Here is a 144,179-nt window from a genome sequence, read left to right on the forward strand (position 1 = left end):
TCTGGGAAATCTGGCTGCCATGATTAGTGGTTTGACTACAGTATTTCCATACAAGTAAGTTCCCACTGATGAACTTGTGGTTTCATATATACCAAAAAATATTCTGTGATGAGTGCTGGATGGAAAGGACTGTGCATCTTACAATAATCTTTCTGGCCACATAGACATACCACAATTTGTATCAGTAATCTTGACATTTTGGCAGGTATAAGTATACATGATTCTTGCCAATATATATTCATTATTTATACCATTTTTCTTTTGATGTTTTAGCCTTTAGGAAATGAAAGAAAAAGAAATATGTCTCTAAAACAGCTCCAAAATTTTCATTGAATACCCCCAACTACTCTAACAATTGCCTTAAACCAAATTCAGGATCACATTTCTAGAGACTTCAGTTCGGTATGTCTATGTGGATATGTATCTCTTGCTGGAAAGGAAGCAGAGGGGGAAGATCAAACCTGGTGCAGAGACTTCACTGCTTCCTTCAGAATCCGTGCAGTTACGGGCCATGAAAGAATCAGTGAAGGACAATGACTTGTTTTTTTTTTTTTTTTCTTCCAGTCTGCATCCACCCCGGAGAACAGACTGCAGTCAGCACAGAAGGACCTCATCAGAGAGGCCTCTGAACATGAAGCAGCTGTCTGAAGTATTAAAAATGTGACTTCAGTTTTCCTCTTAAATACCATCCCAGCTGACCTTTTGAAACAGAAGTTTCTCTCTGCTTGAAATTGCTCTTTCTCCTGAAGAACAATAATCAATTAATGCATTTATTTTAATCTTGCTTGGCCTTTCTTGAGAGCAAGCGCATTCCAAAATAGTTCTGTGTCCTTTAAATCCTAGTTCCATTGTCTCATTTGACATCCAAAAACTGAACTAGCTTTCGTGAATTTCCTCATAGTTGTTGGAGAGAAAGGTGAGTGGTATTACGTGCAATTTAATGTTAAATATTATGTGAGAGGAGAAACACTTGAACATGGAAAATTCACGATGACAGAACATGTTTCCATGTATTTCGTTTTGTTAGTTGCCGGGCAATTTTCGTGCATTGCTTTTGGGGACATGTTTGTCTAATTTTGCTTTGACCTTCTAATTTTTAGTTGGGGAAAAGTGCGGGAAACAGTCTGGTTTTGACGAAATCCTGAAGTTTTGTACGCGTGCGTGTGTTCTAAATAAGCTCCACTAGGTCATATGACTCAGGCGCTTTCCACAGTCTCGTGGACTTTGTTTTATGTCTACAAGCTTTCTAGTTAATTTTATTTGGTCAGATAGACATTCTTGATTGCTTCTTTCTGAAAAAAAAAAAAAAAATCAACTGTTTGCTAAGAAGGAGGTCCTGCTTTAGAGGTTTCAATAGAATATCTTCCAAAGGTTTGTACAGATTCGATCAATGTGCACAGCAGGAACAAATCCTCGAGCCCCCTGTGGTTTTGAAGGACAGCCGTTGTCTCTCATTTCCGCTCTGTGTAAGGCTTCCGGAAGGTGCGGAGAGAGGAGAAATACAACGGCTGCCCTGGAAGATGGAACAGGCCTGCTGGGGATTTTTACATTTTCTGCATATTCTTTTCTCTCTAGGTACAGGAAAACAACAGCAACAACTTCACCAAAAAGCTACATAAAAGAGTATAGCACATATGTTAAAGGCAAGTTTTATTTGAATATATTTCAAGAAAGTATTCTAAAACTCACATTCTCACATACAAAGCTTTGTTATAAAACCCAAGCACATACAAGCAGGTTCCTATAAAATCCAGAGGAATAACAAATTCGCTGTGAATTTAAATGTTTCTCTTCATGTAAACATATTTAAGAATACGTGTGTTTTGATATTTCAATATTGTACTATCTTATACATTTCAGCATTTCTTTGCTGGCGTTTTCAAAGTCTAGTGTTTACTTGGAAAGAGGAGAGTCCCCAAATTCCTTTGAGACATGCATCATCTATCTCGAAGTTATCCTGAAAATTTGGCAAGCCGTTAATATTTTTGAAGAGAATCATAGGCTCATTTCTCCAGAGTAACTATGCGCTGCGATCTGTGTCCCTAAGAGTAGGAAAGGTTGAGAAAGGAGAGAATCTTAGAATCACGCTTTTGCCTTGCATCCAACTTTATTAGGAGGACAGAATTTTGTATACAAATTTTGAGATTATATACACATACAAAGGTTGGGACACTTTTGTGGTCTCTGCTGTCCCCTTCTACGAGACTGTTGCCAGCCAGATGCACTATTTACCTAGGAAACATTGACTTAATATTTATTTCAACTGGTATGTAAATAAAAAATGAAATATGTGGTTTCTGTGACATTTTTTGTTTAGTTTGGAGGACTTTGTTCCTTTTTTATGCCAAGAATAGCTAATGTCCATGAACTTCATGAACCCCATTACAGGACTCTCCCAAAGTCAAAGCTCAGATCAGAGCTATAACCCTAAGTACAACATCAAAGTAGGAAGTTTAAAATCCTAGTCCAGGACTTCCCTCCGTGTCAGTCTGAGATGCTCTAGAGCGGACCGTTTAAGTAATCTAATTGAAAACCAGTTAAACATCCAAATAAGCTATGGTTTAGGATCGAACTCAAGTGATTCTAAGCAATACTTGTTAGTCTAACTGCCACATGATGAAACAATTGGCCAGCTTATTTTCAGGTATTTTCCTTTAGTTCCTTTTATGTCAAAAAGATGAAAACTACAGGCATTACCAGAGAATGACAGGAAATTAAAGAGGAATCACTGCAGAAACAGCCTGTTGCATAAATGCATCATACGAATCACTTTTGAGCCCACAAAGGGTCCAAACTGTCTGAAGAATGAACAGGTCAAGTATCTGTGCGCAGCCACTTGGCCAAGTGTGGGTTCGCTGACATCTCCGAGTGTTTACGATTCTCCCTTCATCACCTGTCTCCTCCCGTTCCCTATACTGTCTGGCACAACCCTAGCTGCTTTTTCTTTTTTCAATTAAAGCAGATACCAAGAATAAAATCAATGAAGAACTGAATTGCTAAATGAAGCATGAGTGAGTCTCTGCACTTGTCTGTAGCAGAACTCAGTTTTTGCTGAACCTTTGCCAAAATTTCCCAGCACACACTTCTTATATACACTTAGCTACCTAATACCAATTATTCAATGATTTTAATCATAAACTGATTTTAAGAATTAGATAAAAAGGCAAAATGATACAAAGCATTGAAAAATAATAATTTTAAATTTGTCCCAGAGTTAATTTTTTTTCAGCTATTAGTAGATGAGTCATAAAATTCTTTTATTTTTTCCTTTCAAAATGTAGCCAAGAAACAAACATCTTTCTTTGCTTTCTTTGCAGGAAAGAACCAGTCTCTGGATTATTTCCAGGCCATCCAGACAACTATTTCAACTGGAACAAGTGACCTTTGGAACAGACTAGAACATAGCAGCCTGGCCAGACAGAGAGGAGGGAGTAGTCAACTGGGAAGGGCCCCAACATGTTCTTGTGAAATGTCATTTGAAGTAAAAGGACAATAAAAATTAAGGACAAATAAATGAGCTTAAAAATATTTAAAACCAACGAAAACTGTGTGACAACAATATGGGATTCAAGGAAAGGTACAGTAGGAGTTAACATACACACTCAGCAAATACAGTTCTCCATTCCCTTCGGTATAAGGAGCGTCTCTCAGTTATAGAATGTTCATCGTTAAATCTTCACAGCCTCTTTAAAAACTCTGTAATCATTGGTTTTCCCTCACTCGGTTGGGCCAGATTTCCTTGGTCTATGATTCTATAGTGGTTGTAGATCGGTCAAGATCTTTATTCAGCAAATTATTGCTGCAGTGAGATAAAAGTTAAAATCATAGTAAAGTTTTCATCAGAGAGAACAAAGTATTATCTTCTAACATTTACTTGGAAGGCATGTGGTTCTTTTCTCTCCCAGAGAGCTTAAGAAGTTTTAGCTCACATCATTAGCAAGAAGCATGTTGCTAAAGAAGCATTCTTTACTGAATGATTATGGACAAAATGTTGTGCTTGGCACCGAAGGATATAAAAATGTCAGAGCAAACTTTTCTTCAAGACTTTTGGAGAATAAATAGAGAAGTTTAAAAAAAAAACTTTATTAAAATATTTTTAAAAGGTTTTCCAAGACAGTATTTTATATATTTTTGCAAAATCTATTAATAATTCAATAAAGGACAAATTATCAAGAAAATGCTATGGGATATCGGAATGTCCTCTAATAAATTACTTAATTAGGTCCACTGGGTACTGAAGAATCCTTTTAAGAAGGTAACTGCTACAGCTTTTAACCAGGTTTTCTTTAATGAAAACAGCACTGCTTAAAAGCCTTACTGCATAGTCCAAGGTGCCTATAGATAGACTTGCATGTAAACTGGGAAAGTTTGACTCAATGCATGTTGACTATGCATCTGAACAAATGCCAAAAATGCGGGTAAGGGAAATAAAGTAAATTTTTCCAAACTTTTTGTCATATAGTTATGGTGGTACTATTTTTTTTAAGATTTTTATTTATTTGACAGAAAGAGACACAGCAAGACAGGGAACACAAGCAGTGGGAGGGTGGGTGAGGGAGAAGCAGGCTTCCCCTAGGGCAGGGAGCCTGATGAGGGTTGGATCTCAAGACCCGGGGATCATGACCTGAGCCAAAGGCAGATGCTTAACCCACTGACAGAGCCACCCAGGCACCCCAATGGTGGTACTATTAACTGACATGAAACCCAATGTTAATGATATAGAAATTCCACTATTTCCATTTATCATGTAATGTCAGAAAAATTTGAAATGAGACTTTAAACTCAACTTCTTAAGTATGCCACGTTTTTCATATTATTTAAGTGCGGTTCAGGAAGTACTGTGTCTTAGAACCCATGAACGGAAACGGAAGGAAATGAATCCAGAGAAGCATAATGTCCTCTGCTATTTAAATAATATCCATATTTCATAAAAATTTATTTGAAAGCAAGGACTTAGAAGACCATAAGTTATTTTAGGTGGTCTCCTTATTAGAGTAAGGAAACCCACTTTGGATGAATCCAGAGAAAATAAGTTTTATATGAGGGGTTTCTACAAGTGGGTTACATTTCGTCCTCAACAGCTGATCAAGACACGGGACAAGGAGGGCTCCCTGCTCAGCAGCAAGGCCGGCTTCTTCCTCTTCCACCCACCCCCACTCTCTCTCTCTTTCTGTCAAATAAATAAGTAAAATCTTTAAAAAAAAAAAAAAAAGACATGGAACAAGTATTGAAGAATTAAGATTTTGTCCCATTTAGGAGATGGACACTGAAGGAGGAAGTTCTTGAGGAATTTATCTGAGCTCATCTAGGAAGGAGACGACACAAGTTAGGCTCTTCCTGCGGGAGACACGGGGATCTGAGCACGACACGAGGCGCGCCCGTCTCAGCAGGGTGCTAGCCACTTAGAAAGGGTGTAGTTTAGGTGGAGTCTGAGATTAGTTGTCAAAATTGAGTCCAAGATTCCCCAACTAGTTTAACAGAGGTTGAAATCCAAAATCATGAATAAATATTGAATTTGGAACTATATATATGTGGAAACGTTGGAACAGAAAAATATTAGCAGCTAGTTTTTTTCACGGTTAAGTAACATCAAAAAGAGTAAAAAAAAACATTCAGAAATGCAACAATGCAAAATCTATCAGAAATTCTATCTGAAAAATAAATTCCCATCAGGTGACCAAAATTTTTTGAAAAAAATCAGATCCCAAATAAAAGAAATAAGAAGAAAAACTTATTGCCATTGGACTGTCTTGATAGTCTCACAGCGGATATCCAACACCGTGGACACTAGCCAGTACCAGGTACCCACATTTAAACATAATTAAATATAAATGTCTTCTGGGAAGGTTTTGATTCACACGGTACTTTAGAACATACTGGTTTTCACCTATCAATTCATACAGTGCCTTACTTTTCCTTTAGGACACTGAGCTGACTGAAGGCAGGAACCTGGTCATCTTCAATTTAACTGTTAAGTAAGTAAGCAAACTTAAATCTAGTCAGTTACTAGATGTTCTCCAACCCACATATGATATGTTATCACATAAAGTGAGTAATCAATGAGCTTTACTGACTGGGTTGATGCGTTGTTCACTGGTGTGCAAAGAATGCACACGTGAGTCCTGTGCATCTTTAATAATATCTTCTTTTCAAATTTTCAAGACTTCATGATGTTCCAGTAAGCCGCAGCTCAAATCTTACTATCAAGTCCACCTCACAAAGACTATCTTCCAAGAAACCCTTTCTATTATTACTAGGCTGAAAAGGCCCTCAATTTTGAAGAGAGATGTTTACGTAACACAGTTATTGCACCAGACACTCCTAGTGAAAGGAACCAAATTATGACGTCTCTCCCCGCAGAACTGAGGTCACTGTTTCATAACCGAACGATACTTGCTTATAAAGCTAGCGTGTGTGGCTGTAAGAAATGAAGTTAACAGTCAAGTTCATTCATTCTTTTCCTTCTCTTCCTGCCTTTCTTCCTTCCTTCCACTCTGAGGCCTCACTGGGTGACCTAGAAACTTTGTCACGTAATTAGCTTCAGAATGTTTCTAACTTAACCAGAGATTATTTAATGAGTAAATATACAATTATTTATTTAAAATCATTTATTCTCAGCAAAATCAAACATATCATTGAGTTTACATAGAAATACAATTTTCAACTGGATCTTCATAAAAATGCACTGGAGAAATGAACGTTCATAATTCATAACCAATTGTGTACTATTTAGTCATGCCAGCAGCAGAACCGATTACCATTAAAAATGGCAAGGTAACGTATCTTAAGTGTGCAAATACCATCTTAGTACTCTATGGTGTTACCATTGGTAATAAATGGCCACTAAATATATACCTATTACATAAAGCTTTTAAAGTACAATAAAAATACAAATTCTATCTGTTAAAAAAAGCCACTGATATGGCTTCTAAACATCCTCATTATACAAATTCCAAAATACTATATGACAAACAAAATTAAAAAGATTCTTCTTTATGAAACATATGCTAACCTCTAACTAAGGTACAACTTAGCCGATACAGAAACAAGTAAGAAGGCTTATGTCTACCATAGAACGTTATGAAGATACATACAACTATAACATTGCATAAGCATTTTATGATTTCTTTTCCTAGTGAATATGTACCCTTAGCACTTGACAAAAATCCCCAGGAGTAAAAGAAAAAAATCTATTTTTGAGATATATCCCTAATCTAAGCTCACATTTTATTAATTTAATCTATTTTTCTTATGATGCAATGAACCAAATTATAAATTTTAACCATAAATCCTTCTTGCACTGAATACCAATTAAAATCTGTTACATAATGGGCAAAGGTATAGAAAATTAACATTTTAAAAGGTCGGAGTTCATCGGCACATTATGAAAGAAAATTTCATTGTTCATGTTAACCCAAACTGAGAAGCCACTTGATTTTTGTAAAAAATGAAATTCTGACTTCAATTAAAACAAATATGAATTAAAGTTGCTAAATAATACTGGTGATTCATAAAGAATAATTGTTGGAGATTTTAAAGTATCAAAACTAATGGGGCATCACAAAATAAAATTTGGTGAGAAAATGTTTATCAAAGAAGAAAATATGAGAATAATATTCAGTGAGAAAAAATATATTTGGTAAAGTAAATGTGGGTAATAGATTTTGCAACTGCAGACAACCGACATTCCTTTTTTTTTTTTAGAAAATATTAGATCAGATGATGTTTAGATGTTTAGCAATGTAACGTATCTCATGAGAAATTAAATCTTAAGTGTATTTGTAATGAGCAAATTTTTGGCTTTTACCATTATCCTTACTTATGAAATAAATAAAAGATTTAGAGTATGACTGACTGTAATAGCTAACATTATTACTTTGCTTTTACTAATAAATAATTATTTGGCTTAATTATTATTGGAAATTATGTTTTTGCTATTTTACCTGCTAAAAATGACCTGGCGGCATTATACTCAAAGTTTACATGTTGCCGATGATATGAACAACATTTAATACATAAAATAACACCTGTCTGATGCATGGTAACATGCTTATTGGTCTGAATACAGATATACTAAGTTTAGCATTGGTAAATCTCCTCAAGACTGAAAGGGATCATCAAGGTATGGCTTTTGGGGATGAATAATAAAGTAGCAGCCTGGAAAATGAACACAGATTTCAAGATGCTAATCATTCAGAACTCAGACACAAGGCAGATATTTGGATAATTTGTTCTTTGATTCTAAATTCATCGACAAGAGAAACAGAAAGGAACATAAAAGTATGATTTACTTTACAGTGACTTATTTTTAAAATAAACGTCATAGATCAATAGTGGAAGACATTCTACTAAAATAATTTGCAACAAGTGGAGATCTTCAAACACATATTGGCACACAGACACCACCTATCACAAAGTATTTAGGAGTGATCTATATGCATAGAAAACAAACTTAACCCAAATCTGGACATCTTGTTCTTCACATCAGCACCTGCTGTCTAACGGGTCGAGACAAAATACTGTGCCTTCAAGAGTTAGTCCCATTTTGAACCCCTCCTGTAAAACAGAGTAAAATCATTAAAATAAGAAATGCTCATGACAGTAATAAAGATGATAATAATGACAATATTCATAAAATAAGAAGACTGAACAGTAGTTGAAGTCTCCATGCTCTCATCAGCTGAGGAGCAACACAGCAAACCCTGGCTTGTCCAATTCTTCCGTGTGTGTCTCAGGCATTTTAAATACGAATGTATGAGGTTAGCATGCCCAAAAGACAAAAGAAAACAGGAAGACAGGGAGTTACGTGGTTTTAAGACCTACATGTTTCTTGGTCAGTGAGGCCTAAGGTCTGTTCTGCCATTCTGCCGTAGTTTAAATCTCCTCTCCTGCCTTTCAGGGCTAACACCAGTTACATGTACGTAAGACAGCGGGACCTCCGATGTGATGAAAAGTTCGAAAGCCCGAGGGTCTTTGCCTTCTCTTCCTGGTCAGCCCTGTCTAGGGCCTGGGTAAACCTGCTAACAGTAAACCCGATGCCGCCTCCCGTGGGGAACACAGAACTGCAGGGCACTTGGCCACAGAGAACGCTTCCCCTACTGGCCCCGCTGTTGCTTGTAGCTGTAAGGTTGCGCCCCGCTCCCCCCGCAGGGTTTAGATGTTTCCAGAAGTTAAGTTGCCCCTGGTTTATTGAGAGCAAGCACACAAGCTTTTCCTCGTAAGATTTCTCTTCCCTCCAAGTTTTTGTTTCAGTTCCAGCGAGTTAATAAGGCCCCGTGTCGCATTCGTTTCCGGGGGGACCTCGTGATCCAACACCCAGTGCTCGTCACAAGCAGCGAAGACTTCCAGTTAAGAGCTGGTGGAAAAAAGTTTGTGCTCTACTCTGAGCTGTCTTCTTTTTTGTTAGCTGAGGGGCTCTCTCCAGCCTTAGCACCTCCTCCCTCCCCTCCCCTGCCCCTAAGGCAGGCATGCCAGGGTGCAGAGATCAAAGCATGGCCTCACAGCCATGGGGGAACTGGGGGCCACATGCTGGGTCTCCTTGTAGAAGCATTGTGGCTCCTATATTCATACTAAACGTTTCTCTCTCACTGACAGGACCTGAAATTTTGTTCAGGGAGGTCACGTGTGGTGAGGGCCGGCCAGGGGACACATTACGGGCGAGCGAAGAGTGAACAGCCTACTCCCGCCGGAAGTAAAATGTCCCTCAGAGAGGAGGCTGTGGTCCTCTGTCCTTTGCATTTTATTCCATTTGAGTGTACCTACTCGCGCGCTAGCCAGTTGTGAATCCCTTTGCCTTCCCCCAAATCACTTCAGTTTGCAACAGGTATCTAACGTCCTTATCACAAATCCAGTGTCAACATGATCGCAGAGAGGGAGAAAATAGGACACTGGGAGCCACGCCTGGTTTGCTGTCAAAGCGCTCCTCACTCCACCTATAGCAGGAAGACCCCCGGGCCATGCCCCACCGCAAAGGCTGTTCAGAACTTCTTCCCAGAACTTAGAATATAAATTAGAGCCGGTTGAGTAAAAGTCAGAGTACTTACCTTTACTTTTTTAAAGCCTGTTCTTATCACCAGAAGAAATATTTTGTCATATCTATGCATATTATTTTAAACAGCTGTCAAGTACTTAGAGAAGTCAATGCTTAGAGCGAAAGAGTGCAAATTAACTGTTTTGTATAACTATTTTATTGGGATATGTGAGGATCTGTGTACTATGTCGTCTTCTGGCACAGTAGATAGATAGATAGGATATATATTGACTTGGAAAGCTTTGATACGGTGTTTAAAATGTTTCTCAGTTCATTCTGAAATGAAACCACAATCATTTCAACTGAAAACACTATCCGTGTGGTTTGTGTTTCCATGGCAGAAGAGCAATCATAGTGAAATAGGGATTGGTCGCTACTTCAACAATAAAAAAAAGTAAATCATTTACAAGAATATCGCCATAGTGATTTTTTTTTCCTCCATAGTGATTTTATAAGGATCCCTTTGGAATCCCCTTTGACTAATTTAATGATCTGTATTAATAGACACATAATATTCTCTCTCTCTTTTGTTTTCTTTACTCCTAAGATAAAATTTCCCACAGTTTCTAACCTTTGCTCCTAGCTCTCATTTAGTAAATCATGACTTAATGTCAGCGAATCTTTCTTCGGTTTCCACATCTTGAATTTCAAAACTCTGGATGAAAATGAAGCTTTCTTTAACTTACATAGTGAAAGAAAGTATTGTAAATTAGTATCATGCAAAAGATAACTTTATTGTTAACAAAGTACTAATAATGTGCTTTTTTAATGAAATATGTTGCCCCCTTGCACTGCCTTATTTTGAAATAGGGAGAAAAGCGTGTCAAGGAAGGAAAAGTCAGTCTTCTGGAAGAACGTTCACATGTTGAGGTATGTCCTTTGAGTCTCCTTTTTTTCGATCTCTAGGGCTTTTTTTTCAACAATTTTAATATTAATATAAAAACCATATATTATACATAAATTTCTTATGTATTTTAATGTATCACATATATATAATTTTCTATATTCTTTTTAAAACTTAATGGAACAAACATTCCCTATTGGGTCCCCATAAAACTAATTTAATGATTACATAATCTATTAATTTTTTTAAAATTCAAGTATAGTTGATACACAATATTATATTAGTTTTAGGTGTATAACATAGTGACTCAATATTTATATACATTATGGTATGTCCCCACAGTAAGTGTAGTTACCACCTGTCACCATAAAAAGTTATCCTAATATCATTGACTATATTCCCTATATTTTTCATCCCTGTGATTTATTTACTTTGTAACTGGAAGTTTGTGCCTCTTAATATATTCTTTACTTTTCCTCCCTCTGGCAGCAACCAATCTATTATTTTTAATGTGATTTAACTGTTTTGAGTATTTTATAATTATGAATAAAGTTAATTAGAACGTTTTTCCCATAGAATTTTTCCCCATTTATAGCCATTTTCTTCTCTGAATAGACTGCGTTAGAGTTTCTGATCTCAAAAAAAAAAGGTAAGTTTTACTAATAATTACTCTCCATAGGGATGCTATGAACTAACCCTAGCCCAGCAGTGAGTTAGAGGACTTATCTCATCACACTTTCACTTGCACTGGGGAAGAAAATAAAATAAATAAGTAAAATAAATAAAAAAATTTTAAAAATAAAATGTTTATTTTGCTTGATTAAAATAGCATTTCTAGTTCTTTTGTATTTAATTTGTAGATTTCCTTTGGTTAGATTGAACATGTCCATCTAACACTTGGTTAGATTGAACATGCATGTTAGCAACTTGTGCTCTTTTGTGAGCTGCTGTTTTTTTTATTTATCTTATTGTTAAGTTTTCTAATTACTTGTCTACTTACTTTAATTATGTATATGTGATATATTTATATATTGTTAAAGAGAAAAGGAAAAAATTACAAAAAACTACAGATGCCATAAAACTACATAATTTTCTTTTCCTTATAGAAATTTCTTCTCAATTCAGAAGTCTGATAAATATTCAACTGTATTTCAAACATTTTAAACTGACTACTCTTTCTGAAATTTACTTGCTGTGGACTGATCTTCTACCAAAGTAGTAACCAGCTGACTTAACACCCCTTTATGCAAAATTCTTTCATCCTTCTTGCCATGCTCCTTTTTAAATGTATTAAATTATTATAACTTAGAAGGTATACTTCTGGGCTGTCAATACTACTTTGCTGACTTGCCTGTCAGTGACATGTACCAGGAAGTCTAAATTATGTCAAATTAAATAACCACATTATTGATTTCAAATAAATATTTAATTTTCTAACAGTTTATAATAAAATATGACTTCATATTTCTGCTTAAATCCTGACACACACAAGATACTTTTATAACTTCCTCTAAGTGAAAGAGAAAACCCAAATATCTCATTAGGCTCATTAACTCAATATTACTCCTACAACCCACTGTACTATAACTGGTTTTACATTGTATACAAAGATAAACATAGTAGCCAAATATGTGCATTAGCTTAATTAGGCTAACAAGATTAATAAAAAAAGTGGTCACGGACTTTAGATGAAGAAAATATTATTTTACTTTAGTTAAAGTGACCCTTGCAAGTAAATCTTGAACTAAAAACAAAACAAAGAAAAACAAAATCAGACAAGCAATGAGGTGCACAATGCAAAAGAGACTACACCACTGAAAAAAACAACTTTAAAATACGGGTTATAAAACCTTTTTACACACGACAATCAGAAACATCCATATGAAACTGCTATTTGAATATTTATTAAGTAAAGCATGCAAATATTAAGGTTTTAGCTTTACGAAGTTGTAAGTTGTTTAAAATTATTATGAAAATAATATACCAACCATCTCTGGCGCTACCCACCATGAAAGCAGAAAAGAATAAAAAAGACATTAAGAAAATATTAGAAGTGGCAAAAACAAAAACAGAAGCAAAAATACCACAGCTTAACATTATTTAACTAACACATCACTAAATCATTCCATAATAGCATCTCTCAAAGTTAGTTCCTACAAAAATCTGCAGATGTAGATTTATTTTTAAAAATCTATCGAAATGTTTTCAGTCTTGTGAAAACTAAAAAAAAAAAAACATTAATAGAAAAGTACTCTTCGTGATCTACATAATGCTTGAGGACAAACGGCACCAGATCTGAGCCCATGTTTCTGTTTGTTCTTATAAAAGCATTAGTCCCAAGTAGCACAAACCTAATTGGTAAAACTAATGAAAAAGGAAAGGGATTGATTTCATGTGAAATAAATAAAGTATTCTTGCTAAATATTCATGCACTATCTGAGTGGAAGTTTTGTAGTATCTGAATATGGAAAAAGAGGGAGAAAAATTGTACCAACAAACCGGGTCCCTGCTGAAATCAACAGAAGTTGACATCACCCATCCTGCTGAAGTTCTTAATTTGAATTTTAGTAGGTGTTGTAATTTTGCTTTTATTTAATTTATAATTTTTGAATTAATAGTTGAATAGAAGCTGTGAGGATAAGTTATTTATAACTTTTCTGGTAAATATTTAAGAAATGTTACAATTTAAGTCAATATAAAGGATTTAAAATAACTTTTTCATGTAAAAGAAAATTATCCATCACCCAACTTGAGAAATGCTGTTTCAACATATTCTTTGAAATCTTAAGGCATATGTTACTCAACACTTAAGATGCACGCATTATAATAACCAGAACAATAAGGAAATTCACATAATACCTAGAAAAGAAGACAACTGCGTCCTAGCTGTGGTCCAAAATGAAGGGAAGGGTATTTATATTATCTTTCTAGGAAGGGGTGTCTCACCAGTGTTAGAAAGTCAGAAATCACCTTTACTTGTTTCGTCCAGGAAATGGAGCACAGAGAATGAACCACCTAATAAACAGGAATGACTCCTTCTCCCCACTGCTTCTTCTCAATCAGCTTCCTATAATAGGTCTTTGCCTACATGCTACCATATAAATAGTCTTTTTGATAAAAATAGGATCTAATAATTCCACCAAATGTAAAGGGCAAATATAAAGAGGTTTTTTTCTGGTGCTTTTAAGACGACTTATTGATCATGGCCCACTGTAAAAAGCTTTTAAAACCAGTATCTTCAAACTCCCAGTACAAGTAAGGTTGAAAAACAGAAGAGGGAGAGAGAAGTGAAGACACAAGCGGATGACACTCCTGAAGGTGTCACTGCTGCCCCCTCTCCCAAAGAGAGCCCATGGGTTACGAGCCACGGCTGCGGCGCCTGTCTTCAAAGACACCGATCTCCCGCTCACAGAGATCGCCCTTCATCTACCCACTCCCAATTTGAACTCCATAACTGGTAAAACTGAGACGAAACCTTGTAAACCTAGGACAGCTGCCCTGTAATTTTTGCATTTCAAAGTAATGAACCATTAGAATCCATGTAATTTTGTGGAATAAAAGAACCAACTTATTGCCATTGTAAATCACACTACTTAACACAAAACACAATAAAAAACCATCCTTAGCATGCGTAGGAATGACGCATTTCCTAGACTTTTAGGACTAAATGTATATTCCTATTTTCAAAGCAACCGTTTCAAGTAAGTTCACGTAAGGAAAGGGCGGTTTTGGGTCCCAGATTAAAGACCAAGAAACCACTCGCGGGCCCATCTGTGAGAACAGTCACCTGCATCTCGTCCAGTTTTGACTGAATATCTGGAGGGAAATCCCCCGCTCCACAGTTAAACGGGTCAAAAGGTTCCGCTCCAAACAGGTCCCGTTCTGAAAGCAGAGAACAGTTCATGAGTGACCGTGGGTGGCCCGGGCACGCAGCTGGGGCGAGGGCGGGGGCGGGTCCCGAGGCAGGACGCGCGACGGGCCGCACACTCCCCACGCGGGCCTTTCCCGCGCTCAGACTGCGCAAACACCAGCAAAGCCGCAAAGATGCATTTCGTGACCATATCCAGAACCGTCCGGTTTCGAGCAATCGTTATCCGGACAGGTTTCTGCGCCTTGAAGACTTCTCGGTGCCAAACTCCCCGGGTAGCTGAAATGACCACATTGCGACGCCTGCACTTTTTCTGAAGCAATTTAAATTTTCCACAGCGAGCGCGTTACTCACGGGGACGTCCCCAGTCCACGTCCCGGCGCCTCCTACCGCGATGGCCAGGGAGCGACAGGCGGGACCCAGGCCGACTGTTCCGCCCACAGATCCGTAACCTAACCCCACCTCTACTCAGAAAATTTAAGGCACACTGTCCCTTCCTAAATGAACACAATGGGACAGGTTCTTTAAAAACGCCTCCTATCCCAGAAACAAATTTCTTCTTAAAAATAGCAATAATGGAATACCAAAAAGCTCTCTGTAACATATATTCTCAAGTATTCATTTTTTGGTTAAGATACTAAAGAAGTATCAAAGTTAAAAATCAATGTTTGCAATTGATAAAACTATGGCCTATTATTTGAAAATTTAAAAATTAGGAAATTCCTTTCTTCTGAGAAAGATTTTTAATTTTAAAGATAATTTTTTAAAAATTATATAGGTGTGTGAGAATTTATAATTATATAGGTGTGTGAGAATTTATAATATATTAAGAAATACTATATCCTCAAATGTCAATGCTATGTAAGAGGTAATATTTATGTTCCTTGAGTTTTACCATGTCCTCTAAACTAATCTCTGACCCTCATTATAAAAGACTCTTGCCTTTTTAGTCATAACTGTTCTTTTTCCAAATTCATGAGTTAAATAAGTAAAAATTTGTTATAAGTTCCTGGTGCTGGCAAGTATTGTATAAATAAGAGGGACATATACTTTATCATCCAAATAAAGACACTTTTAATTCTAAAAGAAATGGTACCAACAGTTACACCAGGGCAAAATGTATAAACCAGAACTGTGCTAAACAAGTGGGAATTTGTTGTCACCTTATATAAAAATATTATATATAAATATGACTAGGTATTGCATATGGGTATGAGTGTTGTTATTACTGTTGTTATTTTCCTCAGTCTCATGTGGCTTGGGCAATGAATCAGAACTTGGAGAACAAAGGAATTTTCCTTTGGAAGAGTGCCTGGGTTTCCACCGTACCACAAGCCTGACCAACAATGTTGTACAAACGATAGATGTTTGTGAAAAGAAATGAAGTAATGAAATAAATAAGTAAATAAATAAACAAACAGAAAGAAAGGAAGTAATGAAAAGGAAGTAGAGCTGATAGAGAAGAACAGAGATTTTCATTCCGGGCGTGTCTCGGCTCATGGTGCTTTGCTTTACAATGCTTCACAGAGAGCGTGGTTTTTTACAAACTAAAAGGGTTTGGGGCAATTTGGTATCAAGCAAGTCTGTCTGTATCATTTTTCCTACAGCATTTGCTATGAAGATAGATACGGTATAGGGGCATCTAGAATCCTATCCATCTACCTATCTATCCATCCATATCTTTCATTATGTTTGTTAAATTTTGGCACTCAGGATCATTAGATATTTAAAAATACAGCAAGGTGTTACTTCAGTTTCTCATTAAAAAATTCCTTAAAACCACTGGAGCATCTTTGCCCAGATTTTCCAAAGGCGTATCAGATTTACCAATTCTAATACAGAATGCATTTTTCATCTTTTCTACTTCCAGTTTTCCCTATTAACAACATTCAGTCTAAAATCCTGAATCATAATTGATCATGAACTCCCAATCGGGAAAGGGATAATACTATTCCTTCTAAATATTTTCAAATCTATTCGCTCTTCTCAATTTGTATTTTGACTTGGATTAAAATCCTCTTTTGTAGTACATCTCTGTAATTTATATTTCAAATTCCAGATTGTAACCCAGCTCTAGCACACACGCCATACAAATGCCCTTTGGACTAAATAATGAATGAGTAAACCGGTGGTCGTCCAAGGAATTAAAAGACAGTGAAGCAAGAGATGTGGGACACTCATAAAGACAAAGAAATGCCCCATTGCATCAGGATATTGCATCAGGATATTGTATCAGGATATTGTATCAGGATATTGGAAACATTTGCTAAAAATACACTACGGCATATATATTATAGATTATTTCCTGAAAAAATATTTGCATTGGCAGAAAATATATTCACAGGAATTTAAATATATATTTCAATTTATGTAAAAGTACGGACATATTTTTGTAAACTGATTTTTAAAGTTTCTAATGTTACTGCTTTGCATTTACAAATTAATTCTGTGAAATTTACTGAAGATCTAACGTGTAATATATTTTGGTAAGTTCCACAGAAGGAAACAAAGACCCTGACATATTTTAAGCCCAAGCTATAACTTCAGAGTTATATCAAAAACCTCTTAATGTGAACCAGAGAGAACGCAATAAAGCATAGTTTGTAAAACTCTCTTTTCTTCAGTTTCCCTTTGGACGTAATGACTGAGCACAGCCATCGGGAGCTATTCTTTACGTTTCTGTGATGGGGCACAGATCAAAATACAATCATGACATTGAAAATGAACATCTGTTGGATGTTTTCTAATTCATCAGGAAGAGAGTCTTATGGTCCTTCCAAATGTGCAGAAGGTAAAGCAGAGAAGCGATGGTGTGCATAGTATTACAGATATCCAGAGAGAACACTTCCATGGGGTTAATAAACAAGTCATGGAATTCATATCTTTATACATTTAAGAATATTCATATACTCTATGATAACAAAAAATTTATTGTTTTTTTAAATGATAATGAAAAATTTAAACTGAGCTTTACTAAGCATGTCAAAATATTAAAATAATTACCAAGTTGTCTTTAACCATTAAAACATTTAAAAGTATAACCCAAATAAAATAAAATATGATTAAATGCTTTGTATTAAATAAGTAACCCTATACCAAAATATCATTTTTCATAAAACAGTTTCAAATGCTAAGTGATGTCATCAGTAGATACTCTGAATTATAAAGTTAAATATGATTAGCTGATCTGGCGCAATGAAATATAATTCTTTGGTAATTAACACTTTGAGTGAACTTAAGATATGTAATTTTCCATAAAGTGTCAATGAAACATCTAAAATGTACACAAATATAGCTAAGAATATTGATTTGTTTAGAAAGCTTACTGATCTCAGTAGCTCTGCTGGGTACTGGCGGCGGCTGCGTGCCGTTGCGAGTAGGGGTTGAAGACGCATGTGATACCGGAGAAAATGGTACCATGTCAAAGATGTCAGTGGAGGGGGACCTGGGTGTCCCGGTGCCCGCCTGCAAATGAAAATAATATGAATTACGGCAGTGTTTCAGGAAGACACGCTATAATGCTAAATATTTCATATGCATAGAGAACATGTATAAACAACAACAAATTCAGTTGAATCGTATGAACTTGCCATTTTCTAGATCAAACGCTGGCAATTCCATATGAGTTAACCAGTCACACCAAATGTCCATTGCAAGAAAGCAACAGAAAATTTCTGCAACAATGACCTTAAAGATGATGGCAAAAATGGTGACAATGCTATTCCAGACAGATATAAAAGATATTGGACTTTTTTATCTATCTAGAAACAACTGCCATTTGTATCAGAGAATTGAAAATATTAGAAACTATATAAAAACATGATTTCAGTAATACATTTTCCGTAAGTTGGAAACAGAAATAACTGAACAGAAGTAATGTACTTTTTAAACTATGACCATTCAAATGCAATTGATAGCAACTTAAAAATTTTGCAGAGTATAAGTTAATTTGTATTTATAATTACAATGACAGCCAACTATTGTATTCACTGCAGTGCCTTTTATTCCTGGGTAAGAGTTCATTCAGTTTTCTATGATAAATATCTACCTTGTGAAATAAGTTAATAATCACTAAATATACCATCAAAATCATCAAGTTATCTGGGTCAGTCTGGACCCAGATGTAACACAGGAATGAATCATCACTTTGATTGTCATTTGGGGAAAAATATACACTTGCACACACACAATCTAGAAAAGAAAGAGAATTCCCATTTTGGAGAAGAGTAGTAAGAAAAAACTTGCTTGTCCTCAAAGAACATGAACAGAGATGATCTCATGTGTTTCACAGTAAAATTAGACTTTTCTGAATATATTTATTTTTCTCATTCACAGATAATGGAAGTAATGGAAGAAAAATAAGGCTGACTGTGTGTGACGAGTGACAGAGTTATTATTCAGCTAATAGGACTGTAGGTACACTTTTCATGCAGGAAAACTGGTGTCATCTCCCTTTCTTTAACAACACGCTCACTTTATCAGTCACGAATACTGTCTAAAGACTTTGAAGGAACTTTATCCCTCAACTACTTCCTCCAAACCAGGGATATTGTTTTCCTGATCAACCCATCCCTCTATCTGCCTTGGCTTCCCTCTCTCTCTTCTTTCTCAGGATATAAAGATACTCAAATCTTGACTGTTCTTGAAAACAAAACAAACCAACCAAAAATGTCTTACTCCTCTCACCTCGCATCTCTTACTCTTTCCATCAAGGCTAACTTCCTTGGAAGAGGTACTAACTCATATCAATCAAAACTGCTCTTTTTGTGCCAAATGCCACTAAAACTGCTTTTACCAACATCACTGATGATCTAATTTCCCAGTTGCCATATATGGGGTCCTTTGAAGTAACCTATCCTAATTCGCCTTTCTGGGGATTTGTACACCATCACCACTCTCTACTTGAAACTCTGCCAGGTAACAAAGGAAGCAAACGTGGCACACAAAGTCACCAGGTCCCATCACATTGATTCAAGACATACCTAATGTTTTTCATTATGATATAAATGGCACATTTTAGTAGAGTTTTAAAAAAATTATGTGGGATAATAAAAAAGAATTTTCTGCTTAGCAAATTACATGAGGTCTTGGGATGCTGTTCTCACTGATTGGCTTGGGAAGGCCACATTTAGAAGGTGGTGGTATTAACAGTCCCAATGACAGTCTGGAATCAGGCGAGTTGACAGGAGTGACAGTAATGGAAGAACTATTTAGACAGGAAGATGAATCATCACTACTATGCCAGAAAGAAGGTGAGCATCTCTGAAACCCATGTTGCTCATGATCAGACATTTTGTGCAGCAGCTGTAAAGGAATGACAGAGAAATACACTAAGGAGAAGAGAGAAGACATGGAGGAAAAAGGAAAAAAATATATATGAAAATTTATTGGTAAAGTGATATTATGTGAAAAGAATAATTTCAGAATAATTTCACTAAAATTTTAAAAATCATTTGAGTATATTTTCCTATTGCAATGCTCCTTAGAATCTAGAATGTTTAATTTGACCATTTTTCACTGAAATATTATATTTTTAGATATTGAAATAAAAGGTTGCATCATTAGGACTTGAGAGGAAGAGTGAAGCTTGAGTTATTTCAATGAGAGCTTCTGGGTAATGACATGGGAAAGGGAATCATAATAAGAAAAAACAGTCATTAAAGTAGGAGTAAAGTCTAATAAAAAGTAATGACTTTGTAGAATTTTGAAGAAGGGTTACAACAATCATTTTAGATTTAACCCTCAAAACATTTTTTTGAGATATTTGTATTAGTAATGTTACATCCTTATTATAATAAAGATATAGGAATCAAAGCCCATAGATTCTTTGTGATTTATTCCTCTGTGAGGTAAGAAGCAGAGCATAAATTTAAAATAATCGGACTCCAATCATCACAACCTTTCTGTAGGTTGTGATTTCCAAATGGTGGACTTCTCAGGGATGTGCAGAGGGGGGTTGTCAAGCATCTCAAATAAATGAAATAATAAGTGACTCCAGAATCAGTAAGTGGTACACTATTCTGGGTCTGCACATCAGTTTCTGGATGACTTGCCTAAGTTATTACATTACAGTGCGGAAAGCTGCTGTCAACAGCTGAGAGGGTAAGAGCTGAGCTGTCAGAGTGGTCTGTTAAATCAAGTCAAAATGAAAGCAGTAGTTCAGCCTTTATTCACTTCCTGCTATGGTAAAAGCAAGAGGCCAGAAAGAAGGTACTGGCTTCATCAATGTCCTTTCCCCCCCAGAAAATGGCACTGGATGAAGGTTAGAAGTATCAGTGCAGAAACAAGGCATTGTGTCTGCTGAGGGGAGGGGACAAGGCGGGGGGAGAGAAAGGAGAAAGGGCAAGGGGCAGAAAAGCACTGAACACCGAATCAGAGTGGAGAAAGAGTGAGTCTTCAAGGCCCTCATAAGATGGCCTTGCCAGAGGCATTTTAAAAAGGTCATGGCCAAGGGCCCCCAAAAAGGAGGCCTCCAAATATAGGCACCAGGGCTGGGGATGCAGACACGTTATGTGGAAGAGCACAGCTGGCCGAGGGTCCAGGGGCTGAGTCCTTGACCGCAACTCCTCCAAGGCAGGTACTGTACCTGGTATGGGGAGGGCATTTCCCCCGGGGAGGCTCGCCAGGTGAAGCTTCTGGAATTGGCCTGGAGCGGGACTTCTCAACCACAGGTCACACTTCAGAGATTTTTAACACTAATAGGATTTTGAGGCAGCCAACACAAATATGGCTTTTGAAAACCTCACAGTGAAAAGTTATAACCAAAATGATAGGAGAACCCACAAATCTGAAGGAAGTTTCTAAGCTGAGTCACGTCTTCACACAGTTCTCAAAGCTGAGGGGAGAATAAGGCAATGCAAAGTGAGAGATTTAAGTTGAGGGAAGGGCTCAATGTGGAAGCAAAATCTCTGATGGTCTGGGTTGTGTAACTGACCACGCTATCAATATGCATATACAGGCATATAATTACTGTCTCCTCCCTTGCCCTCCACAGGGATCTGTATGCAGATATGTACACATGTACGCATGTATATATCTAATTTCAAAATCTATTTTATCGTCTATGCAGTTTACTGTATAATTCTGTGATTGGTGGCTACCTCTTACTTAATTTTAAGTGAGAACTCTAAGATCCTTGTGCACAAAATTTTTTCTAAACTTTATCGAAAAGAAATATTTTCTAAAAGCTCTAACACATCAAAATACTAGACATATAATAAAATGACAAGGTATATTTATTGCCTAATTTATACTACAGCAACTTTTAAACTTAAGCTCTAAAGTGATAAGACTGTTTATAGTGAGTGAAACATCATATGATATTAAGTGGTATTTGTCCTTGGTATCAAATCATCTGGTTTATAACATAAAGGAAAATGCTCTGTATTACTCTATGACTTGTATTAGCCAAAAAAATCTTACCCAGATGCCTCAAATCAAACTGAAGTCTAAAATAACCAACTTCTAAGTGCTCTAGTATTTTAGGACAGTGCTAATACTATGCCTTCTACTTACTCTGGGAACATGAACTTATACAGATGAGGAATGTATGTAACATGAAAATAATCAAGTTTTTAGCTACTCCAGAATGGTGGAGCTCGTGTATCTACAGAGAGCTGCAGCCGATTTGGTCAACGGACACGTGTTGCTTGGGTCACACGGATCTTTTATACACTGAGTCATCGGCTGCTTGGGGGTAATATTAAGACATTGCACGTTAAAATCTGGAGCTTTTCTTGAGAAGTTACAAAATCTAGAAAGTGGGTCCACAGACTTGCATGCGAATGACCGACGGTAACTGCTGTGCCTTTTCTGCTGGGTATGGGCTCTCCCGCCAATCCCCACCACCGCTCAAGATTACATACTTACGTCTCAGCCTGGGCTCTACTGATGTCTGAGTTCGTGATTCCTAACTGAGAAATGATTCAAGTCAAGGAATTAAATATCACATCTGTTAAGCATTTCGAGTGGTGTTTCTAAATTTAGGGGGTTAGGAGCTAGTCTTTTTAAACTTTTTAAACTGCCATTTTTAACTGGTTGAGGATATTTATTTTTTTAAGAAATTAAATACATAGTTTAGATGAAGGCAGCTTGATATTTTTGTGTCTTCTGTCAGTATTTTAACAGATGGCTAAAAACAAAAATTTTTGGACCCTCCTACAGAAATTCATGGCACCACTGTTTGGTCCTTTATGCTCATACTTCCAAGTCCTTTGGTCTTTATGACGGTGCACAAGATCTGATCCCATTCTCAGGGATGTTAAACGTTACTTACACACACATGGTAAGGTTCTTAAGGCCTGTTAGTAACGAGTGCCCAGGGGCACCTGGGGGGCTCAGTCGCTAAGCATCCAACTCTTAATTTCAGCTCAGGTCATGCTCTCAGGGTTGTGAGACTGAGCCCCGTTTCAGGCTCCGAGCTGGCTGTGGAGACTGCTTGGGATTCTCTCTCTCCCTCTGCCACTCCTCTCTCTCTCCTCTCTTTCTCTCTCTTAAAAAAAAAAAAGTAAGCGCCCATATTTGCAGTTCATTGTCATTGTTGTAGTTTTGTAGCTGGATCTTTGAGGAAGTAGAGGTTTGGGACATTCAGGCCCAAGTGAATACTTCAACCTCATTCTTGTCTAAATAGAACAGTGATGAAGTGTGGTAAAAGGGTCTGAATTCTCAGTGAAGGTCATTACGTTTAAACAACAATGAAAAAACTGCATTACACAGTTCTTTGGCAATACCTAAGAAATAGTAGAACAATAACAAAATTTTATTTTATGCTGTTAATTCTTTTGCTAATATAAATACCCAAATATGGCTTTATTAAAGATTTTTATTTATTTATTTGATAGAGAGAGATCACACGTAGGCAGAGAGGCAGACAGAGAGAGAGGAAGGGAAGCAGGCTCCCTGCTGAGCAGAGAGCCCGATGTGGGGCTGGATCCCGGGACCCCAGGATCATGACCTGAGCCGAAGGCAGAGGCTTAACCCACTGAGCCACCCAGGTGCCCCCCAAATATGGTTTTAAAATGTAAAACAAACAACTTTAAGATTAAAATATGATTTATCGTTATTAAAATAACTCTACTTAGAATTTAATTTAGAAAGTAAATTATTTAATTATTTAAATTTATATTTGAAATATGATGTCTACACTTTTCTAGTTGAATAACTGGTAGACTATAAAGATTATAAATGAAGCTACAGATGAGAAAATACAACAGTGATGCCAAATATTTTGGCAAATTTCTACGCTGCCATGCTGATTCACACTCTCAGAGTTCACTGTTATACTTCTGACATCACTTTTTAAGTAAGTTTTAAAAGTAACAACTTCCAGAGTGTAGGATTAAAAGCATCACGAATGTATTTTTTCAGATTTCTAGATTCACAGTGTGGTGATACTGGTCTCTTACGTGTAAGACCTATTATCTTATTTGCTCTTCCAAGAATGCCACCAGTTGAGTGGCTAGGATTGTCTGCAGATCCCAGAGAGGAAAACTGCAACACGAAATTAAAAGATTTGATCAGGTACTCGTGGTCAGAACTGGAACGGAATGTATTTTTCTTCCCATTAGTTAGAGTTTACTTCTTTAGGATCATCTTTTTTGCAAGTAACAATTATGAAAATGAAGCCGTGCACCAGTAATCATTTTTTTGTGGACAGCAAATGTTCTTGAATCAATGTCATGCTTAAAATTTATGCCTTTGTTTAAAGATTCACATTTGGCTCGTTGTATAACTGAGAGTTTTCACAATCTGCTCCTGCCCATTGTGACTTCAGTAACAGTCAAGCAAACACTAGAAGAAGATAAACAGGCACTTTTGTTTACCCACAAGGAAATACACATTTTTAGGTTATAATTGTCCTATCAAGTCTAATCAGTGGCCACGCAGTTGATTATGTAAAGGTAGAATTTTATCCAGTAACAAACACTTGGTTTAATTGAAAGGGAGACATTTATTTTACTCAGCAATAGAAAGTCCAGTACTTCTAAGGACTACAATTTTATTCATTTAACTTTCTGGCAATCGTCTGATTTGGTTAAAAGCATCTATAGCCAGAAAAGTAAAATGTAAGCATCCAGACACAAGAATCATGAGGAATAATGTGATTTAACTTGCTATGCCCACATCTTATAATGGAACAATCTTCTGGGGGCATTCATGAGGCTAGGAGGGCAGAATCAACCCTTTTTTTTTTCTGATATAAATACAGGCAGCACTGCCATGTGAATGTAATAAATGGAAATCAGATTGTTCCTAGATAATTAGTACCAAATGGTGGAAACCCAACCTCTAATCTATTGCCAAACCACTAAAACACAGCAAAAAGCAAACAGCACAGTCAAGTAACGGAAATTTCTCAGTGTATCTAAATGACTGTATAAAATAAGGACCCAATTTCTAAAACCAATGAAAAGATTTCCACAACTTCAGAGTGACACAGAGGTATGTAATACGGATGCTATCAAAGGCTATTTCATTTGCCTTAGAAAAGGAGCCTATGATTGAACAGAGTGGAATTTAGGAAACATGTAAGCATTTTGTTTGTTAAGAACAAGTTAAAAAACAGTCTGTCAATAATTCATAAGAAAATTGAAAGTAGGTGTGGCCCTTCATTCATCATGCATATGAGGAACTGGTTTTAAGTAAAAATGAGTTTGGGTATCTACTGAACATATACATTGGTTTGTAGTTAGAAATGTCTTTTAATTTTAATACTGAGCAAGAAATAAGTCTCTATTTTGTTTTCCTTAGCTAAAACTAAACTACTCTAGAACCTCACGCTGGGCAAATTTATACTGGGTTTATTAACTAAATCAATGAACAATCGCCTAAATGGTAACAGAAAGAGAGCAAACTTTTTTCACTCCAGTGCTATCATCAGGAGCCCAGACCTCCTCCTTCAATTCCAGATTTGCATGTCCAGCCACCTAACAAGCATCTCTAGGGGGCTGTGCAGTAGGCAGAACTAACATGAGCCAAAGTGAAATACTACATCTTTGTCCTGCACCTTCCCTAAGTCATGTCTATTTTGAAAAATGGCATCACTAACCCGATGCTTAGGATAAAACCCTAAGGGACAATTCTGACCCCTATTTTACTCTACAGCCCCAACCAATCCATCAGTAAATCCTGCAAGTTCTGCTTCCAGCATGTATCAAGTGAGGGCATCTGGGTGCTCAGTCCGTTAAGCGTCTGCCTTCGGCTCAGGCCATGATCCCAGGGTCCTGGGATGGAGCCCTACACCTAGCTTGGTGCTCAGCCGGGAGTCTGCTTCTCCCTCTTCCTCTCCGTTTGCCCCTCACCCTACTCATGCTCCCTCCCTCTCTCTCTCTCAGATAAATAAAGTGTTTTGTTTTTTTTTTAAAGGGATAAAGTTACATGCACCACCTGAAATGACAGAATTCTAGACCAATTTACTCTTCTTCCTCTCCTAAGCTACTGAAATTGTCTCCTAGGCAGGTTTTCGGGCCTCGTTTTGACCTCTTTACAGACTGCGGTGCAGACGTCAGCCAGATGACCCCCGAGTCCCCTGTTTAAAACCTACCAGTAATTTCTCAGTCACGAAAAAAGAAAAAAAATAACAAAAAAACTCTACAGGGCCCTATGAAATCTAGTCCCCGATTCTCTCTCCAATGTCATCTCCAACTCCTTTTGGCTATTGGTCACTATGCTCTAGGCACAAAGGTCTTGTCACTATTTCCAGCCCTTTGCATTAACCAACTGCAGGTCTCAAATCAGATGCTACCTTCGCAGAAAGGGCTTCCGTGATCACCGTCTCTAGTCCCCAGCTATTTGCTCCTATTCTGGTGTATTTTATTTTGTTCATACCATATATCGAATCTGAATTTTTAAACTTATTTATTCATTTACCTATAGGTTGATTACCCATCTCCCTCTCTGTTCCCTATAACGGCTGAAATTCATAGGCTGCTCAAAGCCAACATCCTAGACATATGACTGCATTTGACATTCAATAAATACTTTATATTTTACATAAAATATAAATATTTATATTTTATGTAAAATATAAATATTTTATATTTTATATAAAAGATCACAACTGTTATCTAATGTATGCAGTGGGCAAATGTTGAGAAAATAAAAATCAAAGTGATATGCATTGTAATACATAAGACATGTCACTAAGATACTATTCCAAAAAAGAAGTGATGACTTAGTAGGACTAGAAAAAATAAAAACAAAACTACAATTTACACAGTGAAACCTTGAAAGGAATTTTTAGAATTTCTGAAGAATTTCATTAGAAGTTTGAATCAAGTGTGTCTGGGTGGCTCAGTTGGTTAAGCCACTGCCTTCGCCTCAGGTCATGATCCCAGAGTCCTGGGACTGAGTTCCACATGGGGCTTCCCCTGCTCTGCAGGGGGCCTGCTTCTCCCTCTCCCTCTGGCTGTCGCTCCCCCTACTTGTGCTCTTTCCTCTGTCAAATAAATACATAAAATCTTAAAAAAAAAAAAAAAAGGAAGTTTGAACCAAAATTACTTAGTTTGCATCCTCAAAACATCAGAATGACCAATTTACACTGACATTACAGTGTAATTACATTGTGTCATTACAGAATGACACAAATGCGGATGGCCGGCCGCCGTCTAAGAAATAGCACCTTTCCACAGGGTGCCTTTGGGGAGTGCAGAGAAATGTATCTATGTTCTCTCGTGGTGACTCAACCTCATTCAAAGATTCTCAGTCTGGACCATTCTACTCAACAGAGCCCTATATTTTTCATTTTTGACTCTATATAGAGTAAAGGATCAACATCTCTAAAACTGTAATTTCTTATGAGAAGATCTGACTCCTCTCAACCACAGTTCTGTGCTACAGAAATTCAACCTGGACTTTGGACCTCTGGCTAGGAAAATAGCTTGCGGTCTTTCAGTTATCTAATCAAAAATGTTTCTTACTTTTCTGATGCTTCCCATAATTGACTTTATCTGCTATTTCATCACACACTGATAAGAACAGCATCCAAACCAGTGATTTTGAATTATTTTCATTTTCTACATTACTTTTTATTTCACAATCCCTCCACAATTCCATTCCTGCTTTTGTTTTCTTCTCTCCCTCTTCCCAAAGAGACTATTTCAAAGCTAATCTTTAATTTAGCTTTTAAAGCTAAATCTTTTCTTTTACTTTGACTAACGCTTGATGTGGACTATATTGTGTTTGACTAGCAAACCCTGACATTTTAGGAAACTGTTGTTTTATGTGCTTATTTTTATGTTAAGTCATCGTTAAGTCATAATGAGTGTTAAGTCGTTTGTAGAGAACCGTTTCTGAGTTAGACTGTTTTATATGGCAGGAGAGTTACTTCTGTGTGACTTCGGAAAAAGCGGCTTCCGGTAGGATCCACTCTCCTCTTGGGCTGGTCACTGGAGAAGAGTCATCTTCTTGGGGCTTCCTCTCACCACAGCACCCTGAAAGCTCAGGGGAAAACCTGACGCGAAATTAATTTTCCATACCAAACCCACCTATATCGTAACTTTGATTTGCATAATGGGGTTCACAATTCACTGCAGGACTTCCGTAATTCATGCATTAGTTGCTGCGTCTAATCCCTTAAACAAAGGCTGAGAACTTGGGCGGTTTGGGAGCGTTCTGTCCTTCAGTCCTCTGACAGCGAAGGAAACAAACAAGGAAGGAAAAGCGATGCAGTCTCATCGCCAGAGTTACAGGCCCAGCAGGCATCTACTGCGTATTAGCTTCACTACACATGGTGGCACTCTGCGAAGTGCTTTGTGTCCTGGCTCTGTCCTGTAACACTGGTGGCCAAATTTCCTAAGAAAGGCTCTAACTTAACAGAAATTTGCTTTACTATAGACTCACTGCAAGCTATTAAACAAGTTACCTATACTTTAAATTTATATTTTAATTTTTTTATAATTTTCACTGCTTTCTAAATTCAAGTTTAATAGTTTGAATCATTAACAAACCTTCAACAGAGTGGATATTTGTAAGCATGGCAATATTTCATACTAAATAACTGTAGATAATTTAATTTGATTCAGTTCATTTTTAGTATCAGAAAATTGGGAGATAATTTTAAGAAATGTGAAATAAATAGAGCACTTAATGTTATATTAATGTATTCCACAGCTACATAACTGAAATCAAAAATGAAAGGCAAACACATTTGTTCATAATCTCTTCAAAAACTTTTTAAAACATCAGATACTTTTTAGCAACTTAAAAATGTTGAGTCTCCTTCCTTTAAAAATCAAGTAATTAAAAAAAAATCAAGTAATTTCTATTTTTTATCTTAAAGATGTACATCATCCAGTATACCATCAACTTCAGAAATCATATAAGCCTTTAGAAACTGAAAAACTATAACACAAGTAATTTTTGAGTTAAAATAAAGAACAAATACTAAGGTATTACTATGACAAAAGAATATAATTGAAAGTTATAATTTGAGTTACTTGCATAATGATTGGTGAAGCAATAAGTTTTCTACACGTATATATTAGGTTCAAAAAAGTGGTTTAGAGAAAATGATTTCTCTTTTTTAATTGAGCCTTTTAGTTACAGCCTCTGAAGCATTTTACTGAGGCATATTCAGTACCGAGACGAACACAATGTTTATAATAATTATTAAATGACAACTTGTGCAGCTAATCCTTTTTAGTAACTGCCTATCTGAATAATTATTGTTTTTATGTAACGGACTCTACCGGTGAGACTGCTGAATAATGAGCACACACAGAGAGACTTCGTTTCATTTACACGCCAAGTGTCATGCTCACGCCCGGTGATGGCTAGCTCAGCCAAGGATCACGGGGACTGGGGCAAGTGTCATCTCTTCATTCCTCCTGACCCTTGCCATTTCTGAAGCTGACTTGGTGGCCATTTCAGATCGCCAGTGCACCTGCATAAGCCCCAACCCGACCCACCTTCTTCTGAGTTGCCCCAGTGCCAGTCCAGGGCGATGCCTGCTTTCAGGAGATAAAGAGGGGAGGACTGTTTCATCATTCATCAGCATGCCCCAGAATATTCTGCTCTCCTAAATCTACCTTGCCCCCCAACGTGGTATCTTAGTTCTCCATCTAGAGACAGAGCTTCGGGTTTGCATCCAAAACGGTAATGGATCTTACTCCTTTGCAAACACAAAGACTAAAGTAAAGCTATTATTCACATACCATGAATTCCAGAAATAACCCTTTATTAAGATTGCTTAAAAACACAACTTCCCTTCATGTATGTTTCTATTCCTAGTTTTTTCCCAGAGGATGGTTTATAGTAAGATCTTCAGCAAGACCCAGAAGGGTTTTATTCCATTTTGGGACCAAAGTTTAAAGAAGGAGTTTGAGCTGATGCTCTGTTCCTTGTGACCAGAGAGGAAAGAAAAATATCATAATCTTGATGAGAAGCAAACAGTGATGGCAGTGAAGAGAAAAAAACAAACAAACAAACAGGAAAGATATTATAATAAAGCCAGCCTCACTGTCCATAACAAAGGTACATGGGAACACAAGAACCTCACTCCCAACCTCTCCTACCTTGGCCGTATGGACACCACTATCACACCCCGTATGCCAAGCAATGAAATGCAAAGTGCTTCAGTGAGAAAGATGGAAAGGGTGAGTTGAAAAGGAAGTTCTTTGACCCATTTCCAGGGCGTACCGAATTTGAAACTCTAAGTGCAATTTCTTACAGGCGCATGGTGTATGGTCATGAACTGCTGAAACAGTGCAGAACTAGACGGACACACGTGCGTGTAAACACCTAAGCCGAGCCGCCCCAGAGTACTGACCTTCACTGCAGATACCAGACTGTTAACAAGACTGACTTTGGTTTCTTACACTGCATAGCAAGCCATCTATCTACCTATATATCTATATCTATCCGTCTCTCTCTATATAGAGACATGTAATTTTCATTGAATTAGTCTAGAAATTGAACCAACATGAACTTGCAAATAAAAACTAGAAACAAAAACTCTTTTTAAACATTTGCAAATGCTGTAATTGTGTTTCAGTTTATAGCATCATGGCATCATGCTGTAAGTTGTATAGTAAATATTTCTAAAATGCAAAATAAAATATATTGTTTACTGGAGAATATCAGTAGCAAAGATGATTCAAGAAGAAAAAAAGTTTTCTAAATATATTTTGCCAGAAAAAAATACTGTTTTAAATCCCATCTTCCTCTTCCAAAAGATTTCCTTAGCCAAAATCATGAAAGAATGGTATCATACATGGTATTGCCAAAAGGACTTTGAATCTATGATAAACCAAAAGCAAATAATGTAACTAAATATTTGAGAGCTGTCTGCAGAGACCAACACTCATTTTAGGGTCTGAAATTCAACTGTGTCACTCCCAGTGGAAACCCCTGCCATGCAATGTGGGCAAAGTCGGTCCTATTAGCTGTCCAGTGTCTATAATGAAGGTCAGTGCTCCAGGGGTGTTGGCTTAGGTCAGGAATCTAAGCTCAGTAAATAGTAAGCAGTAAGGATGTGAGAAAGACTATGTCACAAAGAGGAGAAGAACAAACTGGGGGACGGCTTCTTCTACAAAACACAAGGGAAAAGAGCAACCTGGAAGAGCAACTCTTGTCTGAGCCACCTAGGTAATTTTAATTTTGTGATTAGCATCTTTCATCTCGACCCATGTTTTAAGTAACTGATTCCAGAGTATTATAGACATCACAGAGCTGATGGAACATCACAGATGACCCAGAGATGTTGTATCACCACGAAATCTCGTTTCTAAGAAGAACATGCCCAGAGTCCATAAACTTACTGGAGATGTTGATACTTGGGTTGTTCTTAACTGGCTTTCCAAATCTTGTACTTTGTTTTTAAGTTCCATATTTTCGGTTTCTAAGTCTTGAATCTAAAAAGCAATAATTTTTGAATAACCTTCAGAAATGTATTCTTAGAAAATATTGGCTATCACATTGGCTACATTAATGAATAGGATTTCATATTATTCAAAATTTTAATGTACTCTTGTGCACAGGGGAGAAAATTATTTGATAAAGGTTGGGAAATATCAGGAAATTCTAGATCACTGGAAAGACATTTTATAAAGTTTAAGATATGTTTTTATACGTGTGCAAATTCCATGTTTCTAATACCTCATCTCTGTGTTTTCTGGTTGCACTGTGCAGTCTGTTACCCATAATCTTGGAGTATAACCGCAAGACAGTGAAACTTGCTTATGATGATTTTGAAGACAGTGGAGAAAGGGTGTAATTTAATTACAAAGGAATCTGATCTGCATGGGAAACCACTTACCCAGCATCTGCTGCTTCTGCTGCTCTGATCCCCATGAGAAGCATCAGGAAGTGAAGCAAAGTCACATGAGAACACTAAGTTCTTGTGGGAATTCAATATAAAATGGTTAAAACTGTGCAGGGGATCAGGAATGAAAAATTATAGGAACATAGTGAAAGCAGTTCCAGTCAGTGTGGGGGAAATTTAATGGCAGGCCTTCTAGATTTGTTTGATGATATGCAAGTTTCCCTGTACTTACATCACGTAAATGTGAAACAAAAAGTTTAGTTTACTCACTCTTTTCTGCAATCCTGCAATCTGTTTTCTTGTTTCCACATCTTTTCCTCCAGATTCTAGAAATTTCCTGTATGCCAGGTCAAATGCTTGGCCGATTGTTAAAGTTATTTCTTCAGCCTTTGTAAAAATCAAAGATTTGATATGTTAGACTGCTCTTTGAATCAAGAAAAACATTCACACGAGGCACTTCAAAGGGGCAGCGACTTCAGGTAGAGACGTGGTCAAGGAGTCAAGTTGTCTGTGCAAACCTAGTAACTCAATGCCTATTCATGCACAAAATTAAAAAAAAAAAAAAGGTTTTGGTAATTAAATGAGTCGCTGTTGAAGTTGGAAGCAGGAGTTCCAGCCACCTTCTCACCTACTTTATCACAGCATTTTTCCCTAGCATGTTTTCCTTCTTGCCCCACGTGTTTGCAGCCCGTTAACAGAGAGCCGGTGCCAGCCGCAGTTCTCCTGCCGCTGGGTTCCTTGTTTCCTCTTCCTGACGAGGAGGGCGGGTTAAACGGGGCAGGCAATTAGAACGAGGCTGAGAGGGTGGTGTCGTGGAAAACCTGAGGTTTGCCCTCTGGAAGCGGAATACTCAGCTCCAGTTAATGGTGGAAATGAACAATTCCAACCCAGATTGTCAGATTTTAAATATGGGAGATGAGGTCAGGAATCTGGATTTTTATATAAAAGCTCCCAATTGTAAGTGATATTATTGTAAAACACAGTGCCTGCATTGAACAACATACAGCTGTCATCTGAATGATGACATAAACTGTGAGTTTCCGGTGGATCAATCAGAAACTGCCCCATACATCCTAAGGCCACCAGCTCATTCCTTCCTTATTCATATCTTACCTGGTATCAGTGTCTTGCACAATGTAAACACTAAATAAAAATTTATTTAAACATTTTATTTTAAAAGATTAGTAAAGGCATTAGTTGATTTAATGCACCACAAATATGTCATATTTAATTATAAGATTTCCAGATGACATAAAAACTGGTAGTAATATTAAATCCTGTAAATGCCATTCTTTAATTTACTGCAAATCCTAAAGTTTTGTGATATGCTATGGACAATCTAAATTGAAAATATGCTTTTTAATAACAGATTTTTTTAATGTTTCATGTTTTTATTTAAATTCTAGTTAGTTATCATGTAGTATAATATTGGTTTCAGGACTGGAATTAGTGACTCGTCACTTACATTCAACGCCCAGCGTTCATCACAACTGCCCTCCTTCATCCCCATCACCCATCTAGCCCAGTCCTCGCCCCTCCCTTCCAGCAACCCTCAGTTTGTTCTCTCTAGTTAGGAGTCTCTTTTATGAATAACGTGGATTTAATTAAGACATTGTCACTTTTATAGTTCACTATTTGTTTAAGGAAGGCTTTTAGTCATAAAATAAATATAGTTTAACACAGTTAACTAAAAAATATAAAATATATGCCTAAAATTATAATAAGTACTATCTGTCTTACAAAAAATAGAAAATAGGGTAAAAGAGAAGCTACATTAAGGAATACTACAATAATGAAAATGCCAGATAACCAATTAGGTGTACTCAATGATTCAAACTAATGAAAAAGTATACATAAAGAAAATTAGTTGCATTGGTTGTTGGGATCACATATAATATTAAAACACAGTAAATGTGGTTATAACAGATTGTGCGACTGTCAATTTTTTAAAAATCTCTAACTTCAAAACTTTAGGTAATGTGTTAGCAGTTATTTTACAATAATAAGACACATTTGTAAACTCTGGCTGTTTTCTCTACCTTCTTAATTATGGATTGTGTGTCCTTCTAAGCCAATATGTTACCCTCAAACAATCAAGGTGTGCATTACAGAGAATTGCTTCGGTGGTAGCAAGACTGATTTATCATTAATAACGCTTGACTTCAATATGATCATTTGTTTACAATAATAACTTTAAAAAACCATATTCTTATGATAAGACATATCTTTCGTAATAAACATCTTTTTTAAAAAACAGCATTTAGCTCCCCAGAAAATATTTTGCATATATTACCTCGCTTGATTCTCAAAATGAATCTATGAGGTAGGGATTACTATTACCCCCATAATACCTATGCAGCTTCAATTCTGTGAGGTCTCAGTTTGTGAGTGGGGAAACCAGATTCAAGTCCAGAATATTGGACCCTACAAGCCCTCACACTTTTTATAAACAATAAAACATACAGATCACATTTGTACAATCAGATGTCTTTTGTAAGTGTATATACCTATATAAGCACCATACCGTTAAAAATATAGACTATTTCTGTCATCCCAGAAAGTGCTCCCATGCCTTACAGTCAAATCACATTTCTTATGGGTAATCATTGATAGAATTCCATTACCATAAATCGGTTTCGCCTGTCCTTGTATCCATAAAAATGAGCCATATGATATGTATACACACACACACACACACACACACACACATATATATATATATATATATATATATATATATATATTCTTGTCTTCCTGGCTTCTCTTGGAGTTTCTCAGATGTTATATGTATCACTTGGTTTATTGCTGATTCGTGTTCCATCTAATGAATAGACTATACAGATATCGATCTATCTATTTGCTTATTAAGGAACACTTGCATTGTTTTCAATTCTTAGTTATAAATCAAACTGTTACACACATTCTTCTAAAATATTTTTGTGGACATGTTTTCAAAAATCTGGATGAACATCCACAGAAATGCTAAATCATAGAATAGCTCTATTTTAACACTACGAGAAACTGCCAAACTGTTTTGCAAAGAAATTGTACCATTTTTACATTCCCACCAAAAGTAAGAAACCTCTGGGGCGCCTGGGTGGCTCAGTGGGTTAAAGCCTCTGCCTTTGGCTTAGGTCATGATCCCGGGGTCCTGGGATCGAGCCCCACATTGGGCTCTCTGCTCAGCAAGGCGCCTGCCTCCTCCTCTCTCTCTCTCTCTGCCTGCCTCTCTGTCTACTTGTGATCTCTGTCAAATAAATAAATAAAAATAAACTCTTAAAAAAAAAGGATGAGAATTAAAAAAAAAAAAAGTAAGAAAGTTCTAGTTGCTCCTCATTCTCACCAAAATCATATATTGACAGTCTTTTTCATTGGTCACCCTACCTGAATGAGTGATGATATCTCAATGCGTTTTTAATTTGCATTTCCCTATTGAATAATTAAATTAGCCCAGTTCCATGGATGATCTAAGCTTACTTCCCCCCAATCATTTAATGAAATATAAAGAGCAAGAATTATTTGTTAAATTCAATAAAATTTATTTCAAAAACTTATTACATGGCAAACATGAAATATAACAAGAATATATAATAAATAGCTTACAAATAAATAAAGCTTGTGAAAAGACTGCGTCTAATGATTCTTTTGGTAATAACAGTATATGATTCTTTTGACACATGAACTCTTTTTTACAATCAGTTAACAAGAGAGAAGTTTTAGGCTTTGCTTTATCTACATCTCACTTCACATAATTAAAGAAAAATATGCTGGTGGGGTGAAGCTTTTATCACTTGTTGGGGCAACTCTTTAAATTTTATCAAGTGTAGAGGCTCCTGGGTGGTGCAGTCAGTTAAGCCTCAGACACTTGATTTTGGCTCAGGTGATGATCTCAGGGTTGTGAAGTCAAGCCCTGCACTAGGCTGCTTGCTCGCACAGTCTGCCTGAGAATCTCTCTCCCTCTGCCCCTCCCCACGTGTGCTCACTCTCTCTCTCTCTCTCACTCTCTCCCTAATAAATCAGTAAGTCTTTTAAAAAGATTATCAAGTGCAATATCCAGTGAATAAAGTACATTATATTAACCTTTGGAAAGATGATGGCTAAGCAGTTTGATAGTGATTGTTTATATTAAATAAGATCACCCTCATGAATATCCATATTCTAATTTTATTTTTTAAACTTAATGAGATGACTATAGTAGTTGTATAAATATTAAATCTTAACACATGACACTAATAAAGGGAGTTCTAGCTTTATAGCATACTAGGATAGGCCCTCATCTAAACTTCAAACAGGCTCTTAGAAATCCACAGAAGTACTGAATACAAAATACAAGGAATAAAGAGAAGGAAGGCCACAGTAAGAGCACGGGGACTCTGGAGCAGTCACAGTCATGGGAGTAATAGAACATGATGGAAGTATGTGAATGGGACTCTAGGGTCTCGCTCTGGGTTCTGATTCTGTCACTGGCTTTCTGACTTTGAGGAAGGCACTCATCTCTCTGGCCTGATTTACTACGATAAGATCAAAGGGTTGGACCAAACGGCCAGTGTATTTTTCAGGCAGTTTTCAGACTGATACAATACAGAATGATCATGGGTACCCTTCATCCACTGCCCCCAATGGTAACATACTATAAAAACTCTTGTACAAATCACAGAACTAATACTGATATTAGTAATACCAAGACACAGAATAATGCCGTCACCACAAAACTACTTTTATAGCCACGCCCCCTTCCAGTCTCCCCTTACCATTTCCTTAACCCCCGAGACACACTAATCTGTTCTCCATTTCTTTAATTTTATCATTTCAAGATTATAAAAATGGAGTCTTTTTTTTTTAAGGTTTTATTATTATTTTTTTTTATCTGACAGACAAAGATCACAACTAGGCAGAGAGGCAGGCAGACGTGGGGAAGCAGACTTCCCACTGAGCAGAGAGCCCGATGCGGGGCTCGATCCCAGGACCCTGAGATCATGACCTGAGCTGAAGGCAGAGGCTTTAACCCACTGAGCCACCCAGGTGCCCCTAGAAATGGAGTCTTAGAGCATGGAAGCTTTTGGAATCGACTTTTTCACTCCATAATTATCTGGAGAGTTACCAAAGCTGTTGCATGTATTAATAGTTCATTCCTTTTTCTTGCTGAGTAGTATTCCATGGTTTGGATGTATTGGAATCTGTTTAGCCATTCACCCATTATATGAGATATTTGTAGTTTGGGGCTATTATGAATAAGCTGCTATACACATTCATTTGTAGGTTTTTGTATGAACACAAGTTTTTATTTCTCTGGGATGAAGTCCAAATAGGTCACATGATAGTTGCATGTTTAGTGTTTTACGAAACTGCCAAACTGTTCACCCCAATATTTTGTACCATTTTATATCCCAGTAGCTACGTACAAATGAACCACTTTTCCATATCCTTGTCTGCATGTGATATTGCCACTCTTTAGAATTTATTTATTTATTTCTTACTCTAAAGATTTTATTCATTTGAGACAGAGAGAGCACAAGCATGGGGGAAGGCAGGAGAGGCAGAAGCGGACTCCCTGCCGAGAAGGGTGCCCAATATGGGGCTCAACCCCACGGTACTGAGATCATGACCGGAGTCTAAGGCAGATTCTTAGCCAACTGAGCCACCCAGGTACCCCTACTGCCACCATTTTTTATAGTAGTTCTTCTGATAGTTGTACAGTGATAACCTCATTTTAACTTGCATTCTCCTAATATACACCAACGTTAGCACCTCTTCATGTGCCATTTGCCGTATGACTATCCTTTTCAATAAAATGATCTTTCCTATCTGTTCCCCACTTTCCAATTTGATAAATTATTTTTATGTTGTTGAGTTTTGGAAGTTATTTGTCTGATATAAGCTTGCAAATTATTTTCTCTCAGTTCTGGGTAGTTTTCTTATCTCCTTCAGAAGGCCTTTCACAGAAAAAATGTTTAATTTTGATAAAGCTCAATTTACTATTTTTTTCCATTTATGGATCCTGTCTCGTGTGTCAGTCTAAGAACTCTGCCTATCCCTACACTCTCGATATTCTCCATGTCTCTTTCTCTAAATGTTTTATAGTTGTGCATTTTAGATTTAAGTCCATATTGCATTTTCAATTAACTTTTGTATAAAGTGTGAGATTTAAGTCAACATGCATTTTATTTGTCCACAGAGATCTAATTTCACAAACACCATTTATTGAAAAGGGCATCTTTTGCATTTTTCATGTGTTGCACTGTGTTTGTACCTTTGTCAAAAATCAGCAGGGTATGTTTGTAAGTTGATTTCTGTGTTCTCCATTCTGTTCCATTAATCTACTTATCTATCCTTCACCAAAACTATAGCCTCGATTACCTAAGTGTGTAGTAAGTCTTAAAATAGTGTTTTCTTCTATTTTACTGTTTTTTTTCCAAACTGTTTAAACAATTCTAGTTTCTTTGTCTTTTTATGTAAATTTTAGAATCTTCTTGTCTGTATCTACAAAAAAATCTTGCTATGATTTTGACAGGAATTGTGTTAAACCTGTACATTTGGAAAGAACTGATGCATATACTAAATTGAGTCTTTCAATCCATGAACATGGCATACCTACATCCACTTTTATTTCCTTCAGCAATTTATAATTTTCATACAAGTCCTGTAGAAGTTTTACATCTTAGGTTGACATGTACACCTATGTATTTTGGTTTCTTTAAGTAACTGTGAATTTTTGCCTCCCTGTGTTCATTGCTAATACACAGCAATAGAATTGATTTCTGTATGTTGATCGTGTATTCTGTCACCTTGCTGAACTCATTTATTAGAGCCAAGTATTTTTTTGTAGAATCCTTTGAATTTTCTACATAGACAATTATGATACCTGCAAATAAGTAGTATTTCTTCCTTTACAATCTCTATGCTTTGGATTTTCTTATTTTGCCTTATTGCAAAGTTTAGAACTTCCAAGACTGTGTTTAATAAGAGTGGTTAGAGTAGAAATCCTCGCCTAGTTCTCAATCTTAGAAGGGAAGCATTCAGCTTTTACACCATTAAGTAAAATTATATCTGTAGTTTTAAATGTTTTGTCAGATTGAAAGGGTTTCTTTATATTCCAATTTTTTCTGAGAGTTTCTAGCCCTGAATGGGTACTGATTTTTTTCAAATATTTTTTAAGCACTGACTGATATGATCATATATTTTTTCTTCTATAGCCTGTTAATATGGTTGATTACATGGTTGGATTTCTGAATGTTGAACAAGATATGTATCCTAGGGGCAAATTTCACTTGGTCTTGATGTTTAATTCCCTTATATATTGCAGAATTATATTTGCTAATAATTTGTTAGAAATTTTTGCATCTGTAGTTCTGGGGGCTATAGCTTGGTCTGTACTAATGTTTGATTGTTTCTCACTGTCCTTGTCTGGCTTGATATTAGGGTACACTAGTTTCATAAGATGAATTGAGGGGTGATCTTACCTCTTCTGTTTTTTTGGAATAAGTCGTGTAGAATAATGTTAATTCTTCTTTAAGCATTTTTTAAAAAATTTATTTGACAGAGATCACAAGTAGGCAGAGAAGCAGGCAGAGAGAGAGGAAGGGAAGCAGGCTCCCTGCCAAGCAGAGAGCCCAATACGGGGCTCGATCCCAGGACCCTGGGATCATGACCTGAGCCAAAGGCAGAGAGACTTTAACCCACTGAGCCACCCAGGTGCCCTTCTTTAAGCATTTTATAGATTCCTCCAGTGAAACCATCTAGGCATTAAGAGTTCTCTTTTAGGGCACCTGCGTGGCTCAGTTGGTTAAGCCACTGCCTTCAGATCAGGTCATGATCCTAGAGTCCTGGGATCAAGTCCCGCACTGGGCTCCCGGGATCAAGTCCCGCACTGGGCTCCCAGCTTCAAGGGGAGTCTGCTTCTCCTTCTGACCTTCTCCCCCTTCATGCTCTCTCTCACTGTCTCTGTCTCAAATAAATAAAAAAAATCTTTTTAAAGTTCTCTTTTAATAAATTTTAAATTATAAATTTGATTTCCTTTATAGCTACAGGACTATTCAAAATTATGTATTTAATATAGGGTGATTTATGGTAGTATTTCTCTCTTAAATTGATTCATCTGTATTGTCTTGTGTGTGTGTGTGTGTGTGTGTGTGTGTGTGTATACCTTTATCTATAGTATCCTCTTATTCTTTTGCTATCTCGAGGTTCTGCAGTGAAATATTCTGTTTCATTCCTGACATGGGTAACTTGTGTCTTTTCTTTCTCTTTTTTACTTTGCCAATTCCACTAAAATCTTGATACTTTTATGACCTTTCAAAGAACCAGCTTTTTCTTTCATTAGTTTTCTCTGTTTTTGTTTTCAATGTTGTTAATTTCTCCTTTATCAATTCTTATTTTCTTTGAGTTTATTTTGATGTTTTGTTTTCTAGGTACTTGAGTTAGGAGCTTAGATCATTGATTTGAGACATTCCTTTAATGTGTTAATTTAGTTGTCATAAATTTCTCATTCAGCACTGTTTTTGCTATATCACTCAAATGTTGATAATGTTCTTTTTCATTTACATAAATTTCACTGTATTTTAAAACTTGCCTTTGAGAAACATATGTAAGTACTGAGAAACATATGTAAGTAAGAAACACATATAAGTATTCCATATGTCTCTGACATATGGAATACTTATATGTTTCATTTCCAGTTTTTGAAGAATTTTGTTATTAATTTTTAAATTACTTTCTGTTGTTTCAATTCTATAAAATCTTTGAGATTTATTTATAGCCCAGGATACGGTTTATTTGGGTACCTGTTCCTTTGGCACTGGAAGACCATATGCATTCTGCTGTTGTTGAGTGGAGATCCCTACAGCGTTTAATCAGATCCCACTGGTTGACGATGTAATTGAGTAATGAGTAACTGTATATATTTTTTTGATATCTGATCTTTTTTTAAAAATTTTTTTAGTGTTCCAAGATTCATTGTTTATGCACCACACGCAGTGCTCTATGCAATACGTGCCCTCCTTAATACCCACCACCCGGCTCACTCAACTCCCAACCCCTCCCCTCCAAAATCCTCAGTTTGTTTCTCAGAGTCCACGGTCTCTCATGTTTTGTCTCCCTCTCCGATTTCCCCCAACTCACTTCTCCTCTTCAACTCCCAATGCCCTCCATGTTATTCCTTATGCTCCACAAGTAAGTGAAACCATATGATAATTGACTCTCTCTGCTTGACTTATTTCACTCAGCATAATCTCCTTTACACTCGTCCATGTTGATATAAAAGTTGGGTATTCATCCTTTCTGATGGAGGCATAATATTCCATTTTATATATGGACCACATCTTCCTTATCCATCCATCTATTGAAGGGCATTTCGGCTCTCTCCACACTTTGGTGACCGTGGCCATTGCTGCTATGAATATTGGGGTACAGATGGCCCTTCTTTTCACTACATCTGTATCTTTGGGGTAAATACCCAGTAGTGCAATTGCAGCATCATAGGGAAGTTCTATTTTTAATTTCTTAGGAATCTTCACACTGTTTTCCAAAGTGGCTGCACCAACGTACATTCCCAACAACAGTGTATGAGGGTTCCCCTTTCTCCACATCCTCTCCAACACTTCTTTCTTGCCTTTCTAATTTTCTTGCCTTTTCTAATTTCTAATTTTTGCCATTCTAACTGTTGTTAAGGTAGTATCTCAATGTGGTTTTGATTTGAATCTCCCTGATGGCTAATGATGATGAACATTTTTTCGTGTGTCTGTTCAGGTCTTCTGCCCATTTTTTGACGTGATTATCTGTTTTGTGTGTGTTGAGTTTGAGGAGATCTTTATAGATCTTGGACATCAGCCCTTTGTCTATAGTGTCATTTGCAAATATCTTCTCCCATTCTGTGGGTTGCCTCTTCGTTTTGTTGACTATTTCCTTTGCTGTGCAGAAGCTTTTGATCTTGATCAAGTCCCAAAAGTTCATTTTCACTTTTGTTTCCTTTGCCTTTGGAGACATGTCTTGAAAGAACTTGCGTGGCCGATGTCAAAGAGGCTACTGTCTATGTTCTCATCTAGGACTCTGATAGATTCTTGCCTCACGTTGAGGTCTTTTATCCATTTCGAATTTATCTTTGTGTATGGTGTAAGAGAATGGTCGAGTTTCATTCTTATACACACAGCTGTCCAATTTTCCCAGCACCATTTATTGAAGAGACTTTTTTCCACTGAATATCTTTTCCTGCTTGGTTGAAGATTAGTTGACCATAAAGTTGTAGGTCCATATCTGGGCTCTCTGCTCTGTTCCATTGGTCTATGTGTCTCCTTTTGTACCAGTACCATGCTGTCTTGGTGATCACAGTTTTGTAGTAAAGCTTGAAATCAGGCAACATGATGCCCCCAGTTTTGTTTTTCTTTTTCAGCATTTCCTTAGCAATTCAGGGTCTCTTCTCATTCCATAGAAATTTTAGGATTGTTTGTTCCAGCTCTTTGAAAAATGCTGGTGGAATTTTGATTGGGATGGCATTGAAAGCAGAGATGGCTCTAGGCGATATAGATATTTTAACAATGTTTATTCTCCCAATCCATGAGCATGGAATGCTTTTCCATCTTTCTGTGTCTTCAACTTCTTTCATGAGTGTTCTGTAGTTCCTCAAGCATAGATCTTTTACCTCTTTGGTTAGGTTTATTCCCAGGTGTCTTATGATTCTTGGTGCTATAGTAAATGGAATTGATTCTCTAATTTCCCTTTCTATATTTTCATTGTTATTGTACAAGAAAGCAACTGATTTCTGTACATTGATTTTGTATCCTGCCACGTGACTAGTAGTTTGGGGGTGGAATCTTTTGAATTCTATGTTCTTGATCATTTCCTGTCTAGTTGCTCTATCAATTTTGGTAAGAAATTCTTCAACTATAATTGTGTATTTTCTATTTTTCCTGTGTTTCTTTTCAGAACTGTCAGTTTTTACTTCACTTACTTTATAGCTTTTTGTTTGGTTATACATGTTTAGATGGCTCTCTTGGTGGTATGATCCTTATTTCTTTATATAATGCCCTTTCTGTCCCTGGTAATTTTATTTTGAAGTCTATTTTATCTGATGTTACTATACTTTTGCTTTAATTATGTTTGCATAATATATATTTTCTAGTCTTTCTTCTTTTCAATCTTCCTGTATCATCAGTGTCACTATAGTTGCAAAAAATTTCTTATAGAAAATGTAAGTCTGGATAAGGTTTTTTAATCCACTCTGACCATCTCTTTTATTTAGACCATTTATATTTAATGTGATTTTGATACGTTAAAGCTTAAGTTTGCCATTTAAATTTTTCTTTCCTGTAACCTTCCTTTTTTATCTTGTTTATTTATTTATTTGATGGAGAGACACACAGCAAGAGAGGAACACAAGCAGGGCGAGTGGGAGAGGGAGAAGCAGGCTTCGGGCTGAGCAAGGAGCCCGATGCAAGGCTCGATCCCAGGACCCTGGGATCATGACCTGAGCCAAAGGCAGACGCTTAACAACTGAGCTACTCAGGCTCCCCACCTGTTTTCTTTCTCTATTTTCTTTTTACTATATTGTTGCAAGTTTTTGAAATATTTTTATAATAAAATTTTGATTCACCTATAGCATTTTAAATGTATCTCATTGTATAGCTTTTTCAAATGATTGCTCTAGGATGCATATTTTATTTATATAATTTATCACAATCTACTAGTGTTGTCATTTCTCCAGTTCAAGTGAGATGCAGAAAAAAGTTTTATGTTCCTTCAACTGTCCTATTTATAATATGATCCCCTTACATATTTCATATATATATATATATGTATTTAGAATCACATCAGAAAGTTTTTTTTTGTTTGTTTGTTTGTTTGTTTGTTTTTTTAACCTGACTCCCCTCACCCTCTGGTAACTATCAGTTAGTTGTCCTTAGCTAAGAGTCTGTTTTTGGTTGGCCTCTCTCTCTTCTCGCCTTTGCTCATTTATTTTGTTTCTTAAATTCCACATATGAGTGAAATCATGTGGTTTTTTCTTTTTTTTCTGACTGACTTATTTTGCTTAGCATAATACTCTGTAGCTCCATCCATGTCATTGCAAATGGCAAGACTTCATTCTTTTTTATGGCTGTGTAATATTCATATATATTCATACACACACACACACACACACACACACACACACACACACACCATTTCTTCTTTATCCATTCATCAGTCAGTGGACACTTGGGCTATTTCCATAATTTGGCTATTGTAGATAAGGCTACTACAAACATCACGGTGCATGTAACCCTCTGAATTAATATTTTTGTATTCTTTGGGTAAATATCTAGTAGTACAATTGCTGGATCATAGGATAGTTCTATTTTTAAAAATTTTTTTGAGGAATCTCCATACTGCTTTCAGTTTGTATTCCCACTGACAGTGTAAGAAGGTTCCCCTTTCTCTTCAACCTTGCCAACACTTGTTTCTTGTGTTGTTGATTTTAGTCATTCAGACAGGTGTGAGGTGATATCTCATTGTAGTTTTGATTTGTATTTCCCTCATTCATCCCTGGTGAAAAGATGCTGAGTGTCTCTTCATATGTCTATTGGCCATCTGGATGTCTTCTTTGGAAAAACATCTATTCATGCGTTCTGCCCATGTTTTAGTTGGATTATTCATTTTTTGGATGTTGAGTTGTATAAGGTCTTTAAAATATTTTGGATCCTAACCCTTTATCAGATACATCATTTGCAAATGTCTTCTCCCATTCTGTAGGTTGCCTTTTAGTTTTGTAGATTGCTTTTTTTTTTAAAGATTTTATTTATTATTTTGACAGAGATCAGAAGCAGGCAGAGAGGCAGACAGAGAGAGAGGGAGGAAGCAGGCTCCCTGCTCAGCAGAGAGCCCGATGTGGGGCTCGATCCCAGGACCCTGAGATCATGACCTGAGCCGAAAGCAGAGGCTTAACCCACTGAGCCACCCAAGCACCCCATAGATTGCTTCCTTTGCTGCGCATTATTTTGATTAAGTCCCAATAGTTTACTTTTGCTTTTGTTTCCCTTGCCTCAAGAGACATACCTAGAAACAAGCTGGTATAGCCCAAGTCAAAGGTTACAACTTGTGTTCTCCTCTAGGGTTTTGATGGTTTCATCACATTTAGGTCTTTTATGCTATTTTGTACATTTCTGTATGGTCTAAGAAAGTGATCCAATTTCGTTTCTGCATGCTGCTGTCCAGTTTCCTCATTCCATTTGTTGAAGAATCTTTTTCTCACTGGATATTCTTTCCTGCTTTGTCAAAGATTAGTTGAAAATATAATTGTCACCTCAGTTCTAGGTTTTCTATTCTGTTCCATTAATCTGTCGATTTTTGTGCCAGTTCCGTGCTGTTATTATCACTATAGCTTTGTGATATGACTTGAAGTTCAGAATCGTGATGTCTCCAGTTTTGCTTTTCTTTTTCAAAGTTGCTTTGGCTATTCAGGGTCTTTTGTGATTCCAAACAAATTTTAAGACTGTTGGAAAATTCTAGTTCTGTGAAAAATGCTGTTGGTATTTTCTGTTTTCAATAATAACTTAGAAAAGTAAAGATTTACCCACATGGTTGCTTAGCCTGTTCTATTATCTTTCCTCATGTTCCAAGGTTCCTTCTTTTATTGTTTCCTTTCTGTTTAGAGAACTTCCTTTAGCCATTTATTTGGGATAGGTCTAGTGACTCAAATTATCTTAGTTTTCTCTCATCTGATAATTTTTCAATTTCTCCTTAATTCCTGAAGTATGTATTTTTTCTGGATATAGGATTCTGGACAGTTCTTCCCCCCTGCACCCCACCCCAACACTCAAAATTATTGTGTTATTTCCTTCTTGCCTTCATGGTTTCTAATGAGAAATAAACTATATTTAAGATTAATTTTCTGCTATAGGACTTGATTATGTCCTGTGTCTTCAAGATTTTTCTTTGTCTTTAGTTTTCAGAAGTTTAACTGTGATACGTCTTGGCAATTCCATGCCAAGACTCCATGTTTGGAGTCCACTCAATTTCTTGAATCTATAGGTTTATGCCTTTTATCAAAATTGGGAACTTTGTAGCTATTATTTCTTCAAGTTCTTCTTCACGGCTGTCTTCTTTTTCTTCTTTTTTTCCAAGACTCTGATGACACATAAATGTCACCCATATTGTTACAGACTAAGAGATCCCTGAAGTCCTGTTTTCTTTTTATATTATTTGTGTGTGTGTGTGTGTGTGTGTGCATGCATATGCCTATTATCTCTGCATTGTTTAAATTGGACATTTTTGTAATGTCTCCTTTTTCCAGGTCACTAATTCTTTCCTCTGTCCTCTCCATTCTGCCACTGAGCCCAGATACTGAGTTTTTCAGTTGGTTATTGTAGTTTTTCAGTTCTAATACTCCTTTTGGGTTTTTGTTTGTTGTTGTTGTTTTTTTTTTCTGTCTCTTTTCTTTGTTTAGATTTTCTATTTATTTGATAAAATTCTGTACTTTTTAATGTGTCTCAAGAGTGCTTGTAATTATTTATTTAAAACATTTTTATGATGGTTGTTAAAAATCTTCAGTAATTCTAATATCTCTCTCATCTCAGTGTTGGAATCTACTGGTCATCTTTTTTTCATTTAGTTTAACATATTCCTGTTTCTTGATATGATGAGTGACTTTTAACCAAGTCTTGGGTATTTTTGATATTATAAGACTCTAGAAATTATTTAAGCTTTGTATTTTAGTGGCTTACTCAGATACCATTCCAGTAGGAGAATGGGAATGGAGATCACTACCTCATTACAGCCTGGTGGGGTAGAGGTTCAGCTTCTGCATTTGGCTTCTCTTCATTACTTCTTGGCAGGACTGGATACTCTAGTTCCCCATGTGATCCTCACTGTCACCACGGAGGGAGGGAGTTCACAAATACAACATGAAACTATTTACAACATAGTGAATTTCAGTCTTGTGACATACTATGATTGGTTTTTATCTATCTATCAAACATTCAACAATTTCACAGAAGTACTAAAAAAAGATACAATGAGTAGATAAGACGAAGGCCCCAATAAGAGTGGATGGGCTCTGGAACCAGTCACAATTACAAAAGTAATACAGCATGATGAAAACCAACGTTACAATGGGAATCTAAGATCTTACATTTTAATCCTGACTCTGTTACTACCCAGCTTTGTAAATTGCTAAACTCACTCAACTTCTCTGGCCTTGGTTTTGTAAAGAGGAAAGAGTTTTGCCAATTGGGCTATTATTTATTTTTCTGTTTTAATCTTCCATGATTAGCTAGTTAAAATGATAATTAAAGAGGATGGCACGTCAAAAGTTCAACATACATATCAGATCAATTTTGTAAATATAGTCATTATTATAATTAGTGCAAATAAAACCTTGAGGTGAAATGATATAATGAAATTTTGAAGAAACATAGCCTCTTTGAGCTCACAAAAGTCATGCACACTTATAGCTGAAGAAGTAACTTGGACTTCTTTTCAAAGCCCAGAATTCCATCTACCTGTAGCAGAATCACTCGGTGAACTTGCTAAATACAGATTTCCTGAGATCAAGCCTCAATCAATATGAACTTATTTTCTGAAGTGAAAACCAAAGAGCCCTCTTTATGAATATTATATACACTAATAGTTATGAGCCACTGCTTTAGGCTCCAAGAAATTATCTTCAACACTCAAGAAAAAAAAGTTAGTATGTTATATCCAAAGAGAATAATGGGTCAAGGAATTTAAATTCTTGAAATCAAATATAAACAATTATGATTAGGGTGAAATAGAGTTTATACTTTTGAAATAATATAACTACGCAGTTACTCTGGCAAGCTTATGTTTTAAATAATCCAATAAATTTGGATGGAGATCAAATAAAAACACGTGACACACAACTGTAAGAAGGCTAACATTTATAATGAATTCTAATTATGAGTATTTCAAAGGACCCCAAGGCCATTTATTTCTATGTGTAAAGCAAGAAAGAAGGACAACTGAGTTTACTTCCTGGTATAAGTGGTAAAAGGTTATTATATCTTACACATAGAAGATATTCAACAAATATCAACTTTCATCTTCTCAACCACAGAGAGAAAAACATCTGCAAATGATCATGGTAAAGAAACACTTGGAATATCTAGTATAACCCACTCACTCAATATGATAAATTTCAAAAACAACTTGAACTTTATATAAAATGCCTTATGGGGGCACCTGGGTGGTTCAGTCAGTTAAGCATCTGCCTTCAGCTCAGGTCATGATCCCAGGGTCCTGGGATAGAGCCCTGTATCCCGGCTTCCTGCTCAGTGGGGAGTCTGCTTCCCCTTCTCCTTCTGCCCCTCCCCCACTCCTGCTCTCTTGTTCACTCACTCTCTCTCAAATAAATAAAATCCTTAAAACAATAAGCAAACCAACAAACAAGCAAAGGCCGTACTATACCTGTAATATTGTCATACGGGTGAGCATATTTTTCTGATGAGATGTTTCATAATCATCAAATCCTCAAGAAAGTACTATGATGCCAAGAGCTTAGCACATTAGTTTACATTCTTAGAGCATTATAGCTTAAAAGATACATATAATAACTTACTCTACCTTTTGTAACTTTTTCTATATGGTCCTTTTTCTATAAGGAAAAATTCATTGAGTATCTTTTGTCCACTTAATGCAGGAGCTGCATGGACAAATAAAAAGGTATTTGCTTTCAAGAAGCTCACATACTGGGGCGCCTGGCTGGCTCAGTCAGTGAAGCGTCCAACTCTTGGTTTGGGTTCAGGTCAGGATCTCAGGTGGCCAGATCAAGCCCCGTGTCAGTCTCCATGCTTACGGCAGAGTCTCTTCTCTCCCCCTCCTTCTCTTTCTGCTCGCTCCCCCTCTCACCCCCAGCTCATGCACTCTCTCTCTCTAAAATAAATAAATAAATCTTTATTTAAAAAAAAAAAAGAAGCTCACATACTGGAACCAGAGGAATAAATCACGTGAGAGTGATAATAACATTAATTCTTTGCTATTTTTGATAGCAGAAAAATAAGAAAATAAGTGAATTAAGTTCCTTCGCCTGTCTAAGCCAGTGATGTTGCCGAGGTTAGATGCTCTTCCTTCATTAAGTCATTAATGGGTGCAATGTGTGTTTGGAATTTGTATCTTATGTTTTATAATAGGATGTCAGACTAGATTATGATTCACATTAGCTTATGCTTATTATAATCAAGATGTATGGTTTTCTGAAGATTCCAGATGATTAAAAGCACTATTACAGGACTTAACTTTAGGATTCCCTAACTGATCTTACTTGCTGAGAACGGGAGGTTACATTTGCAAGCTAACACACATGCATGCAGGCAACATTCATGCACATACAATTCTATTACCTTTCATTATATTAAGTTTTCTGAATAATGAAAATCAAGAACCAGCTTTTCAAAGTATTGGAGATTTTTTAAAGGAGCCATACAGATTTTACTTCCTGGAGTTTAAAATATTTATTTTTATCATATCCATCACATTCTAGAAAAAAAGAAACACTCTGCTCACCATTACTCTTTGCATCACGTGCCTATTGCTAAGTCACAGTTGAGATTAAAATTACAAATACATGATGATAAAAGAAATAAATGCATAGCATAAGCAGGCATGACGTTCTACGGAAAGAAATTTGCATGCAAGCTTGTGCCCATGAACATGAGAATTCAGTTAGGGATGAAACCTGAAGCACATTCTCATGACAGGATGAATCTATTAGTGTAGTTAAGTATTTGCAGACCTTATTCATTTCCAAATACTTTACTAATGCCGGAAACAAGACAATTCCTGGCTTGTAAAACAGAACAAACCACCCTAAAACATCTGGCATACTTACACACTTTTCGCTGTCAAATACATAGCACAAATGTTTATTTGACTCAGAATCTTTGCATATGAAAGTGAATATCCTCTTGTCAGTTTTGTCATCTGCACAAAATGATATTCTATGAAGCTGGCAATTGTGTTGGACTTCCTGCGAACACAAACGGAAATAGACAGTTGAGATTTTTGCCCACTTTCTGAAATACCAGCTTGTGTTCATAACATACAACTCATGACTTTAAAAGTGAAACAATCATATGTCGAAGTTCGGTTTATAATCACATACACCCAAACTTAAACAAACACGTGCAGGAGACGGGCCTCCTGATTCAGACTAAACTCCGGTGGATCTCAGCGGGACTTAGAGAAACACAAGCAGGATATGGAAGGGTCAGAGGTGCGTGCACTTTCTGATTGCAAGGGACCGTGAGAGACTACTTTAAACTCTGAAATTCCACTTAGAAGAACACCGAGGCCCCGAGAATTAAGATGCTTCCACAAGATTACAGAATTAGCAGAACTCTTTTTTACCAGAACATTTTCATTTTACCTTACTTCTCCTCACTAACAGTACAGTTTAAAACATAAATTCTTCTGCACATGATTTCCTATGAAACACACCACCATTTCAACCTTAGTTTTCACATCAAATCGTATTTTACATGTCCTCATGAGGAAGGTCTACATATCAAGCATCTTAATTACTGAATCAACCCTACTAATCAGAAATATATATACAGTTACAGTTCTGTATTTTTCATATATGCACATACATATTTTATATATATAAATATATATATTTAATATATATATATTATATATAACAGACATATAATATATACATTCTAACATCTGTCCAAGTTCAGGGTTTGATACGTCCGCTTTGATGAGATCTGATCTTTCACTCTGATTCTCATTACTGCTCATCGGACTGAAAATGAGCAAATAAGATATAGAAATAGATGTTAAGAGAATTTGTTTATAGCACTGTATTTTTTCCCTGCATACAAACCAAATGGTAAGTCATCAAAGGCAAGCATGAAAATTAGAATGAGGAAGCGCACTATACGAATGTAACATTTCTGTCATCACTGGATAGCTTGATGCATCCATTTCGACAGCAGGAAGGAACAATGCCAAAAAGAGGGGCTCAACTCACCACAGCATCTGATGAGGATGTCTTCCCTTTCTTGGGGTTAGTGCTAAGATGGACAATGGCCATATCTGTCTGAGACTGTCCTTCTATACTTTTTCTGATTGGCCAGTCTTTTTTTTGCTGACCTATTTTTTATTTTAGTGTTAATACTGTCAATCAAACAATACTGAGCCACCCTGCAGCTTCCAAATATTGAGAGCAGGCACACACCAGTTTGTAAATAGTATCCTCATGTTAATGATAATATAGAGGAAATATCATGACTATGTAACAGAGAAAAACGACTGATTTTTTTTTTTTTTCTACTTGTAGGAGAAACTACAAGTAACATGAAAACACACCATTCACATAGGCTGGTGGTAAAGCATCCACAGGCCCTGTTCACTTACCACCCCGTATGGTCACAGAAAGCCTTTAGTAATGCCAGTCGGGAATCGTTTTAACTTTTTGTTTAGATTGACAGAGCTATCTTCTGACAAAAGAATACTAGGAAGCTAAAACTTGTAATTTTATTTTTTTTGTGAATTTTTTGTTATTGTGATAAATCTTTGTGAATTTTAAATGTAGCCCTAATTTTTGATGAGACTGGACAGACTTGGGAACACAGTCAAGCACAGTGAAAACACAATTACACTTTAACACTGACCATATTTTATTGGAGTCAGAACAAAGAATAAGGAAATCCCCATTTCACTCACACCACCTCTTTCCACCACTGCATGATCTTCGTTTGAAGGATTAGTGAGAAAAGAAGAAAGGGAAAACACACAGAAACAGACTGGAGCCCACTGAGATGGCTTTTCTCTTCTCTCTTCATTCAACCACATGGCATAGAAAAATAGTCTATTTTCTATGAAGTCCATTTTAGATTAATAAAGAATTTTTAACTCCTACCTCATACATGTACAAAATTTAATATAAATAAATTTATTTAACGAGCATGATATTTTTTTCGCTACAACTAAATAAAATAATCCGAAGCAGAAAGAACAGCAGACCTTGCTCTGATTCATGTAGGTCTCCCCAAACGACACTTCCTACACTCGTGTCTGAGAACAGGCTGTATCAGAGTTACATGGGGTGGTGCTAGGTTTGTTTTTATGATATACAGGCGAAGTCTTTTCAGCAGATTCTGAACCTGAAAGTCCTGAGTGGATTCTAGCAACCAGGACTCCCAGGAATCTCCTCGGGGTCCTGATGCTCAGTGGAGCTGGTAAAACCTTTTTTAGGTTATTTTCTTTTAGTGGATCCAAAAAATGGTACGTTCTATGTATAGATGAAGAGTTCAGATTCTCTATGTTCATATGTAATATATGGGTAAAGAGTCAGTTGCTCTCTCTTCAAATGCAATATTATTGAATTTATAAGATATTTCCAAGATTTTAAAACTCCAAGATTGCTTTGATTTGGTAGGGATGAAAAAAGAGATTTTTTTTTTCCCTATTAAAAGCTTGGGAAAACTTATACGTTTTTAGGGAAAAATTCAATTGGGTCTCTTAATAATTAGCTATTAAGTCTAGGAAATTGAGACCTGGGGACAGGGAGGGAAAGCTTTTGTGTCAGTGATTTGAGTAAGGCAAAATATAATGCTCAAAACTCAATCGGTTAATCATACTGAGTTGAATCCCACTGCACTGATGTTTGATAAATGAGATTTAGGATGGGGGAGGAAGTTACATCTGACAGTCCAAGTTTAGAGAACAGAGTGATACGGTTGACAGCTGTCAGTGCACAACTCACTAATACGGGGGACTTGTTACCAGGACTTCAGAATCACCAGCTGATGACACTGAGCTGCATTTGCATTCCCATGATCCACCTCTCTGTCTCCTTCTCTCACACGCGTGCACACACACGCACACACACAGACCCCACATATTAGCATTGGTCATCTTGTAGAATTAAGTCTTTATATTTTATGCTCTTCCAGGGATCTGTCATTATTAACTGTCAAGTGTAAACACGAATGAAGTTCTTTCTATACTCCGTGTTGAGCCATATTTCCATGTTGCCAACGGTCACCTTCTCACTGTGTCCTCACATGGCCTCTCCTCTGTGTTTGCACATCCCTGATGTCTTTATCAGGACCCCACCAGCTCCGGTAGATGAAGGCCTCATTAAGACCGCATGTAACCATAATTACCTTAAAAGCTCTACCTCCAAGGAGTCACATTGGGGCTTAGGGCTTCAACATAGGTATTTGGGGTAAAAACAATGAAGTCCATAACAAATCCATATTAATAAATGTGAAGCCAGAATGGGTTATACTTAAAATTTTTTTTCATTGGATTTGTAGGGGAAAAGGCTCTTAAATACAAGAACTTAAAAAGTTCATGATGTCTTATGGGGTGAATTATGTTCCCCCAAAATTCATACACGGAAGCCTTACCACCATCCCATACCTCAGAATGTGACTATATTTGAAGATAAGGTTTGAAAGCGGTGATTGCATTAAAGTAAGTTCATTAGGATGGTCCCTTGTCCAATGTGACTGGTGTCCTAATAAGAAAAGGAAACTGGATAGACACAGAGACACCAGGATGTATGTGCACAGACGACCGTGTGAAGAGGCAAGCAACAGGGCAGCCGTCGGCCAGCCGAGGAGAGGCCTCAGAGGAAACTGACACCACTGCCCTTGTTGTCTTAAGATTTCCTGCCTCCAGGACTGAGAAAGTAAATTTCTGTTTCTTTGAGCGACCATGTCTGTGGTATTATCATCACGGTGGCTCTAGCAAACTAATATGCACCGATTCCATCTACAGGTAATGAGAGGCCGTCCCGGACACTTCAACAAACAACACAGCTTTGTCTCCTCTCATACTCAGGGAACCACCCTTCACCCATCTCTTCCACAGCACACGAAGAAAAATTCCTGAAAACAAGACCAAACACTATTAAATACACTTCTATCCCCAAAACAGGCCACTTTGGAAGCACTCCCAAAAGTTGTTTTTCTCCTAAAAATTCTACAGGATCTTCAATTGTCATTAACTGAGAACTAGCCAGGTCCAGTTGGTAACCGATCTTACTTACTGAAATAGGAACATAACCTCAATTAATGGAAGTTTAGAGTGCTTGTGACACTCAAAAGGAAGACTCACCTTTGTTTTCGGTTCCAGAATTTTTACCCCATATATTGATATCTGCAGCTCAACTTTAGGGATTTTCTGGCCTTCAGATTTCTTGATATGTCTTGCAAACTACAAATGAAAAGTTATTCAGAAAACTCTAATTCTGTTTCCATGGAAAATGAACACAAAACATACATGTAATATGTATTTGGAGATTGTATTCAGTGCTAGACTTCTATTAAATAAATTATTACCCATTATAAAGTATTTTATAAACCCAAATAGCTTCAAAATATTTAGTCATCATAGTAATCTACCATTATTAGCATGAAATTCAGATACTCAGTAGCCTTTAGAAAATTTTTTAATACTTCTCTCATTATATTTAAACAATTATATTCATGCTAAGTAGTTAAGAAAATGCAAACTGTGGGAAGATAAGCAAAGATCAATTTATTTCTCTGTGTATCTTCTGTTTTTAATACCTTTAGAGAACTTACAGTTCACCAGTGCTGGATATACCATCTTTGCCATTTTTAGATGCTTACCTCATTTGGTATGTCATCCTACCCAATCAAATCAATGAATGCAAAGAGAAAGGTTACCAGATTTAAACTGAAGTTAAGAGTTGAAGTAATTATCCCAGCTAAAAGAACCAGACTCAGTCTAGCATTGTATCTTAAAAACCTAAACATTTTCCAATGCTTTCATAGTAATATTTATTGTAACTTCTTTTTTTAAAGTTTTTTGTTTCCATGTAATTAAGCTTATCAGCCTTTTCACTTTTTTTAAAGGTTTTGCTTATCTGTCAGAGAGACAGAGGGAGAGAGAGAGCACGAGCGCACCAGCAGGGAGGAGGGCAGCGGGAGAAGGAGACGCACACTCCTCACTGTGTAGGGAGCCTGACTCGGGACTTGATCCCAGAACCCTGAGATCATGACCGAGCTGAAGGCAGACGCTCGGCCAACTGAGCCACCCAGGAATCCCTTTCTTGTAACTTCTTACTGAACTGGTATGTGTATGCAAATGCTTGTTAGGTTTTGTTATAAAATAAAAAAAGAGAATCTCGACATCCATGCACTTTGTAAATGGAGTCCTGTCTCTCTCCCATCATTGCCAGATTTAGTGGTGGAAAAAATTCCAAGAGCCCAGTTAAATATGAATATTAAATGGTGACTTAAAAAAAAAAAAACCTTTTATTTTAGAATACACATCTACACTCCATACATATGTGTATACACATATAATGCATACATGCTGTTTAGTGTAAGTATGTCCCATGCAATATCTGGGACACATACTTAACACGAAGAATATTACTCATTGTTTATCTGAAGTTCAAAGTTGACCGAGTGTCCTGATTTTGGCAAGGCTGCTGGCAATGCTGCTCTGTCCCTACTTTACTTCTCTCTACCCTCCGCCACCTTTCTTTTTTAAAAAAAATGGTTGGGGGGGGGACTACGGAAAAAAAAAACAGGATTTTCTACCCCTCTTCTAGGGCCTCAAAATGTTATTCCCTACTATTGAAACATTTTTTCAGCATATGGGTCATCTCATTTGACTCAAAATAGACTACATGGGAGGCAGGGTGGGGTTTCAGTGTTCTCCTGTGAGTCGTATTTATCTGCACTGTGCATCTCTCTCTAACGTGGGACAGATGTGAGGACACATGGTATAGTCCCGTTCTAGAGCACAGAGTGGTTAAAAGCCCTTTTGTCTTTTCACGGCTCTGCACTGCCATCAGAGTGATGTAATTAATGCACACACGAATGCCTTCAAGTGTCTGCCGTGCTGTCCCGGGGAGGAGGAGAACCGGGAGGTATAACTTTTTAGCGACCTGTCTGTCCTGTTCTATGAAGGCAGGCAGCACTCATTTTGCATCCAGAAGTCTTACAGTCCACATATGAACTGGACGAAATCGTGCCAGATAATTTTTGCATGTCTTTAAGAAACATGTTTTGTTTTCAGACCTTAGAAAATTATTCCAGTTCTCTCCCAAAGAAAGTAGATTCAGTTTGCTTATTTTCCCTTCACAATCTCCTTCCTGTACCGGCATAATTAAAACAATTTGGGGGTTTTCACGTAGGAAGGCTCACAAAATAAACCAGTGGCTTCCACCTCTGTGACAGCCTCCGAGTAGAGCCACTCCCATCTCAAGCTGCAGCCCCAGGCTAAGTGGGCCTCCTGGACGCTGCTCTTTTCCAGAAACAAGACACTGAGCAGTGGCTCTTGCGGCATTTTCCACATCTGAACACAACCTCTCCTGTGACCTTTTAGTTTCCCAAAGTCTATCGCAGAACAACCACGGACATGAAACCTCACTGAGGGACTTCCCTTCCGCCAGGAAAAGAGAAGAAATCATGGAAGAAATGAAAAAAAGGAAAAAGTGGGGGCTACAGGTAGAAAAGAAAAAAAAAAAAAATAGAAGAGGAAGGAGGGAGGAAAAAGAAAACAAAAGAATGAGATAAAGAAAAAGGAATAAAATATCCAATCTAAGGGCATCTGAGACCTTTTTCTTTGCTTCTTATCAAGATGAAGTAATTGTGCTCAAAAAAGACTGACAGGTCACCCAATCCAGTACCTTGGTCATAGAACCGGCTTGTAACAGTCAGGTTGAGAATCTAGTTTTGTAGCTACCCACTAAGTAACTCTTTTCTTTTGCACAACACATTTTCTACATTAAAAAAAATAAACTTCCCAGTTTTACTTTCATGCATATCAAGGCTTATGATGGTTATTGGTTTCAACTGCTGCATGTTGTTGCAAACGACGACACCTAAGGTTATATTTGCTCAATCTGTAGGTTAAACAGAATATTCTCACTCCTGTCCATTTTTCTCCGAAATCGAAGATTACTGCATTAAGTTTGCATGCCCCCTCTAACTCAAAGCCTGACAGACCTCTTAACTGTGCTCCACAATACTTCTAATTTACAGGCTGAAGACTGCTCATCATTCTTACTTACATTATATTCTTCTGTCTCCCTATTTGCTACTTGAATGTTAATGCCTGAGGAGCCTTTTGTGAATTTCTTTCCATGTTTGCTTCAGTGGATTCATTCTTGGTAGTCTAGATAGTGATCTACCCATCAAAATTTGTATATAATAATCCAATAAAAAATATTCAAAGGGGGTAAAGCCTAAGCATCTGGAGGATATCTGGATACAACAAACAAATACACAGAAACAATCCTTGACCACCATTAAAAGATAGGGAAAAATGAAGTATTTTACTGGAAATTCATAGTTACTTAAGTATATGTCACTAGAAAGTAGAACAGCTACAGAAAATTTCTTACAGGGAGGACCACTGTGTTTCAACAGCACAATCATGCAATTTCTATTTATTTCTCAAAGGACTTTAAAACAATGAAATCTAACTATACTGCTAAGGGAATATACATTATTAGGAAAGAAAACCAATGAATTTATTACTATGAGTCAAATATTCAGAGCTACTCTTCCTCTTTGTGGTTCTTATAAATTGTTAACTTCATTAAGGATATTCCTAATAATCCTACAGGGAATCAGCTGTGTATGTATGTATGTATGTATAAATTAAATTAAGCCCTAACAATTAAATAACTGGTTATGAAGAAAAAACAGTACTATGCTACATAGAGAGAGTGAGGTCGGAAAAAAGACCAAGATTAGAGGAACTCAGCAGCAATTCCCAAAGCCTCCTTTGCTGAGGGAGCATCCCGTAATTTTAATCTAGCTGTATGGGGTGCGGGATCTCGCCTCTAACACTGGGGTCGAGGAATGCTGGGCCCCTGCTTATCTCCCAGAGAAACTAAGAAGCTTTGGACATATATGCCAATATTCATCCACATGTAAACATCACGAGCAGACTGTTTATAAAATATGTTCTGTCCTCTGACATTTGTCCTAGTTGTATTGATAAAAATAAATAAAACACTACAAAAAATGAAATTCATTACAATAATAACAATAACTTATTAACACTTAATAATTTAATATTAAATATACAGAAGTTGAGAGGGTTTTTAAATTCTTACATTTTGGAAAATTTGTTATTTTCTTAAATCTTGGGGCTAAAACAGGATTAAAAATTAGAAATGGTTGACCATGACTGAGAAACAGAAAATATATTGTTATGGCAAATATGAAATCTTAAGGTAAAAATTTTAACACTTATATTGGGGTGCCTGGGTGGCTCAGTGGGTTAAAGCCTCTGCCTTCAGCTCAGGTCATGGTCTCAGGGTACTGGGATCGAGGCCCGCATCGGGCTCTCTGCTCAGCAGGGAGCCTGCTTCTCTCTCTCTCTCAGTCTGCCTCTCTGCCTACTTGTGATCTCTCTCTCCATCAAATAAATAAATAAAAATCTTTAAAAAAGAAATTTTAACACATAAAATTATTTAAGAAAAAATTTATAAAATAAATTCTCTATAAAATAATAGAAAAGCTGTATGTAATAAAATCAAAATTTAAAAATTTTTCTTGAAAAATAATCAGGCATCATTAAACATAGGAGCATAAAAAAATACACTATTGAAAATATTCTAAGTATCCTGTCATCTTATATTAATCCTAAATTTTTAAGTTCTTATCAGAAACCAGTACCTAAAGTATTACAAAGTTTTGAAAAATGAGCAAATACAAATAAAATATTAACTTATCTGGCAAGTAAAATTAAATGCTGAAGTGTAATGGATAAAAAGGCAATCAGAATACATATATAAAATAAACAGGAAATTAAAATGGGGGATGTGTACACAAAACAGTTAATGAGCAATTTTTTTTTTTTTTTGGTAGAACCACAGCACCACCTTCTGGCCATTCCCTCATGACAACAGAATTAAAAAGGAGCCAGAGTCTACATTTCTAAAATAAATGCAAATATTCTTGAAGGCTTTGAATTGTAGCTCTGACCTCTGACACCAAGATATATATAAAATAAAATTAGATAAAAAAAACATTGTTTTATTTATTTTAGTTTATGTATCATTACCCTTAAATACACTTTCCTGATCTATAAAATTTTTGCAATCAGCAGCATAAAGATTGCTTATTAGATAAACATTTATTCTGGAAGACAGGTGAAAAACAAAAATTATCAAGTGAACATGCATTTTTTAAAAACTATACTGCATACTAACTACAAATCACATTCTTTTATTAGCGGGAATACATTCCCAAATATAAAATAACATAAGAACTGCAAAAAGTCTCCAGAAAATGTATGAAAAATAGCTACTGTTTAAAAGCACTTAATTTCAAATACCTCTACATGTCACCTGGTCATAGTGTAATTTAATCCTTTTGGTTTGGGATCTGAGTTGACGGAATAAAAACACATAAAGACATAAAGACACATTAAAGTCTAGACATAAAGACACATTAAGTATAAATACCATTTTTCTTCTATAAAAAATTCTGATTGTAGTGAAGCTGGATTTGTTGCTGAGTTTGCAATATTTTGAATATTTGAATATTTTTTGAATTTTTGAATATTTGAATATTTTGAAGAGAATATTATTCTAAATGTTCACAGTTCATAAATGTTCACAGTTCATAAACTGTGAGGTCTTTCTAATCTTCTGTTAGTACTTAAAAGTACTGATCAAACAAGGCCAAGTCTGAATTATTACCTAATGAATGAGCAATGGAAAGAAATGACTGCCCAGTTCACTTTTTTCCCAAATGGGAGAGATATCATTTTGGAAACTTTCAGCATATTTTCTTGGAAGCAGTAGTAAATGATTTACGTGTAAAGTGCATAGATAAACTTATTATCCATTTTACTTTCTTCCCCCAGAATACGCGCCAGCCCACCTAAACTGTTCTTCAGTTTAAACATCAGCAGACTCCACCTGATAAGACATTCTCAAGGCAGAGAGGCATGTTTTTCATGTTGAGGACTTTGCCAGCCAAGACCAAAGGCCTCTCCCTCTTGTGAAATAACTGGATAATCTCTAAACTAAAGAAAGTTAGAGCAGGTTTGTTTCTGGGAAAAACCGTGAGAATACAGCAAAAACCAGTGAATTATGTAAAAAAACAAAAAATGCAGTCGTTTGCTAGATTTTCTTAATGAGATAAAGATGAGAATTCTATTGAAGGAATTTTTCAATTCTTCATATCTCAGTGAGAACAGGGTCTTCTGGAATGGGGCACACTTAGAAAAATGTGCTAAGATACGTGGCATTTTACAGAGAATTTTCTCAGGAAACGTGATAATGAGTATGGATTTGCTTATTTAATGTCTCTTCTGCTCTCTTGGTCTCACCAGTCCCCATGTCTGCGCAGGGATACAGCCACATCCTCTGGGATTTGGCATTAGGACATCTTCAACACATGGTGTCGCAAAATTCTGCTTTGGAACCCACTCTAACTCCACACTTCCCGCTAGCGGACGTGATCTCCTGTTAGAGCTGCTACGCCCTCACCAGCCTCTGAGTCAGGGCATGGGTCACCCTTGTCCAAGCAAGTAAAGTCAAGCTACTGAATGCCAACCTTGGGGAACACTGCCACTTTTTGTTGTTGTTGAACAGGAGAAATTATGGACAAATAGGAAGAATGTGCCACATTAAAAAAAAAATAATCGTTTATTATTAAATGTGTTTCCCTGATCTGGTTGATATTTACTACCTTTTAATAGGACAAAGCTAGTATCTGCCACAAAGCTATTCACACTTTGAATATGCATCAACCTACTGATGACTTAAGACAGGATAAACACATGAGACTTCCATCTGGAGGCCCTCCCCTACCTTGAGTTTTCTGACAGCATCTCTCACAACTTCTGTTCCTTTAGGCTGCTCCACTTCTGTACTGCCAAGAAACTGAAAATGGCCATTTGTCAGATGCAGGCTTTACCACGTCGTACATCACTGTATCACTTTGAACTGTAACATGGCATAACCGCATACACATGGGGGGCGCCTGGGTGGTTCAGTCAGTTAAGCGTCTGCCTTCGGCTCGGGTCGTGATCCCAGGGTCCTGGGATGGACTCCCACGTCGGATTTCCTGCTCAGCAAGGAGTCTGCTTCTGCCTCTCCCTCTGCCCCTAACCACGCCCCTCGTGCTCTCTCTGTCCCTCAAATAAATAAAATCGCTAAAATAACAACGACGACAATATACACATGTAATGATAATAATCCAAACCCAAATCCTACTTAAGCAGATTTATTAATTTGTTACTTTATATTATATGAAAATGTAAATATACTACTTAACCACATAAAATTTCTATTATCCAAAGACTTCCTAAAAAACTAGTTTTCCTAAATATTTTATTTATTTATTTTTATTTATTTATTTTAATTAGGTTTTTTTTTAAAGATTTTATTTATTTATTTGACAGACAGAGATCACAAGTAGGCAGAGAGGCAGGCAGAGAGAGAGAGGAAGGGAAGCAGGTGCCCTGCTGAGCAGAAAGCCTGATGCGGGGCTCGATCCCAGGACCCCGGGATCATGACTTGAGCCAAAGGCAGCAGCTTTAACCCACTGAGCCACCCAGGCACCCCTTATTTATTTTTAAAGATTTTATTTACTCATCTGAGAAAGAGAGAGAGCGAGCATGAGTGGGTGGGAGGGGCAAAGGGAGAGGGAGAAGCAGGCTCCCGCTGAGCAGGGAGCCCAACAAGAGCTCAATCTCAGGACCCCAGGATCATAACTTGAGCCAAAGGCAGATGCTCAACCAACTGAGCCACTGAGGCAGCCCTAAGAATTTTATTTGAAAGGTTTTACAGGAAAGGAAACAAAAACTACTTTATGTTAGCAGGAAAGGAATAAAGGTGACCTCAAAATTTAAGATTTAAAATATTAATAATATATAAATTATTAATTTATCTGTAAATTCAAAGCATATAAATGATTTTTATTTGTTACTTGATTTAAATGTCACAGTATATTTTAAGATCTTAATATGCTTTAATACGTTTCATAATTTCAAATAAGCATTTTTGTTATTTTCCAATTAGGACACTCATAGAGTATGTAAGCTTTTAAAATACAAACTTTTTAAAAACTACTCCATTTAAGAGCTATAAGCTAAACAACATTAAAAAATAAAAGTTACATGGAACTACGATTTTACTAAATTTTAAAATATCCCTGAAGGTTTTTAGCTTGGATCTACCCTCACCCCCCGCCCCACAAAAGTCCAATCTCTTGAAATATGCAAGACCAGTTAGTACAGATATTTTATTCTACAAAATATTTCTCTATATATAAAACAGCAAATAATCATTAAATACAGTAAGTGTGTATAATTTCCCAGACTTTCTTGTCACACGGTGCCAATTATAACACCAATATGAGTTATGAATTCATCAATTCTTATATAAATATGTGCGTGAATGTGCATATACACTTTATATCAAATAAGTAAGCAGAATCTTATTATGTTAACTCACAGAATGCAAAGAAACAAAATTGTAATGTCAGAGTATCTTCTTACAACACACCTTATTCCTTCCTTCATTCCTGGAAAAATAACAACAAAAACAACTAAAGAAATGAGAGTTGTGGTTTTTCAGAATGGGCTCTCTGTATTACCAGCGTAAGAATTCCCTGGGGGAACAGGTGAAAATAAAACAACGCAGATGCCCTGGTCTAAAAAATCAACATCTTTTAAGGTAGGGTTAAGGCAATTGCATTTCTAAAAACATCATAGATGATTCCTTATGCGGAAGTCGGAGAAACAGAGTGAGGAAACAGTACCAGGTCAGGGGACAGCAGGGGTGGGGGGGGCACACACAAAAGCTGATCTGCAAACACAGGTGCTAACCGAGGGACCACGTTCTCGGGAGCTCACGGAGGAGAAAGGGAGGCTCGGAAGCGTTAGGGCAGAAATGTTTCAGGTCGGATTCCGTAGGCTGCAACAGCTCCTTGTTCTTATGGGCTCAAACCATCCCAAACTGCTCTGATGGCCTACCTACGGGATGGTCAGGCACGGTGTCTGCTCAGGCGTGACCTCAAGTTGGCCAACCAGGCCTTTGAAAAAGACCAAAATAGGGGGAGAAATTCTCAGCTTAAAGGGAATTGAAAACCTGCTTCTGAGATGCGGGGCACAGTCAAGTCTATTCTTGACACCAACGGACCCGTCACATCCCCTCCACTCCAGATCAGCGCATTCAGCCTCGGCTGCATGAGGAAAACCCCATGGGGGCTTTTGGCGGACCAGCGCCCACGAGTCTGATTTAACTGGTCTGGGGCACAGCCAGGGCATCCGTGCATTTTAAAGCTCCCCAGGTGACTTTAATGTGTCACCAGGTTTGAAAAGCACCATTTTAGATCCCCAGAAGGGATCAAGGGTTCAAGCGACAGGAGGAGACTTAACGTAATTGGGGCTTTCTGGTTCTGAGTTAATCCGTGGGGCAAATTCTTGCTCTCCCTGTCTCTGAACTCATCACACGGGGAGAGATTCTCCATCAGTGAGTGGTCTGGGGTTCTGAAACACAGGGAAACAAAGGCAGACTCCTTGTTGGTAAGTGACTCTCGACCTAGAAGGAAGTGTGTGATGTGTCAAGAACAGACTGTAAGAGTTACTGGAAATATTTATGGAAGAATATTCATTCTTTGGCAGAAATGCCATGAGTCATAAGTATTACATGTGAACAGGCCCCCATGGGAAAATTACAGAAGAACTCCAAGTACATTCTAAATGAATGAACCTCTTGCAGGGCTCCAGGAACCTTTTAATACGTATATATTTTTTTCACACTGGCTTTAATTAAATCATCCGAAGAACGAAACACAGAGAGAAGCCTTGAATGATGGTAGGAATTAAACAGTGCAGACATCTAATACGGAGCCTGCCACTCAACCCAGTTTTCCTAGGCAGTGTTAGAGAGCCTAAATGGAAATGATTTTGAAAGCAAAAAGTACATCATTCTTTATAATATTTCCAGTACTTTTTAAATTATAAGAGTCATCGTGCTACTTACTCATGTTAAATAAATCATACTTATATGCCTTCTGTATGTCTATGTAAAATATTTATGTAACTTAAATACGATGCAGCCAGCATAAACTCTAGACTTACAATCTGAAGATGTTAGAAAAGGCGCTTCATCTCCGATGTACTGGACTTTGAGAAATCAGGATGGCGATATTGCTCTTCTCTCCTTATAAAATTGTTCTAAAGATCAGTTACCACGAGCTTCTAACACAACTCTGGAAAGTGCTTTATCATCATGAGGACCCCATTTCTTCATCTAATGGCTGTATGGACTAGGATGGACACTGTTAGCACCTGCTCCACAGTCCTCTGAGGCATCCGCTTTATCGTCGCGGGGCCTATCCTCTAGCTTCCACGCACTTTGCTGTAAGGGCTCACACTCCAGGGCGCCTGGGGGCTCAGTCCTTAACCATCTGCCTTCAGCTCAGGTCATGATCCCAGCCAGGGTCGTGGATCCAGCCCTACATTTGGCTCCCTGCTCATCGGGGAGTCTGCCTGTCCCTCTCCTTTGTCCCTCCCCTCACTCTCTCAAATCATTAACTAAAATCTTAACAAAAAACAAAAGAGCTCACACTCCAGACCTTCAGAGGATTCCCTTAGGGTAAAGAGCCACTGACCAATACTGAGCTAGAAATGCCTGGGAGGTTTTTGCTTCCCGCCTTCTCCAGTCACGCCTTCTTTTTAGCCAATGACTAGTATGAAGTACAAACGCCCAGCTCCTCTGCGTAGACACAGAGTAAAGTCTATGATGTATTAACACTATGCCCAGGTTCACTCAGAATCAGACAGAGGTCAGGCCTTTACTTGATGCTGTTCTCATCCTCGAGTTCTTGTCGGTTCGGCCTTCCCACACTTGCTGGGTGCTCCTGGGAGCACTCCCTTAATAAATCACCAGCACCTGAATCTTTGTCTCAGGATCTTTCTCCCACAATAGGAGAAACTGACCCAAGACACCATTAAACACTTGACTGCTTACATTTGGAAATATACAGTCCAGCACACAAAGTCAGAAGCAGCAAAGGCTCTTGCTGCAAGTGCTAACAGAAGGCTTGTATGCAAATCATCTTTTTCTACTCTGCCTGGTGCCTGAAGGGTAACAGAACAAAAGGAACTCAATCAAACCACTGAATTGTTAACTAGCTGGAGAAAAAAAGGGCCACTGGAGCTCTGAAGGGCAAAACGTTCAGGCGGGCTGAGAACAGAGCTTGTCACCAAAACAAAGAAACTCAGCCAAAGTCCACACAGGGAATTTGCAGGCCGCTGGGCCCCTTTCCCATCTTGTCTCCCATCCTAGTCTTATAAGCTTCCAGGTGGGAGAATTCCTCCCTAGGGAGTGTGGCCCCAGGGGAATAAAGAGAAAATCTTGCTGATGGTTTGTGTCTCCGCAGGAAGCAGATGGCCCATCTGATCGCTCCCCAGGGACACGGAGCCAGTCAGCCTTCAGGGCCTGAGCCTTCAATATCAAAGCACCTAAGTCTGTGTCCGTATCTGCGCACGTGAAAACCGGGAGAAAAACAAAGAAACAGGAACAAATCTGGGAGGAAGCAGGGACAAAAAAGAGAGGACTAAAAATCTGAAGTCCAACAAACACATTGCCTCCAGCAGGAAAACAGGACAGCAGGGATCAGGGGCAGAATGGCCAAGTGTGAGTGTGAGTGTGCCATTGTGCCGTGAGTCATACCATTTTAAAGACGTTGGGAGGAGACCTCACTGGTAAGTTGATGTAAAAATCGATCAAAAACAATGATCCATCCAGATATCTGGGAGAAGGCAGGCCAGCCCAAGAGAACAGAAAGCTTAAAAGCCAGATATTTTATTTTATTTTATTTTATTTAGAGATTTTATTTATTTATTTGAGAGGAGAGAAGGAGCGGGCACACACACGAGCAGGGAGAAAAGCCGAGGGAGAGAGAGACAGACTCCAGGCTGAGCGCGGAGCCTGACTCAGGGCTCCACCCCGGGACCCTGAGACCATGACCTGAGCTGAAACCAACAGGTGGACGCCTAACCGACTGAGCCACCCATGTGCCCCAAAAGGCCAGATATTTTGAAAGAAGATTTTAAAAAATAGAACTATTAGCGAATTGGCCTAGGAATGTTTTTCCTTGGAAAAGTAGTATCAACGTGATCTGAGAAGTTGTTATAAATGTGAGGGCCTATCGAGCCAGAGCGGCCCCACCCCGGGTGAACAGCCATTTTGTTGTTTACGCAGTAAAACTTAAATTGCCCCTGCCCCTCCCCCCCAAGGGGAACTTACTTAAAAGCAAGTCTGGGAAACCAGTCCCAGGTAACTAAGCCCAAATACAAGGATGGGTCAGGCCAAGTGGAGACATTCAATCAGTGGGGGCGCATACTGTCTCCCTAGCTACCAAGGAGTATGGGCCCCGCCCTTAGAGAGCCTTTTGGGCACCCATTCTGACTAAGGTGATAGGCTAGTTCAAATAGCTACTATGGGGTGAACTGTAGTTCAACTTGCCACCCGTGTGTGACCAGGCTCAACTACATGGCCTTTGCTCTAAAAGTTAGTCTGTGAGGCAGGGAGGGGTCGCACTCTCTGTAAGAGGTGATGCTTGGCGCAAAATAAAGCTTTGCTTGACCTTTGCTTTGTATCAGTCTCGCTCCTTTAATCATGGACTCATTATTGGGGGACCTAACATTGGGGACCCAACAATAAATGCAAAATCTACAGAATTAGAAACTGTGGAGATGGGTCCAGCAATCCGCTATCTCCTCCAGTTATTCTGATGCATGCTTCGATGTGAACACCACTATTCTAGGAGACCCAAAATCAAACCATATTGTTTTAGAAATAGAGAACAGGAAAACCTGAAGAAAAAAAAACTGTCAAACACTTTCCCAGAAACAAAGGTATGAATTTCCAAATTAGGACTCAAGATTACATTTTAGTGAGTGAAAACACAAGCACAGCACACTAGGCTCACCATCAATACACTAGAAATAAAGAGAAGATCATAAAAGATCCCAGAGGGACACAACAATAACAAAAAATCCTCCAGGATCAGGAATGTGAATGATGCTGACTTCACATCATCAATAATTGAAGAAAAATAACTTCAAATTCTGAGTAAAAATTGATTTAGAGCCAAGTTTGCAGGTTCTGAGAGAGAAATATATACAATGAACTATGGAAGGAACCAAAAACTTTCTCTCCCATGCCCCAGTTCTCAGTAAGAAAGGAAGGAAGTAAAATAAAACAAAGGAAGAAATGGAACCCAGGAAACGAGGGTGAGGGGACAGGAGGTGTTGATAAGTAAGTGCCACACGTATCACAAATCAAGGCACAGCCAGGTAGCAGGTCACCAGAAGAAAATAATGAGAGGAACACAGAAGAATTCAAAGTGGCCGCTAGAGTGAGTGTGGCTTGGGAGAGCTGGGGAACATTTTACATAACTTTGGACAAACAGTCGACTGTTTAAAGTGGACACAGATAACTTTGATGAAATAAAAATTAAATTAAGCACCTAAATGTTAAATTAATGTTCCACATACTCATTTATTCCTCTAAAAAATACAGCTGAGTATTTACTAGATGCTGGGAATAAAAGATGGGGAAACCGTGTCTGTTCTTGTCAAGTTTACATCCCAGTAAATGTGTGTGTGTGTGTGTGTGTGTGTGTGTGTGTGTGTGTGTTTGATTTGTGTCTATCTAATTTGTTTATGTCTAGATTACAGACAGATTTACAGTATGTTTTAGATGACATAAGTAAAGATAATACAAATAATGACAGACAGCCCTGACAAAGAGATGGAAGTACTAAGACTGAGTGATCAGGAAAGTCTCTAAAAAGGTGACGTTTTAACAGAGACGTGAACGAAGGATGAAATGAAGCATGCGCTCAAATATGCTGAATTCGAAGTGTCTCTGATGTGTCAGCTGAAGAAGCCCACTCGGGAGGGGGGACGCACAGAGCTTGGGAAAGCAGGGCTCTGGGGAGAAGGTGTGAACCAGGTCGGCTCAGGCACTGAGGTGTCACAGAAACTGGGAAATTGGGCTGAGTTCCAGAATCACGGAGCCCCAGGCCGCTGCCGTGGTTCGGAGGGAGGTTAAAGAGAAAAATGCTGCCAATGGGAAGACGGTAAGCGTTCAGGGAAATGCCGAGGAAGTCAGGAAATTCTGATCATTAGTATTGCTAATTAGGGTTGTCAGATTAGCAAATACAATTGTAGATACTGATGTTGTGGGAATATGGTACAGCCACTCTGGACAATCATTTGGTAGTTTATTTTAGAATGAAGCATTCACGTATCATAGGATAAAACAGCTGCACTTTGGGGTACTTATCCCAAAGACATGAAAATTTATGTTGATGTAAATACTTCGTGCATGGCTGTTCAAGGTAGATCTGTTTGTGACAGCCAAACACTGCAACAACCCAAACATCCTTCAGTGACTTAACGGTTCAATGGTGATACATTCATACCCCAGAGTACTGCTCTGCAGTAAAAACCGGGGAATTGTTGATACACAAAACAACTTGCTAGATCGCAAGGGAATTATGCTAAATGAAAAAAAAAAAAAATCAATCTCAAAAAGTTTTTTGTTAGGTATTTACCTAAGTGAAAAACACAGGAATTTTTTTAGCATTCTCTTAAAAATGAGGCATTGACATGTTTAACATTTTAAACTGAGTAAAAATAATTGCTTTTATGATTTAGCAACTTTATGTCTTAGCTCCTCCATGTGGCAGAAAAAAACAATGATGAGAAGAGAATATAATGTATCAGACTGTTTCTGTTTATACATGTAAGATTCCGAGTATCATTTTTCAGTGTGGCAAAGAGCAAAGAGAAAGGTTATGTGTTCTGTGGCAAGTGGTAATGGTTAGTGGCATTTTTTTTCTCAGTTTAAATATTTAAAATCTCATCAATTATTTTTCTTCGTAGTGACAAACAGGCAACATTCATTTCAGTACTTTTTTTTTTAAGATCAGGAATTAGACCTTACATAAGTACAGGTACCTGTCTTTCACAATTGTATGCTTGTGCTTTGAAATGCTACAACAAAATGTTTCCATTTTATTATGAATAAACACTGATATTTTAATAGTAATGCACATTCACTATTGGGGATTTAGAAACTACAGAAAAAGGTATCAATGAAAATAAGCATCAGCTTTTATCTCATAACCAAGAGGTAGCTATTATTGAAAATATCTTTTAAATTCATGTTACAATAAAAATAATCAACTGATGACAATATTGGAAAAACTTATGAAAACAAAAACCTCTTAAATTACTATAAATGACTGGTTTATTTATCGGGCATTATGGTATGTATGTGCATATTTAAATTTTTACTAACACTGAGTTGAGACTAAGACATTAAATATGACTCCCAAGCAGTATGGACAGATAAGAAAGACATAAAAAACAAAAGGGGCATTTAGAGTATGTTAGACAGTAGAGAGTCAAGACGGTCTAAGAATCTTCTGTGTATGTTTAGTCTATGTATTGAAAGGAATGCCAACACGGCACGTATCTTCCACAAACTTCCATCAACAAAAAATAGCTTTAAAAAAATATTCTATAAATACTTTGACAAATACAGAGAAAATCTTTGATAGCAGAACGCTAATTACTATATTCCCTTATAACTACGCTGCTCCCTGCTCAATGCCTTTGAGTACTCAGCAGATGTACCCCCAGCAGGTGTTTCAGAGGCTACAGTCTGTTGAAATAAAAAACAAATATGTCGTCAAACTACATATAGACTTCTCAAATTAAAATGCTATTAAGACATTTCACATTTGGCTTAGTATTTTCCAAAACTTCCACCAACAATTTTTTAATTAATTAAAAGGATACAGACTTCTCTTTTCAAGTAATCTCAGGTAATGCCTGTATTCGTTTCTTCTAGTTCACTCACTGGATGCCATCAGACCGCCAATAAACATTTTGCAAAAATGTGTGAAAGTTTGAGGATTCCATCTCCATTTTCCAGTGTTACTTGGGATTGGCCTTTTTCACATGAAAAGCTACAGTTTTACGACTTGCTTCTTTGCCAGTAGAGGGCGGTGTCACACATCTCATGAATCCATTTAGAACACACACACACTCCCCCTCTTCGTGCGCCCCCCCAGCTCACTTGATTCCTCAAATGTTAAGATCCTCTATGATTAACGTGGGGTTTTTTAAAATGCCAGATAAAAAAACAATTAAAATAATTAACTAAAGAGTTATAAGTCTAATTGCTATGAAATCTGACACTATTTAACATATGAAAGAGCTAATTTATGATGGAAATGTATGAAATACAAGCTTTACTGACATCATATTCAAAATATGCCAATTTTATGAAGATGTTCTTTATGCAATTATTTTAAAATATTAAAGGAAAATAATTTCTACTTTTCACAACATAAAAGATTCATCTAACGTTAAGGTTAGTAAATAATTGGCAGATAATGACCAACAGATATTCCAAATACAGGATAAAACAAATGGGGATGTCTCTTTCTTTATAACCAAGGTGGCAGATCCTCAAATAGGATAAGGCAAATTTTCTTGACATTAACTTCACTGCATATGTGTAAAAAAAAAAAAAAAAAAAGTATTCAAACCTTCTAGCTACTCAACTGCACCCAGGAGATAAGCCATGGAGGAGTCAGCCAATTTAATTTTATAGTCTTTATTTGGCTGACTTGCCACGTCACTGAGCCAAGCAATGCAGGAAGAAAACATTTTTAAAGGCATATCGTAACATTCAATTGCTAACAAAGGGTCAGAATCAATCAGATTTAAACCTATGACTTAATCACCAAAACCATAACCCTGAAAAAAAAATTAAAATAGATCCACCTAAAAGAAAGGTTATCCTTTAAACTAAATACTCTGAAGGTTAACCTTTAATGGAGGGCCAGGAAATTTTGATGGGGAATAAAACAAATACAGGGCTCAGTATTAAAAAATCTACATTTTACACTTGTTTTGATACTCGGTTTCTCGTTTTACGATGGCAACTTTCTTTTCAATTATTTCTGTTCTACTTTTACATAGCTATTGAGTGTATCATTTTCATAGGCTCTTGTTTTCAAAAAGGGAGTTCTGAGCTTAAACCAGAACAAACCTACTGGCTACCACAAGAAAGTGTGGTGTTCAAGGTTCTCCCAAACTGAGTTCTCCATCCCATGAGCACGATAAGCCCCACCAGGCATTTGCCCTGTCCGAGACACCTCCTCAGATCCTCAGACTTTGTTCACATCTGAGAAGTGAGACAGGGAAAGGGAAGGACAGGGCATTCACTTGTGTTGTTATAATTCGTATTACAAAAATAAACCAATCTAAAGAGAGAACCAAAACCATGGGCTCTGGAGCCAAACAGACTTCACCATCCATTCTACTAGAGAACCGTTCTAATGAGGCCTGTGAAGACACTCTCACTCAACTCCCATCATTTTAGGGATGCAAAACTGAGCACCAGAGTGTCTTCTCAAGGTCAGGAAGCTTGTTCGCAGCAGGGATAGGACGAGGAGTCCAGCCCTCCTAATTCTCAGACACATGCTCTTTACTGACCTTAAATAAAAGAGAAACAATGAAAAATAACTGTATGCTGGGCACATATTACTCATTTATGCCACATCCATTTGGCTAATTAAAATTTATGTTGTATCTTCTATTGTGAAATATGCTTAAAATCTAAAGGTGTCAAAAGAATATGTGGTTGGCTTTACAGTGAGGTAACCCGAATTTCCAAATACCGTTTATTTACTGAGACTCTGAGAAACTCAATTTCGTCATTCACAAGATGGGGATAAAGTAACAGTGTTTGTGTGAAAATTAAATGAGAAAATGCAACCAGGGACTGACACAGAGTAAATATTCGCTGCACTGAGGCTCAGAAATTAAAATAAGGTAACAAAATGGCCACAACAAGCAAATAAAAAGAGTCAATGCACCCACAGTGGCTGTGAAGTAAGAAAAAAACTATTTTCAGGCACCAACATTTTGGATTTTGGTTCTTGAACCGGCCACAATTCTTACCAGCACAGAAACAGGTGTATTGGATTTTCTCTAAATGTGGGGGGTTATTTTGAAACATTTATTCTTCCTCATTCTCACTGTAACTTCACCGCAATCTAACGAATCCCATGAAGGCCGAGGCGGGTGGGATGTGCGAGGCAGCTGCGCGCGACACGCCTGGTGCGAGGCCGAGGCCACACTCACCCCTGTGACGGCTTCATTTGTCCGTGGGACAGAGACGCGGCGTGAGCGGAGCGGGCGGAGCGGGAGGAGGGGGGGGCAGGCGTCCCGCTGAGCAGGGCCGGATGCGGGCTGGTTCCCAGCATCCGGGGATCAGGAGCCGAGCCGAGCAGGCGCCCCACGACCGAGCCCCAGGCGCCCCGCGGCTGCTTCGTCCACTGTCCCCGGGAAGGAATCTTTCCTGCTAGATCCACTCCGACCTGCTCTGTCGTTTGGGGCTTAAATAAGGTTTTGAAAATTCTACTGACCTGCAGTCATTGCGACTGTAGGGAGCCCCGGGTCAGTCGCCGACGCGTCTTCTCGAGCAGTTTCCTTTACTGACTTAGAATCCGAGTCGCCGGACCGTGACCATCGGCAAGAGAAACACGTTTCCTGCGCTTTCCCGCTGTCTCCGATCACGTCGTCGTCTCCGCTTACAGGACGCGAGCGACGGCGGCGCGAGTCCTCCCTGGTCACCCCGCGCCGTCGCGGACGTCGCACGCCTGTGACTCTCCCGCGGGCTTCAACCTGGAGCGAGTAACTGCCGCAAACCTGTGGTTCCTGGACCCTTTCCGGAAAGAGCGTGTTCTCCGGGGAAGTCCGCGTTTCAAGAACCCGCGCCTCTTTCCCCGGCTGCATTTATCTCTTTCTCTCCCTTTTGGAAAAATCATTCTTTAAAGCTCGAGTCCGCGTCCTGCTTCAGGGAAGGGTGTCCGTACTTCCCCTCCGAGAAACGGGGTGGTGGTGGTGGTGGTGATTATTCTATGTCCTAACCCACCTCAGAAGTGTGTGTCGCGCGTCATGTCGCGTCAGGCCCGGTCCCAGGCCGGGAGCGCAGCAGCACAAACACATCAGAGCGAAGTCCCTGACGTACGGAAGCCGCCACGGGCTGTCCCCTGGTCAGTGACCGGAGCGGGGGCGGGCTCCCCAGAGGTCGTCTCACTCCACCCTTCTAGACCGTCGTCCTCCGGGCGCCACCAGAACAGAAGCCACCGGAAAAGCTCTGACGACACGGCGAGCGTCCCGGTGAAGGGCTCCGCTCGGAGAGGAGGACGGTGGTCCTGTGGCTTCACTCACGTGCGGAGCAGGAGCCGCAGCCGCAGCGCGACGACAGCCTCCGGGAGGGCAAGGAGGTCCGGAGCCGGGTGCTCGGAGACGAGACCACGAGAGACGTTGCCCCGGAACGTGCTGAGGGCTCCCGAGGGGTGCGGGCAGCGCTGACAGGGCGAGGGCGTCACGGAGGGCGCTCCGGGGCATTCTCCGGCGCCGACGAACCATCGGACACTACGTCAAAAACTAAAACATTTTTAAAAAGATACGTTGCCCAGTGAGTTTCCTAAATAATTTTGAGAATCGGACACCGTGTCTTTAGTAGGTGATGGACATTCCGTAACGTTTGTTTCTTCTGACTACTCTGCTACGAATTCTGTCAGACTCAAAGTTTCCGGCGCTCGGGGACAGTCTGTTCTACCATCACGCACCGCGCGGGGACGACCCCGTCGCAGGCTGTGAGGCTAAGTCGCCCTCACGCCGGAGCGTCACGAAAGTGACCACATTCCGAGATTCTCAGACTCTAAGTGCTGTCCTCGTTTCTGTGAAAAGGGAGGAAAATCTACTTTTCAGATCTGGACGGGCCGCGCACGGCTGTTCCGCGCGAACACGAGCCTGTGCTGACGACGCTCCTGACACGCACATTCAAGCTTCCCGCCCACGACGCACACAGCGTGGCTGACGGGGGCCCGCGGACGCGAGCTTCCCCTAGTGCGCTCAGCGCGCAGGCGCAGACGGCAGGCCCCGCCCCGCTCTTGCTCTCCTCAGTGGGAGCCAGCACGCGCGCAGAGAAGGAAGCCGGTAACGCAACGGGGAGACCCGGCAAGGACAGAGACCAGTCACCGCCCGCAGGAGCCCGAGCAAGAGGCCGCACCCGGGTCCCCCCGCCGTTCCCTGACGACCTGCTGTGCGGCGGTGGCGCTCCGGTCCCTGCACCCAGCGCAGCGGAGGCGGCGGTCTGTGCGGATCCGGCTTCACTTCGGGGCCTGCTGTGAGGCGAGGACACGGGGGCTTGGAACTCCGGCTCCGCCCTCGGACGCCGCCGCGGCTCGGTCCGTGACGCCAGCGAACCCCGGATGGTGAGCGCCGGGAGCACCGCGGGCGGCGCGGGACACACCTGCTGCCGCTCGGGGGTGGGGGTGGGGGGCTGCTCGGGAGGCGAAGGCGCCGGCCGTCCGGTGCCTCGAGTCCCGCCGGGGAACTGTCGTTGGTACCGCGGGGTCCTGTCAGCGGGGTCGGGACTGTCCCTCACTTTACAGGTTCCACATCGCCCGAGGACGGGGCTGAACCACCCCTGCCGGGAGCCGCGTCCTGGCTTGTCGCGTGCAGGACGGGGACACGCGGGGCAGCGGGCGAGGCGGGGCCGGCGCGTCCCCAGGAGCCGGGAGGACGCAGACGGCAGGATGGACAGGACAGACGGACAGGACGGACGAGGCCCCGCAGCGCCCGCTACCAGCAACCCCCTCTCCGGGCTGAGTGCGGACACGAGCGCCCGCTCTGCCTCCGCCGCCGCGACCGCAGCGCTGGCGCTGTGCTCTGACTTCGGTTCGGTAACTTGTTTAGTCCGTGTTTCCTTCCTGAAGACAACTTCATGGAGATGTTCACTGACACCTGAAGTCCATTACCCCAGTGGGCCCCGCGAGTCCTTGCCAGGAGCTGCCGCGGCCAGGGTGACCGCCACCGCACTGGCTTCCGTGATCGCCCTCAGCCTTAACCGAAATCGGTCCCCGCGTCCCCGCGCAGGTCGGAGAGAGTTTCTGAGCGGCCCTTTGTCAGCGCTAACGGGGCACTAACACAGACCCTCACATCGCCTCAGGACCGCTTCCGAAGATTGAACAGACTGATGAGTGACGATTCCAAATTACATAAAGAACCTTCCCTTTACTTACACAGAGTTATGTTGCTGTATATTACTTTTATCAAAAACAAGTTTACATTCCTATTCCCATGATATATTTCGTTAATATACCAAATCCTCAAATTTGCTGTTTTTAGACGGCAGAGCTGGTATTTCAGATGTACCTTTACTCCGTATGCATTTCATTATTAATGTGACTGAAGTTGAGTAACCTACTTATTTTTAACCTATTTTTAAGCATTTTGTGTCATGCCACTTCAATTCCTTGCCCATCAGGCTTAATATAAAATACATATACTGCTCAGTCCTATGATTCACATGTTTACACTTAAAAGCAATATATGCTATTAAAAGGCACAGATGACTGAAGCATGGGCAAAGACATGTATCATAAGAATCATGACACTTAATCTGCCTCTTGTTTCAGGACAAATCAAGTATAAATTTCAATATTACCTACGTCCAAGAAATTATGGATGCTGCTCTAAGTAGGAATTAGAACACAAATGGCATTCTCTCTTTGTTCCAAAATTTACTTTGTTACCTAATACTCAAGTTGGAACAGCTGTAAAAACCCAGGGCGTCTCACTCTATAAAACCCCAGTAAACTCCATAATGAAACTGTACTGAAGACTGTGAGAACCACCGCCATGCTAACTGGTTAATTCTTTCTCAGAAGGGAGATGGTACTTCCCACGGCCGACAGCTCGGGGAAGAGCCTTCTCTATATCCTGGATGAGACCTCACTGGAGCGACAGGGGCTTCAGCCACCAGAACACCATCTGTCAAGCTTTGCCCTCAGAATTCCTGCAGGCAGCCTGCAGGAAGGAACGCAGAGCGGGTGTATGGTGCACATAATGTCAGAAGAAGGGCAAGAGACTCTGACTCTCTCAATAGTCTAGCTAGCCGCTTCACGTGGTACGGTTGTTGGCTGCTCTAAAATCACTCCCGGAAGGAAACAGAAGTTGGGGAATGGATGGTTCTCCACTTGGACTCAGTGATCAGTTTGTTATCAGGAGAGCAGACTTAGCAACTTGCCACACACACAATTTGTAAAACACAGATCCTCACGTACACACTGAAGTCAAGAGGCTTTGTTTCCGCTAAGTCATTCTGTCCCCAAAGATCGGTGGCTTACTGAGTGACAAGGTCAAACTATTCTGTGGAGTGATAAAGTGCTCAGGAAGAGTGTGTGCGCTCATGGAGATGAAGATTGTATCTGGGCTCTGCTGCTACTAAGTGCTAAGTACAATGTACTTTACATCCCCAAATCTGTTACTCTTTATAAAAAAGTGGTGAGGACATTTCTATATGAAGTCATTCTGAAGACTACTTAAGATAATGAGACAATACCGGTCAGCACAGTGATTGTTACTTAATAAACTAATATTTAATAGATTGGTCTCACTTAATGACTTGAAGAGCAAAACTATTTTGTAATTAAAGCCAAAGAGTCTCTTTGAAATTAAATTGTTCCATATGATCCAAGTATATTATATTATGGAAAATAGCAATAATCCGTTTCTGGCTTTTTCCTCTACTTTGAAATTATAGAAATACAAGTAAAAAGGAAGTGGTATTTGCCATGCTATTTCCTCCAATGATTTTAATGTTCCATTATAATTCTAGGCATTTAATAAGTGGGAATCAAATTAAAACAGGACTATGAAATGTATATGTGTATTAGCAATATGATACTCTACTTAGGGACAAAAGAAAAGGTGTGGATAAAGAGGGTACTGTCTATTAAATGTTAAAGATTAAAATCTGTAGGAAACATCGCATTAAAACTTCATTAGGTGCTAAGTATATTGCATATGGCCTTTTCCCAGAAACTTTCCTAAATTTAATAAAGTAAAAAATTTTACGTTACTGTAATTTTATGTTATTAAAGTAAGTACGTTATGTACACATGTAGGTGTGTGGTGATCTCATTAATGAGGTCGTGCAGCCAGTCAACCACATCATACAACAAAAGTTAGTGTGAGGTCACCACAGAAGCATACTGGTTCAGTGACTATAAGTTGGTCGAAGTCTGAAACCTACCCCGGTTAAATGATCGAGTTCATGATGGTCAAGACACAGCATTCAGGACATATTTCATACAAATGTTCTCAATGTAATTCGTATGTTCTAAGTTCAATATATATATAAATGTATTGATTTTGGGCCAAATATTTTCTGTGAGATCAGAATTATGATTTCTGTGTGAATAGAATTGTGCACTGCTAATTCCGTTGCTAGTCTAGAATCGCACGCCTGCATGCAATGGGCGGATCAGGGTTAGGCCACACCCAAAGATTTGGCGTGCCATGTCTATTTGTTTGAGAATATTTACTGACACAGAGATCACTACCTCCGAAGAGCATCTGCTCCTATGTGGCCATTTTGTAAATGATAATATTCTTCCTCTTACAGAGTTATTCTGGGGACAATGACAATGAAGGAGGAGCTAGAATCCGGAAGGAATGGAGGAGTGATCTGGATATTGTAGATGAATTCAACTAGGAGAAGATAACTGGCACAGTTTGATGACATGAGACTCAAAGCTAGGAGATTACAGGGAGAACACAAAGAGAATGCCAATCAATTCACCTGCCAGGCCAGGTGTTCTGGGGAGAGTTGTGAGGAGAAAACATCCACCATTTGCAGAAAGTGTTCAAGGATGGGAAGGGCAACTGGGTTCAGTGTCTTCAGAACAGAGCTGGTTTTCCTTGGAGAAAGAAACAGCAAGGTTCAGAAGAGAGGTGGAGGACCAAGAGAACTTTGGTGATGACTGATCTTGGGTTCCCAGGGACCCAGGCACAGTTCCTTCCTCAAAAACAAAAAACAAAAAAATCCCAAAACCCACATCATTTTTTCATTTCACTGATTAATCATTCCACTATGTCCCCAAATGTATTTTTTTTTAAGATTTTATTTATTTATTTGACAGAGAGAGATATCACAAGTAGGCAGAGAGGCAGAGAGAGAGAGAGAGAGAGAGGAGGAAGCAGACTTTCTGCCAAGCAGAGAGCCCGATGCGGGGCTCAATCCCAGGACCCTGGGATCATGACCCAAGCCGAAGGCAGAGGCTTTAACCCACTGAGCCACCCAGGCGCCCCGTCTCCAAATGGATTTAAAGTGGCTTATGAAGAGTAACAAAATAGGGGAAGATAAAATAAAAAATGAAGCAAACAAAACAAGAATACAGAGTAGAAATAGGTTTTTAGTCGAAAGCCATGTAATCCTATAAATTTGCTAGAGGTAAATCATAAACGAGGCTACGAGTTCTTCAGTCGCAGCACTAAGAAACACAATGTATGTTATGTATGTTATGTTGTTAATGTATGAGTCACAGTTGACAAGATAAAATAGAAGTGTCTCCCATCCACGACAGGACTTTGATAATGCAACTGACTAGTATGACTTCACTAGCTGAAATGCTGGACAGTTCATTAAATTTGAAAGAGCCCACTAGATATGTGTTTTATTTTTACAGAAACTATAAATATGAAAACCAGCTTCACAGTTATTATGGACTTTACTTCAACCCATCATATACTTTGCTATTTTCAAGTACTTTGGAGAAATACCTATCACTCTCAAACAAAATGGGATAAAACACAATGTTTGCCTTTACATTCTGTCCTACATGGCCGCCTGTCTCAATCACCTTTATAATTGTTATGTCAACATTTGATTTACTGAACCATGAAATAATTCTTGGGTATGAAATGCACTTCAAGGCACGGCAGGGTCCATGTAACATACAGGCAGCTCAAACCCGGCTCTAAAAATGATTCTCTTTAGTATAGTTCCCACCTCCAACAACAGATCCACCAAGCTTTTAAAAATCCCAATGACTTTCTACAGTCAAGTTTTTCAAACTGAGAATACACGAATCCGGACATCTTATCGGTTGTATTTTTCAGACAGTGCATTCTTTTGAGAGCTGTCCTTATCTCCACATTGTTAACACTGGAAGTTAAAAGTCGTAACATTCTCTTCTATGGTCACTAATAGGTCGCTTCTATAGTGACAGCTGAATTATTTCTGTTACTCAGCTCTCTTAAGATGTTGTCAGCATTACTTTTGATATATTCCATGGTACCAAATCAAGGGTGGTAATTACCAGGACAAAAAATGTGTTGAGCCAATTATGATAAACATTTTTAAAAGACTTGTTAAGACTTTATTTTAATAAGTTTATGTTAACATAAAATTAAATGCAGAGAATTGGGATACAGGTAAACACAGATTTCTGAGAGTTACAGTAAATGTATATCTGTATTACTCAGACTTTATGCAATATTGTCAAAAGAAACGTGACAATAGCATTACTAATTCCGGGATCCCTAAGGCATCAGCTAGATAACTGTGCTCTCATCGCCAGTAGAAAGGTCTCAGTGAATAGTTATATTCAAAGCCCCCGGCAATTGTGTTCATGTCTAGTTATATTTACATGAAAAGGAGACTTTCTAGGAAAACTCCATTAGAGCACCCCTTAAAAGCTTCTTTAAGTTCCGCTCTACTGACATTCTGAAATCCTCAGAGATTAAATTCTTGCAGATGGCTAAAAAGCAGAGAGAATGGAACATGTATTTCTAACATGAATCAGCCTTCTACTACACGTCACACACTATAGCAATTATTTTCAAATATATCTCATCTAAGAGTTACAGAAATATCAGGAAATGTTTTATAAGTTTGTAGACTGAAGGCAGACAATTTTTAACTTTGGTAAGATAATTAATCTCCATTTCTATATAAATTAAAATTATAGACATTACCTTATGGCCACAATCAGTAATTTCCTCTAGCATGTTCATTTAGTACCAATAAAAAATATGCAATAGTATCTTCCTTAAAACTGAGTCTATGTTCAAGAATGCATTCTGACAAATGTTCTAAAATGTACCAATAATCATTCCTTAAAAATTGCCTTGCCAGCCATAACAAACTAAATACCTCATTAACACCTCCTTCCATGGCCATCAGATGCATCTCCCTCCCCTCTCTGTCCCTCTTTTCACTGGAAGTGGCCCAGTGCAGCAATCCATTCCCCCTTCCTAGTTTCTTTTCGAACCTAAGCCTCCCCCAACTCTTTCTTTCCACCAAGGCTTTCCTAAGTACTGAATTCTAAATAAGCATGAGTAGGCTGTCCACGAAACTGGGGCAAATGAGTAACAAATGTACTTTCTGAACAAAATGAAATTTATAAGTTGAGGGATAGAAAATAGAAAATATAACTCTGAGAAACCTGGTACACAAGAAGTGGGGGCACAGAGTGTTTAATGTTGCAAATGGCAGCCTGCGAGAGGAAAAGAAACAGCCTTCTGGCAGGAAGGTTCTGGAAGAAGGCAGTGACAATGGGCACTTGTCCTTTTCTATTCTGGCAATTTCCCAGAAATAGATTGCTAGAAGCTACTTATCAGAAGAGTAGGAGACTATTACGTGAAAAGACACAGGCCCATCCTTTATCTAAGAGAACAAAATAAGACACAGAAAGGTCTTTACAGGAGACATTCTCTTACAGCAAGACAAAGTTCTAATACCCAACGGCGTGCTGCAGTGACCAGCTCAAGCTCCAGAACAACGCTGTCTGCGCTCGAGAAGTCTCCTGACCGCGAGCCATAACACTGGGCAAGGTATTACATTTCGCTAAACCTTATCTCCTTATATGTAAGATGGGGGCGATGATAATAACCAAAGTAGGTAAGTACAGGAAAGGTTGTTCTCACTGCATTTCCCAGCTCAGAGGACTGCCATGAGGAAAAGACAGAATATGTGCCTGTCAAGCAGTGAAGAGGCGGTCGGGTCACCATTAACTGCTGGGTACAATGAGTGGAGCTCTCTGCTCACCAACACTTACCCAACTTGACAGAAAGCAGTGGTTAAAGGGTATGAATTTAAGAAAAGGGAAGTTGGGAAAAAGAGATGTCCCCCTGGAGGAAGCGTGGAACAGAAAATGGAGGAAAACAAGGAATTTCTCAGGCAAACTACTCTGTAATTTTGACTCCATCAAATCCTGAAAATCAAGATGGACATTCAGGAAACCTGGATGCTAACAGGTCTCTACTAGGCAAATATCCAAGAACAGCTTCAGAGAAGTATCACCCCATCGCACAGCGAAGTTACTGCTTAAGGTACCACGATTTTATTTTAAGATCTTTCTTCCCCAGAGATTTATTTACCCAGGTATCACCGGTCTGATTACTCAGATTCTGCAATTTTCTTTTTAGTCTCCTAAATCATCACCTTCGGATGATTCTGATGCTTATTAACACTGTCACAGCTGGTGTGCAAGGGCAGACGACGGAAAGGAAAGCCACTCGATTTTACCACTTGTCATGAGCTTGCTAGAAAGACTGGCAGGGAGCACCGTGCACACGACTGATTAAAACAGATTTGATCTGCGTATTTCATTTGTTTTGCTGTTTGTCCCCTCCAGTACAAAGAAAAACCCTCATCTTTCCCATGTTTCTCAAGTACAAAGGCAGGTTTCTGGGCTCACTCTCGATTAACTAAAAAAAAAAAAAAAAAAAAATTAACTAAATCAGAATAAACGGACAGGGCATCTGCATTTTTAAGCCCAAATAAGATTAATTCTGCATACTCAGTGAAGATGTTTCTTTGTGCCACAAATCATGTGGCTGCTCTTAATCTGCCCAACGATATGCATGCCTAACTTCCTAAAATGTCTATTTGCAATAGTGGAGCACAGAAAGGAAGTGCACAGTTTAAAAAAAGTGAAGAAAGAAAAAGAATGGGCAGTAAGGCAGGCAGCAAGGAGCCGCATTTCCATGGACCAAGAGCCCAGCATGCTCAGAAGCAGTGGTCTTTTCCATGTGCTTCTACACAGAAGGTTGCTTAATGTAAAATCCAAAACAGAAGTTGTTAATGTAATATAATATTATCTTTATCTGTTTAAAAATACACGAGTAATTGGACAATATATTCCCCTGCTCTCACTTTTCTGAAAAGAGAGATAAGGCAGCTTAGGGAGGAAAAGAAATAGAATTCAAATAGGTTAGGACCTAAAAGAGCATTATCTGTGCAGAAGCCCAGGTTTCATTCATTACATGGTGTGACCTTAAGCAAGGAATTTAAGCACTCTGAGGCTGTGCTTAGTCCTGCTTGTAAACTGCAGTACTAGCTCTGACTACCTCACTGGAATGCGAAGGCAAACCAGAAGGCAGTAACACTTGGCAGAGCCACGGCAGTTTGCAAAGCACAGAAGCTACTATTCTAAATGACGTGCGAACTTCGCAGTTCACGGGAAATAGCTTTTTGTTTGTGGTCACTTTTTAGATATTTTATCATGAGGCAGGATGAGGTCCATGTACGACATAATACGGATGATCTGGGGGCCTGGGGAGCCTGAGGGGGCACAGTCGATTAAGCCTCCGACTCTTGGTTTCAGCTCAGGTCATGCTCTCAGGGTCCCGAGATCGAGCCCCATGTCGGGTTCCATGTTCAGTGTGGAGTCTGCTTGACAGTCCCTCTCCCACTGCCCCTTCCTCCTGCTCGTTCTCTCTCAGATAAGTAAATAAACCTCAATATTAATGATCCTTGCTATTTAGTACTTGAAAGAAATTGGCCCATCACTGAAAAGGAAAAAAATGCAGTTTTGTGTTTTTTCAAGTTTTAAGAACTTGCTTCTTTTGAAGGCACTATGAAAATAGCCAGATGGAGAAGCTGGTACCATTTGTCGTTTGATCTGCTAGATGTAATAAATTCAGAGCTCTTACATGTGTGTGCATTTATGTGTCTCATACATGCATGTAAATTATGAATATTTGTGTCCACACATGTACACACATACAGTTAACTTCAATTAACTGTGATTTTTAAAAGCCAATTAAAATCCTTGGATAAAAGAGAAAATGGAACAGAAAGAAAGGAATGTCTCTTTTGAATCCATACAGTGGAAAGGAGCCATAATGGAACTGGCAAGGCAAACTTCTCCACAGGAAGCCAGCTTTCACCTGGTTTTCTGCAACTACCTTTGTTAACTGAGAAACACTTTCCTCTGAAGGTGTTGTACCTTGAAAATAGTAGTCTGTTCTAACATAAGTTCACAGCATGAGACAGATTTCAAAACAATTTTTTGTTTGTTTGTTGTCCTGTTTATACCAGGTCTCTGATGGGATTTATGAGCACTCCTAAAATGCAAGATCACAGCACTAGTCTTTTAGTTGTTCAGCGCTTACTGAGCGGTCTCAAAACACTGTGCTCTGTATTCTGGGCTTTTAATTATTTCTTGGATATCTCCAGATGAGGTGTTTCTAACTTGGTATCTCATTATCCCTATCTTAAATTCAAGTCCGTCACCACATGCTTGTCACTTAGGAATGCAAATGAGGAATTATCCTCATGATTCTTTTCCTAGTTTACTTATTTATACTCTACACTCGGGCCATACTGAACCCTTAGACTTCGTAAAAAGTGCTATTTTCTGGAATGTCTCTGGGACGTTGTGCATGTGTGACTGTAATCACCCCATCACTGTAATCCCAAAATCATTTCCACTGATTTTTAATCTCCATTAGGAAATCTTTCCTCGGCCTTCCCACGGATGGTCCTCAGTGTAATTCAAGATGCCACAGTGTGTAAGCTACTGAGCCGGCTCTGTGGGTTTCTCTGGGGTATGTAGAAAAATGATGATTATTTTTGGCCAAGATAAGAACGAGCCAAAATTCCTTTCACATGTGTTGGTCGTTCGTAATCTGGAAATGAGTCCTGTGTGGGTAATCACGGGTCCTAGAGAGCCGTGCTGGAAGCTTCTTGGACCCCTGATGCTGTCGTGTGTATTCTCTCTCTTGCTGTAACATCTTCATTGCCTTCATTAAAGTCTTACATGTGTAAAGACATGCATGAGACCCAAGGGGTCTTGTGTGTCCTTCCAATCATCCCACACTGTGCAGTCCTTGGACACTCTTCCGTAAGACCTGGAGTCTGGCGCCTCAGACATGCTAAAAGGGAGGAGGCTGAACCAGTCCATAAACAACTACGAAGTCAGTACTCACGTCTTTTGTTGATCAACTTTCTGAAATTATGAATTTGCCTCTTGGAACTAGATGAAAAGATTAATTTATACCCTAAAATCAAACTCACTATGCATACAGTTCTACACATCATCTCATCATGAGGTGATTCATGCTGAAACTAATAACAAAATCATTTAAATTTGTAATAGCCCCTTAACTACTTTTTTAACTATGAAGATTTCCATTTTCTGTTCGTGGCCATTGAACGAGCTACTGTACTCACTTGGTTAATTAATTCCCTGTTATCTGGATCATTCACTACAATGTCATGGGTATTTCCATTCTTTGCAAGTTTTACTACATTGGAAAACATATTGAAGGGTGTTACTTGTGAAATTTACTAAATAAGTGTAAAAAGTAATGTTCATTCATTAATTCATGATAAAAGTCTAAAGTAAAGTTATGCAACTATCACTTACACAATGCTCATAGGTCTGTGCTCTGTACCTGTTTTCTGTCTTACATACATTTCAAGAATAGATAATTCATTCATTATAATACCCAATTTCCTTCTTTAACCTGCTATTGCTAGGCTCACCTGCAGACATACAAAATCATCTGCAGAATTCTAGTTTCTTAAGCTTTTTAGCGGTGGTTTCCTCACTCTCTCAACACACGTTGTAAAAACCGAATTTACTGACATGTTTCTCCTGACAATGCCTGAGCACAGTCAGCCTCACTCACTTCCCCTCAGCAGTTCCTGCAGCGTACTACGGGTCTGAATTCTTGCAAACAAAAATAGCTCTGTGCTCGCAAGACTTGCTTTGTTTTTATTCTGTCACCGCAGCAAATGTGTGAGCAAGTCTGGAGCGATGCCATTCTAATGAGCAATTAGAAAAGACATGGAACCAAGTAAGTGGTGTGGTGTGGTGTGGTAATCCTCAGATATAAATGCAAAACCTGACGGAGCTGGAGATCTACCTCTACTTATTTAGGATCAGAACTGGGGATCAAGTGAAGGCGATCAAGGCCCTTCAGTGCCTGCTAGATGCCCAGGATACCACCTCTTATGTGAACCCGCACAGAGTCTGGGATAGAGTGATGTACGCTCTGGGACTCTGACTCTCCTAGGAAGTAATTAACCATTGCTGCCTTGTCTATCACCATTCCTGAGTTTTCTGTCGGAGATAAAATCTGCCTGAGAGACAGGGCCCAGGGGGAGGGGGAGGGGAAGATTGTGCAACTTGGTTCTACGATTTCCTAACACTCAGTCTTGGAACAGTGGTGTTATCCAAATACGCAAAGAAATCGGGACTGACCTACTCATGCACACCCTGCATTCTAAAGACTGCAATCTGTCGGCTGGTTGTTTGAAAGTGTGGAAACTTCCCCCCCATAATAACAGTGTCATATCAAGTCTGTATTAAGTCTCGGTATAACTGAGAGTGAGATTGGGAACACTACCAGTTAGGGAGCACCGACCACGCGCCAGGCAACGTACAGATGTTATCTTGTTTCACTGGCATAAAAGCTTGATAAGGGAAGTATTGTTCGCATCGCACAGATAGGAAGGCAGTTACATACCAGCTTTCCATGCAGCTGTGGAGTCTGCCTTCCACTCGGTTCTGAGATTCCAAAGCGCAGCGCTCTTCTGACGACAGCACACGGCTTTCCCAGATCTAAACCATTGGTTCCGTTGTACGAGTAAGAGCCCTTAGTCACCCCGTCTGCTTCTTGGAGTAAGTGAGTTTGTTGTTGTGTTGTGAGGAACCGTGGCCTCACCTTCTGCTCACTTCTCCTAGGCGGCCTTCGCAACAGAGCTGAAGACCCCATTTCCTGGTTGCGAGGCATTAGAGATGCTCACTGAGACTTCAGGTCAGCCCATCTGCTATGTTATTAAAATGCGATGATAAAGAATGAAGTCTCAGGCATCTTTACAAAAAAGGGAGGACAACTTCAAGGGGGAAAGTGAGATGGATTCAGATATTTACTCAACAGGAGAATGAGGGGAAACCACACCGGGGACTAGTGTCCTGAGGGAAGGAAGATTTAAGATGACAGGCAGACATTCTCAAATGGGAAATAGCTCATGAAAAACTGAAGTTACTGAGTCTTTTTTGAAAAACTTTGAGAAGAGGAAAACCAAAATCACATCAAGAGCTCAGGAATAGAAAAGAAATGGTAAAAGGAGTGTTGGTGATCTGGATCCATTTCAGTATATAATTAGAACTAAACTACCAGACGAATTACAGTTTCAGAACAAAATGTAAATGGTGCAAATCTTGGCAAGTAGAATTGAAATGAGCAGCAAAATCGGGGAGTGGAGTGTGCTGGAAGGAGGAAGTAAGGAGGCTGTCCGCCTCATCATTCATACATACACACGGTCAGAAACTGAATGTGCTGTTCAGGAAAAACATGAGGATGCCAGACAGTTAATGACTTTCATAAATGTCTTCCTTTAACGCCGGAGTAATCTTCTAGGAATTAATATCCCTTGTGGCAAAGACACACATTTCTGATGTTCAGTGACTCCTTTAATCACTTCAATTTCATCTTTTCTTTTTGTTAAATTCAAGTAAAGTTCAAGGCTCTTTATTGAAAAACAGCTTGCATATTTTAATTTCCTTCTTATAAAGCTGATTCTTCCAAACTATCTCTTCATTCCCAGCCTCGTTCTCCTTAACTATTCAACTATTTGCAGTTTAATGTTACAATTTTGCTGTTTAATGGGGGGATATCAATAGCCTTCATCTCACTGGGCATTTGTGAAGATTGAGATGACAGATGTGAAATGCACAGAAAGTTGGTTTATGCACTGCTGAACGCTCTCGTTTTCAATCTGTCTGTTCTCATATTTGTATGTATCCTGAGTCCAGGTTACCTGGATTTCCGGTGACCAAAGGGTTAGTTCTGCCTCAGATGATTTTGAGCATTGTGTTGATTTCTATACTTCTGTTCTCATCTACACGGCTTAACTTTTTATAATTAGAATTTATCATGTTTACAAAATAATATATTTTCAGCAAACAATACAGCGCAGAACTAAAAAGTGAACAACTGCTTCTTCCGTGTTTTATCTGTACTCTCTCTACTTGGAGATGCATCTTTTCTCAGACTATGAGTTGCATAAATTACATCAGATCTCGAGCTCCCCAGAGCCTTTCTTTTTACTGCTTTGCTATCACAACATGCAAGTTACAGAAAAGGAGATGTTCCAGTACTGTCTGATACAAAGACGGAGACAGGACTCTACTTGTACTTTCCTGAACATGATTTTTTAAAGGTTCAGGAAAAGGAACTGCTTATTCCGGCAGGAAGAAAAAAGAGAAGATAATAAACACTTTCTTGGAAACTGAAGAAACAGGCACACAACAGGAGACCATTCTTAAATGTAAAAATATGCATAATTGCTATGGAGATGAAATTTCCCATAGTTCATAAGATTAGAAAAAAGAGAAAAATGACTTTAGTTGATTTAAATATATGTATGCACATATTTCTTAAGAGACGAAAGATTACTTCTTCCAAACATCTCCTAAAATGTAAGAACACAGCCGGCTGGAATCCTGGTTTTGTCAGCAGCAGCTCCTTCTCGGAAGCGAACGGCTGCTTCTCTTATTTCGCGATACTGGAATCCAACGACAGAGAATTCTGGAGGCAACTTGCTTCCACCTAGCATCTTTCCAGCGGTACTGGAAATGCAACCATGTAGCCACTAACAATGCTGATTCAATGTTTAAATCGAAATAATCCCAGAACCCTGGTATTTCCTGCGGTGTTTTATCTCCCATTACAATTCCTTCTTCATTCCCATTTTTCATTTTTCATAGGTCCTTTGTTCAAAAAGGTGCACTTCTTTCCTAATTTTCTTATATTTAGCTTGTGCTTATTGTAATTACTCACCAAAAAGTCAATTTGATAAAAACTTTAATTTTATTTGTTTATTTTCACAATTTCAAACGCTCTTCCCCCCAAAACTACAATACTCCCTAGCTGTGTTTCTGGCCCAGATCCCTAAATTTCATATTCCAGGCTTCAGAATGCCACTACCTGACCCCTTTGAGACCAAATCAGACTTTTCCTTTTTCACATTCTTCGGCTATGAACAAACTTTGTTATTTCACACAGTGCCACACAAATCCACACAGAAATATGAACTAAATGACAAATGTATCTAACATTCAGAGAATTCCCCGTTTATGACTAGGCGCTCTCCAGCTGAAGTACTTGAAGATAAATAACACCGTAGGCATTTTTCATCGGCGGATTATATTAATATTAATACCATTAAGCAAAGCAGAATAAGACAAATAAAATACTTTACAAAAGCTTAGACTTTGTGGCCTCCCTGGTAGGGAGGTAAATACACAGACTTCACTTACTCTCCTCTGGGTCGCATCCCTGCCAAACCCCTGGCTCGTTGTAAATGATATCCCAGGGACCAACGGACAGACAGGGCTACACGGACAAACCAACTTCACAACTAATGTATATAAAGGGAATACAAGTATACATACTCTGTTTTGTGTTTGGATTCATTCATCTGCTTGCTAAGAGGGTTTTCTCTTTAAAACTGGGAATAGCAGATTGCAATGGACAGAAAAACGGCCATAGAACGGACTTGATTTCTAAACTGATACTATCTTGTTGTGTAAGTTTGAGCCTCAATTTATTTTAACAAGAAAGAGATGTAATTGGAAGGTTCTTGAAGTCCTTTTCAATACCAAAAGTCTATGAATCCTTAACACATAGAATGTCTTTTTTTTTTAAGAAAAAAAAAAAATGTAGTCCGTAGTGAAATGTTATGAGGAGCAATTAACATGGAGTTTTTAGTTTCTATTCAATAATTTCTAACAGTGTGATAATTTTTAAGGGAATTCTCATATGCAAAGTAAGTTTACAATGATGATCACCTTCAAAATTGTGTTAATTAGATTTACTGTGGTGACCATTTTACAATATACACAAATATCTAATCATTTTGTTGTATACCTGAAAATAATATAATGTTGCATAGGTCAATATACCGCAATAAAAAAGGAATAATGAGTAAATAAAAATTTTTAAAAATAACTATTTCAGTTACCTGAGAAAACTTAGGGAGAAAGAAAAAAAAAAACCCACAATTAAGCATCTTTTAAAACAAGCATATGCTTTTCAGAAATTAAATTCGTTTTATAAGTTCATCTCCAGAATTGAGAAATTAGGCTATATTGGGTGCTTACTGTCATTTCTCTTTTTCTATTTATCTTTGTATTTCCTAAGAACATACCAACTACAAAGTCATAATTCAACAAATTTCCCATTATTACTATATTCTTTTTTAGTTTAGCATGAAAGATTTATAGCTTTCCATTCTAAAGAAAACAATGGAAAAATAACATACTACAGCTTTCTATTTTTCTTTTAAATCATGTGTCATAATGGGACATTTCCAAAGAGTACAAATGCAGAATTGTTATCAATATATATGATATAGCATATATCCCTTTTTTAATTGGGAAGAATGATAATTAATTTTAAATTCTTATGCTTATACTACAATTTTAAAAAGTTTGGAATGATTATGTTATACACATATCAGCATTATTAAAAGCCAGTTTAATGTCTAAGAAAACTGTTTTTAAAAGACTCTATAAAAAAATTTTTTTTAAATGGTCCCTATGCTTTGAGATTAACTAAAATCCATTTTTGAACAAATGAAATGAATCACATGGAATGCAGCTGAGTGCTATGGTTTTTGCTTTTTTGTTTTGTTTACATCCTGGCCCCCTACCATCCACAACCAGCAAATTTGCAAATGCCTGTGTTTGTCACTACTCTAAAGCTGCTCTAGAGAATCTTAGGAATCTGTAATCCTAAATCCTTCCGGATGTGTTAGTAATACATCTCATCAATTATAAGGATGTATCTTTTGCCCAAGTTTAGGTGATTTCCACTGGGTTCCAGTTGAATGTTTTCTTTGCTAATTTCCTTTTGTTTGGACACTATAGTAGATATTTATTTCTGGGACCCAAATTTTCTACTGTTAAAAGTCATAAAGCAGTATTAACATTTCACTGAAGGGTAGTTTATCATATACTCACCAAAACTAATTTGAGAAATTAGTAAAATAATTTAGTTTCACTAAAACTTTTCTTTAACATGACTCATTAGGTCACATAATATTGCAATTTTTCTCTCTTCATTAACTTTTTACTTATAAAACTCCATAACAATTTTATAAGGTTTGCATGGACTTTCTCATCTTTCCGTATTTGACTTTAAGACCAAGATGATCTTTGGATTAACATTCTGCTCTGGAATGCAATTGTGCAAAACTCAAGGTAACAGGAAAGTCTGACTAGGATAGCATTTTTCTTTAACAATCCAAACCTTATCTTGTATATAAACCTACAAGGTCAGCACTGTTGGGTCTCCTGTCATGCTCACAGGGAAACCCTTTAGTTCCAGGTTGAACTTCTTCTCAAGCTGGCCACTGCAGGAGCATTGGCTGATCTCAGGGTTTCTGATGTAAATGGAAAGGATACAACACCTGACATGTACACTAAGAACTTTGTTCTGTTTTTCAGAGAATAATGCAAATGCAACATTATTCTCAAGATATAATAATAAATAGGGCAACTCCAAAGTTGACAGAACACTGGCTATCGTAAAGATATTAATAATAATAACAAGCCTTTGATATACAAGACATTGATTGAAGAGGTTTTTAATATATGAACTCATTTAAGCCTCCTAGCAGTACAATGAAGTAGGTACAATTACTAATCTAAATGAGAAAACTCAAGAATAGAAAAGTCACATAATTCAGATAATAACTAAGAGAGCTGAACTTTGAACCCAGACACTCCCTTGAAAAAGGGAGCAGCAACTATGCAGCTGTTCTGATAAAATTCTAGAACCATCAGTGGAATTGCTGGGATACAGCCTTGCCACTGTGGGGTACACCTGGGTTCTGACTTCTCTGTACCAATGACCACTGAGCAGGAAGCTCCGGATGGAAGTGGTAACGTGTGCAAGGGCAGAATCCTCAAGTGCTACCCACTTACTGTCGTTTTTCAGATTATATCTGGTTTTCATGGGGGTTGTTGTTGTTCTTTGTTGTTTTTTGTTTTTAGAAGCCAAATAAGAGCTTAGAGGCTATAAATGTTGAGGACGATCATGCTGAGATGCTGAGAAAGGCTGGCAGGAAACCACGGGACTCCCTCAGTCAAGGAGATACCAAGGGTCACAACTCCTCAAATACACCTCCTGGCAAACGGCATGTTTCACAGACTATGATTCCTCGAGATAGATTCCCTTGAAATCATGATCTTTCTTTGTAAACTTGTCCTTGGCATTCATATTTTATCTTTTTGGTCACAATCTATTTAATTTTCTTCTGAAATTCTTTGTTTCCAGGGCCCCTTTCTCCCCAAGGGAAGTTGTAAGTTTTTAAGGTCAAGGTCCATGTTCCCCTTTGTTTCTGATTCCCTCACTTTGAAAACTTGGGACACAGCACACTGACATCCAGGCAATGCCGAGTCTCTTTACTGCAGAACAGTGTGAAGTTGTGCGAACGGTCATCTCGCTAGAACCGCATTCTTAAGCACTTTTAGAAAGCCAGGTACTTCACAAGGTAAGGACACCAACCGTTTTTGGGATAACGATACATTTTAGAATAAAACACAAGTAAGGGTTTTGGGGGGCACCTGGGTGGCTCAGTGGGTTAAGCCTCTGCCTTCGGCTCAGGTCATGATCTCAGGGTCCTGGGATCGAGCCCCGCATCGGGCTCTCTGCTCAGTGGGGAGCCTGCTTCCTCCTCTCTCTCCCTGCCTCTCTGCCTGCTTGTGATCTCTGTCAAATAAATAAGTAAAATCTTAAAAAAAAAAAGTGTTTTTGTATGAAATATCCTAATGCTTCATTTGAAAAACCACCATTTTGCACCAACAGAATAGTAAGTTTGTTAAAGTAAAAGGTTTCTAGTATTTCACGTTTACAGAAAAGATGGTTCAGGAGGCTCATCAAACGCCTGAAGGGATGGAAAATTCTATGTTCTTCCTTAAGGGTGATTAAAAAAAAAAAACCAACCTTAAAATTTCCTTCTAATGTTCTGATCATGGCAGAAATAGAAAAGCTAACACGCAATCCGTCCATAGGCCCCATCAGCATCACCTTCAAAATCTACCCAGAGGCCCACGGCCTTTCTCCTTCACTCCTCCTCAGACTCGAGCCATAGTCCCTTTCCCAGCCTGGGTCCCCACACGGCACTTCTGAGTAAGTCCTCCTGCGTCTCCTTACGGTTAATTTAATCCTGTTAAAAACGTGTCTCAGATCCTGTCATTCTTTCTCTTAAAAATTCTGCAAACTGAAGGGTTTTCAAATTTTAAGAGCGGTCTACGAGGCCCTAAAAGAACTACAGGACGCCAGGGGTCCCAGCTGCTCTACTCCACCTGTCTTTGGAACTTCCCCGCATCCCCCTGCGTCCTACAGCATTCCCGCCCGCTGGCCTGGACTACCCGTTCTCAGCTAGGCAGGGACGCCTGACGCATGCTAGCCATGTCCGGACCGCTGTCCCCTCCTGTAGTCACATGCTCACTCCCGCATTTTCTCAGGCTTCTGCCCTCCTCAGAGATCTTCCCCGACCACCGTGTGTAATAGGGTGGCACCCTCCTTCCCACTTCTCCCGATTCCCAATATCCTGCTTTCTCTGCACTGCAAATTAGTGCAGCCTGGAATACTGTATTAATAGATATTGTGTCAATATTATATATACTAACATGCATATTTACCATATAATATATAAATAGTAATGCTATAGATCAGTAACAAATAATACAAATCAATATAATAATCCATGTATTAACAAATAAAACCAGTTTTCTTATCAGGTATTTCTGAAAAAGTAGTATTATTTTGTTTATTATATGCAAAGCCCAGGCAGGCAGGATTTTATCTATTTGGTTTACTGATCAATTCCCGAGTTTCTAGATCAGGACTTTGCATATGTTAGGGCTGCATTCCGATGGGTAGCTCACGTGTGAACGAGAGCACGAGTGAACCTACACTTCACTTTGTTTCTCTGTCGTTCCTACCGCGCTCACGTGCACATTCGAGAAACAACTTTAAGACGCTGGATTCAATGACGTGGGCCTGAACGTCCATGCGGATCATCTCTTCTACTAAGAATTTAATGGCTCTTTTAAGCAGCTCCCCCTACTATTATTTCATGACTTAAATTAGTTAAATCTGGTGAAGTCTTTGTTTAAATGTGGTGGCTTTCATATTCAATGACTATGAACCACAATTTTATGGAACAATTTGATGTTTACCATATGCATTCTATAAACGTCTTTTCTTTTTCTCTTCTATTCCATTTCATCTTTAAATACATGCCTCCCGTGACCCAATTTTTCTCATGAAGCATAACCTGCAGTTTGAAAACATCACTATAGAGTACAGGAAAACATGCAGATTTTCCAATGAACTAGTATTATAGATGTCACTGCTCATTAAAAAAAAAAAAGAAGAAAAGAAATGAACCCTGTACAAAAAAAAATGCTTTTGAAAGAAACCATTATTTTATATCCATATAAGAACTGAAATGAGCATACTCTGAATATTAAATGTGAATTTCTGAAATTGAATTTTACAGCAAATGAAAGAATGTGGAACTACAGTATGTTCTTAAAGAAATAACATGAGCAGACAACTATTATTTTAAAAGTGAAAAGACCTAAATGTACACATTATTACATGCTTCCCCAGGGAGAATTATAGTTCTTGAACATTTCTGGTAAATTTATCAGGTTAATTTGTAACCAGTGGATCCCAAAAGTGAATGAAGTGATGGAAATCTTGATAATAGTATGATCTTTCCCTCTTTTAGCCAGGATGAAAATAGCCATTTTTCTTCTGCATATAAACTATTCCTCTATTGCACCAATTCTTCCCTTGCAGTATTTTAGCACATCTTTATTTTCCACTGCGTGTTTACCTGTCACCCTCTAGAAACAGAGGACCACACACTTGGACCTAAGTTAACTCCCTAAGAAGCTGATTGCCATCCTTCTGTCCTGACCCGAATCAACTTTCAGATCACTGAAGATTTATCTTCCTAAAATCCTTAATTAGTTCCCTACTCCAACTACTTCTATGGCCATGCAAAGCCTTCCCAGCTTGTCTCTTTAGCGCTGCCCATCCTTAGTACCTGCGATGGTCAGTGCTGCGTGGCACCGTGGACAGCTTATACTCTGCGGCTATGCAGTCAAATTCTAACCCAAGTGTTGCCACGAAGTTACTTTATAGATGTGATCAACATCTATAACCAGTTGGCATTATGTAAAAAATAGTACGGGAGGGTTTGATATCAATTTCAAGGCCTTGAGAATGGAACTGCTTTGTCCCTAAAGAAGAAATTTTACCTGTGGTCAGCTCCTGCCCAAGAACATCCAACCTGCCCTTCCGGAAGTCCTGCCATATGCTTTTCAGACCTGCCTAGCCAGTGCCAAAATTGTGTAACCCATTCATTGAGATAAATGTGTGTGTGAGTGTGTACACATCTTCACACCTGTTTCTCAGACGCAACGCTGACTTCACCATCGTCAGCACTCGATGCCCCAGCCCAACTCTCACCATACTGTTTGTGGCTCAGACCTTGTGGACTCTACTCATCGTCCTTCAGATATCTCTGCATGAAATGGTCACTTCTCGGAGACCCTGTTTCGACCTGGGAAATTCGAGCTCACTCCCTCTTTCACGAAACGAGAGTCTCACCGTTCTCCGAATCTCCTTAGCGTTCTGTTCAATGACATCGGAATGACACAGAACATGATCTGACTTCAACGCTGCTCATGTCTGTGTGGTATTTCCTTAGGACGGAAGGTCCATGAGCATGTAAGACATGTGTCATACAGCTCTAGAGCTTCACTGATATTCAGTGAAGTTTCCGGAACAGCACCTCACGCTGTCAGCAACGCAGCGGATGAATGGCAAATCGAGTGTTACTCTCACATGAACAACAGCCAATCCCTGAAGCCACACAGACCTCAGTTTCCGACTCTGGCTCCATCTTACAGGGTCTGTGACGACAGGCAGGTTACTTAACCTTTCAGCCTTTATTTCTCCTACGTAAAACATAAAGTTTTCTCTTATGTAAAGATCAATAATCACCATATTGAGTCACGGCAAATAATAAGTGAGATCATTTCCTGGTATATATTAGAACCCACTGAAATGTAACTACTTTGTAATTACTTTGGAAATGTTATTATGCATTAATTCATCAAATATACAGAGTTCATTTTTAAGTATTTATTTGATTATAAGTGGAGGTTCTTTTTCATATATTTATTAACCTCTTGTCTTTATCTTTCTTTATCTTTTTTTTACTACTATTTTTTGTTGTGGATTTTTTAGGTAGATTTCACATCCAACATGGGGCTTGAACTCATGTCCCTGAGGATCAACAGTCACCTAATGTACAGGCTGAGCCAGTCAGGCACCCCAAGAGTCTTTATTCTGTGTGGCTGTTGTTGTGCTAAGGTACATCCTGTGGACACTGGTTTGGTTTTCAAGCAGCATGTACGCTAAAGAGATCTAGAAAATTTTCAAAAATAACTACTAATGATGAGTTCAAATTGTTCTACAAAAAAAAGAATTCAGAAAAAAAAAAAAAAAAGTTCTTCAAACAGTTGCAACACTACTTGGTGTACCTGACATATTTATCGCTCAGGAGGCCGTATCAGAACGGACAAAATCAACTTGCTCCTCCGTAATTTACCGACGCCAGTCTGCGAAGGCGTTTGCGTACCCTCTACTTCGTGCAGAATAACTTAGAGCAGCTCTGCAGCTGGGAGTAACACGGACGACGATCTCTACTGTTAACCCTAACCCAAAAGTCAGGGACAGTTCTCATCAGAATCTTTCAATCCTTTACATCAGAAGGATTCAATCAGAATCTTTCAATCCAGTTTTTCAAAATGAGACATTTCAGTCATATCTAAAAATAAGTAATATGCGGTGGTTTCAGTTAAAAGACACGATTCTGGTATGATAGATAATATCAAAAACTTAGCATGCACTTTAAAATAATAGTGGTTTTCAAAATTAAATTTTTTCTAAAAAGTTTTCATACAATTTCTCAACAGCTAACATGGAGAGTATCTGCGGAAGAGAGAGAGGATAGTAACTTAATTTTTCTCACGCAGCTGACTAAACTTTTCACGCTAAGTCATGGCAATCAAACTTCATGTCACATTAGAGGGAAAGCCTAAGCACTGCAGTGATTTCAAGCACATTAGCTTTTTTTAAAAAATGTTTTATTTTTTTATTAACATATAATGTATTATTAGCCCCAGGGATACAGGTCTGTGAATCGCCAGGTTTACACACTTCACAGCACTCACCACAGCACATACCCTCCCCAATGTCCATAACCGCCACCACCCCCAGGCAACCCTCAGTTTGTTTTGTGAGATTAAGAGTCTCTGATGGTTTGTCTCCCTCCCAATCCCATCTTGTTTCATTAATTCTTTTCCTACCCCGCCAAACCCCCCACCGTGCCTCTCAACTTCCTCATATCAGGGAGATCATATGGTAGTTGTCTTTCTCCGATTGACTTATTTCGTCAAGCATGTTAGCTTTACACCAAAAATATTTAGAGTATTTCTTCGCTACAAAGTCAGCAAGACAAAATGGAGGTGCCATACGCTACCAATCGCACTGCTGAGCAACAGGTCCGGACGGATCTCCAGATGATCTTACAAACGCTTCTTCCTACTGATTCAGACTCAGACAAGCACTGAAAGAGGTTCTCTATTAAACAGCATTGACTTTCTGTTCAATACATGTTTTTTTAAGTTTTTTCTAAAATCATTCCTTATACCTCATCTCATTATATCCAGTATACCCAGTACAGAGTTTGCTAATTCATAAACTCTTAAGTTTTCTTTATAAAAATAATTTTTATCATTTTCTCTTTTTCCCATGCTGTGTCTAAAGGTCAGTTACTTAAGTCTGGCCCGCCTGCACGGTCCCCAACACAACTTTCTCTCCTGTGTCTTCCAAGTGTATTCTAATCTATTTCAGATTTCGTGCTCCCTAATTACACAGTAATACCTTTCTTTAAAGACCTTTTCTTTGAAGATATGGAGCATGGATTGCTTGCTTCTATTTACTAAAATGAAGAAAACTAAACACAAGAGTCAAAAATGTGCTTTTTTCTGTTTTCCTAATTAAGTTTTGTCTCTTTTTTTGAATGAAAGTTGCATTCATCAAAATTGTAGCTCATTTCTCTCCTGATCAGGTTAGTTTTTACATTCGTCTATGCAATGCAACATTAAAATGCTTTCAAAGGAAGCTAATTTGTTGGTGGTTTTATTTCCTACAGGCCATGATATTGCAAATAATTTTAAAGATAGCTACATTATTTAAAGAGAATACATGCATGACAGACCGAACTTATAAAGAATACTCTTTATAATTAAATAAAATAATTGCTTATTTGGAGTGACAGGGGAAAAAAAAAAAGAATTACTTATTTGGTGGAAAAAATCACTCCCCATACTATATATTACAAAATTTCTTATGCAAAGTTTTTTTTAGGAACCATCTACTGGGAAATGCCAACGCATAAACAATCTTTCTTAGATCAATCATGAATTTAATAAAAATAACATAACAAAATAAATTAAATAAATATCTTATAAGCCATTTTACCTTTGCATTATAGGGAATGTAATGTTTTGATAAAGCTTCGGGAGTATGCATCCATGTTTTGTCTGCAATGAAGAATACACAAGGTTAAATTAAATTACATGTTCCGAGGGGTCATATTCATTCATTAGCATAAGGAGTCTGACAGGGGTGGGAGCATTTCTAAGTCGTGATTCTCATACTAAACTGAGAAAGACTAACTGGTCAGATAGGAGAACAGTGTAGCTGTAAAGTGCTTAGAAGATTCTTTCCTTGATATAAAAGTCCCTAGCTTTTCCTTTAAAAAGTATTCAAATAATGAAGTGATACTAAGTTTCTAAAGAATATTAAAAAATAACAACTCAGTGGAAGACAACTGTACAGATTACATGATTATGTGACGTCTTCTTTCTGCTTATACTCTCATGGTTTATAGGGTTTTTTAAATTCTCTAATCAATCTTAAATCTTTATAATTTTCTTAGATTAGTGTAAGAGAATATTAAAAATAAATGTGACTAAAAAGATAGAAGATAATGAAAATAATTTGAACTGTATATTATTGGTAGAAATAGAAAAAAATATTTTTCACTCAAGTTTGAATTTTATTTATATAGTCTACACATCTTCCAAAACATTTTGTGGACTGAGTAAGTGGGGATAAAACAAAAAACATTAAATAAAATTATACCATTTTTTAGAAATTGCATTTGTCTGTAGTAAACTTTTGAAATCTTCAAAAACTACTGTCTCCTTTAGCAAAGTTTTGTGAATATTTTATTCCTCTTGGAATTTAAAAATTTAGAATCAATACTATGAACAGAATACAATCAAAGACATATTTTACCATGAAAAGTAGTTAGTAAGTACTGAACAGAAATGGATTACGAACAAAGTATTTTCAACATTCAATTCAGAACATTTGAAAATGTTAACAGAAACCAGTTTGATATCATTAAAATGTTCTCAGAATGGGGGAATAGGAAGACAAAAAGAAAAAAGCCTATGTCTGGAAGGTCAATTATTTTATACCACTTGAAAATAACACAGTATATTTATTTTAAACACATTTATGGGGTACAATCCAATATTCATATGAATTTCTAAAACAGAACATGAGGGAATGATAAACATCCCAAGCTTATGGTGAATTTTAGGGCTCTTTCTGACTACTCGAGGGAATATGTGATGATTGTACTTGGGTGCTGTACTCTGAGAGGCAACACATTCTGAGCTTCAAAAAGCAATATTGACATATTGCCGTCGCCATTAATGTGTGAATTTTTTACTTCCTGTAAGGATTTTAAATTTAATTACAGTTTTTTCCTTTATGACTGCTCCTGAATAGTGATATGATTAGTTCAGAAAAATTTGTACTTAGATTTAAGATACAGTCTTGCCCTTGTATATTAAAAGAAATAAATCACAATGCTATACACCAGAACAATAAAAATATCAAAACAATAAGAACAAAGACCTACCTTTAGGAAACCTAAAAAAGAAAAAAAAATCCAATTTCTGTTTTTAACCCCTTAACTCAATTCTTCTCATGTCTCCTTTTCCAAGATACACAGCACTGTTCAGAAGGACATAAAGTTTAAGTCTGAGTACGACGTTCACTCCAACCCTGAGGAAGAGGGATGACTGCTTTCTCCTGCAGCCACTACACTGGAAAGCTGATGACGCAACCAGTTACAGTCTTGCATTAAGGTGACCTAGAAAGCGGGCAGTTCTATCCAGCTGGTACTAATATGAAATGACCAGTGGGTAAGCTGTAATCGCTACAATGACAAGAACTCGGTGTCCACATGATCACGCACTGATGGTCTGGCGGACATACCTCCAGCACAGGCCGTACACTTATAAAACCCGAAAGATCTCTAAAACACATCCTTACTGTCTTCCTGATGTATACTCTGGCAAAAGAAAAAACTGACAGAATAAAACTCTTTATATTAACTCCTATAGATGTGCCTGGCCTTGAAGAGCGAGTATAGACGATGGTATCCGGTCACAACCTATGCCCACAAAAGCCATCAGATATACGGACATGGTACAGAAACAGGAACACAGACATCTGGAACGTGTCCCCTTCCTTGAAATTGAACTGTAATCACTAAAGAGTAAACAGCCATGTAAAGGGAAATGCCAACATGTCAAAATATTTGGCAAGTGTCAAACCACCCTGACTGTAACAAATCCAAGTGTTCAAGTGCATTTAGATTAAGAGCTCATCAAGAATGATGCAGACTGGGTGCCTAGAGGGGCTCAGTGGGTTAAGCCTCTGCCTTTGGCTCAGGTCATGATCTCAGGGTCCTGGGATCGAGCCCCGCATCGGGCTCTCTGCTCAGCAGGGAGCCTGCTTCCTCCTCTCTCTCTGCCTGCCTCTCTACTTACTTGTGATCTCTGTCTGTCAAATAAATAAATAAAATCTTTAAAAAAAAAAAAAAAGAATAATGCAGAAATTTCATTATTATTGTATCACCAGAGCTTAGCATACAGGAAGTACCTTCTCTGAATATATCAAATTTAAACCTAAATGTTGGGTGAATAGATGCATAATGAATGGGTTATAAAAAGAAAAATAATATTTAAATATTGAATCTTAAGCGCTATGCACTGTGATTGTATCTACTCATCAGTAGGCCAACTGGTAAGTTAAAGTGTAATTAGTTGAATTATTTAATCACATTTACTCATGTTCAAAATTTTATGCTTTTTTACTAAATTATTCAGTTTTATATGTAATGAATAGAATATAGGATTTTAAGAATTCAAAGAGAAGGCTATCATAAGAAAAGGAGCCATACACTGGGTATTCTATAAGACTGATGAACCACTGAACTTTCCCTCTGAAACTGATAATAGGCTATATGTTAATTAATTGAATTTATATTAAAAAATTAAAAAGTAATCCAAAAAAAGAAAAGGAGCTACAGAATAAACACATTCATTAAAATTTACTTGATGACTATGAAATTAGAATAATTTTTACAGATCTCTTCAAAATAGTCCAAATAATGCAATTCTAATACACTCAGTCTTTTTCAGACTCTGTACAGCATTAGAGAATTTGCAAAGAAGATCAGTGAAGTCACTAGCTAATTCAATCAAAGAATACCAGACCAAATACGAATGGAAGGTTGCTAAAAAGAAAAATATAGAGATATGTTTGAGTTTAAGAGAACAGTGTCTTTGCCTTCAGCTTCTGAGGTCCAGGATGGTTTAGTAAGAGTGCACGTGATGACCACGTAAACTGGACACTTTTGAAAGAAAAGATAAGCTTCTACTGACTGAAGACCGTCTTCTCTGTTTAGAGTCGAATATACAACACATGCGGATACCAGCTACAGGAAACATGACTGAATTGCATATTCTCTAGGGGTACAATTACAGCTCCCAATTGTCAAAATATATGGACGTCTCTCATAAAATTCCACTTTTCTATTTCAAATTAAAATTCAACCGAATAGTGGTACTGGTTGAAGCCGGCAGCAGGGCTCTGAGAGTTCCCCCTTTCACGACCTCACTAAACGAGAGCCGTAACTGACTGGCGGGTAGAACTTCCAGTATCAAGTTCTAACGTGAAATCAGAGTAAAATATTGATCAATCCTCTAATACTCTAATCTTCATAAGGATATTTAATCATTAGATTTGGGGGGGAAAATCACAAGACATTTTTAAAGACAGTGGGGCAAAGCAGGAAAAGAACAAGTGCTTCCATGTCCTGCCTCTGTCAATCACTCCGATCTTCCCCGCAGCCGTCCTCCCACTGTCATCAAGTCACACAGATACACAGTTGCTGGTTACTTGGGATTTCTCAATGAAAAACTCCAACATCGTCTTTAGCTAAAGAGAAATTAGAAAATGGGAGTTTCAACTTTAAAACCTTCGGAAAAAGGAACTGTAAGCAAATAAAAAAAAAGAGTCTAGAAGTGTTTTTTAAAAATAAGATAATGGGGCGCCTGGGTGGTTCAGTCAGTTATGCAACTGGCTCTTGATTTTGGCTCAGGTCATGATCTCAAGGTCACCAGACTGAGCCCCGTGTTGGGCTCTGTGTTTAGCATGGAGTCTGCTTGTCCCTCTCCCTCTGCTCCTCTGCTCCCTCTCTCTCAAATAAATAAATAAATACTCTCTTAAAAAAAATAAAATAAAATATGATTAAAGTGATGAGTTGTGATGTAAGATTTTTATTACTTCATTAAAAATACTTCTATGTCTCATAGGATTATTTCTAGATTCTTTTTCTACCAGTAGAAGAAATTTAAAAAGAACATTATATTACTTTCAGAATGTGTTTTAAATCGGAATCAAACTACAAATGACAAATGTTATTTTTGCCCTCCCCTTATCAGAAAAATAAATAAAATAATAAATTCCTAGTTTCCCAGGGTGAAAAAGTGCCAGAAAGCTCACATTACCTAAATCCCTACTGAATACATCACTCCTCTGCACCACAGCCAAACGCTGAGGACTTCTCACTCCCGTAACAAAAAAAGTTTGTGCTTCAAGTCATTCCATTATGTTTGCACAACTTTGTTGGAATTTTTTCCTGCATTAAATCAATGACCTTGTAATTTACACCTATTTGACCTTTATTAAACTTAGTCCCATGGCCACATGACAGTCCTCCAAACACTGAGAGACCACACCAAAGGTTCTCAGGTTCTCAGCCAGGTTCCTGCTCCAGGTTGAATGTCTTGACGTCACACACCCCCCCTCGCTCGTCGGGTGTGTTACAATGTGTCGATCAATCCTTTAAAATGAGAACACACCGGGCTGAAGTCCATGGACAGAACAGTCTAGTCTGTGGTTCTGGACTATTCATTTCATACAGTAGAAAATTATCTAGAACCTCTGATAACCACACAGTTCAGACTTAATTCTTCGGCCATTTGTTTACCCACATGGCACTGAAGGTTCGCCTTCCAAATAATGACAGTTTATAAATAAGAATGAAAGTGTTAGACTTTCTGGATCCACGTTCATCAATTTACAGTACCTTATTAAGTTTATGGTGCGGAACATAAGCCAACTGGTCATTTCTCCCCCATGTATCTGTTAACTCCACCATATCAGTTTATCTCGTCTTGTTTACGATCACTTATAAAACTGAGTGACGTTGTTTAATTATCCTCTCCCACTTCACTGACAGTGTATTAAATAGGACAGAGCCCTGTGTCCATCACTAAACAACTTCTTACAGAAAGATAAGGACAGGGCACCTGGGTGGCTCAGGCAGTTAAGCATCTCCCTTCAGCTCTGGTCATGATCCAGGGGTCCTGGGATCGAGTCCCACATCCAGATCCCTGCTCAGCGGGGAGCCTGCTCTTTCCTCTGCCTCTACACCTCCCCCAGCTCACTCTCTCTCAAATAAATAAAATATTTCCAAAAAAAAAAAAGCAAAAAAAAAGACAAGGATACATTATTTTAACTTCCCTTAACTACATAAAACTATCAAACATTTCAATCTTTCCTATGAGTATATCATGAAATATTTGTCAAATGCCATGTTTTACTGCCCCTTAAAAAAGTAACATTTAACTAGCTGTTTCTTTCATTCCTATGCTGATAATTATGATATATTACATTTATATTTATTTTACGTCAAAATCCTAAAGTTATTTTGGCCTCGTTGCTATCAGCTTACTTATCATCAACCCTCACATATTACGCAGTAAACAGGGAAGCATATGCACACATACAAACATGATTTTAAATCATGGGACCCTCATACACGCCCATGAGTTGAGTATTATAAGACTACACAAGCCAGTAGGACTAGTTTCAGATCACTTTATTTTTTGCAGTTTCGTACCACAGAATGAAATTGCCAGGAAGCATACTGTCATAAACGTATGCTGAATTAAATGTACTAAACAACTCCACTCTCATTAGGGTGATAACCAAAGGTTAATTAGCAATGTGTGCACATTTGTGTTGCTCTGGTCTAACGTCATTCCTGAACCATGTGGTTTGACAATAGGAAAAACTGAGTCCTTAGCATCTCTGCCCGATTTTCACAGTGATATTGAATTGACCCCCAGACCCTTTAAACGGGCTCACTTACCTTTCTTCCTGCTAAAAGCACGGTTCATGATGACCACCAAACAGATGTCCAGTTCAATAACACTTTATAGCCTACAAAAATGACAAAATATTGAAGCCTAAATAAAGATATGTTGACCAACCTCTTTTGCACATTGCATTGCATAAAATGCAAATGCATTTTTCATCACAAAGCCTTTTAAAATGTGTCTTAAATATTTATAAAGAATATTGTGAAATGCCCCAAAAGACACGGGGTAAGAATAGAGTACTCAATGTTACAAATGGCCGAACAGATAAGAACAGTATCTCAAATAAATTTCCTCCGATGTTCATTAATCTTCTTGTCTTTTTCTTGTTGTACATCTATCATTAATTACATTTATCTGCAAATTTTAGGAGAAAGAAGACTAATACTTTCAGCCAATAGTTAAGAGATGTGGCACAGTTCTGAGCAATGATTAACAGCAGTAAATAAACAGAAGTTTTGATTATGAAGTGGCAGTCGTGTCCCTCTCCAGCCAGGCTCTGCCAGGCAGCCCTGTGCCCCATAATGCCCTGGGCAGCTGCTGCCCGAGCTGTTCAAACCGAGATGGCGGCGTCCTTCCCCAGTCTGAAACCAAGGAGGCAGCCCTGATGATCTCTGAATTTGCCTTTGGGATCATTCATCCCTAATCTTGAAGAATAATGCATGCTCACAGCAAAATAACTATGTTCCAGTCCTATAGGATCTACGAAGCCCAAAAGCCTTCCTTCATTTCATGCCATCTCCATTCCCTTCAGCTGAAACTGGCCAAGGGTTGTTTGGCCACAACCTTAGTATTCTCTGCTACATGAACGGGCTGAGAATTTTCCAAATCTTCAAGTATTGTCTCTTTTTTATCTTTTTAAGATTTTATTTATTTATTTTTGGGACGATGGGAAAGCACAAGCAAGGGGGAGGGGCAGAGAAGCAGACCCAGGTGCCTATATCTCTCTCTCTCTCTTTTTTAAATAATTCCTTTTTCAGTTGTTCTTCTTCCACATTTTAGTATAATCAGTTAGAAGGCACCAAGCCACTCTTTGAACACCTTGCTTAGAAATTCTCTCTAAGAGAACTTAGTGGCTGGGTGGCTCAGCCACGCTTCCGCCTTCATCTGGGGGTCCTGGGATAGAGCCCCACCTTGGGCTCCTTGCTCAGCGGGGAGCCTGCTTCTCTCTCTGCCTGCCCTCTCCCTGCTTGTGTGCTCACTCACGCAGGCTCTCTCTCTCGGACAAATAAATAAATAAAATCTTAAAAAAAAAATGTTCTCAGCTAAATACCAATTTCATTAATTGCAAGTTCTACCCTCCATAAAAATACTAGAACACAAACACAACTCAGCCAAGTTCTTTGCCCACTTCATAACAAGAAATAGCTTTCCTCCAGTGTCCAGTAACATGTTTTATCTATGTTTCTATCTGGAAATCCATCAGATTCCCATCCACACATCTACCAGCATTCTGCTTATCATTATTTATGTATTCTTTAAGAAGTTGGAGGCTTTTTAGCTCTTCTCTTTTCTTTCTGAACCCTCACCAGAACTGCCTGGAGCAGTATCACAGCGATCACCTTCTTCTAGTAACACCTCAACACTCTTCCAGCTTCTACCCATCACCCAGTCCCAAAGCCGTTTCCACATTTTTGGGTATTTGTTACAGCAGCACCCCACAGTCAGCTTGGACTGCCATAACGTAAACTACAGAAATTTTTAACTTGCAGTGTTGGAGGCTGGAGGTTTGAGATCAGGTGCCAGCTAAGTGAGGTTCCAGTGAGGGCCCTCTTCATGGCTTGTGGGACACAGCTTCTGGCTGTGACCTCACATGACAGAGAGGGACAACCCTCTTGCTTTTCCTCTTTTCATAAAGATACTACCCATCACGGGGTCGTCCCCTAATGACCTCATCTAAACCCAAGTACCTTCCGAAGGCCCCAACTCCAAATACCACTCTGGGGTTCAGGATTTCAACATGTGAATTTGGGGGGTCCACCAACATTTAGTGCATAGTATTTACAAATCTACACAGCAGTAAAACAAGGAGAGAAATTAATCTTAAAAATAAAATCATTTTTACAGTCTAATTACTGGTATTTTTGTTCAGGCATTTCTGCTCCCAATGAAGAATTAAAACAGTTAAGAATTAGAACTCGGGCTCTCTGTCTCTCTCTCTCAAATAAATAAATAAAATAAATATAAAAAAAATTATAAAATATTACCAGGCTTAGATAGTGACACAATAATATCACTCTTCTATTAACCTCACACTTCATTCACCTTCTCATGATTATGCCATTAATACAAGAAAGGTAGAGAATATGTTTAAAAAATTAAAACACCAAAATGATTACATCATTTATACTAACGATATAATACGGTTTCTTTTCTATAATGTAAAAGATATAGAAGTAATGATTGAAATTACTGTATTTATTATAAATAATGTATTCATTCATTCAGAAATCATTTTTAATCACCAGTGTCAACCACTCTGTAAGGAATGAAGGGACTACAATACAGACAAAATATATTTTGTCTCGTCCCAAAAGTTAGTTTTCATCTAGAACCTAACAGACATGGTTATTGATTGATCATATCCTGAAAAGAATAAGTGACGATAACAAACTAGCACAAAAGAAACATAATTATCCAAATGTAAGGTCCAATTTCTCCGGAAAAATAAAATTACCAGGAAGCCTATTAATCAGCAGATCAAATTCAGTATGTCTCAGGTAGACATTTTCAACAATAGTAGATTGTGAAATATAAAGATGGATTTTAATACCATATAATTTTAAATTTCATGAAATTGTGTGTATTTTAAAATTAACAATATAATATAAACTCTTTGGGGCATAAAGACAGAAAGAAAAAAAAAACCTTAACATAACTGTATAAAGTTCAGGAGGCCAAATAAATAAAGGATATGAAATGAAGATTCTATGACTCTGAAATCCCCGAAGGATTTTTACCTGCTCATAAAGCACATAGATATAAATGTCAGTGGGTAATGGACAAGCTGTTCTTATCATAGAAACAAAAGCCATAATTTCACTTTCCAAACACTAGTTTTTAGCATATTTATTTGATCCAATGACACTCTACTCTTCCTTGAGAAACAGGTCGTAATTCCCCACTAGAAACTAAGCAGACACTGGCTTTGCTCACTATGCCCATGTGCAGAATACAGTGTGCAAACGTAAGTCGGTATTCAATACACTGTTTACAGGTTTAATGCATTCATAACATGTTTTAATGTACTTAAAGCTGAGGTAATAAGATATATATTGTTATCAACTTACTTTATGTTAAGTTTAAGAAATGTAAGTTCTGTATAAACTTAATTTCAACTTATAGTATTATATAAAATCTTTTTGGATAAACTTTTGATAAACATTGTCTCAATGGCTACTTATACGTGGACGCATTATTTCCTTATCAGTAAAAATTTATTCCTAAATTCTCGCTAAATAATATATAGAGAGAATAACAGAAACATCTTTTACTAATTTTCCATAAAATAGCATCCCAGAGTAAAAATCATACAAGGTTTAAAGTATTGCAATTTAGATTTTCTATTTTTTTTTTTTACAATGAGTAGTTCTTTTATTTATATTCTTTTTTTTTTTATAATTTTATTTTTTATAAACATATATATATATATATTTTTTCCCCCAGGGGTACAGGTCTGTGAATCTCCACGTTTACAAACTTCACAGCACTCACCATGATTTTCTATTTTTTTAAATTAAACATAAAAAGAGTTGTTCAATTAAAAAAACACAAAAACAAAGTCTGGAACAATATACATGGCCATCAGTGGTGTGTGAGACTCCCCATTTAACTTTACTCTCCGGGACTGAATACTGAAGAGTATGTCCCTGCATGGGTCCGTTCGTGCTGTACTTACCATAATCCTTTTTTTACATACACATGAAATGCCTTGGATTAACAGTAGTATCTGGTACGACAGGAGCACGTACACTAATTTCCCGAATGGTATATACAAAGAGTCACATCACTCACTGGCTAAGCCAACCTTCCCTCGGACACGTATGCTGCTCGTGCTACATAAAGCTACACAGACCTATTCAGCCGCTCCTACTTCTAATCATGGTGGAGTAACAGGCTATCGTTCTCTTACTCTCTGAAACACAAAAAATGAGTCAAAATGATGGGCTGTGCATGGAGGTGGAAGCAGACTCCAGCAACCTTCCTAAGCTGGGATATGCCTGAGATGTGGTGAAATGAAGGTGACTCGTGGTTACAGACCAGAGCACTGGGAGGACAGAGCTCCACAGAAGTAACTGAAGATACCTGCAAAAAGCCTTACAATTTAACTCGGTAATGACCACTTCGTGAGACCGAGTAAAGGGTCACCCACAAAGGTCAGAGAGACCAGTACCTGCAACTCACATTGGAGGTGACAGCGAGGAAGAAAAGCCTGTAATTCACAGGACATCAGCTAGATTACTAAGACGGGCCTAACCATGTACATGGGGAAAAATTAAAGCTAGAATAAATGCTGCTTTGGCCCCACTTAAGTGATTTTAAAAACAAGACCCAAAAGAATCAACCCATTTCCGAGTAACTGCACTAAATCCTAAAGCTATGTTCAAAATATTTTAAGGAATATAAAAATACTCAACACCCAACATGGTGAAATGCAGTGTTTGGCATTCAATTAAAAAAAAAAAAATCAGGCATGCAAAGAAATAAAAAAATACAACTCATAATGGGAAAAAATAAATCAATCAAAACTCATCCAGAAATGTAGATGTCATTAGATAAATTGTTTTAATCTCAAGTTTTATTTCAAAATCAGTAATACACTGATAATACACTGTGAGGTCACTTGCTATTAATTTACTCTATAACTTTAACCTTTTGTAGACTTATTTTAAAAAAGGGAAAAAAAAGTTTGGAGCCAACAATCATGTCTTTAAATAAATCCAGCATATCCTACCAAAGTAAATTCACTGATATTTATAAACTAGCTCAGAAGGTTAGAGAGACGTTAATGAATGGCAGTTTCCTGCTTTTCAACCTACTGCTCAAGCTCTTATTTGATAAATAAATAGCATTGTTATGACTAAAGAAACTATATATGGCATAATATTAAAACCTATAGAACAGCTAGTTCTGAATTTCATTTTACCCTTTTGAGTATATTTAAAATCAAATATTCCTAGAATTCTTTAAAGGTTAAAATTTTAAAGAACCAAAAAACCCGATTAAAACGCAGTTCACATTAAATAAATCATAAGTCACTAAAATCCTGTTGTTCATCATGAGATCAGAAATGATGTAAAATGGGGTGCCTGGGTGGCTCAGTTGTTAAGCATCTGTCTGCTCAGGTCATGATCCCAGGGTCCTGGGATGGAGCCCCACATCAGGCTTCCTGCTGAGGAAGCTTCCTCCCTCTGAGGCTTCCTCCCTCTCCTACACTCCCTGCTTGAGTTTCCTCTCTCGCTGTGTCTCTCTCTCTGTCAAATAAATAAATAAAATCTTTTAAAAAAAGAAATAATATAAAATAATGAAATCCAATCATTCGTTTTAGTTCTGGGAAGAAACGAGGTAAAGTTAAAAAACAAACAAAAAACCAATAGTTGCTTTTCCTGTAAATGTATTTTTTACTCTCTTTTACTGCTTTTTTTGAATATGCAATTCAGGAAGGTAATCCTGAGAGAATGTCCAGCAATTTCAGATCCCGCCTTGACTCCTCCAGGTTGCAGAATCCTCTACTGTGGCTCATTCTTGGAATATCGTTGCCTGCAACAGCTCGTGTAGCTTCCAAAATCCCACTCAGAGAATTCAGCTCATTTTTTACTCTTCTTGATCTAATTAGTATCTATTGTGAAGATTCTCTGGTTAAATCTCAAATTTTAAGACACCTTACAGTATTTTTCTTTATTTTATGACTGTAATTTGCAAAAACTTCGGTTTTGAAGAGCAATAAATACTACCTAAGTGTAGCCAAGAAAACTAACCAGTAGACAAATTTGGAAATTTTACATTTACAATTTACATTACTAGGAGAAGCCACATGATGTGATACAGAGGATATATATATATATATTTAAGATTTTATTTATTTTATTTCAGAGAGACTCGGGACAGAGAGAGGAGAGAGAGAAAGTGCGCGCGTGCACAAGATGAGGGTCAGAGGGAGAAGCAGACTCCCCGCTGAGCAGGGCCCACCCCCCACCATGTGGGACTCAAGCCCAGGACTCCAGGATCATGACCTGAGCTTAGGCAGTTGCTTAACCAACTGAGCCACCAAGGGCACAAAGAAGATATATATTTACCATTTGCTAAGAAATAGCAACATTAGTGTTTTCTGAAATTCCCTGACTTGGGATATAAGTGCTTATTGTTATTTTTTACTTAATGTACCATATTGACCCATATCTCCTAACACTCATTAAAAATTCTTTACTCTTTCAATAGATAGATTTTGAAACCACTTTATGTGACATTACAGAAGTGGAGAAGGGAAAATAAGTATGACATGGACCCTGATTTCAAAGACCTTATCGTCTTCGAGAGAGAGGGGAGAATGGGGACAAGCCCTATTAAAGAGAGAGATGCCACGGCAAAATAAGAGGAAGAGGATGAAACGACTGTCTCTGTCTTGTTCAAGGTCAAAGTTTCAGAGTGGAGGTGAACAGTCATCTCCCAAATGGGCAAAGGTCAAAGGTGAGACACGAAATAAGGTTTTGGGCAGAAGGGCAGAACGTGTGCAGTACATGTGGACTAAGGGCTTGGGCTCCCTGCCGCACCACTAACAGCCTCAGGGAGCACCCACTGGCCCTCACTGGGGCTCTCATCCAGGCTATTCCACAACACCCTTGGTCTAAAGGGAACATCTGAGCACCTGGTAATGGCCAACTCTTGAGAACGGCTTTATGCAAGAAAACCTTAAATTTACAAGGTCCAGAACACAGGGCTGGGGAGGAAAATAAAATCTGAACTTCCTCTAATGCCAAAAGTGAATTCAAAGTAAAGGCTACAATGAATCAAAAAGAAAAACGGACACATAAAGCCTAACTTTTCTGACAGCTAAAGCCACCAAATTTGAACCACTTTATTCTAATAATAACACTTGCTCCTTTAAGAGGATTTTCCACATTTCCACAGCTCTGAGCCTCAAAGTATTGTCCAATAAGTAAGAGTCTGGGCAGTAACTATGGCGATACTGTGACACCACAAAATTCTGTGCAGGGACTGCGTCGTGCAGAGACACCCTTTAGCACCCAGTCGTGGCGCCACCACTCAGCACCTCCGGAATCGGGGCGGCCCCGGCCGCTCTTGGGACCAAAGCAGCAAAAGCTCCAAGGAGGGGAATGTGCTGGGGCTGCCAACTGCCGAAGCACCCACGTCTGCCTGGGCGTGGGCGTCCCGGGGGCGGGGCCTGCAGGGTCTGAGCTGCCCTCCAGCAGGCCTCTAGCCGCCTGTTTCAATAATTAGATTCTGAGAATTCTCCTTAGAACGTCCTTCAATGATCAATTAACCATTCTTCTCGCTGGGCTTTCTTCATTATCTTCTGTCCTTAATGGGGGCTCAGCTACCTCACTCCGAAATGAGGTAATCACACAGTAAATAAATGAGGCCAGGAGAAATATTTTTTAAGACAAATAAAACTCTGCAATACTGAAACAAACTTTTCTATTTACGGAACATATGACTCCCCTATGTGTAGACAAAAGTTTTCCTAGTTTCCCTCTGAATACCAGGTTTTGAAGTAAACTGTGGAAGTCTTACTCAATTTTTTCTCCACTTTTTTTATTATAACAATGGACTTTCCTTCTTATTTTGACTGTACACTTAAGAACTCTATCCTCTTAGACCTGCTGTTTTGGTCATTTCTCCAAACACTTCGATATCCATATCCTAACTGTGAGAGGGAACTTGTGGGATCCAGTTCCTGAAGTAACATTATCTTTGGCAAAACTATTCGAATTCCTTTGAAAGACCAAAATAAAACAGCTTGACTGCAGAATGAATGCTATCAGAGCCTAAGGCTCAAAACTTTCTGGACTTTTAAGAGTAGAATTTGTAAAATACATACTGTTTTAAGATTCAGTTGATCTCTACAAACAACACAAACACTTTTAGTTCAGCTTCAAATCTTCTGCTATTACAATATTTCACTTTGTTGAAAAGAAACAGACCCCAAATGGAGTCACTTTTGCTAAGCCCTACCAAGACTTAATGCCTAAACTAATTGTGATTTCAGCCTCTCCCAGGAGTGGAATTTTAAACCAATCAGTCTGGAATTTCCTGATCAGCCTTAGTGAGGTCATCTGCATGATAAGACCCCGTGCCCTTCCCCCCTCAGGGAAGGTGACCTTGCCAGAAACAATGCTTTCTTTTCTTTTGCTAATAGCCTCCTTGTCCTGTCCCATACCATGGCTGCCTATAAAATCCTTCTGTTTTGTGCAGCTCCTCAGAGCTCCCTCCTATCTGCTCCATGGGATGCTGCCTAATGTATGAATTGTTGAATAAAGGCAATTTGATCTTTACATTTACCTCAGTAGAATTTTTTTTAAGAATCCGAAAGCATTTTTTTCATTTAAGCCTTTTGCTTCAATGTCAGCTGTTTCTAGATCAGTATTTTTACAGTAAGCACAGTTTTTATCTTTACATTAAATTCTAACAAACAGTAATAATAAATGTGCATAGGCTTACCATTTTCATCATTTTACAAAGTTTTAAAGAGAGTTTTAAGAAAGCCAAAGAGAGAGAGAGATGATTTCTTTTACCAGCTTTTAAAGCAGCCCTTGAAAGAAACCTTTCTTTGCACTTGGTGTCCAGAGCATTTCACAAGGTCAGTGGTTTCCCTGGGAGAGAACTGATGCACAGGAAAGCTCATCCCTAAAAACGGAGCTTCCAAATATTTACACGGGGAGATCGCGCTTTCCTTACTGTAAGAGCCCGCCAGAGAGTACCTCTGCCCACACGCAGTACTGCTTGGCCACAACTAAAAATAACATCCTCCCTTCTTCACTATAATCACACATACCCTATTTTTAACTTCAGTGGGACTACCGTATTCTTAAATTCTCTGTCCTTCCTGCGGGTTTCCACCAGCCTTCTCACAGACGCCCACCACAAAACTTATCCTCAGGAACCTATCTCCACCACCAGCCTGACAAGGTTGAACTTTACTCCAGCCCTGTGATCCTAGAAAATAACAAAGGTTAAGGAAGTCCCCCACCCCTCTGTGTTTTGGAAACGGCTCACCGCAAAGAACCACCCTTCCCCCAAATGATTTAGATAAGATTCAGGGCACTCCCCAGTTTACTTAAGACAGAGCCAGACAAACACCCTCCAAATGCCCATTCTTGGCTTCGTGAATGATTAGCGAAACTATTCATGCCACTGACCAATCTGGACAACGTACCAGCTACGTGACCAGACCAGATGTTCAGCTAAACTTCTCTTTGCTCCAGGATCTTTAACTGTGACCCACCCTCACTTTCACAGACTCAACCATTCCTTCATAATCCTTCCTAAAAGTAGCCTGACCTCAGGGGAGAACGTGTTCTGGTCTGCTGCCCCAGTCTCCAGACTCCCACTCATCCACCGTCCGCATCGCAGTCTCTCTAGGCTTGTTTACTCGTCCCGACAAGAGGAAAGTCCTCTTCTGCCTCACCTTTGAGAAGCCTGCGGATGTACGGCTGGCACCTTCTCCCTATTAAATCTCCCTCCCGCCTCTTCCTGCAGTAATCTTTTCACACAAGGTCTCCGTACATAAGCCCAGATTTGCTTTTTATTTGACGCTCCATTTGATCAGATTAGAAAGATTTCTGGCAACGACCCCCAACCTAGTTCACTGAACTAATTGAACTAATCTGAAAAAATTTTCCTTTCAATGTCTCTACTCAAATGGAGCTAGACCTCTCACTCTCTTTCGGTAATGAATGCTTTCATTTCAGCATAAAATGAATTACAAGAATGTCCTAGAAAAGTAAATGAATCTGGGTTTTAAAAATTGTTATCCTTGCATCCCTAGGATCTAGTTCCTCTCCACAGTAAATAACTGCTGAACTACAAAGCAAATTAACAAATTCAGTTTTCTAAAACAACAGCATCTTACTGAATAGAAACATACATCTCAGCTCCCCAAATCTGTTCAATCTGTAACAATTAAAATATCTTAATTTGAGACTCTTCATCTCAGGAAACAAACTGAGGGTTGCTGGGGGGTGGAGGGGTAGGGATAGGTTGGCTGAGTTATGGACATTGGGGAGGGTATGGGATATGGTGATTGTTGTGAAATGTGTAAGCCTGACGATTCACAGACCTGTACCCCTGAGGCAAATAAGACATTATGTGTTAATAATAAATAAATAAAATATCTTAACTTGAAGGTATTTTCAGAATTAGGAAGCTTTCTAAAGTTGTTCAGGAATCGAGTAATAAAACTATACTCTTATCTTGTTACACACACTGCACACAAATACAGTAAATTGTACACATAAAAACAATAACTTGTCATCAAAGAAAACATTATAAGCAAGCCAATAATGATAAAGGCCATGATCGTTTTCTGAATGAAATACTTCTCTTCTGTTGGACAGAAAAGATCTATTGAAACAGTATGTGTTGAAACAATATAAGTTAATGAACAATTTGATAAAGCCATGGATATTTTTAGAAAAAAGTTCCACTAAAGTCAAGTAAACACAGTAACTCTTCCAATGCCAGAAATGAAGAAAACATTTACTCCAATAAAGAATAGACAATATTCTTTATTCTTTATCTAGGTTAAACTTTCCAAAGTAGATAAATTGGAAGAATAGAAGGAAATGAAGATAGTATTTAGCTAAGGACAAAGGAAGAAATATTTGTAAATGAGAAAAGAATAAGAACTAATTAATAGGTGAATACAAAGGAAAATATTAGTATTATCGAGCCCTGTACTCAACTATAGATCCCAACAGTTAAAACCAGAAATCGTAAGACCACTTGACTCATACTCTAAAACCCACGGGGCTCCTTTCTTTTTGCACTTTCTTGAGGCATTGACAGAGGTGTTTTGCCAAGACCGGCACATTCTAACTGACAAACCAGAAAAGACGCAATAGCAAAGGGATGTCCCTGACATTAATACATCAATACAACACCCCATGCATCCCCTTCCCCGCCTATGATCACGGGTTGACCACAGACCAACCCCCCAACCCATGACCACATGCTCCTCACATGCCCTCTCGCATGTGCGCCGCGTGTAGGGGCCTCTCTCTGTACAACACTCCGTGTCCGTCTTGCAGGCGGGGAGGTCGGTTGTCAAGGCTTGAGCCAGCTGCCTCCCCGGGTGCTGCCTTCTGAAATAAATTTCTCCCTTTCTCTTTTCCAAACCCTCATTTCTTGAGATACTGGCTTCTCCAATGACGAGTTTATCCAAGTTTGTTCAGCAACAAGGTTGGCAAACCCAGCCAGGAGCTAGGTTTTTGATTTGTCCAGACCCCTTGGGATTCTCTGGGATGGAGCAGGTGGCCACAGCAGCACGCTGGGGCTCACTGAGCACTTTTGAAGTTAGCAGCTATGACAGATTAATACATAATGGCACAACACTATAAAGGCCAAAACTGTAAAAAAAAAAAAAAAAAAAACACTATAAATGGGACTAAATTACAGATCGGTGTAACTCACAGATGAATTACTGAGTTTGAAGATCAAATGGAGGAGAATCTCCTAGGTGACTACAGAAAAAAAGATAGATCAAAGAAATACCAAGAGGATAAAGGATAGAAATAAAAGTGCCAAAATCTAGATCCTGGGAATACCATAAAGAGGGAAAAAATTAAAGGAGAGAGCAGGGCAGAGCTTAAAAAAAAATGTATTAGAGAATTTTCACAGAATTAAAACAAATTATGAAAAATGTCAAACTGAAAGTTTCAGATCCGGGCATGTTAAAATGAAGAACAGTAAGGGCAGAATGAAAATATACCCTTCCAGGCAGAAAAAAATGGCCTCGTAAGGGCCCATTCAGCCAAAGCGGCCCCACCCCGGGTGAACAGCCATTTTGTTGTTTACGCAGTAAAACTTAAATTGACCCTGCCCCTCCGCGCCCAGGAGAACTTACTTAAAAGCAAGTCCAGGAAACCAGTCCCAGGTAACAAAGCCCAAATACATGAGTGGGTCAGGTCAGGTGGAGACACCCAATCAGTAAAGCGCATACTGTCTCCCTAGCTACCAAGGAGTGTGCCCCCCCCCCCCGCCTTTTGGGCGCCAACTCTGACCAAGGTGATAGGCTAGTGCAAATGTCTACTATGGTAAATGTAGTTCAATTGGCCACCCGTGTGAGACCTAGCATGACTGTGCAGCTTTCTCTGTTACAATCTCATTGGCCACCGGTGTTTGGCCAGGCCCAACCACATGTTCTTTGCTCTATAAAAGTTAGTCTGGGGGCGCCTGGGTGGCTCAGTGTGTTGAAGCCTCTGTCTTTGGCTCAGGTCGTGGTCCCGGGGTCCTGGGATTGAGCCCCACATCGGGCTCTCTGCGCAGCAGGGAGCCTGCTTCCCCCTCTCTCTCTGCCTGCCTCTCAGCCTACTTGTGATCTCTGTCAAATAACTAAATAAAAAATCAAAAAAAAAAAAAAAAAGTTAGTCTGTGAGGCAGGGAGGGGTCGCCCTCTCTGTAAGGGGCGGCCCTGAACGGTCTGTTTGATAGTCAGTTTGAGTCTTGATGCTTGGCGCAAAATAAAGCTTTGCTTGACCTTCGCTTTGTATCAGTCTCGCTCCTTTGACCATGGACCCATTATTGGGGGACCCAAGACTGGGGACCCAACAGCCTAAAGAGCAACAAGAACCAAATTAACAATAAAATTCACAGTAGTCACACACTGTGCAGAGAAACAGGCAATGTCTCAAGGTCTTCTACATGAAAAGAACTTTGAACCATGACTGTTGTATGGAGTAAACACAATGATGTGAGGGAGTTAAAAACAACATACGAAGCTTGGGCCACTTGGCTGGTAAAGCACGAGACTCTCAGGTTTGTAAGTTCAAGCCTCATCTTGACACAAAATGCCTCAGAATTTTTAATCACGGATAAAGTACAGTACTTTTACTTTTTCATACTGCAAAGGTAAAAAAAATTACTGAAGATAATCTAGGTAGCATTAAAATAAGAGAAACAAGTCCAGCTTCTTTTGTAAAAGATAGAAGCACTATAGCATTACCATAGGTTTTACTAAGGTATTTTATCTTAAAAACAGTAATAGTTAATATAGGACTAAAAAAGGAAGGAAAGAAAAAGAAAACAGATGCATAGAAAGAAACATGGATAGAAAGTGTAAAGAAAGAGTTAGACACACACACACACACACACATGCACACACACAGCTATAACAATCCAGAACTGAAAATCCAAGTAAACATTTGTTACATAATGGAGCACAGAGGAAAACAAACAAACAACAACAAAAAAAAAACGGACATGAAATGTAGTTTAGTACTGACTTATTGTGAGAAGCTACAGACGTTGAAATTTAAGGAATTAATGTAGGAACATTAAGAATGGAAATGCATCTTAAGACCAATGACCATTAACTATAATATATACACTTTAAATCAGTCAAAAATAACTTTTATCTGACAATAGGAAATGAAAAAATTTGAAAACAAAGCACAATAAACAGAAAATATGCAATAAGATGGAAAAATAAAAGTCTACCCCATATTACATTTGGCTTTGGGATCCAAATTAATGAATACCTTGATGAATAAGAAACAAAAGCTATAAAATATAAGAAAATATAAGAAATAATATATACATAGTTGACTTACCCAAAGGAAGAATTTTTTGAAAAATATGCAAAAAATAAAAATCAATTTTATTACATTAAAATTAACTATTTCATTTCAGAAAAGCTCACCATGGAAAAGATAATAGACAAATGACAAATCTGAGAAAAAATAGTTTTTCTCTCTAAATCTGACAAGAAGTAATATCTAAAGTATACAAAGGGGCACCTGGGTGGCTCAGTAGGTTAAAGCCTCTGCCTTCAGCTCAGGTCATTATTTCAGGGTCCTGGGATTGAGTATCGGGCTCTCTGCTCAGCGGGGAGCCTGCTTCCTCCTCTCTCTCTGCCTGCCTCTCTGCCTACTTGTGATCTCTGCCTCTCAAATAAATAAATATAATCTTTAAAAAAAAATAAAATTTTTTTTTAAAAAAGTATACAAAGATTTTTCTAAAAAGAGCAGTAAGAGAAGTAGGTAATAAGAAAAGTCAATAATCCCAAAGGAAAGGAAACAGACAATAACTTCCAGTTTATAGAACAGACAGGCCAAAAGGCTAATAAGTATATAAACATATCTGCAAACTTATTAGGAATCACCAAAACACAAATTTAAACCATATTACTTTATACTAGTGTGACTGAAAAAGACAGAAAATTGTATAATCCCAAATATTGGTGAAGACGTGAGGTTATTAACAATGGTTCTCATATTTACATACTCAACGAATCACCCGTAAGAAATTAGAAACTATCAAATGTCCAAGATTCACTCAGTCTTTGAATCGGTCCTGGCTTCAGTATTTTTTTCTTTTTTTTTTTTTTTTAAAAGATTTTAATTTATTTATTTGACAGACAGAGGTCACAAGCAGGCAGAGAGGCAGGCAGAGAGAGAGGGGGAAGCAGGCTCGCCACTGAGCAGAGAGCCCGATGTGGGACTCGATCCCAGAACCCTGGGATCATGACCTGAGCTGAAGGCAGAGGCTTAACCCACTGAGCCACCCAGGCGCCCCGTCACGCCCGATTTTATAAATTACACAGAATAAGAAGATCAACTATGAGACAGTTAAGGAATAGCCACTGAAGTCAAATGAAAATGAAGAAAAGTGTGTAGTTTTGGCATCCAAATGAAGAATGTTTTCATTGAGAAGATTAAATAATACTAAAATGTCTACAAAGGGGAAGCCTGAGAAATGCCTATTAGTTTCACAACATGGAAATTATCAGTGACTTTTGCAATGTAGTTTCAGGGGTAAAGGGGCTCAGACAGATTGGCTGGTATTGATTCATGAGAATATAGGTAAGGTAGTAGCGACAGGAAGTAGAGACACTCAGGAATTTTTCTATGAATGGAAGCAAGCAATAGGGCAGGACTGAAAGGTGATACAGACTCAAGGAGGAAACATTTTGTGGTACTACTGTGCATGTATTTATACAGATGGGAAAATTTTTTTTTTAAGATTTTTATTTATTTATCTGACAGACAGAGATCACAAGTAGGCAGAGAGGCAGGCAGAGAGAGGAGGAAGCAGGCTCCCCGCTGAGCAGAGAGCCCGATGCTTGAACCGAGGACCCTGAGACCATGACCTGAGGCGAAGGCAGAGGCTTTAACCCACTGAGCCACCCGGGAGCCCCCAGATGGGAAAATTAACAGGAAAAAACTGGTGATACAGAAGAGAGAATAAATGCAACAAGAAATTCCCTGAACAAGCACGAAGAGGTGTGGTCAAGTCCACAAGGGAGGTGACTGTCCTCAGATTGAAAAGAGGCAGTGTGCTCCTCACAACAGAAGGGAAGGCTGAGCCACTGGAACATTTAAAAATTCTTAGTAGTTCTGCAGATTTGGTGATGAGGGAATACAGAATTTCTCCTCCACGTATTTTCTCTTTTAAATAAGAAGTAGGTCATTAGCTTTGAATGAGGAAGGTGAAGGGATGTAAGATCAGAGAGGAGAAGAGGAGGAGGAACTGGAGAGGAGACAGAGGACTGAAAATAGTCATCCTGAGTACGCGCAAATGGAAGAGGCCAGGTGGCTGATTTTCTGGATAATTTTAATGACCTGATGAGGACTGCAATGTAAACATAAAGTAAGGCTAGTCAGCATGCTCACACGAGTCCGTGGGTGTATGCGTATCCGGCCACGTTACCTACTTATCGTCGTCAATGGGAGTTAGGATTTTTCCAGGCAAGTAAGACAGAAAAAAGAGGCAAAAGTGTCTTGGTAAATTACTGAAACAAGATTTGTCTTTGACACTGGTCCAATCTTAGAAACTACATTAAACAACTATTTCCTTTTTTCATCATTTTCCTTTTTGTAATCAACATGAATATTCAATTACAATTTACTACTTCAGAAATATTTTTAAATTACCACGGTGTAAAAACTTGTCCACAATTTAGTAACCAGCAGGGAAAACATATACATACATATTCTCTCGCACATTATGCTTGTCAAATGAATACGGTTACACCCAAGAAATCTTTCTCAGAGATTTTCTTACAAGGTGGCACAGGTAAGAGGCAGAAAGGAAAAATAAATTTTAGTATCTCAACACTCAGTGTTGACTTCAGCACAAAGGTGGGCAGGCCAGTGACTGACTTCCCGATACCGTTATCAGGGCCACGACTTCCACGTTCTGGACTCCCCCGCCCCCCACTGCCCTTTTTGCAGGTAAGTCCTGCTGCCCGGTTTCAGTTAGAACTTTTTGACTCTGATCTACCAGAAAGAGTGAGCAGGTCTGTACTTCCCTTCCCTTCCCTTCTGGGGAAGCTGGGGCCAGGTGGGATGTGTAGCTACTGAAGGCAAAGACAGAAAGGCCAAGGGCACTGGGGCATTTGTACCTATAACTAGCAAACCCCACATTTCTAATCTAGAACATCTTTTCCTATTGGAAATCTTTCAACACTGACCTCTCTTTTCGTATTTCTGGCTTCCATCCCACTAATGGAGTAATTTCCTTTTTCTACTTGGACTAGACATCAAATGGGGTGATATCAGATTAACTACGGGTGGTCTTTTCCTTTGAGCAAGTTATTCAAAGAAAAAGATCACAATCCATACCACATAAGGCTCTTATCCTGTGTCTTCAAATATGCTGATAATTGCTATCCATTAGCCTTTGTTTATTGCAAAACAAAAGGGACAATAAGAGCTTCCAGTACCCTCAGATTTGTGATGAGTATTTGTTATCTTTGCTCAGCTCTGGTTTTGTTTTCAAATTCTTAAAAGACAGTGATTTTGAGTCATATCTACCGACCTCTCTAGATGCCAGTTCCTCTAACAGCACAGATCTAAGAATATAAAAATATTTTTGTAAACATTTCCTCAAAGGGCCAAAGTTAGAAAGAAACTAAAATAAGTTTTTAGGGTGAAATAATTTTTAGAGCAATAATAATTTTAATATTTATTAAGAATTCACAGTTGCAAAGGTATCAATATTCTTTTTTTTTTTTTTTTAAGATTTTTATTAGACAGAGATATAGCGAGAGAGGGAACATAAGCAGGGGAGAAGGAGGGGGAGAAGCAGACTCCCCGTGGAGCAAGGAGCCCCATGTGGGGCTTGATCCCAGCACTGTGGGATCACGACCTGCGCCAAAGGCAGTAATGACTGAGCCACCCAGGCACCCGAGCAAATGTATCAATATTCTTGAATTCCCCCCAAGTTATTAGTGTCCTATATATGTATGCTCACACACAGAATTTTAAAATAAAGTCAATATTTTGTGAGTTGTCTAATTTTACACATAAACAAACATTTATTACAATAAATAAATGCAAGACGGAAGTAGTAATTACATCTTGAAAATAAAAGCAGGTGCATCTTCGGATAAACGTGACCATTCAACTTTATCGTTTTACAGGCAATCCTGCACAAAGGAATGTTTGGTGTTTCTACTGTGTCACTTACCACTTACTTCTGCAACCTTTAATATTCTTAAAGATTCATTTACTATTTTTGAAATAAACCATACCATTCCATTAGTAAAACATTAACATTCTAACTCTAGAAACAAAAGTAATAGGAAAAATAACAACGTGAATTACTTTGGACGCGAGAGGCTCAGGTGTACAAAGGAGGGCACAGGCCACAGTGTCAGCAGTGGGGGTGGGGCAGGGCCCTAGCCTTGGTTGTTTTTGAAAAGCATGTTAAAAGTACAGAATCTTCACAACAGAAAATTCAAGAAAGAAGCTCTATCTCTTCTTGCAGAGAAGAACTGCAGAAGAGAAAGTGAGAAAAATACTTTTATGTAAGTGGGGAAAAACACAGTCTCTCTATAATTTTTGGCCTTTTTAATATTTAACAAGGACACCTGCACCTTGTAATGTGTGCCCGTCTCACTTTGTATTTTCGTATCTTAAAACAGCCATTGGGCACAACCCTTGCAGGTGGGCTCCGCTCTCCGGCCAGCGACCTGCAGGGGAAAAGGCCTCCTGGTTCTGGAATTTCTCTGCCGAAACACACTTGTGGGATCTGCCGCTTGCTTTCCTCTCATCACTCTTCACACATAAAAGAGGAGTCACGAATGCCTGAGCTTCACTCAGACTTAGAGACACCAGAGTAACAGGGAACAAGACTGGCTGGTCCCTCCCCTTCTTTCATTCAGAAACCAAACTGCGCATATTAGAAGATACTAACACTACAGATACACACGTACTTGCAATGACCCCAATTATAAAAATACTCAAATGACAAAACAACTCATCCTCATTCCACACACCTTTATTTTTAAAATTTTATCTCATCTATTAGAAAATATTGTTTTATTTTTTTCCAAATGAGAGAAATATTATATTTTAAACACAATATTTACTATCATAAATTGAGGTATATGTCTTTGCTTTTAGATTGAAACTCGATTGTGCGACCAATGCAATTCTGTGTGTGTAGAAACCAAGTGCTTCAGTGTATTTGTGCTGATGCAATTTGAAATTTATTCCTCCTTCCTAGCACACCCTAGCAGGGATATCAAAGCAAAGACCAGACTGTGAAGAGATAGGATGGAAATTTCCCAGTGACCTTCTTTACAAAGTGCAGAGCCAAGAACACTCTATAAACATTGTGTTCAGTTATGGTATTAATACTGAAAATAATAATGACAAGAAGCCTAAGTGAAAATAAGAAAATAAGCATTTTTTTTAAATTATGGAAATATTGGCAAAGTGTAAATACATTTTAAGTGCTGGAAACTCTCCACCTAACTAACCGAATCACAAGCAGAGAGTCCTTATTCAGGGACCAATCTGCAGCGCACCCACCATGACAAAGAAAGCCTGTCTTCTTGGAGGTGAAATCAAAACTTTCTTTTAAAGAGAAGCAAATCTGGAGTTTCCTCATATTTCCCAATGCTTTTTTTTTTTTTTTTTTTTTTTCCTATTAACATTCTGTTCTCATAATGCAAACCGTATGTGACAATAGGCAGCCCGGCTCATTTCTTTGACATGACTCAAGTGTGCTTGCTCAGCACTCCGGAGAGGAATGACACGCGGACCGTTGTGCACGTCCCGGGTCATTCCTCTACCGGCCAGATAGAGTAAAACAACACTGAGTCTTTCCCATGAAATATGTCATGCCGTTCAGATCATAAACTGTAGGAAAAAATCAACAGAGAACTAGCTCTTTAGAAAATTCAAATTGAGACCATTAATCAAAATACAATGTTAACAGTTGAGACACCAGCGCTGCTTTAAGTTACAACTAGTCACTAAAATTTGTGGTTAGATGAGTACATACGTTCCTTTACTAGCGGAACAATCTCCTACCAGGTAAGGGAGAAAGCGCTCACTTGCTTCGAAGAAGAGGGACTGGGAGGGGGAAAGGCTGCTGAGGCGTAATGGTTTTCAGCTGTGAGACAGATGGTGCCTCAGACCGAACTGAAACCTTCCGCAGAGGAAAGCCAGGCCCTGAGACACGGAGGAATGCTGCCCTTGCTTCCACTGGGTCCCGCCTTTGGGCGACAGAAGAGTCATTCCTTCCTGGAAATCAAGTAAGTCCAAACATCCCTACTAAGCAGAAAACATCTTTGGCAAACAAAAGAAACCTTATGCCCTAATATGTCTTCTCTTTCTTCTATATTAAGTAAAACATTCTAAATTAAAGAGGATGAAAGAAAAAAGGTGTAATTCATCTCGATCTACAGAATGTACTGATTTTAGCCCTTGAGGAAAGCCTGTAATTGCACACGCACACGTAATACTACATGTTTATACAGTGATGGTAAGAGCCCTGCTGTTTATACTAAAGCAGTCGCTGCTCAAGCAGCCAACTAGTTTCCTCCATCTGGTTATCCGTCAGGGCCCATCATTCCTCTAACTCAACATACGGACTAGAAATGGTTCAAAAGTACACCTCTGTGTGTGTATAAATTTACTCTATCATACACATTTAATGTTTCAATATTATTCATCATAAACCAATAAATTATTAAATATTTTAAATCTTAAGATAAAAAACAGTAATTAGACAAGAAACAAATGTGAATCTGAGAAGTAGGGGCTTTCTCTACTGAAACATAATTATTTTTGTTCTATTCTATAAATCCTAAATCACCTAGCATAATGTAGTGCAGAAACACAGTGCTCGATCACTAAAATGTCATTTGAAATGGTGTTGATGATTATAATGTAATACATATTTTTGGCATTTTCTTGCGTCATTATATTGTTATTATATATTTATATCTTATAATATTTTGGATAATCATCAATTTACATGTATTAACATACAAGCCGTACATACTGCAACACTGTTTAGATTACAGAAACGGAATCGGCTGAAATCTAAAGGTATAAACCAGTAGAAAAGGAGAAAGGCACAAAAGATAATCAGAATGAATAAAATGTGAATGAGTTAAAAAGAAATTAACAAATTCTAAAGAGGCCATTGAAACTACTCCTACCTTCTACCTTCTTTAAAGTTCAAGCAAAACCAATTTCTCACTGAATTTGCGAATAATGTGGCAATAATTCATTTTTGGTCATCGTCTCCTATAGCCCTTCTAATGCATTATTTCCAGGCATGGTTCCAATACTCTGAATCCCAGAGAAGCAATGGGAATTGCTTTGCACTCCTTGGCCTTAGCAGAAATGTATTCTCATTTGGAAAATCTACGGCAGAAATATCTATTTCAATTTTCCAGCTCTATCGTCGTGTGCACTGCCCTGCGCCGCGCCCACCAACCCACGGAAGCAGCCCGACGCCCAGAGCCGAGTCGCCTGCATCTGATGCTGTCACACGTGGGGTTCTGTGGTACCGTTACTAGCAGTATGTCTACCTCCAACTGTATTCATTTTCCACAATTCCTTCAGGAAGAAACGTACACAGACGTATGAGGGAGGCAAGCCAAAGCTGAGGGTCAGAGATACCCAACTGGGGGAGGAGAGGAACACAAAGAAGTTACAGATGAAGGAAGGACGAAAGACCGTGAAACGAATTTCCTCCCTCTGAGGTTAGCTCTACTACTAACAAAACAAACAGACCTATTATAGGACTCACGGATGTGTGCCAGTCAAACACGCTGGCTCTCTGCGAGGCCAGGGAACATGGGGTGGGAGGAGGCAAACACCCAGCTGAAGGGTGACGTGTGAGTCACAAACATCTACGTGGGCCGACTCAGTGTCAGGCTCTGTGCGTCCAAGTGCTCCCGCGCGTGTTCTCTCTGGATGCGCTGCTCTCTGCAGCGGGCACTGCTCCCTTCCTGTGAAACAAGCTTCCGTGTGCTCCGGGTTACACCGGGGGTTACAAATACTCCCAATGAAACAGTGGGTAAGAGACACGGTAAGTCTCTAACCCCAGGTCTTCAGACGACAAGCTCAAGAGACCTTAACGCCATCAGACAAACACATCTCAGGGTGTGTTTCTAAAGCAAGATCAATCTGTCAAGTAAAACATTAGGGTTTTGTGTGTATGTGCTGTGATGCGGGAAACTGTTTTTTGGATAGCATAGTGGAACTAAAACTGAAGTTGCAAAAAATGAAAAGAATATGGTCCTGATTGATCATAACAGTTCAAGAGTAGTTTAAATACTGGGGTGCCTGGGGCACTCCGTTGAGCCTCTGACTCTTGCTTCCAGCTCTGGTTGTGATCTCAGTCATGAGATCAAGCCCTGTGTGGGGCAACAGACTCAGCGCAGTCTGCTTAAGACTCCTTCTCCCTCTTCCTCTGCCCTTCCCCCCCCTAAAATAAATAAATATATATATATTTTTTAAAGAGAGTTATTTAAATATTTCTTAAAACTAGGTAATGCGTTTACCCATGCTGTCCTTGATCTATATAAATTTTCTATCACAGACCTTCTGGAATGCTTGTTATTTTTTCTTTGACTACTCTAAGAGGCCACTACCCCCTATCTCAGAATTTAAAACATATCATTCTGACTTTTCTTGTCATTACTGGACCTGACATAAACTACATGCTCTGATATGTCAAATTATGTGTTCAATCTAGGTAAAAGATTTTTGTTTTGACCAGCATGAACTCTATATTCCTATATTAATATCAATTAGTGATACTTTGTCTTACCCTAAAAAAAATGAATTTAAAATCCTTTCTCCCAAGGGCACCTGGGTGGCTCAGTTGGCTAAGCGTCTTTATGGGCTCAGGTCTTGATCCCAGGGTCCTGGGATTAAGCTCTCTGCTCAGTGGGGAGCCTGCTTCTCCCTCCCTGCTTCTCGTTCGGCCTGCCACTCTGCCTACTTGTGATCCTGCGCGCTCTCTCTCTCTCTCTGTGTGTGTGTGCGTCAAATGAATAAATAAAACCTTTAAAATAAATAAATAATATAATATAATAAAATTCTTTCTCCCAAAGGATTTCTTATGATTAATGGTAAGGGAGCAAGAAACATTTAGAAGTTCATACAGTCTAAAGGTGCGGAAAAAAAACCCAGCTGGTTAACAGTAACTACAATTCCTGCCTCAGCCTGATTTTTAGGGAGCTCTGAAGAGCTGATCTACCACATATGTGGCATCTGGTGTGTGCCTAGCAATAAAGCAATGCTTTGAACAGGGCATCTCATTTACTTCTCCAAATAATGTTCTCAGAGTGGTAGAAATTCAACATGGCCACATCTGGGCTAATGTAGCAAAATGAGAGACCCAAATCTGTTATCAGTCAAGTGGCAGAGGCGGAATTTTACTGTGAGTTAATGTGACCCTAACGGACATTCAAACTTCCTACTTTATTTGTCTGGCTCATCTTGGATTCATTATTAAAAAGCAAATTCCTTCTGTAACACCACTGGGTACAGTGAGAGTTCCGGAACAGCTCTTACTCTCAAATCTGTTAAACATCTAGCAAGAAATACCACCATATCATTAAGTAAAATCGCACTTTGTGCATACAAGTTGAAAAAAAAAAAAGACTTTCTTTGTATATAAATTGAAATTTAATGTTTTACAGTCTTGTGTAAAGGAGGAGAGGATCCCAGGGGACACAACACGCACAAAACTGAAGTGACTGAGACCAGACAAGTCGCTGTGGCAGAGGACAGACAAGTAACACACACCCAGTGAGAAGCGCAGAATCCAAACACAAAAATCCGGTTAGCAAGACCGAACTCAAAATCTAGGAAGTTAGAAGTGCTGTGTCCTACGCACATGGAGGCTCCCAGCGTACAGGGGCCAAACTTGGACTCAGCTTATCTTGCTGAGGACGCTTTGGGGCGGCTACAGACTGACTGAAAGTGGTTTGCAGAACAGAGACGCATCATCGCACAGTAAGGAATCCCAGGGCAAATAGTGTCCAGGCTGGCAAACACACACATCACTGTTGTCAGGAACCACAGGACTTTCTTCTGCTCTCCCAACTGCAGCAGGCTGGCTGTGACTCTAAGATGTTCCTCACAGTCACAACTGACTGCCCACATCTACCCAAACACTACATATGTTGCTAAAAGAGTATTTCATTTTACAAAAGGGGCAAACAACAGCAACAACAACAACAAAAACCTCACAAAACGTTCTAGAAGCTCTCAAGGAGAAATGGGACTTACAGGTAGACCATGAATGAAGCTGAGCATACAAAAGTGACTATGAGACATTTTAGCTTCATTAAGGGGCTCACTGATAAGGAGAGGTAGGGGAATGGCCGCAGGATATGCAGATTGGCTACATGAAAACTTGTCATCCTAAACAAGTTTAAAGATCTTAAATGACCATTCCTTGCAAGAGAGGCTGAGGTTAAATCTTAAAATTGCCTGACAATTTCTCATGCAACTTTACTGAGAATGTTTTACTGCCTTTCTCCATCCACCTATAAAATTCATCAGGAAGTTAAAAGACTCATTTCAACTTCTAGGATTACCAATGATGTAGAATGAGGGGGAAAAATTAGTGAAAGAATACAGTATAAATAAAATGAAAATATCCTTGGTATTGCCAAACCATACCAACCCAACTGTCCTAAAACTGAGCAACTTCTATTAAAAATGGTAGACCTGGAAAGAAGTCTGGGTAGGAAGCTAAAAGAATTACACAGAGGCCTAAAAGATGTCTTTTTAAATTGCTAATCCTGTCTTTCAAAAATATAAATTTTTTTTACCACAGTTAATGATTGCTACAGCATTTGGTACGCAGTCGTATTTTTAGTGGAGAAACACAGCCCTTGCTCTAGCCACTCATGCATTCAGCGTCTCGAGTCCCCTCACATTATCATGTCTGATTCACTCTCTCAGTCATTCACAATGAAACACATGCTCTACACTTCTGTCTTCCTTGTCTGCTTTTAGTGTTGTTTTCAACACAGTTCTGAGTTCAGTGTTTTTGCTGTTGTTGTTACTGCTGTTTTCTGTTTTTAATTTCTGTCCATTGAGGGACCTGGGTAGACGTCATGACAGAGAAGCCTGAGGGAGGAACGTAAGACTGAAGGCAGTGCAGAATGAACGTCAAGGTTCGTGTACCAGCCAAAGCAAGAAACGAGGTAGAGGCTGGGATCCATAAACTAGGACTACGAAAAGACTCAGAGTTACAGCTCTGCATGAGATGGAAACCCGATCCTCTCTGGCAATTAGAAAGTTATCTTTTATTACAAATTTGACAAAACAATGAGACTGTTAACGTTCAAAAAATAGCAGGTGACTCAATCAGTCGGAGTCTGCTTTGAAATTCTTTATATTCTTACAATTCTGTAATTCAAATCCACTATTCATTAGACAAGATTCTTAAAAGAAATATTTTTTAAGATAATGTCAGTTTTAGGTAAAAAGTTACAGAATATTTTTGTAGAGTCTGTCTACATCCTAGCAAGCAACATGGGAAACATTCGCCAATCTCAAATGTATAATCTTAAAATTTCAATAAAAGTGTACTGACTGCTTTTGATTAAACAAGTCCTGTGTTTGGCATTTGCCAGCAAACCAGGGCTCAGTCGTGTGCTGATTGTGCTAATGGCGGAAAGGAATATGGCGTCTACATGAATTACTGTGGTGCAACGCAGTTACGGGTAACTGCCATGTGCCCACGAGACGGGAGTGATCCAGACATTCAAGAAAGGCAGAAACCACTCTTGCTTTTATCTTTTTGGAAGAGCCAGCTTTCCCCGTTAGATTTAGGGCAGAAAAGTACTTTGACAGATACCGGTACTGGGTACTGATCCAGGAAAATGTGTCTTGCGACATTGATCTGGAGGTGTAGAACGGGATCATCCGAACAAAGAGCGTTCACAAGGCAGGGAGACCAGCTAAGGGCATTCTGCAGTGGTCTGGACCAGAGGTAGTAAAGGCCTGAGTAGAATTAGAAAATGGGGGAAGGTATCAGAAACTGTCTGTGGACATGAGGGGAGAAAATGAAACGCCACAGTTGACTTTTAAAAATCTTTCTAGAAGTATTTTCCAGAAAAAAAGAAAACACTCAATTGACTTTTCCTTTCTGAGAAAAAGTAAATATGATTAGAATGATTACTAATATACTTTGAATTTCATTCTCAGCTACAATTAGAAATTCTCATTGGTCTTAGTTTATGCTACTTTATACAATCATTGATTATATTTGATTAAATTTATAATCAAGGATTATAAATTTTATGAATTTTTACAAACATTGATTCAAAAACCACTGAACTTCTGCAAGGCGGCTGCCCTGTGTGGTTTCAGGTCAGACGGTGAGCACTCCACGGCGCTCAGGAATCAGGCAGTAAAACAAGCAGGTAAACCATGCCGGCTACAACGGGGGGCGGTGGGGCTTGGGAGAGCCTGGGAGCACACATCCAGCATGAAGACATTTTGCCAATCCCTGTCCTAGCAGGGACGTCAGGACAGGATGGAATTCTTGCTCTAGCTAATTCTTTATTTCATTTCTCTGGATACTTGCTAATTCTTATTTCCCTGGTGTGTCTTTCCTCCAAGACCCTAGTCCGTATCACAACATGAGTAGTTCTAATCGTTAAAGCTCTGAGTGGTGGATTTGTTGTTTTTTTTTATGCAGGGCGCCTGGACTCTCGGTCCTCTAAGACTGTTTACTCATCACAGATTCTGTTTCCTCAATGACTCCCCTGATATAAAACTGAAAACAGGCTGCTTTCCAGAGAGTGACAGGGGAACAAAAAATCAGAATCTTATCTTTCAAATGAAATTCAGAACTTTAACAAAAATAATGAACAGTCCCATTATTTAATTAGCAAAGCACATAAAAGCTACTTTGATTCACCTCATCATATGATAAGACTCGTTACCAGCTACTAGATTTCACTATAAGCCAAGCACCTTCCAGGTACTGTATGAGTATGACCTTCAGTGACCCTCAGAATAACGTTCTCATGCAGGTCCTGTCACCCATGAGGAAACAGAGTGAGACTTGTCCACAGTCATTCAAACGGCGAAGTGGGAGACTCAGACTCAGGCTGTCTGGTCTGTCTTATTTTCCCAAAAGCATCTCAGCACCTACCTAGATATTAAACCAAAACAAAAAGCATTTCAGATACTTTATATACTTTCACTGAAAATGAAATTTTCTTTGAAGTGCTTTATGTATTATTGTTGCAAATATACTTTTTATTTAGAAGGCAAATTGGTCATACACCATTTTAACTTTATTAATTCCTTCACTCTTCATTTTATAAAATGTCCAGAATGTAACGAATAATTGATGTTAGTGACTTTCTCTATGACCTAAGGACTCAAGTGCCTTACCTCCATTTACCAAATGTGACTAAGTTATAACCAAAGCCAAAAATAACATGAAAAGTAATATTATTTTATGAATAGAAAACTACTTGTGGACGAGTCTCTATATTTTATTCACAAACATCAAAGAAAATTAATTTTTACATCTACTTATAAATTTTAAATGCTACCAACCAGTTTTAATTCCAAATGTGTCCATTATTTTACTTTGCACACAAAGACTTTAACCTCTGTAACTATTAAAAGAATCATTTTACTGGCATTCTAAAATTAAAAGAACACTTTTATTGGTTGACATTTGACATTTTTACCTAGTTTTCTTAAAGGCTATTTTTCATGTTTTTGGAAGCCAGTGATCTTAAACTGTCAACCCATCATTGTAAAGTCTAATTCAAAATGTTTGCTTGTTCAGTAAACAGAAGCCATATTAGATCTGTCACATTATTTCAAACTTACAAAGCTCTACTGGTCAAAACTCTTTAAAATCTAAATAAAAGAAAAATCAATTCTAGCTTAAACAATAAAGGGAGGAACTTTATTGACTTCTTTAACCGAAACACAGTAGATGGAAACACAGTGGTGGACACTCTGGGCTCAAGGTGCCAGGAAGCATCAGGCCTGTCACTTCTCCATCACTTGGCTTAACTTTAACATAGGTCATTAGGCCTTCGGGCTCCCCGTTTTACACACTCTTCTGGCAGATTCACTAAGGTGGGTCACTGAGCCTGACTGCCTAGACCCGCTGCAGAGGGTCCCCCAGATGCCAGGTAATGGGGCCCAAGTCTGCACAAGAGCATGGAGGATTCCGTGCTACGGAATATTGGCAGGAGCACTCCCTGGGTCTGGAGGGATGCAAAGCCTGTTTTCATTTCCAGCAACAAAATTTAGAGTGCTTTAAGCTAAATATCAACCCTCCTCAGCCTCAGCTCCCCAAACTTTAAAGGTCATAACACCCACATACTTTACAATGAGGCTCAAGAGCACGCGGAAGGCCTGTAGAGGTAAGACAACCGTAGGAAACTTTAAATAAGGGAAATCCTGTGGCTTCTTCTAAAGACATGGATTCTGGGAAGATCGAACATTTGGGCAATTACTTGTAAACATTAAAGTGCAAGTAGATGCCAGTTACACTCTGTTCATCTCCAAACTGCTTTGTGGAATGCCAAGACGGTGTTCCACTTGTCCCAACAGGACTTTCAGTGCTACCTGAATGCATCTGCTCTCTACGCAAGAAACCCGGATAAAGGGCACTTCTTCTATCTCCCTTTCCCACCCCTCCTCCTCCAATTCCTAACACCATGCCAAGTCCCAATACACACCTGGGACAGATTAATAGGGATTATTCTATCATCCTGCCATTACTAGAAATGAAAATCCCCGATGGTATAAATGGAATCTCATCTTTTTTCTCTACCAAAAATAATCCTTAAAGTACTGAGTAACAAAGTACAAGATTATTTATGGTTCCACTTTCAAGTTGAGAGCAAACAATGGAGTCTGGATGTTTTGAGTATCTCCTGGTTCTTGCAAAAATAATGCTAAAAGGTTAGTGAACACTACTGTTAAATCAAAATTTGTGCACAGGAGATACAATGTAAGTAATAAACTGCAGACGAGTTATTACAAAGTTGAAATGCTAGAGCAATAGAAATTTTCTTTTGTGTGTGACTCTGCACAGCTTACGTGAATGCCCCATTTATCCTGGGGGACTGAGGTGTTGCACATCAGTAATTTTTCAGATAGTTTATGTTTACATTCGGACAACCTAGCTTTTATCTTATATTTCAGTTTTATCGTAACTTCAGTTAAGTCTGGTAACCTAGTGAGACTTAAATGAAGCTTCAGCAGTTACCACTCTGTCCTCAGCTCAATGCGGAATGATTTCTACAGCTTCTCAACAACAGATATACTTCTGTGTTAACAGACACTGTGAATTATGTCTCTTTATCTGTTCTGTCTGTTTGGAATCGTAGAACCCATGCACGTCATATAGCAGCTCACCTTATTTTTACTTATTTTGTTTAACTTGTTGACCTCTTCTATGTCATTTCTTCGTTTTTGAATTCTCTTAGATGTCATGGTTGCACCTTTCATTTTTGGAAAAATACAGGAAATACATACATGATAAGGATATAAATAATTTCTCTTTCTTACCAGCTAAAACTGCTTGATACAAGGCAGTCTTTATGATTTTCCTGTATCATCTTACTCATAAATATTGCTCAATATAGCCTGATTTTAGTATTTTACATTCTACTTTTTCTTTATTGACTTTTTTCATAACAAAGGGCATATCTGTTGCAAATATTTGAAATACAGAGATAGGAAAGAAATACAGAAGAACCCATCTCCCCAGTTACCTTTATCATTACCTTTGTCTCTTCCTCCAGTTGTCCCTCCCCTCCCGAACCACTCCCAAGAGATCACACTGACCAGTGATGACAAAGTCCTATAGAATGTTACAGAACGCACATGGACAGAGCATCTGCCACATCTTTAAATGTCAATTATTGCCCTGACATCAATAAGATGGCAAAATCGTCCCCCTCAGCAACAATAATTGGGGTGCCATCCGTAGACAAAAGTGCTTTTGTGGGAACTTTGGGATCTCATCACAGGCCAGAGCAGTCCTCTTCTCCTAGGCCACTGCTAGGATTTACACATGACGCCCACCAACCTCAGTCCTACCACAGATCCTGTAAATGCCCTATAACTTGTGTCTTGCTCCTTTCAGCCATTGTCCAAAATGGTCCTGCCACCCAGAAACTGGGCAGAAGACACACCCATTGTCCCCAAGGCAAGTCAGCCAATCTCAGTCTTACCACAAAAGTTGAAATGGCCCTGTAATTCAGTCCCTCTCAGTTGTGAGCCAAAGGCAGTCTCAGCCACCCAGGGACCTGCCAAAATACACCTCTGGGTGTGCCCCCAGTGGGCCCATCCATTTAGGCCCACTACCCTCAGTCTGTCTGTGGATCTTGAAGCCTCCCTTTAATTATTAAGGCTGTACCTCCCTTTCAGTCACCTTACAGGAGTGGTTCTGCCTTCCTGGGGAACGAGAGGGAGACAAGCCCAGCTATGCTCCCACAGGAAGGCCCAAGGACCTTGGTCCAAGTCAGATCTTGAAGCAGCCCTGTCACCTCGCTCTAGCCCTGTTCCACCCCAATCTGTGGGAACTCCTGTCACCCAGGAACCTGATAGGAAGAATGTCCATCTATGCCCCTAAAGCAGCCCTGTGATTTAGTTCCAGCCCCTATCAACAAATCACAGGGACAGAGGGGAATAAAGGAACAAATGAATTTTTAAGGAGTCAGAAAACTATTCACAAAATGGCAATAGTAAGTCATTACCTGTAAATAATTCCATTAAATGTAGAGGATTAAATTCTCCAAATGTTACACAACAACTTAATGGCTTAAAAAACAAAACCCACCAAGAGACTACCTACAAGAGAAACTCTTAGCTTTAAGGACACACATAAGATGAAAGTGAAAGGATAGAAAAAAATATTCCATGGAACTGGAAACCAAAAGAGAGTGTTAGTGGCTATCCATTTATCAGATAAACAGACTTTCCATCAAAATCTGTCAAACGAGACAAAGAAGGTCACCACGTAATCATAGAGGTCAACTCATTAAGAAAACCTTATAATAGTAATACACTTATGTACCCAACATTGGAACACTTAAATTATAAATATTAACATGCCTAAAGGGATAAATAGACAGTAGTACAATAATGGCAGAAGACTTCGATAACCCATTTTCACAATGGATAGATCGTCCAGACAGTATTATTCAGACTCAGTAAGAACCAGAGTCTGAATAATACTGTAAACCAGCTGAATCTAACAGACATATACAGAACATTTCACACAACAGCAGCAGGATACACTCTCTACTCAAGCACACACAGAACATTCCCCAGGATAGATCATATGTTGAGCCATAAAATGAGCTTAAGAAATTTAAGACTGAAATCATATCAAGTATGTTTTCTGACCACAATTGTATGAAAATAGAATCAATAACAAACAAAATAAAAGGTATTAAAGAAAACACAAATAAATGAAAAGATATCCCATGTTCATGGATTGGAACAATTAATGTTAAAATGTCCATATTGCCCAAAGCAATCTATAGATTTGATTCAATCCTTGTAAAAATTTCCATGGCACTTTTAACAGAAATAGAAAAAAGACCCTAAAACCTGTATGAAACAAAAAAAGTTCACAAATAACCAAAGCAACCTTAAGAAAGAAGAACAAAGTTGGAGGCATCGCACTTCCTGAGTTCAAACTATATTACAAGGCTACATTAATCAAAACAGTGTGGTACTGACAAAAAAACAGACACATAGACAAAGGAGCAGAACAGAGCACCCAGAAATAAACCCACCCATAGAGTATCATCTAATCTCTGTACAAGTGTGCCAAATACAAAAATTTGGAAAAGATGGTGTCTGCAGTAAGTGATGCAGGGAAAACTGGATATCCACATGAAAAACCCTTGAAATTAGACACTTACCTTACACTACTCACAAAATTAACTCAAAGACCTAATACCATAAACCCCTAGGACACAGTGAAAAGGTGCCTGACATTGCTCAAGGATATATGCATATGACAGCAAAAGCAAAAGCACCAAAAATTAAAATGAACAGGTGGGACTACATCAAGCTAGAAAGCTTCTTCTTCTTCTTCTTCTTCTTTTTTTTTTTTTTAATACTTAATTGTTTCTTAGAGGTGGGGAGGGCCAAAGGGAGAGGCAGAGAAGATCAAGCAGACTCCATGCTGAGGACAGAGTCCACACGAGGCTCAATCTCACAACCCTGAGATCAGGACCTGAAACCAAGAGTCGGATGTTTAACCTACTGCACCACCCAGGTGTCCCAAAAAGCTTCTTTTACAGCAAGAAAATAATGGAAAAAATGTAAGGGCATTCTTTGGGTTGCCTTATTTGCTTATATTTGCAAACAATATACTTGATGGGAGATTAAGATCCATAATATATAAAGAACTTGTAAAACTCAATAGCAACCAATCAACCAATTAAAAAAAAAATGCTAAAGAACCCAAACAGCATGTTTTTCAAAGACATCAAAGACATACAAATGGCCAACATGTGTATGAGAAGGTGCACAACATCACTAATAATCAAGAAAATGCAAATCAAAACCACAATGAAATATCTCTTCCCGCCTGTTAGGATGGCTATTATAAAAAAAGACAAGAGGTAAGTATCAAGGAAGGGTGTGAAAATAAAAGAACCTAAAGCACACTGGTAGGAATGTAAATCCATATGAAATAAAGTATAAAATAAAGCCATATGAAATAAAGTATGACGGTGTCTCAAAAAAGTAAAAACAGAACTACCATATTATCCAGCAAACCTACTGCTGAGTATAAATCCGAAAAAAATAGTTTTTATTCAGGATCTCGATGAGTTATCTGTACTCTCAAAGTTCGATGCTGCATTATTCATGATGGTCAAGTTGTAGAAACCACTACAGGTCCAGAAGAATGATAACATATGAATGGATAAAGAAAGTGTGGTGTGTATATACAATGGGATATTACTCAGCCATAAAAAAAGAAAGAAACCATGTCATTTGTAACAATGTGATGAAAATGGAGAATGTTATGGAAGTAAAATAAGCCAGACACAGAAAGACAAGTACTACATGATCTCACTCATATGTGGAATATAAAAATGACAAACTCCTAGAAACAGAAAGTAGAACAGTGGTTACCAGGGCTGCATGGTGACGGAAATGGAGATGCTGGTCACAGGATACAGACCTTCAGTTATAAGATGAGTAAATTCTGAGAGTCTAATGCACGGTGTGGTGAGTAGTTATTAATACTGTATTGTAAACTTGAAATGTGCCAAAAGAGTAAGTCTTATTTGCTCTTGCCATGCAAAAAAGTGGTTACTATGTGAGGTGATGAATGTGTTAATTTCACAATCATTTCAATGTATTAAATCAGCAAGTTGTACACACCAGACATTTGTCAATTACACCTCAGTAAAGATGGGGTGTCAATTACCATTCCATGATACAGATTCACTAACATTTATTTAACCAAACTCCAATTATAATAGATACTTTCTAGTTTGGGTTTACAGAAAGAACACTGAAGACAAACTTATATGTATGTCTTTGTCGGCTAAGCATGTATCTTGAATAAACTCTTTTTCCCCTTCTAATCTTAATTTAATGACTCTAATTTTCTGGCAGACAGAAACTACCAAAAAGCTACCCAGAAAGTCATGTAAAATTATAAACATGCAGTGAGTGAAAGGCTAAGGATTCGTCCACTAGTAAAATCCAGGAGTTTTAGATCTTCATCCATGAAATCTAGCCCTTCCCAACCACGGAGGGTTTAACTTTTTCTGAATTTACTTATCCTCTGTAATATTGAGATTATCAGCTCCCTCTGACTTCCAAACATGTATTGAACACCAACAGTTGGTAGGACATCTACTCCCCTGGGGAGGTGAAAAGGACTGGTATATTTTTAAAGAATAGTGTAATTTTTAAAATAATTTATAGTCCTAATCTGAGGGGATAATTTGGAGAGCTCCACCAAAAAAGCATCTCCCCCAAACTTTTAAACAGTTTAACTTCTGAACATTTGCGGAATAAATCTACCATATAAATAGAAGCATTTTGAATTAGATTCTGTATATATATAGATATATATATATGCAACAAGACGTATTGTAGTGGCATAAAAACACTTATATAACAATTTATTTTGTGTTTATCTAATCCTTACTACAAAGTTGTTTTTTGTTTGTTTGTTTCCTCTCTGTCCTTTCCTACTTCTTACTGGAATCTCTAGATAGTTGAATGAATTACTGTCCCCAGTCCTTCACTCTCTCTTTACAGTATTATATATACACACTCTTGCCATGACCTCATCATGGCTGGCTTTGGGCTTGGGAATGTGACTCCCATTAGTCAATGAAATGTTTAAAAATGAAATGTCATCAGAGGCCTGAAATGTACTTGCACAGTTGTTTCCAAAATCTGGTTTGTCCTGGATAAGATTTTATGTTAATTTCAGATTGGATTTCGTGCACCACACTAGTGGTGCTGTTAGAAACCCCCTCACTGCATTTTTAATACTGTTATTTCATCTCCTGGATGATGAGGTTTCTCCTATCAAAGACCCATACAGACAAAAGTGTCCACACTGCTTGCCTGGGCACTGACAGGGTTTTTTGTTTTTGTTTTAATCTCGTTGTCATACTGGGATCAACGCTCAAGTTTTTTGTATGCAGCCAGATGTCAGCTACCTTGTTCTAAGCAAGCCCAAGGCCATATCTTCTATCCCAGCTTGACATTTCTGTTTCTTTCCTTAGAATGTGGCTGTGCCCTTAGACACTTTTTTGATATCTACAAACATTTCTATCAATATAAAACAGAGGGAGGGTCAGTCCACATTAAATTAGCTTGATATTTACCCAGAGTCACTCAAACAGTTTGTGCCTGATCAGCTTACTTGAACGTAGTGCAAGTAAAAATTACCAAAAGAAACTGAGCAGAAGGCAGGGAGGAGGAGATTACAGTTTGTTTTCACTTCTAGAACGCCCTTGCACCAACAACAGACCTGGGCATGGCTGAGTCGTGTCACCTGCTCATTAAATACTTTTTTTTTTTAAAGATTTTATTTATTTGACAGACAGAGATCACAAACAGGCAGAGAGGCAGAGGCACTGAGAGGGGGAAGCAGGCTCCCTGCTGAGCAGAGAAACCAATGGGGTGCTCGATCCCGGGACCTGAGCCGAAGGCAGATGCTTATCCCACTGAGCCACCCAGGAATCCCTAAATAATTACTTATTAAGGTCCTATGATACTCTGAACTTTTCAAGGAGAAAAGAAATATTGAAGTTTTTATTCAGAATCAGTTTTTAATCTCCTACCTTTTGCTTTGTATTTTTAGGTATATTTAATAACACATATACTTCAGATAGAATCTATATGAATTTTAAGCTAAACGTAATGTATTACATACATGCATGTAATACTTTGTATGTGTGTTTGGTCACATGCTCAAATATTTTCATATATATCTTCTTAAGAAAGGAAACGTCTGGAACCACACGTTTTATAATGAGGGACTGTGTAGTTCTTTCTCTGTATCCTTACACTTGGCATATGGGTAAGAACATAATTTCACTTTTCTGCAATAAAACTTAACATGTCTTGATACATACTGGACCACAGCACTGCTCAGTGTAGACGCACATTTTTTCAGATTCTCCATACCAGTTCCATTGGGATGAGTTTTCTAAGATGCCCTTGTGTTCAGTACATGAAGACTGTCGAGTTCCATTTTTCATGTTATGCATTAGTATGTGTTTTTATTTTATATTAGTATCATGTTATTATTAGTATGTGTTAGCTGACAGGATGAGGATTATGAGGCAGTGTCCCTGAGTCTTTTGCAGAAACATGCTTTCCAGGTTCTGTTTTGTTCTCTAGGAACGAAGAGCATTAAGAATTAAGCTTACTGAGTCCTTCTGAGAACATTCTTCAGGCCTCTTTAAAATTCAGAGCCTAGGGGAGGAGTCAAGATGGCGGAGAAGTAGCAGCTGAGACTACTTCAGGCAGCGGGAGACCAGCTAGATAGCTTATCTAAAGATTGCAAACACCTACAAATCCAACGGGAGATCGAAGAGAAGAACAGCAATTCTAGAAACAGAAAATCAACCACTTTCTGAAAGGTAGGACTGGCGGAGAAGTGAATCCAAAGCGACGGGAAGATAGACCGCGGGGGGAGGGGCCGGCTCCCGGCAAGCGGCGGAGCCACGGAGCACAAAATCGGGACTTTTAAAAGTCTGTTCCGCTGAGGGACATCGCTCCAGAGGCTTAACCGGGGTGAAGCGCACGCGGGGCCAGTGTGGCCTCAGGTCCCGCAGGGTCACAGAAGGATCGGGGGTGTCAGAGTGTCGCAGAGCTCACAGGTATTAGAACCAGGAAGCCGGCTACAGAGACGGAGCCGAGGAGTGACTCTCAGCTCGGGGTTACCTTGAACCGGTCACAGGCTCGGTGAGCTCGGAGTGTGGCCGGAGGCCAGGGTGACGGAGTAATTGGGCGCTTTTCTCTGAGGACACACTGAGGCATGGGGCCCCGAGCTCTCGGCTCCTCCGGGCCGGAGACTGGGCGGCCGCCATCTTCATTCCCGCCCTCCGGACTCTACGGAAAGCGCTCAGGGAACAAAAGCTCCGAAAGCGAACCCGAGCGGATTACTCAGCCCGGCCCCTGGAGAGGGCGGTGCGACTCCGCCTGGGGCAAAGACGCTTGAGAATCACTACAACAGGCCCCTCCCCCAGAAGATCAACAAGAAACCCAGCCAGGACCAAGTTCACCTACCAAGGAGTGCAGGTTCAATACCAAGGAGAGCGGCGGAATTCCAGAGGAGGAGAAAGCAAAGCACGGAACTCATGGCTTTCTCCCCATGATTCTTTAGCCTTGCAGTTAATTTAGTTTTTTTTTCTTATTCAATTTTTTTACTCTTCTTCTGCCAAATTTTTTTTTAACTTTTACCCTTTTCTTTTTTAACGTTTCTTAACTAGTTTATCTAATATATATATATTTTTTCTTTTTTATATTTTTTCTTTATTCATTATCTTTTTATTATTGTTTCTTTCTTTTTTTTTTTTTCTTTCTGAACCTCTTTTTATCCCCTTTCTCCCCCCCTCACGATTTGGGGTCTCTTCTGATTTGGTTAAAGCATATTTTCCTGGGGTTGTTGCCACCCTTTTAGTATTTTACTTGCTCCTTCATATACTCTGATCTGGACAAAATGACAAGGTGGAAAAATTCACCACCAAAAAAAGAACAAGAGGTAGTACCAAAGGCTAGGGACCTAATCAATACAGACATTGTTAATATGTCAGATCTAGAGTTCAGAATGACGATTCTCAAGGTTCTAGCCGGGCTCGAAAAAGGCATGGAAGATATTAGAGAAACCCTCTCGGGAGATATAAAAGCCCTTTCTGGAGAAATAAAAGAACTAAAATCTAACCAAGTTGAAATCAAAAAAGCTATTAATGAGGTGCAAACAAAAATGGAGGCTCTCACTGCTAGGATAAATGAGGCAGAAGAAAGAATTAGCGATATAGAAGACCAAATGACAGAGAATAAAGAAGCTGAGCAAAAGAGAGACAAACAGCTATTGGACCATGAGGGCAGAATTCGAGAGATAAGTGACACCATAAGACGAAACAACATTAGAATAATTGGGATTCCAGAAGAAGAAGAAAGAGAGAGGGGAGCAGAAGGTATATTGGAGAGAATTATTGGAGAGAATTTCCCCAATATGGCAAAGGGAACAAGCATCAAAATCCAGGAGATACAGAGAACCCCCCTCAAAATCAACAAGAATAGGTCCACACCCCGTCACCTAATAGTAAAATTTACAAGTCTTAGTGACAAAGAGAAAATCCTGAAAGCAGCCCGGGAAAAGAAGTCTGTAACATACAATGGTAAAAATATTAGATTGGCAGCAGACTTATCCACAGAGACCTGGCAGGCCAGAAAGAGCTGGCATGATATATTCAGAGCACTAAACGAGAAAAACATTGCAGCCAAGAATACTATATCCAGCTAGGCTATCATTGAAAATAGAAGGAGAGATTAAAAGGAGAGATTAAAAAAACAAAAACTGAAAGAATTTGCAAACACCAAACCAGCTCTACAGGAAATATTGAAAGGGGTCCTCTAAGCAAAGAGAGACCCTAAAAGTAGTAGATCAGAAAGGAACAGAGACAATATACAATAACAGTCACCTTACAGGCAATACAATGGCACTAAATTCATATCTCTCAATAGTTACCCTGAATGTTAATGGGCTAAATGCCCCAATCAAAAGACAAAGGGTATCAGAATGGATAAAAAAACAAAACCCATCTATATGTTGCCTAAAAGAAACTCATTTTAAACCCAAAGACACCTTCAGATTTAAAGTGAGGGGGTGGAAAAGAATTTACCATGCTAATGGACATCAGAAGAAAGCAGGAGTGGCAATCCTTATATCAGATCAATTAGATTTTTAAGCCAAAGATTATAATAAGAGATAAGGAAGGACACTATATCATACTCAAAGGATCTGTCCAACAAGAAGATCTAACAATTTTAAATATCTATGCCCCTAATGTGGGAGCAGCCAACTATATAAAACAATTAATAAAAAATCAAAAGAACACATCAACAATAATACAGTAATAGTAGGGGACTTTGTGAACACTCCCCTCACTGAAATGGACAGATCATCCAAGCAAAAGATCAACAAGGAAATAAAGGCCTTAAATGACACACTGGACCAGATGGACATCACAGATATATTCAGAACATTTCATCCCAAAGCAACAGAATACACATTCTTCTCTAGTGCGCATGGAACATTCTCCAGAATAGATCACATCCTCGGTGCTAAATCAGGTCCCAACTGGTATCAAAAGATTGGGATCATTCCCTGCATATTTTCAGACCACGATGCTCTGAAGCTAGAACTCAATCACAAAAGGAAATTTGGAAAGAACCCAAATACATGGAGACTAAACAGCATCCTTCTAAAGAATGAATGGGTCAACCAAGAAATTAAAGAAGAATTGAAAAAATTCATGGAAACAAATGATAATGAAAACACAACGTTTCAAAATCTGTGGGACACAACAAAGGCGGTTCTGAGAGGAAAATATATAGCAGTACAAGCCTTTCTCAGGAAACCAGAAAGGTCTCAAATACACAACCTAACCCTACACGTAAAGGAGCTGGAGATAGAACAAGAAAGAAACCCTAAACCCAGCAGGAGAAGAGAAATCATAAAGATCAGAGCAGAAATCAATGAAATAGAAACCAAAAAAACAACAGAACAAATCAACGAAACTAGGAGCTGGTTCTTTGAAAGAATTAATAAGATTGATAAACCTCTGGCCAGACTTATCAAAAAGAAAAGAGAAAGGACCCAAATAAATAAAATCATGAATGAAAGAGGAGAGATCACAACGAACACCAAAGAAATACAGACAATTATAAGAACATACTATGAGCAACTCTACGCCAACAAATTTGACAATCTGGAAGAAATGGATGCATTCCTAGAGACATATAAACTACCACAACTGAACCAGGAAGAAATAGAAAGCCTGAACAGACCCATAACCAGTAAGGAGATTGAAACTGTCATCAAAAATCTCCAAACAAACAAAAGCCCAGGGCCAGATGGCTTCCCGGGGGAATTCTACCAAACATTTAAAGAAGAACTAATTCCTATTCTCCTGAAACTGTTCTAAAAAATAGAAATGGAAGGAAAACTTCCAAACTCATTTTATGAGGCCAGCATCACCTTGATCCCAAAACCAAACAAGGATCCCATCAAAAAAGAGAACTACAGACCAATATCCTTGATGAACACAGATGTAAAAATTCTCACCAAAATACTAGCCAATAGGATTCAACAGTACATTAAAAGGATTATTCACCACGACCAATGGAATTAATTAATTAATTAGAATTATCTTATTTTCCTTAACTAGTAAAATGTTTTCACTTAAGGTGGATTAGATGTAATGCCTCTAAATAGTACTAAGGAAAATTGTCAAAAATGTCCATGTAAATTGATGTTTAATTTCAAATCCTTCAAGCAGTGGAAATTAAACACAACAAAAAAATTTCTTGCTAGCCAGAAAGTCTGTATACTTCACACCTGATCTCCACACAGGGTGTGGACCTCTGGAGAATTCCCGCCGGGGTCTGGACGCCGAGCTACAATGTACTAGTAACTGATTTTCGTTCGATCTCAGAACTGCTGGGATGATTTTAAAGACTCAATTAAAAACAAAAATCCCCTTGGTCTTTTATGCTGACGTAACTTACAGCCCCAAGCACTTGGACCGCCACCTGCTGAAGGCAAAGTGGAACACGAATGCGGTTTCACCTCTGAATACAGTAGACCGGCAATAGCACGTGTGGTCAGTGCTAGCTTCGAATCCGTGTGCGACAGCCAGGGGATTGCGTGGGCTCCGAATTTTAAAGAGGCCTGAAGAACGTTCTCAGAAGGACTCAGTAAGCTTAATTCTTAATGCTCTTCGTTCCTAGAGAACAAAACAGAACCTGGAAAGCATGTTTCTGCAAAAGACTCAGGGACACTGCCTCATAATCCTCATCCTGTCAGCTAACACATACTAATAATAACATGATACTAATATAAAATAATAACACATACTAATGCATAATATGAAAAATGGAACTCAACAGTCTTCACGTACTGAACACAAGGGCATCTTAGAAAAGTCATCCCAACGGAACTGGTATGGCATATCTGGAAAAACGTGTCTACACTGAGCAGTGCTGTGGTCCAGTATGTATCAAGACATGTTAAGTTTTATTGCAGAAAAGCGAAATTTTCTTACCCATATGCCAAGTGTAAGGATACAGAGAAAGAACTACACAGTCCCTCATTATAAAACGTGTGGTTCCAGATGTTTCCTTTCTTAAGATATATATGAGAATGTCTGAGCATGTGACCAA

General features: G+C 38.6%; 1 protein-coding gene across 5 annotated transcripts; it reads right to left on the reverse strand.

The window, feature by feature from the left end:
• Nucleotides 1–8,452: 8,452 nt before the first annotated feature.
• GULP1 (GULP PTB domain containing engulfment adaptor 1) lies at nucleotides 8,453–103,841 on the reverse strand. 5 transcript variants are annotated; one of them, XM_032860258.1, is made up of 12 exons: nucleotides 103,779–103,841; nucleotides 97,733–97,794; nucleotides 60,759–60,830; nucleotides 54,059–54,157; nucleotides 49,815–49,952; nucleotides 32,273–32,389; nucleotides 31,997–32,020; nucleotides 31,500–31,592; nucleotides 19,822–20,046; nucleotides 18,069–18,207; nucleotides 14,662–14,756; nucleotides 8,453–8,556 (listed from the first exon to the last, which is right to left on the reverse strand). In XM_032860258.1, exons 1-12 carry the CDS (start codon nucleotides 103,804–103,806, stop codon nucleotides 8,485–8,487), a joined length of 1,164 nt encoding a protein of 387 aa, XP_032716149.1. In that variant the 5' UTR covers nucleotides 103,807–103,841; the 3' UTR covers nucleotides 8,453–8,484. The 5 variants fall into 5 exon arrangements, with proteins under 5 accessions (XP_032716149.1, XP_032716148.1, XP_032716150.1 ...); XM_032860257.1 differs by having other exon boundaries at nucleotides 31,997–32,077; XM_032860259.1 differs by lacking the exon at nucleotides 31,997–32,020.
• Between the last annotated feature and the right edge of the window lie 40,338 nt (nucleotides 103,842–144,179).

Source organism: Lontra canadensis, unplaced genomic scaffold, assembly GCF_010015895.1.
Source record: "Lontra canadensis isolate GAN:19392208 unplaced genomic scaffold, GSC_riverotter_1.0 scaffold18, whole genome shotgun sequence".
NCBI lineage: Eukaryota > Metazoa > Chordata > Mammalia > Carnivora > Mustelidae > Lontra > Lontra canadensis.

Coding starts and splice junctions, on each gene's coding strand:
- GULP1 (XM_032860257.1), bottom strand. CDS start 103,806: ATGAACCGTGCTTTTAGCAGGAAGAAAG. Junction 20,047..31,499: donor CCCAAGTATCAACATCTCCA/GTAAGTTTATGG, acceptor ATTCCTTTACAG/CTGCTGCACAAAATGTCTGA. Junction 8,557..14,661: donor CAAAACTGGACGAGATGCAG/GTGACTGTTCTC, acceptor TCTGTTTTACAG/GAGGGGTTCAAAATGGGACT.